General features: G+C 40.7%; 3 protein-coding genes across 3 annotated transcripts; 2 read left to right on the forward strand and 1 right to left on the reverse strand.

The window, feature by feature from the left end:
• Window positions 1-49,153: 49,153 nt before the first annotated feature.
• On the forward strand, window positions 49,154-52,298 carry cunh1orf52 (chromosome unknown C1orf52 homolog). Its single transcript, XM_022740120.1, has 3 exons — window positions 49,154-49,570; window positions 50,385-50,595; window positions 51,258-52,298. The coding sequence occupies exons 1-3, from the start codon at window positions 49,280-49,282 to the stop codon at window positions 51,410-51,412; spliced, it is 657 nt and encodes a 218-aa protein (XP_022595841.1). The 5' UTR covers window positions 49,154-49,279; the 3' UTR covers window positions 51,413-52,298.
• Window positions 52,299-62,376: 10,078 nt separating this feature from the next.
• On the forward strand, window positions 62,377-105,709 carry syde2 (synapse defective Rho GTPase homolog 2). Its single transcript, XM_022769179.1, has 8 exons — window positions 62,377-62,628; window positions 72,635-72,936; window positions 73,061-73,454; window positions 82,990-84,131; window positions 89,488-89,614; window positions 98,882-99,063; window positions 100,276-100,507; window positions 104,645-105,709. The coding sequence occupies exons 1-8, from the start codon at window positions 62,505-62,507 to the stop codon at window positions 105,358-105,360; spliced, it is 3,219 nt and encodes a 1,072-aa protein (XP_022624900.1). The 5' UTR covers window positions 62,377-62,504; the 3' UTR covers window positions 105,361-105,709.
• A 14,241-nt stretch (window positions 105,710-119,950) lies between these two features.
• wdr63 (WD repeat domain 63) lies at window positions 119,951-140,156 on the reverse strand. Its single transcript, XM_022738351.1, has 21 exons — window positions 140,151-140,156; window positions 137,193-137,377; window positions 136,630-136,734; window positions 136,110-136,238; window positions 135,830-136,020; window positions 135,380-135,496; window positions 134,751-134,947; window positions 133,986-134,107; window positions 133,172-133,261; window positions 132,797-132,886; window positions 130,999-131,118; window positions 129,754-129,827; window positions 128,152-128,305; window positions 127,453-127,549; window positions 125,263-125,387; window positions 124,808-124,868; window positions 124,253-124,383; window positions 123,787-123,994; window positions 123,156-123,247; window positions 121,825-121,941; window positions 119,951-120,131 (listed from the first exon to the last, which is right to left on the reverse strand). The coding sequence occupies exons 2-21, from the start codon at window positions 137,352-137,354 to the stop codon at window positions 119,997-119,999; spliced, it is 2,517 nt and encodes an 838-aa protein (XP_022594072.1). The 5' UTR covers window positions 137,355-137,377; window positions 140,151-140,156; the 3' UTR covers window positions 119,951-119,996.
• Window positions 140,157-143,405: the final 3,249 nt, after the last annotated feature.

The raw sequence follows: 143,405 nt of genomic DNA on the forward strand, positions 1-143,405 counted from the left end.
GCCATCGTTACATTTACAAGACAAGAGTTTAGAATACGTCCTCAGAGCAGCACTACTTCTTCCTCTCATGTTGGACTGAGGGCAGACTGGATGCTATAGTGACTCACTACTGGAAAGTGATAAGATGGGCTGGCTGTGTCAGGTCTAGCTGGTTTTCATTCTTACTTAAGTAGAAGAAAAGTGATAGAAATACAAGCAAAACAAGAGTTAACATTGGCGTTGCATTCCTCAGCTAGACAGCTCGTGGTGAGTAAAGAATTGAAGTTTATGCTGAACTTGTTCTTGTGTCTTTGAGACTGGCAAGTAAACAACTGTTAATGCTAACATTGGCTATGTAGCAACAGCAAAAACTTACATATAGCGCCTTTAAGTATTTATTATTATTATTATTATTATTATCCAATTTATTTTTTGGGACTTTTCTAGTCCCCAAACCCAAGCAAAAGTCATAATTATCATCGCCACTCTCTCACAGCAGCAGATACGTTGCATGAGTGGCGAGTAATGCTTTCAACCTGACCATTTAAAGCAGGCTTGGAGAAAGAAGATGGCCACAGTGCAGTTTATGTCATTTTGTCATTTTCAAATTCAACTGGACAGATATGATCACTGTAAGCCAATTCCACTGTATATTGTTTATTTTTTAATTTACATTAAATTTATTTTTCTTTTCAAGGCAAGGCAATTGTAATGCAAACACTACTTTGTCTTTGAGGAGACCAACTTTGTTTTCTGATTATTTCTTTCTGTTATTCATCTCTAACTTGGAGCTGTTGCAGTTCGAAGAAAAATCTATAAACAGTTCTCCACCAACCATGGTAATAACACACACAATTTTGTGACTAAGAACGGTGAGGATACTTAATCCTATATCTTTTAAAGTTTGAAGTGACTTAAAATGTCAAGAAATTTAAACAGTGACATCTACATCTTATATAGTTTATTATATTTACTTGTTTATATAGTTTACTACAATATATCAGTTCCTGTCTTCATGAACACACTGCAACTTCTTGCATAAAATAGCCATCTGTACCCACTCCAAATAGGTTTTACCCATGGATTTTGAGCATTTCCGTAGTTTTGACGGAAAGCCAGTGAGGCATACACAATTTGAGGGTGGGAAAGAAGAAAGTCTACTACAGCATAAAAGCAGGGCTTCTTACTGTTTGAAAAAAAAGTCAACAGTGCATGAAGCAGACTGAAAGGCTCTTCAAGTCCTGCAAGCACATTGTCACAACATTTCAGACTGTGCTTAAAACACATGTCAACTAAGCTCAGCACCTGGGACTATATTCCTCTGTATTTGTCATAGCAACCAAACACATTTCAAGAGGAGATAGTTTCCAAATTGAGACAAAGAGTCTCTCAATCCCTATTCCACCTCCACAAAGAGGTTTGGGGTGCGAGGATGACTCACTCAGGTCACTATGGTGTAAGATACACTGATGTTGGTTTTGTATGTGTATACATGAATGTGGGTGTACAGGCTGAAGGAACAGCGAGCGAGCAGGCGGCTCTGTATTTCATAATAACCAATCACAGGCCCTCAGCCAAATGTGCATAGTGTCCCAGCAAGGTCAGAGGTGACACAGAACAAATCCATTTATCTCCCTGTGCTGTTTGACTAATCAAGGAGGAAAACAGAACATTCCTCTCTTTATGTGTGCTGGGAGAGGTAGGCGAAGAGATCATAATGAAAAGTACTCATAAATCTTCATCTTTGGCTATTTATGTATTAACTACAATTCCAAGCAAAGAGCTATCCACTAATAAACAAAAAGTTTCACATTAAAAGACAAAGGAAAGGAGGCAGCAACAACCATTTGTCCATGGTTTCTGATCCTATAGCATGACTGTTCCCCCACTGACTGCACTGTGTATGCAGCCACTCTGTGGTAGCCAGTCAGGACCACAGTCACCACAACCATCTGCATGGAGCTACCCACATCCTTGCTTAGTTGAACCAATGTATCCTTTACATCTGGTCCCATGCTGGGAAAAACTTATCAGAGATTAAAAAATGCTTTTTTTTCCCATTGAAGTCCATGTCATTGCTAAAGAGCAGGACTAGCATAATTATGCCCTGTAGCAAAAACCAAGGAAACAATGATCCAGGCTAAGGGGTATGTCATAAGGCAACAACCATCCATGACTCCTTCAGTCTTTTACATTACACTGTGACAATACATTGGTTCATTATTATCATGCTTTCCTACATATGGCTGTGTTGGGTGTTATCCCACTTGCACATACTCAGGGCAGCAGAGATTGGCTCTTTAGGGAACAACACGTCAGTCTCAGCCATAATAAATGATAAACTTAAACAACAGCAAATTACACTTTTTAGAGTATACAGGTTTTAAACAACAAATCAGTGTCCTTGTGATATCACTATAACAGGGTCTTATAGGGCGAGCATGAGCTGCATTTGCCTCCTAAACCACACACACACACACACACACACACACACACACACACAACACACAACACACAACACACACCCCTCTACACCTGACCGCTTCAGTCCCTACCCCCTCCTGAAGCACACACAAACAAATGTGCAAAAGGAGTGAGTAACAGGTCACAACTTGTCAGCTAGTATTAGCTGTTTCACTGTGTCCTCAATGGCTTTTCATAGAGAAAATAAAAAGTCAAATATATAGCTCAGAATTTTTAACATTCCCTTTTCGTTGTGCAATTAGCACACTGTCTGAGATTTGGAAATTCTTTGTGAAATTGTTTTTGTCATTTTGTTCTTCGGACATCAAAACATTTTAAGTTAGTCTTGATTCACTGAGCAACTGTTAACCTTTACTTATTTTGTTTAATGGTAATTTGTCAGTTTTATGCTGATAATCATTTACAAGAATGGGTATCATTCAAGTTCTTTAAAATTATTGACCAGTGCTGCATGTGCATTCAGGTGCTGTATTGAGTTGTAAGTCACAGTCTTCTTCAGAGCCCAACACACAACCACTGTAGTTATGTGCGTAAAATACTGTAAAATAGACTTATACCAACTGTAATATACCCCAGGGGCATTTTCCAGCTGATAAAAAATTATTCTCTGTCAGCTTTTCCTTTCCCTGTAGCTTGATTAAACATGTTGAGATTTGTGATGTCATCTTTTGACAGACACTGAACATGTCATCACTACCAGAAAGTAGAATCACACAAGTAAATGAAGCATAGTGTAGTACAGGCAGACCACTGAGGTTGTTCTTGGATCGGATGATCAGCATCAGCTGTTTGTAATACGCTTTACAATGACTGGCTCATTCACAACTGTGTGACTAGGAATGTCTCAGTAAAACCTCTTCCTTATGTGGTGTTTTGTATTGTTGATTTAGCCAAGATATAAAGTTCATATGTGTTTTTTAAAGGAGTGATTTATGAGTTTTGCTATTGTTACATAGCCAGTGTAGCATTAACAGTAGCTTACTTACAAACTATTCATTATGTCTAAAGGTTTTGCGTGGCAATCTAAGCAAAAGACACCGCATCAGTGTAAAACGTCACTGTTTAAAATTTTCCGTCCATAGTCCTAATCACAATTATCTGTGTTAGTAATAAGATTAAAAAGATTATTGTTGTATAATTAGTGGCAGTCATTTCACACAAAGACAAACTAAAATGAAGGATTTCACCTTTTGTCAATGGATTGCACCTTCCTTACCAACAAGATTCACTTCCAGTAACAAAAGATGCAAGGTTGGAGCTGCAATGAAAGAGTGTGCAGAATATGGCATCTGGTGTCTTAGGCTCAGTGGTGCTGGCTCCAGCTCTGAGGGAACTCACCTGGCCTGTCCACACCAAGAAATACTAACCAGGCTGCTGTCTGACAGTCTCAGGGGGGTGTTTATGTCTCATTACCATGAGAAAGGGCCACTCACCTTGGGCCCAGGTGGTCCAGGCTGTCCTGGATTTCCATGTGGACCAGTGGGACCCTGAACAGATGCAGACAGACACAATATTAAATAATGGTGTATTGCTGACAACAACAAATCAGCATCAGCCCTCTCCCTACACAGACAAATTATTTCATAACTGTATCATTCACCACCTTCAGCACTTAAACTGACATTTTCAGGAACTGCTTACAATAAAAGCAAATTACAGTCTGTTTCCATGACAAATGCCCACACTAAATGGCATGCCCTGCTTCATAGGGTTACAGTCTGATAACGTTAACCATTAGAGGCAGCATAATAAGTCTGCTGCTCTGTGCTGAGACAGCAGAGACATAACCACAGTACCGCACACTGCCCTCAGTTTCCCACCACATAATGATTCCAAGCCTCCCTCTGTCTCTACTTTATGAGTTAGCCTATAGACTTAAGAGTATGTTCTGTATCAGCCATGTGCTTTCCAAGCCTTTTACTAGGAGACATGTTTTACCGTTTACCACCTCTCTCTGTCTACTAGCTGGTCTTCCTGTCCATCTGCCTTCTAGTCTGCCGGTCATGTTCTCTGTTAAAACACAGCATTAACATTAAGGACACGTCTTCCATAGTCTCGCGATACCTTAATACAATACACCCCCACCAACGCCAATACCCCTGTGCTGTGGTAACAAAGGGCTGTTTAAGCTCAAATCACTGCTATGAGGGGAGAGGAAGCGAAGGTGAAAATGCTATTTCTGTATATTACTTCCAACTAATGTAACTATAAACTCACACAGACAAGCACACACACACACTCATGAACATGAACTAACCGCAATTCCAAATGTTAATAAGCAATGATTTGTCACTGACAACAATTAACTACCAATGAGTAATCGAACTTTAAGTTCATTTATTGCATGCTGTCTTCCATAAACACTGATGATGTTGCTGTGCAGGGTAGAGCGTCTACAAAGACCAAGAGTGAACTATTTCTACGCCTTTTTTCTTGCACATACCACATTCATTTAGTAAAATGTGTCTGTTCTGTTGTTCTGTTTAAATATGCCTTCAGGGCCTGTGGCATGATCGCAGCGTTGCATCATGACAGCCGTGGCAGTTGTGAAGTCTCGAGATCAGAGTGGAGACACCTGTGTCGCTGACATTGCTGCTGGTTCTATCTGGAACTGTTTGGTCACTCAACCTTGATGCTCCAAAGGTGCTGACAAGTAAGCAATGATGCCTGCATCCTCAAAGCAGACAATCTAATTGTCACGCGTTTTTACAAAGCATGGGGTTTAATCACATTAACCACAAACATGTCAGCACCTATTCCCTGACAGTTGCAGTTGGATTGTGACAGTAAATACAGGCAAAACTCATTTGGCCAGTGCTTGCTGACTGCCATACCAGAAGATGAAAATACAAAATACAATCAACCTGACCATAACTTCTTTATTGAGACCCTGTGATTAAACCAAAATACTGTGGTGGTATGTTACAATAGTCTAAAACTAAACAAAACAGCACTTTTTTGTACACAGTTGTCTTTTCTTCCCTTTCCTTTCATGAGTTTCCAGATTTGTGTTCATATTATCTTGGAACAGTCTACCAATTAAAATTTTTTGTACAGTTTTCTACTGTACAGAGAAGAGAACAGACATATCTGGTAGTTAAACTTAAACTTATTCTTAATTGTATCCCACGATTACATACACTGAGAGGGTAAAAATGCTCCTCCTGATCCAAAGATTACATCCACTTTATAATATGCTGGCTGTGTACTATTACCTTCGTGCAGGTTACTTACCCGAGAACCTCTTTTTCCTGGAGGACCAGGTAAACCAGGGGGACCAGGAGGACCCTAAATCATAGAGACAGAGGGGCAGCAAGAGAAAGAAGGGAATGTTGTTGAGAGTGAGAGAGAGAGAGAGAGAGAGAGAGAGAACGTGAGAGGAGAGATACAGTATGATAATGGCAAGCAATAACATGCAGTTCACTGTCCAGACCTCTGCAATGATGAGTATGTGCTATATTTATGTAAGAGCTATGAAGTTCAAAGAAGGGAGCCAAGTGTGCTCAACTAAACGCTCTACTGGAAAAGCTCTGAGCATAAGAGTCAAGTTACATTCTCAAGATGATACTCATACCACCAGCCACTGGTCAGCAGATGGAACCAACATAATCCTTGATAACAGAAAATGTGGCATGAAACATATGGTGCAACTGCATGTCATGTTCTGGAGGATGCAAGATATAAAATAAAAATTACATATTAAAAAGTTAACCTTGTGCTTAATCGCCCCGAGTCAAAAGTCTCTTTTAGTGTTTCGCTGGGGAAAGGTACTATGATTCTAAAACATATCTACTTTGAACTGTGAACCTCAATGCATATGACTTTTTATCAGAATGTGATTATATTAAGGGGCAATTATCAATAACATTCAGCCAGTCCTAATTACTGCTGTACATTACAGAACAATAAAATGCTGAGTCTGATCTTGTATATCCGGCTTATAAAACATTATATCATATAAACTATGAAAGAGGTTGATTACCAAAGTCTAGTCAAACATAAACAACCAAAAAAAGAGTTTAGAAAATTAAGAGCTCAACTTCATTCTTTTAAAATTCTGGTCTTTACTGAATACCTTTGGACACCTGAATACCTTTACCTAGCATTAGCTATTTTCGGTGTAAACTGAGTGAGATAGACGTACATTATCTCACATATTCTTGGAACCAAACCAAGCTGAGGGCCCACTTGTTCTGCTGGATGTGCTTGTGTTACTGTGTTTTCATACTGTTGAACAGAGACTAAATTTCTCATTTTTAGTTGCAGGTTCAAAATTTTTAAGATCACAGGATATCCACCGTCACTGTACAAAGTAAACAGCGCCTTTGAGGGTCAATCAGGTTTTTGTATTGGTCATTCCATCAATAACTCCTGCTGCTGATTAACTGTAATTGCTGGAAGCTTATTTGGTCTGACCAAGGCCTCCTTAAAAAGGCACTGCCATATCAGTTCGCATCTGCAGTGAAAACAGACATCTACAATAACAACTGGCTTGGTGTCCTCCAAAATAGGGTCTGATGAGAAAATATACAACTCTTAATCTTACAGTATACTCAAAGGGCATAACAGCATGTCTTTTTGAATAAACTAATAAGGTTACTATCAGAAATAACAGATATAACAAATAGCAAATCATTTTACTCTGAAAGTTGAGAGTACAAATTTCAGTCACTGTGTTTTCAGTCACTGTGTCAATTCACTTCAAAAAAGAGAGAAAGAAGATTACACCCTCCAGCAGCAATCTGCATCACTGGATAACATTACCAAGTCAACAGGAGTCAAATCTCCTTCTGGTCAAGGAAGCTATTTATTCTTCAGCCTATTCTGATACTCCCCAATGCCATCTTCTCGAGAAAAAAAAAACATCTCACTTTAAGTTACAGTAATCAGAAGTTTAGATCAAAACAGGCATTTCATTATTCTATTCACTATTCTGAATTGTTGCAATAGCGAGAGCTTAAAATTGGGTGCCCTGGAGCATCCTTATCCTCTGTCAGAGCAGTAGATGGGCACAGGGGGACACATGAATAAAGAAACAGCTGTTTGTTCCTCTACACTCCTACACACAGACACATGGAAACTGTGAGCACACTGCCGCCTTCGCCACAACAACAGGGCCTAAAGAAACTGAGGCACTTGTGCAGTAAAATCATAATAGTCACATTCTTCCGAGGTTCCAAGACAAGAGCCAAATCTTTCCCAATGGAGTCAATTCAAGAAGTCAATTTTCTGGAAAGCTGGAGGGTAGAATGAATCATCTTTTTAACTTGTGTGACTTCAACTTCAGTTGAATAACAATACCCCCTGCACTGTTAACCAGGGTGCGATTATTAAGTAAGCTTGATAACAGACCATGAAACTGGTCTGTTATCAAGCAAAGACATTACCATGAGGCTAAATACATTAAGGAGGTGAAGATCGACTGTGGCCCACACGTTCACGCCCTTCTGTAGTGTTCTGATTTGCTCTGAAGCATTGTTATAATCACAAATAGTCAAACTCGATCCAAACAAGTCACGTTCATTTCACATACAAAAGAAAACAAAATTTTAAAAAAGAAAATTGAAAACCAGTCTGAACCCCCATTAGTGCCACACAATCAGATATAGCTGAAGTGGTAATGACAATGATAGTGAATTGTGAAAACAACCTATTAGAAGACAACTCAATATAAAAAATTACATGTGCTGACAATCTATTGTATTACATTTATATTACATTTATTCATTGGCAGACTTACAAGTGAGGGACATCACTAAAGCTACAGTGCAGTAGGAAACCTTGGCGGAGAGGAGGTGCTCTTGGACATTAGCACTTCTAGTACCCTAGAAGTGGTTGTAATGTCAGTGTGTAATTCAGAGTCTTCAGAGCACAATAAGGAGCATAAGCTCACATCAGTCAAGTACCTTTTGAGACATATATTTGCAATAGAAATTCACCAATCCAATCTGCCATTATTAGTGCTGAGCCCCATTTATCAGCTTATTGCTTAATAAGGTCAGCATTGGCCCCACACCTGACAGTCCACATTAAGATTTTTTTTTTAAATCAATGTGTTCATGTACTGTTCAGTTTGCTGTTTCTACTATAAGCTACATTCATTATGTTGGAGCAAGATGCATTCAGTTTTTAGAGCCAAAGCAAATCCCTGGCTTCATGTGACCTTATATAAAAATGGTCTGAATGTATTCTACACAGTCCACTGATATCAGCAGATTTCCTGAGTTAAGGTATCAGAATTGATATAGAGACAAGTCAGATCGTTGCATCTTTAGTTTGCAATGCTTGCTCTTGTGATCTGGCCATTCAGATCCCCATCTTTTGCAGATATTTCTTATCTTATCTTACTATTGAGGCAAACTGTTAAAGTTACATAAAAGGTCTCTCAATGTACTTTACTGTTTGTTTTCTAAAGCAGACAAAAAATAACTGAACTGTGAGTTTTCCAAACACTTCCTCTTTGGTGTTGAGCAAAGATGCAGCAAAGATTAAAGGAATTTCTAAAAAAGGATTTTTTTTTTGTGAACGCTGCATATTGAATGAACTGCTGTATATGGCAGCTCAATCAATCAATAATCAATCAATCAATCAATGAAACACTTCCCTAGAGGAGGTAAACCAGCTTTAAACCAGTTTAAGTTTAAACATAGATGCAATGAGACAGAGTGAGCCACTGACTTTCCGCTGTCTCAGCATTCAAAACATGCCTGCATCAAAGTGGTCAGTGTAACTGAGAAATACAAGCAGTTTAAGATAAGAGCATAAAAGAACAAAGAATCCATCTAATCTATTAATATTTTTTGCCAAATTGTGACCCACTGGAAAACGGCCCCTGGCTTAGACCGTATCATGTTCATAATACTGTGTGTTCAGGTTCTCAGACAGGGGCTTGCTGCCACTTTATAGCTGGGGTAGTACTATGGAAACTGGTAGATGAGTCCTGATCTCTGATCCTAGATCGTACATCATTACATAAATTGTAAGTTTAAATAGATCAGATAGAAAAAACTGACACATCTCACTCGTAGAAACTGGATAGACAGCTAATATTTTCTTGCCAGGATATACCTCCAACCTTCAGATGAATTAACATAAGAGCAAAAGTGGCTGGAAGTATTTTGGCAAGGGAATGATCTGTTATCTTAACAACCTGTAGATGCCTGGAAAAAGAACAGTGCTTGGACATGTCATCACCTCCAAATCACTACACTGCCGTGCCAAAATATTTTTTATAGATCCTGGGCGTGCATAAGAAAGCCAAATTTTACACAGCAGTCAAACTGATATGACCATAAATTAGTTTTGATTGCCTTGAACTGATATTTTCCACTTGATCTAAACAGCAATTTCCTAACTTGTGTTTCAACTCTTCACTAAACACTCATAGATAAGCTCTTTTTGTCATTCAGAAATTCAGTCACTTACCGGAGGACCTGGCTCTCCCTTAGGGCCGTGGAAACCATCTTCATAGTCGTAGAAGAAGTCTGGCTCCTCATATCCATAATCATATCCTCCCATGTCTACATCATCATAGCTGCCATCCAGATCATGATGTTCTGAGGTGTCCACCTGATTCTCTCGGTATAAAGTGGTGCCATTGGCTCTCAGATGAGTATCCAGGAGTTGATGAGTCAGTTGGGACCCAAAGCGTGAGTCCCTGGAGCTGGTGATGGAGTTGTTCCTGAGTCCTTCCTTTACTCGACTTTGCCTGACTGGGGAAATCAGGCCTGGGGTGGCATCTGGAGTCTGCAGGCTCCCAGAGCTGCTCTCTTCCTCTGTGCTGTTTTCTGAGTGATCAGTGTCCCCCTGACCCCTACTCCCTGCCAACACATTTTTGGTAGTGGTGATAGTTGTGCTATAGGTGAGATCCAGAGCTGCTCGTCCACTCAGGGCAGGTAAGGTGGGGCTTTCAGGTTGAAGCAAAGATGTGGTGGAGTGGGCAAGGTGATCCAATGCGGAAATGTGGCTCTGGTCCCTCAGATGAGGTTGCGCTGATGGGCTGAGAGCTGAATTTTGTGTAACCGAACTACCTGGGGACAGTTTGACAGCTGGCGTGATTTTTATGGGGGTATGATGGGTAGCTGCTATTCCAAAAAGGGACTTTGTCGAGGGATTAGATGGGGGGTCATTTGCCTCAATATCCAATTCGGGATGTGGCAAAGGCAATCGGTAAGTGTCGGCCAGCCGGCACTGTTTTTTAAGGTAGTTGCAGTAGTGCGCGGCAGCTTGAGCCGAGGGATAGATATCTAGTTGGCAGACTCGACCATTAAACGACGCCGCTTTGGAGTTCATCCTTCCCAGAGTGAAGAGACCCCCAGAATCCCCGAGTGTCTGAGATCTCCCCAGGGTGTGCTCCTGCTGCTGCACCGCCCCACAATCCGCATAGAAGGACACGGAGCGTGCACGAACACCAACAGCAAAAGGGTGCTGGCGCCCATCCTGCCAGTTGTAGGTGAAGTAGATGGAGGCTTTCTCTGCAGTGTAAACCACCACTCTGCGTGGCAGCAGCTGAATGCCAAAACGCAGCCTGTCCCTGCCATCTTTAACACTAAAAAGAAAAGCATTGTTTGCTCGCCAGGAGCTTAGACTAACCACAACAGAAAACTCCTCGCCAATCTCCGGCGGGAACAGACTGCCTGCAGGAGCCTCATAGAGGGAGTTTGAGTCGAGTAATACCCCATATCCAGACAAAGGAAAATTTGAATGTGAGGGAGCAGTGGTGTAAGTAGTCGAAGATGAGCTTGTCTTCTCGTAGGGATTCTCTGTGCTGCTTTGAGCTGTAAGCCCCAATCGATAGAGGATATCCACTCCTGCAAAACAGAGGAGACACTGGTAAGTTTAATATACAGAGATTGGATAACAAAGCAAGCAGACTGTACTTTGGTTAAAGAGTTTCTTTAGAAAAGCATAATTTTAAAAAGGCCAAATTAAAAATCGGTCTATATCATTACAGTTCTCACCGTTCACTTTTAGGTTTAATAAGTGTTGAAAATGTTTTATTCATTCTCCTTGGAATAAAACAATTTTAATTCAAAACATTTATGTCATTAATTTGCTACACATGCAAATATAACAATCTTTGATGAAACGATTGAGGAAGAAAAAGTCTGGCCAGTTGTTATATTCTTACAACAGTCTCCCCATGATGCTGGTGACTCCTCCCTGTTTTTTGGGGTAAGTGCTAGAAAGGCAGCTGTGTCCCAGATGTGTAGAGGGGACAGATAAGGCTGAATTAGAATATAGGAAACCTGTTCACACTGACTTTTTTAATTAATCTGCCACCAGAGATTCATGAGAGCAGCTTTCCTCCAAATGGTCCTGTCATTCTTTACCATGCCCACAGGTTATTCTTCTAAGAAGTCTGCTGACAGTGAAGCACAGCCAGGCAAAGCAAAGAGGACATTCTGTGCAGCTTTGGCTTTGTGTAAAGAGCAACAGACAGATCACTACGCTGAGGGCAATGTGTCACATGTGTCACATGTGACACATGTGTCAGTAAAGTGGTTGTTCCAGAGAAAAGAAATGTTATTATTAACACAACAAATTGGAACAAGGATACCTGACACACATTGTGATTGTAAATGTCAACTGAATCACAAACGGGTCAGTCATTTAAGAGACTGACTTGTGTGTGTGTGTGTGTGTGTGTGTGTGTGTGTGTGTGTGTGTGTGTGTGTGTGTGTGTGTGTGTGTGTGTATGTGTGTGTGTGTGTGTGTGTCTTTCGGTGAGGCGATCTCAGGGGTAGTTTGAGGTATTTTCATTGATAATCCAGAGGCATTACATCATCAAGGGGTTACTTGAGTTTGTATTAGTGAGGGCAAACTGAATGCTTATCTCAACCCGTGATCTGCATCACCTGAGCAAAGCTTTCAACTTTCTATTATTTATTTCACCTGTTTAAAAACACGTGAAAAGCTGTTTTTAACAACCTTTAGGAATGCAGACACTGAAAGAAAAAAAAAACACAAGACATCAAAGCTGTAAAATGCCTATTTCAGATGAGTTGCACATGTAAAACCTTTTGACCTTTCACCTTGGACAAAGATCAAATCAAACTGCTAGTAATTTTAAAAATATTAGAATGTCAATAGCAGACAGGTTTGAGTAAACTACCACGTATCAAGTATCAGGACTTAAAGGATATTATCAGTCACACAAAAGTCATATCGTACAATTTTCATGGTTAAATACATTAAAAAAATAGTATCCGTCCTGTTACTAAACATTTGCAATATACAGTGGGGTTCTAAAAGACTGCTAATAATCTGAGGTCATCAAATTAGCTATAAATATTTCAAATTTTCAGCAGTGAGTACTGTTAAATACCGTTGCACTGAAACCAACCGAACAACTAAATCGGTGTTTAAGCAGATGTTTGCCTTATTTAATGATTTGGCCAGACAATGCAAAACCCACATTTAATATTGATACTTTTTCACTATTACAATGCAATTTACTAATGTAATCTGAAACAATTCAATTTCAAAAAGTGTCAACTTAACATCTGTTGTGTAGTTATAGCTTCAGGTTACTTTAAATATAAATGAATGATCCCAATCAGTTCTACTTAGCGAGGTATAAAGATTTTAAAATGAAATAGTGAAAAAGAGCACCGTTATTGAAATGATGCATGTTATTGGGCAGTGCCCTACATTTAGGTTTTAGCATCAGTGGATGAAAACAGGGCATCCTGTAGAACATACTTTTAATGAATTTCCAAACTCTTGGTTTAATCAAGTCTTTTTAAAACCACATTGAATAACCTCAAAAATGCAATTGTATCAACTATGAACCAGGTTGTTATTACTACTTCTTAAGGTTTTCGGGTTTTCTAACAATAGCAGTAATATAGTGATCTGTGGTGCAGATTTACAACAATGCATTAAAGTTTAAATTCCAACTCTAACCCACAAACTAAACATTTGAAGTCTAGACCTGAGAACAAGAAATTCTGGTATCTATTGGTATGACTGATCAGGGTTGAAGCAGGTGAATAATCTCTTAAATCCCAAGTTCCAGCATAATTTTGCTAATAACTAAAATATGCCTACTGTACAATGCCAGATTATACAAATTGTATATGTGAAATTGTAGGAATGAATTATGCAGCAATAGTAATACAGTACTGTATATTTGCCTCTGAGGTAGAGTCCATGTGTTATTTCTTAATAACACATGGAGGAAAGTAGGGGTAGAGGGTGAGATAGAGCAAAAGAGAGAGTGCAATTTAACAGAAATAAAACATACAGCACATTGTCCTGGATTTGGTTTTGCATGGGTTTTAGTTCTCCAGCCCACGCAAGAAGACTATCTATCTGCAGCTGATCTAAGCACGCACTCAGATGTCCTTGACATTCTTTGCCCGAGGTAACGTCAGCCCAGATTCCAATTAACCTGTCTCATATGTGAAGACAAGCTGCTCTGGTACTCTTTGTGCATTCCTCCTCCCCTCGTTATGATGGATTGATTGTGTTTGGAGTGGACTCTTTAACTATAGATATGTGGGGAGAAGACAATACAATATGGAATAAGGGGAGGGACACTCAAGGCAGCGTGAGGAGCATTAGACAATGTATACATGTGGAGATGTGACAAATATGTGAAAATTTATCATAAGGTCAGCTTTAGTGAGCATACACTATGTGGTATTTCTGGCAGTGGCCCAGCGATATGCCACTCAAAAACAATATACCCTTCAACAAATTCACAGGGTGCAATGCGTTGATTTAAAACTTCTTGAAGTTTTCTTAAGATTCTTTTGACAGCATTCTTTCTTGTTGAATAAAGGCAAGTTCCTTCATGGAGGTCACATCCGGAAGAATATGTGGGATTATACTTCAACCATCCAACAGATATAAAGACACTAAAGTGTACTGACACTACAGGGGCCTGGAAAAAAATCTGCTCTGCTATCTATTATCAACTCCTAACTTCTGTCCTTCTGAACTTTAACTCCTCTCATCCTTATAATATATTATATATATTATAATAATATATCCTTATTTGTTAAAAGAAAAAAAACAAAACACACACACACACACACACACACACACACACACATACATGGATGGGAATCACCTTATCCCCAGAATATGTCCAGCTGAGGCACAGTTGACAAAACAGGCTAAGCATTTATCTGAGCTTTCCGCTTCCTCTTTGCCTGACTAATTGGTGTACTTTCCCAGAGTGCTCTTCTTAGCATGTACTTATCATTATGTTTGCATGTGACATTAGATCCTTTTCTGATGGACCAGAGATGAGAAAACTGAGAGGAAACAAGATGGGTAAATGGAGGAGCAGTGAAGGTTGAGAGGCTATTTTGGCTGCGTCTACATGCATGCTGTGGCCTGAAGAGCAAGAACAGACATGTTGAGGGAGAAGGTTTAAAAATGAGAATAAGAGCAAAGAAACAGGAGCTCTTATTTGCACCCATCGTCCCTATATAAACTTGATCCAGTGTACATTTTAACCTTTGAGTTGTTATCTATTTGGATCTTGTCCTGCAAAATGTTTTTCTCAAAAAGGTAAAGTATTGTAATAGGGAGCAATGCCCTTATCAGACTTTTTCTGTCCCAGTGCTGTTTCAAAAACCTAACTCTGGGTATCTGCAGATACTAAGTATGAATCTGATACCAGTGCTCTATTTTCACAGGATTTAAAATCTGTACACCTCACTACATAAAACTCACTGGGATGATTTGGATGTAAGATAATAGAAGCTTGGAGATGATGAGGTGCTAAAAAGTGAGTGGCATGCTGTGACTGTATAAATGTAACTAATAGGTGATGAAGAAACTGTGTTTAGTGTGAATAATAAAGTCAAGTTGATATCCGATCTGTTTAAGTAAGATCTATATGATTAAGTGTTATGACTCGTTAAATTTGTTAATAAGAGCAAATTCATTTAAGTTTCAAGTCAGACCACTTTTCATTCAGGTTTTGTCACAAAATTCACTAGTCACCAGTTTTCATCAAATTACCAATCAAAATAGGATGAAATTGGTCCATTACACTATATGGCTTCATGATCAAATGTCAAAGGTTAGTTCACTAGTCACAAAGACAAAAAGATATAGGTAAAGACCTTGCTAATGATTAGTAATGCATTAGGGTGATGTTGTTTACCTTGAGCTAGGTAGTCTTCGTCTCCAGAGAGTACTGCTGAGCATACTGACAGGAGCAGGAGAAAGTTCCACCTGGAGGGGCATACAAACACAAATTAATAAGAGATTACCCAATTCAAATGTAACCCACTGAGACATAAAAATGTAGGCAGACATCCAATCAGTGACCGTGTTGTGCTAATTAAGAACAATTCTCATCCAAATTCTGCATATTCTGTTACACAGATGAGCATTCTTTCACCAAAAGTCCACTTATGTCATGTGGGGGACATGTTGCCAGTGAATCACAGGGAACATACAGATATAAACATACATATTAACATGTATGATTTGGAAGGTCTAAGTCACCTTGTACATTGCAGTCTGGGATGAAAAAGATAGCTCCAAAAGGAAACCAAAATGAGGGAGAGGAACATGACAACTGTACACACAGAGCACCTGGGCTGGAAATTCATGTATGGTCCTTCTTGCTGTGAGGCAACACTGCTAATGGCACCCTTTTTCCAATAAAAGTCTGGGTCATTTAGACAAGGAACTGCTGTTCATCATAAAGATCCATGTCAGGTGGTTTTCACTATATATAAAACTGTTAATGGAGATCCTGAGTCCTGACTACAAACTGATTATTCTGACTGGGCTTAGACAGAGAGTAGTCACATCACACGGATGAACCAACACTCAAGTCAAACAGCTAAAGATAAAACAGCTCTACAGAAATCATTGTCTCTTGTTGAGGTATATTTCTTAAGTCAAGAGTGAGATATGGTGGACAAAGGTGTGGCAAGTCTCAGAAAAACACCAATGACTACAACTTGACATTTACTATTACAAGTCTAGCCTTACCCTGCTGACATAAGGACGAGTCTCCCTGAAATCAGCAGTTTACAGTATAAATATTTCCTATAACTCAGCAGAAGTAGGGAATTAAGAGCACATAGGAATGTCCACATAAGATTTGAACTGAGCTTGATCCAAGGAGGAATTCAATTTTCTCGCAGTGGTCAATCTGACATCTAATGGCAGGAAAAACAAGTGTAATATGATGACTGTTCAATAAGTAAACCATGTCATTGACTCAACACTGGCAACTTAAACACCTGAAGCTAATGGAAAAGCAGTCCTCAACAACTGTGCTAAAACGTCCTCCATGAGAGTGGTCTGTAGTCAAATGAAACAATACAGCTGTTAAATCTGTTGCCTATCAACACCAACAAACACAGACTTTATGCCTCCTCTCATATTATGAAAAGAATTTGAATAATTAACACATTGTTGAAAAGACCATAGCTAGCCAGCCATGACGGTCGTTAACGTCAGCCAGGCAAGAGAGCTAGGGTTAATTTACATTAACCAAGAAAACATTGCATGTTGAAATGCTGGTAACCCTTAGGATCTATAATGTATCAAAGTCAAGCTGTTAAAATGTTAACTATGACGACTTTTGCATACCTATTTGCTTTTCATAAACAGACACAGGGGAGAAGCTTACTTTGCCAGAGACAGCTAACAAAGTAGGACTGTAAATGTGATAGCAAATCCTCGCCCTCCTCTGGAGTCTTTCAAACATGGCTCTCGGCGGTTCCAGCTCTGGATAGGTTGCTCAATTTCTTGAAAATAAGACTTGGAACAATATTTTGTTTTACCCTTACTCGCCTCTTTTGGAAGTAGGCAGCTCAAGTAGACAATTTTACTTAAGTGTCCCAACCTGGCCCCAACACTGACACGGTTGTGGCGAAGACCAAAAGTTAACCGTTGCACTTGCGAAGTGATTTAGAATGGTAAAATGTTGATCGGAACTTTGTTTGATTCGGTTTTAACAAATACCCACTAGATATTATAATCACATTCTAACCAAATGTGTACAGATGTTAACACATTGTTGGTCCCAAATATTATAAATAAAGACATTAGAATAATAATAATTAAAATAAAATAAAATAAAATAACACCTAGCCTACACATCTTAGCTGTATGTTTAGTTGATTAATCACGGGGAATTACTTGATAGCAATGTTGATAATCAATTCATCTTTAAATGCATTTATCAAGAAAACTGCCTCACATTAGACTACTGGACTCCATCTTCTCAAAAGGGAGGATATCTTTTCTCTTTCCTCCTTTTTTATCATTGTAAATGTAAATCAATTAGAGAACACATTGAACTTTTGAACCTTTTTAACACACTGAACCTTTTTCAGTATTTTTTTTTTGTTATCTACACAATTACCTGATTTAAAAAAAAAAATCACCTCTACATTCACTGAAATGAAAGTAATTATTACTTGCATCCTTTTTCCATATCGAGTTGCAATCAGTAATCAATGCAGTCAGGAACATGTAAAAGAAAGAAACCACCATGAAACCTTGGAGCCAATTAAAAGGCGACCCGATTCTTCTTCATGAAGACATTGAACTTTGACATTTTTATGTTTGAAAATATAATGATAAGTCATGCAGAGAGTATTTTAGTGTCATGTTTTATTGTTTCCAGACAATGATGGATTTTGTCTCAAAGGCATAGTTGGTTAATAAAAATTTAATGCTGTTCATGGAAAAATGCCTGAGCAAAACTAATACCACAAGGAGAGTCATAGCAAAGATTTAGAGAGAGGTGTTACGCCTGCCTTTTGAATATTTTTTTTCAAGTTGTAAAGAGCAATTAATCCTCAAAGCCCTTCAAAAAGTTGTCAACCAGACCTTTTCATAAACAAGAGATAATGCTCTGCTGAAAATTTCATCATGCCTAAAACAGATACAGGCAAAGCACAAATATTGATTGTGAAACTAACACTTAAAATGAAAAGATTTGAAGATTTTTATTTTATCTCAAACACAATGACCTTTAAAGACCTATGTTATTCAAACTGCATATTGATACCTTTTTAATAGTCAATAAACTTCCGTCCTTTGACCCTAACTGACCCCACCTCTAGGTGGCACTGCCCACCATATAGCTACAGCAGAAAGTCAGCATGTACTGCACAAAATGAGTAAAGGGCCAAAGAAATTTTAAGGAAGAAGAGAGGAGAAACGGGAGCTTTTAACTCAAAACAGAACACATTCAGAGAATAAATGTAAAACAGATGCCATGTTTACAGTCTTTATTCCTATCTTCAGTCTGTGCCCATCAAACAGCGAAGATGGCAGAATATAAGTGTCTTCCATGTTACTGTATGTAGTCTCCCCATTTCTTGCTGGTATCCTATTTATGTAATGCCGGTGACCAACTATCTAATTTTAATACAAGCAAATTAACATCAGGTAGTGTCTCTAACTGCAGAAAATGTGGCAGTTTTAATGCTGAATCTTACCCCAACATATGAGGACAATATTCGAAGACTAAGAATTTTAGCTTTACAGTAAGTTTGAGTTATGTTTTTCTTTAGATTTGTTGAGACAGATTTTTATATTTTGCATAAAACAGTAGTCCAAGAGTCACTGATATATTGAGCCTATATGGTCTAGAGCTTCAAAGCACACTATGTACATTCAAATCAAATCAATCACATTGACAGTTCTGTTCAAGTAACAGCTGCTAACACAACTTGAATTGGCCTGTGGCAACTATTTTGATGATTTAACACTGACACAGTATGGTGCAAAAGACACAAGGAGACAATAGTTTTTCTATTTTAATATGAAGTTACGTAAGAGTACCACAGAGTGCAATCAATCACAGGCTCCTGTCTCACCTTAAACCTTCAGGGATTGTTACGTGACGTGAGTGTGATAGCTACAAACAGAATACTAGATGTCTTACAAACATCTCTCTTTTGTGGATTTAGAGGAACAGATTAACCGAGCAAAGAGGCTACCAGTGTTTGTGTGGCCCTGTTTGACAGGGATCCACAGACAGGCAGCCATATTTGTTTTCCCAGAAAAATGTGGTCTTGCTTTCCTTAGCAAAAGAAAGACAAGGGGGGGCAGACAGAAAAAGACAACAAGAGAAAACCTAAAAAGAAAATGATTGAGTGTAGAAGGTAGAAACACCATGAGCTGTGTCACCTGTTCCCCATCGAGAAAGTGGTGCCACAATTCCATGACTGGGAACACAGACATTTTGCCAGATGGGGAAAAATTGATATAGGAAAATGATAGAGGATGGATGGATGGATAAATGAGTACAATAACGTATCTGTGGAGAAAGGATAAAATTGACATGTATAAAGCCAGTGAGTAACTGGTTATGCTTAAAAGTTGACAGATTTTAAAAGTTGACCGAAAAATTAAAAAAAAATATATAACACTTAACATTCTCTTCTGTGTCAAGTGGGGCCATCTGATGTTGATTCTGACTACTTTTTTCTGCCTGTCTGTCATGCAGTCTCCCTGTTCAGGGCTATTTAAGGCATCCCTGAGGCTCTGCCACTAAACAGCACTTCAGCACATCAACAGTGATGTATATACATTTATACATTTTCTGTTTGCTGTCCTTCCTTCCCAGCATAAGATGATTGTCTTTGAATATATCATTCACCTTTGGCATGTTTTAAGCTTTTTCTTTTTTTATAAGCAAACAGGAAGGAAGTGAGGGAACTGAGGCCGACCCATAGCTACAATAAAGGCTGCATGGTGTACATCATGGCCTCCACATCCATCACTTTTTACATTTTCTTCATTAAATTCAGAGGTAAATCCCTGTCTAAGTGACAGCACACTATGACATGCTTCCCAGTCGAAGCAGTTAATGGAAAAGACTGCTGAATGCAAGACAAAGCTCCCCAAACACTGCTGTGTTGACTAAGGGAAATACCACTATGTGGGGAGTGGGTGTCATGTCAAGACTATAAATAATCACAATTTAAAACTCCCCTCTGCAATGAATCATTCCAGCAGTAACAGATCTAGCATTTCTCCCCTCAAAATTAGCTTGGATCCCTAACAATAGCTCATTCAACTGAGGAAAAGGCAGAGAGGCAGAGAGGCAAAGTGCTCAATTTGGTTTGGCAAATTGGAGCAAACTCATTTAAGTTCTGTTTACAGTCCTCATAAGGGAAGGGAAACAATTTTCTTACGTTCATCACTGATATCCATCTTTGTGAGTGGTGACATTCACAGTCTACTGTTTACACGTCTAATTTGGTAGGCCACTTGCCAAATTCATTAGTACCAACAAACCATGCAATGCTGTTAATCTACCCAAGCTTTTCTGAAATGTTGAAGTTCTTGAAGGGATGAATAAAAAAAAAGGGATACCAATAAAATCGCTGTTAATATTTTTTTTTTTTTTTGTTGGGGGGGGGGGGGTAATGTAGAGAGCCAACAGCAGGTTTTCTTTTTTTTTTACTTTTGGGAAAAAGGTTCAGTGCTTTGTAAAGACATGTTGGACCATCTAAACAAACCTGATGAGAGTCACCTTGACTGACCCATCCCATCTCACCCCTTCTGTTGACTTTGAAAAGAATGTTTCAGCCTTCAGGATATCGCCACAGTAGAAGTAGGAGTCTGTAGAAGTACTCCACACAGAGTTGTTATTCAGAAAATTGAAGTTTATAGAGCTTGACCTTGGAGCGTGTGCCTAACCTCCACTGTTATATGCCCCTTTGGCAAAAATGTGGCGCAGTTGAGCCCAAGTTTTAAATGGAGTGGAATTCAAAACAGACGGGAGCCACTAGCGCCAACACATAAGCTGACAAAGCGCTCTGAGGAGCTGTAATAGAATTCACTTTCCGTGAAACAGCGAGAGATAAATTTGGCATCTGAAAAATGACATCTATCATATATACAGTAGATCTCTCATCGCTGCCCAGCATCACGCACACGCTCAGACACACTATTCACAAGCGGATGTCTCTCTCAATAAAAACATACGAGTTTTTTATTGCTAATCAGGTGTTCTGTTCCGGCATACTTTGCTTTTCAATCTCAGCCCCAGCATTCTTGGACATGAACAAGTAACTGATCCATGGCCAATATCTGTTCCCACTGGCTGCGTTTCAGCTTTAGCACCTGTATCCTGAACATAATGACTTCATTATGGAGGCAGTAAGTGGGCTTGTATTCTTCTCATGTCCAAATGGTCATCAGCGAAAATTAGCAGGTCAACAGTTCCCGGGTTTCAACTGCTAACTTGTAGTTCTTCATTAGCCAAATATTGAAATACTTTTCCGCTGATTTTCCAAACTACCCCAAGCATCTGATGAATAAAATCATAAATCAACATATAATTTTCAAAGATCAGTATGACATGTCTGGGTGCTTCTTCTCTGACAAAGAGATGAGCATGGTTCCTGTTTGGCAGCTCACTCAGATCACCAATCTGGAGTCAAGAGGTCACTGCAGACCAGAGTAAAGATTGACTTAGTCCACAAGACAGCAAGCAGACAAAGGGCTGTGAGTAAACTTCCACTAGGCTTTATTAGTTTACCCTTTTCCTGTTGCGGGTGGACCTGCAGATGTTAGGAGGGTTAAATACACCTCACTCAGACAGACAGGCCAAAGTCCCTATAGCCACTGGTGTGGAGAAAGTGAGTACACTGCACCAACAAGACGGGCAGCCTGTGATCTCACAGTTTTTGAGGCAAAATCAAGCTCACAGGGGAGAAAACTATATATCTCCTGAAACCATTAAAACATTTTTCTTAGTTTTCTTAACCTATTTGTAGCCAGTTTCACCTCTGTGATCTTTAAAGGGTCATTTCACACACACACACAAAATAAAAAAAAAAAAAAATACATCATTTTCCAAAGTGGTACCAAGCCTAACAACAGACCATTCAACGAATTTTGGCATGTGCAGACAATAGCTACTAATGAAATGTGTGATCTGTAGATTATTATCCAGAGTAACCAGGACATGGTTTCTGGAAAGACACTTTTTTATTTATAAGGTTCATTAGTTTTCTAATGTTTGAGCCCCACAAATTTGATTCTATCCACCTCCCTTGAAAAAGGGAGAACGTAGAAGTCTTAACAGCAAATACAAATAAAACCACAACTGGCTGCATGGCACCATTAAAGGTGAGAAATTTTAATATTATTATTTTACTATTTACTACTTCTATTTAAATAGAATGGAAAGAAATGGAATACAAAAGTTGAGGGCCATATTAAAGTAATTATAGTCATTAAATGTGACGTTAGCGTCATAGCGAGCTACAGTATCTGTACTGTATGTAATGTCTACAAGAATTAGAGAGTACTGACATTTTGTATGGAAAAATATCCATTGTACATTCACAGTGTCAGTCAGTAGGCTGACCAGTGGTCCAGTCAAATAGGAAAAGTCTTTATTTTGATATCTGCATCCTCATATTGAGGTCAGTCAGTCTCAGCAGTAGCATGCATTCAGCCAAGTGTTACACCATGTGCATTAATGTACTCAGTGACCATTTGCTTCTTTCTCAAGGGAACTTTCCTCAGTTTCCACTGATATTTAGAATAACAGGGACACAATATATCCACTTCTTCAGCAGCATTATACCCACTACAAGCATAGCTCGTGGCCTGCACTGAACTGCATAGTGGATGAATCAGTCAAACAGTCAAACCCAATGCAACTGTGTGACATCATGTAAAAAACTGCTAGTCTATTATAGAAATAAGGCAAGACTGAAGACTCCCTGAACTTTTACTGCTGCTCTGAGTTATGAATCATTTTATCAGCTATTTTATTGGTCATTCTCCTTTAACAGACCCACTGCTCCAGTGAACAAACTGTTTCCTAGATCCATTTCCTGAAAACCCCATCTCCTTACTATGGGAATTACCGTAAGCGAGTCTTGAGGACACAGAATACCCTCAGTCAGGTGTACAGTATATGTGAGTAGTTGTGAGTCTCTGTAGCTATACAGTTCAACCACTGCCACCAATGGAGCAGCAATGACTGCAACAGTGGGTGATTGTCTGCAGCTCAGGAGCCTGTTAACCACTGATGCATATACACTAACTCTCACTGTGAATCCAAGGGAGACCACACTTGTTCTCAGTCAACTCAGTTCTACCATAAGGCTCTCCTTTTCACTCTCAAGGACAAAAAAATGACCTCTCAGGATTTTAGCAGGGATTTGTTTTCCATTGAGCAAACACTAACAGAATGCATTGTGAGCTCAGCTCTTTTTCAGTTCATATCTGGGAGTGATTCATAATTCTGTGTAGGCAATTTGAATTCACTTCTGATAGCAGAAAATAGATTTCCTGTTCAATAGCCTATTGAGGCATGCACATATCTGTAGCTCCACTGTCCCAGCTGAATGTAACAAGACAACAAAACCTGCATGCTAGATGTCAACAATACACACTTCCATGAGGAATGTTTAGGTTTAAAGGCACTAAATTGATTTTTTCCATTTAAAGTCTAAACAGTGTGACAGACTTTGATTAATTTGGCAGATTTTGAGCCACTGAAAGCTGCTCTTATGCTTTTATCCATCATACAATGTAACAATGATTTATCACTGACATGCTGAATAAGCATCATTGCTCCCAAGACATCCTCATTCATCCTCTTTCTCCTTGCTTCAGTGTTTATTTCCCAGCTTATCATAGCTGTGTGAGTGAAAGGCAAATAAGAAGAAGGGGGGTTCAGCGGTAGACCACATGGTATTCAGATTATAATGTTGGAGATCCCAGGCTGCATGTTCACAGAGCGAGTTCAAAGCCAAGACTTCAGTTGTCAGCTACATTTATCAAGATAAACCAAGTATCAAACAGGAGTTCAGACACATGTATCCATGGAAAAAAAAACAATCATCAGAAAGGAATAGTAAGGCTGGACAGCAGTGAGCCTGTGCAGTAGCTTGTATAATATACAGAACTAAAGACTGAAAAGTCAATTAAAAAAAATAATGGATCTAATTGGAAACCTCCTAAAAGAAAATTAATAATTATAGCGACCATGATCCCAGAGCTAAACTCTATGCATTTATCTTATTGACCAAATGAAAATACTGTACAGCGTCAGTCACGTTTTAGTGACAAGTACTTGTAGCTGCAGGGACTATGTTTGGTCAACTGGCGCCCCTGTCAGGGAGAGACCCCAAAGAACCAGAACAGAAATAAATCTTCCAGTTGCCATTTTAAATGAAAATCTGTTCTGGGAACAGTTTCTCTGGCACAAATGCGCACGGATAGCTTAACATCTGCATACAATTTAATCAAACGGCCACTTACGTTGCTGCCGCGGAAACGTGTCCACTCCTTGTCCGTTGAGCTCCTAAATGCATTTGTATGCATTTGTCCAGGCAGCAGAGATCTGGGTGAAAACAGAATCACACTCAAGAGGATACCTGTTCATGGGCTAACCCTTTGGTAACAGCCAAAGGAGGCGTAAAGCGGACGGAGTAAAGTACTGCCACCTCAGAATTTCCTCATCGCATTGCAGTCCGGAGGAGAGATCTCTCTCACCCGTTCAGACCTGTGCCTCTCAGATCATTTGCGCTCTGCGGCGCGCAGTGATCAAACTATTTCTATCCAAGTGGAGACGCGCAGCAGTTGCACAGGAAAAAGTTGGCTTGGAGAGCGGCTGCTCGGGCTGCAGCAGTGTTAACTCGACTGCTCTGTGTAGTGCAGAGAGTCAGAGCTCGGCTGCTTCTCTCAGAGTGGTCTCCAACACTACAGCAGATCCAGCTCTGCGCGTCTTTACCTCCAGGCGGTGGTTTCTGCTATGTGCCTTGACTTGCACTAATGCAAGGGGACCCGTATTCACCCCAACACAACTCCAGCTGGTGGTGTTGGATTTCACCAGTTACTCGTGACATCACGGATAGAGTTTTGGCTTGTGTTCATCAATGCCCTTTGTCTGCTTTGACTACTATATTAGCCTAAAGCGGGCACAATGCCTATGTTTACTCAGCAGGGTAGAGGGCATATTTTAATTGCAAAACGAAGCATAAACTTGCTTACTGTCAAACACACACACACACACACACACACACACACACACACACACACACACACACACACACACACACACAGAGAGAGAAAGAGAGAGAGAGAGTAGGCTACACACCAAGACTGAAATAATGCCAGAGAAAAATAGAAGAGATCAGCTGGTGCAGACTCATGTTGTTTGCTGACAAGCAGATCTGCCAGGTGCTGCAGCTGTTGTTCTGGCTCCATGGCAAGACTATCTGTTCAGTATTTGTTCATCCAGCATAAAGGAACTCATATCAGGACTAGTTTACAACACAGCCAATGCTCTGTTGAACAGTCTTTACACAAATTTCCCTAAAAGCGCTCGCTTATCTTANACACACACACACACACACACACACACACACACACACACACACACACACACACACACACACACACAGAGAGAGAAAGAGAGAGAGAGAGTAGGCTACACACCAAGACTGAAATAATGCCAGAGAAAAATAGAAGAGATCAGCTGGTGCAGACTCATGTTGTTTGCTGACAAGCAGATCTGCCAGGTGCTGCAGCTGTTGTTCTGGCTCCATGGCAAGACTATCTGTTCAGTATTTGTTCATCCAGCATAAAGGAACTCATATCAGGACTAGTTTACAACACAGCCAATGCTCTGTTGAACAGTCTTTACACAAATTTCCCTAAAAGCGCTCGCTTATCTTAGAGCAGATTTTTCTCGGCAGAGAGGTTGAAAAGTCACTTGATTAGACAATAAAAGTAAAAGCAGCAAAAGTAAATTTCTTGTATGTCATATGCACTTAAGTAGCCACAACAAGTGAGTTAGAAAGAAAGGCTTTTGGACAATGCTTGGTTGGTCAGTCGTTACCTGTGATCCTTCACAGTTCAAGTTGTTGAAAATGATGTACATAATCATATAACACTGTCAAGTTTGGTGTGAAAATATGCAGCACTATATGCACAGTGCAATCTAGAGTTGGCTATGTGGTGGTGCTGTATATAAAACCACTAATTGCATTCTGGTCTTTATATTCTTTGGCCAGCATCCAAAATAATTTAGTTTTATACATGGGCCTCTTATTGACTACATTTGTGCGCACATAGAAAACAAACAATTATGATACAGAAGACTATTTGAATGTGAGGACGGTTTAACATGTTCGTCATCATGCCATGTAATTTGAATCATCATTTGCGCCAGTTGTATCTGAAGAGATTAAGATGAACAGATTTATTAGCAGCAAAAGCCAAACAGAGTTAGTCATAAACCGCATTTGCTCTGGCATTGCTGCTTTTTGGAAATCACCCTTCTTTGTTTCATCATGACTGTGTCTGAACACAGCACCGCCGTGTCTCCCCCTTGAAAATGACACCATTTCTTTTCTTTATCTCTCCCATAAATTTTTCCAAACAAATAGGCTCTAACCCACTTCCAGCACTCCCCATCCAGGTTAACCCATTAACCTAGAACAAACAGGACCCCCCTGGACCTCCCTGGACCCCCCCCCCACACACACACACACACACACACACACACACACACCCCAGCATCCTCCCCCAGATGTCTGCAGCCTCCTTCAGTTCAGCCTGGACTGAGAGGGAGTCCATATGGTTTGCAGTTTAGGGGACTGGCGGGACGCTACCAGGAGACAGAGCAGTTCCTGCCTCTAATCCCAGGTGGAGCTCACAGGGTTCCTGAACTTGAAACAAAGTTACAGTGAACAGTTACAATGCCCAAACATGGACTATTATACAGGAGGTCAAACTGACATGGAAACTTCAAGAGAGCCTGCCAGCCACTATAAACAGTGAGGTTATTAAAGAGCATTCATTTCGTGGTGCCTGCAAACAAGGCATTTGAGGCACTTTGTGCCACAGGGGTCTGTGTGTGTCTGTAGCAGTGGGTCAAACTCTCTTCTCTCTGTTCATCGAAGACAGTCGTCTCTGGGGGAGGAAGCATGTGCACGGGATGCTCTCTCTTTCTCCCTCTCTCTCTGTCTCTGTCTGGCTTTGCCATCAGCCTGCATCTCGGGATTGCAGTGCAGAGCTTCGACCAGATGTTTTCTCCCACTTCCAGGAAACAAAATCGTTGAGATGCTGGTTCTCTGACAAGACCATGAATCAACATCATGAACAAATGAATTACATGATCAGTTTGTAGCAAAACCCTGACATAAACATTGGAGGCTTGAAGAATATCTCTCTCATATAAGTAGAGCATTTGCTGTTTGCTGATTGGCAAACATTTGGAAACGTTTGAATCCAGAAATGCGTCATATTGGTCAAACCTCGATGAAATTATTGACGCAGAGCCTCTCTTGCTGCAAAGAGATCATTCAAAGCTTTTTATGGTATTATACCATGAAATCACATCAGCCAAATATGCACATAGATTTACAGCAAACTTTTCAAGAAGAATTTTCTCTTTTTTTCTCACATCCAGATGTGTACTAATCAGTCCATTGTGCACCAAGCACCAGAATGTTGGGCCCAAAGGGTGACTGGTGTCCGATAATCAGAATCAGATCACCTCTCCCTTTTTCTCTCTTGAGGAATGGGCAGATCCAGATGAGTGTACACCAACCTCCTCCAGTAACATGTGGTGTTCCCCTCCTGCAGTTTCATAACTTATCCAGCGAAATGGCCTATAAATGTGTTGTAATCAAGACAGAATCAGAATGGCAGTCAATGGACCAGTGTTCTCGGACAATGACTACAGAGTTTTAGAAGTACATGAAGGCCAGCCTGGATTGTGATTAGAGCAGCATGTGGTCACAGACAAAGTCCTTCCATATGACCAAATATTACATAATGCACGAAACGCACATGTCCATTCAAGTCTGATCCTTACTGTACCAAAATAGCTTATAAAAAAGTTAAGAAGTAATGGATAGCAACTTTCTTTTACATTAGCTGCACAGTTAAAACAATCATGTTCGATTCTTACATTCAATGTATAAAAAAAACTAAACTTTGCTGTTGGGAGTCTGTACTTGATTTGGACTCAGGGATGTCGCTGGCCAAATTCCCAGAAGCTGCATGTACATATTCCTACCTGCACACTCCTGTCTCTTCCGTGATTTAATCTCCAGTGTTTCCCACTGGAAGGCTTGAATCCAACCGCCAGGTGCTGGTTGGATAGCATATTGTCTTTCAGATTAACATTTCATAGTACAGTAACAGCTTGTAAATGTGTGTTGTGTGTGGAAACTTTTAGCCTCATAGGACCAGACTAAAGCCAAAGTCAACCAGGCTGGTTAAAGAGAAAAAGAAACAGGAAGAGGGAAGGTTCAATGGTTGGTCAAACTAAAAACAAAATGTTGTTTTGTAACCAGCCAGAAGACTCAATAAAAATGTGTTTTTGGGTGCCTACACTAAGTGTATTCTTCTCAACATAATGCTGCAGACACGGTTGGTTAATTGTGCCTCATTAGGTAAACAGCTCATCAGTCAGCGGCTGCCATGAAGCTGGTCTGAAGGAGGGCAGTGGGTTGGCATGTGTCTGTGCGACCAGGTTGACAGCTGACTCTACCTGCAGACTGGCTAGACACTTCAACTGCCTCTAATTAGAAGACACAGGACTGTGTAATTTCTGTCCTGTGTGCGTGTCACCAGCTCATAGGGCTGTTATTTTGCCGAGCAGGGAGAGTGTGGGCAACAGCTGGGAGAGTGCTTAACAGATGGTGGAGTACAGAGCAGTCGATAGCTGAGACAATGCTCCATGTAAGAGCGTGTGTGTGTGTGTGTAGTGAGGTGGTTTGCAGAGCTTATGGGACCAAGGGAAAACAGGGGAGAGAGGGGCCAGGGGAGTCCAGGGTGAAGGGGGTGTTTGGGCTAAGAGGAAGTTTTGGAGTGTGTAAGGAAAGTGAAAGTCCCTGTGGGGGTCATGTGTGGTGGAGAGAGGGCACAGAGGAGGAACACACACACTGCACAGGGAGGTGTTGCCTCATGTTTGGCTTTTAATTTTAGCTTTAGTGTGTAAGCCTGTGGGTGGATTTTACAGTTAAGACGATAAAGCAATGTCTGGTTACATGTGATGGTTCATTTGAACAGTAACCCAACCATTTTCTTTCACAGAAAGCTGATACGGCCTCTTTTGTGTGAACATGTTTTTATTGTTGTTTTATTGTAAACTAATCACCAGAAAATGGTTGGCTGCATCGACAGAAAGGTTTCTGTGTGTGTAATCAATTTTGTACATGCTGAGCAGAAGTCAGCCAATCCCACAGAAACAAACTTCTGCCATCCGAATGCTGCCAAAATAACATGTTGCTGCATCGTAGATGACTCACATTAAAGATGAATGTTAAGCAATTTATGGTTGCCTTAACATCATCAATTAACAGTTGTTGTGAAACCAGTGCAGTGTCTGTACTTAAATTTAACTATACTCAAGAGGAAAAAAAGTACTGTCTGGTAGGAAAAGAAGAACAGGAAGAGAAGAAATGTGCTGAGTAAGATAAAAAGCCTTTTGCTCTTTATACTGTGGATGTAATTAACATCCCACTCATGCGTGTCTGCTGCTGTCTTTCCCCGGTGGCTCTAAAATCACCTGTTGTTAAATCAGGCCTCCATGCCAGTGTGCTCTGATGGTTTTCCCATCTTTCTCACCGAAGGGGAGAGAGGAAAATTGTGCATTCTCCAAATGAAACAAATGTAAGATCCAGAGGAAATTTGAAGGGAAGTGGCTCCACTTTATGGGCATCCAAACTCCTAAGTATGGATTTTGGGGGAGAATACATGAGGGAATCATTATATGTGAATGAAAGTATTTCACTCTTTTGTAGTTATTTTTGGATATGATTGTACATAATTCACCCTAAAACCATAAACTATTTTCTTTGAAAGGGAGATAAATATAATATCTGTTTTAAGACACATGAGTCTTGATTTAGCATGTTGATCCTGCAGAAATTATGAATGAATACAGAGTTGACAAGGCTAATGTAGGTAAATGCTACTGACACCTAAAGTAGGTAAATCATTCAGTGCCTCTCTAACCTTGTCTTGTGTGAATTTGAAGTGGCTGAGCTACAGTGGTTGAAATAAAGAAATGTCACATCTTAAGACGTTTCTTAGGAAAAGATTTTTAGAAAGATGTTTACGCTGTATTTTATCCAAAATGAATAATAATAAATAATAAATGAATAGCTGACATTTTACTCGCTGAGAGTTTGATGAAAAGAAAAATGCGTCTCATGTCTGTACACTTGATAGGAAACCAGAGCTAGCACTTCTGCTTAGCTTAGCTAACTTAGCTTAGCATAATTTAGCATAGCAGACTGGAAGCAGAGGGAAACAGCTAGCCTGGCTCTATCAAAAGTAAAAAAAAAAGGCCTGCACCAACACCTCAAAATTCAATTAATTAAGATGTCAGATCTAGTTTGATTCATCAGAACATAACCAGACATGTAGGCTACAAAGAAGAAGTTGTGGTTTTGAGGGTGATGAGCTGGCTGCTTGTCGGCTCTAGCTTCTAATATTGTGTACAGACATGAGCGTAACATTCCTCTGCTCTGACTCTCAAGAAGAAAGTGTACAATCGCGTGTCTCAAAATTCCTTTAATATGGTTGTGAGGTCAGTGGCCCTAATTTTATCTAATGTTGATGGTCTGCTTTGTGTCATATGGATATATTCTGATAAACTGCCTAAAGTACTTGTTTGTGAACCATAGTGCTTCTATGCCACAGTATTTTGGCCCTAAGTGTTAAAAATGATTCTACAGTAAAACAGCAGGATAGATGCACAATTCTGGGTTGTAGGTACAGAATTGTAGGCTTATATTATAATACGTTATAAGTTACACAATACAAACTGCAGTAGTAGATGCAAAAGGCCATTACAAACAATAAAACAAAAGTAAATAAGTATACTTATGCATCAAATCCATCCATCACAATGAATGTGGCGGTGCTCTGTCCCTTCATTCACACAACCTGGCCAATTCCTCATCCCTCATTTTCCAGAGCTCTGTCTGCTCTCAGTTTGTGACGAAAGGAGGAGAGAAGAAGGAAGGAGCGGAAAAGTGAGAGGAGAAGCTTGATCCAGGGAGGAGGAGGAAAAAACCCCACCTTGACCTCTCTTTCATCTCTGGAGCTGATCCTCTGTCTGGCGTGAATTCTCCGAGGAGCTGGCTACGGAACAGAGAGTGGCTTTATGCTTGCTTACTACAGCGTTGCTCATACAAAATCCCATTTAATTTCTTGAGAGGGTTGAGAGAATGGCTTGAAAGGCATGTTCTCTCTTATCTCCTGTGATACCATTAGGCTGTGAGTAATTTAGGCCTGATCCCATATATTTTCCGTGTGAGCTGAAGCCAGTGCTGATGATGATAAGCTATAAGCAAGGATAAAGTGTTGAACAATTGTGATAGAGATTGAGAAATTCACAAAGAAAATCATTATGTCGTGCAGCCTGATGAATCCTCACACATGGCTCACATGTCCAAATCCTGCATGGGATTGGGCCAAATATCACATAATGCCTACATTCACTGTAACCATGAAAGTTTGGCATTTTCAGGAGTACACTTATTCACTTTATCTCTGAGATTAGACCAGAAGATTAGCACAATAAAGTATGAAGTAACTGCAAGTAGCTGGCTAACGTAGCTTAGCATACATTTCTCCTACAAGTACCACTCACTCATTAACATTATAACACAACAATCCACCATTTTACCGAGGTTATGTGTCTCGGCAGGGAGCAGTAACTTCCTGACATCTTTGTTTTTACAATTCATTTTTTTCTTATTAAACAAGTGAGATACAAAGTGTTCACTGGATAGCTTCAGAGTTGCTGATAGGCAGATTTTGTTTCTTTTGGATAGCGACACTACCAGTTTCCTTCTGTTTCCAGCCTTTATGCTTGGCTAAGATAGCCAGCTGCTAATATTAGCCTCCTATTTAAGGAACAGATATGAGAGTTGTAATGAACTTCTCATCCAGCCTAGTCTCTTAGAAATTGCGTTTCTGTACAACTGAATTGCAAGAGTAAATACATGTTCATGGTCATGTTCAGAGGCGACATATGACTCACCAAGAGGAAGTTGGAGTGGATGGACAAAGTGCACACCAGACTGTCACACCAGAGACCGTGGTTTGCATCCAGAGTCCTGTCTGTGATTAGGTTTCAGCAACAGAGGTGCTTTTACTAAGGTCTGAGAAAGATTGTGGTTTTGGTAAAAGTAAATGAAGATGTTGAGTCTGAAGTCACTGTGAGCTTGTTCTGTATTAAACCAGACCACAATCTTTCCCTTACCTTAACCAAGTGCTATGATTGCCTGAACATAACCATAAAAAAGTAATTACAAGTGGAATACAACAAATACGTTGTCTGTGAACATTTTACTGATATATTCAGTGTCAACGTATTTGCTGTTTGCCAAATATGTTTATAGAAAATGTAATGTAATGTGAAATGTAATGTAATTCAGTTGCAATTATGTTTCCTAAACATATTTGCTGTTGTAGTTTAGCTATAGAGAAACATGGCTGTCTCATCTAGAAGAAAGCATATAAGTGTATTTTCCCAAAATGTTGAGCTTTTCTGAGCAAGTTTTACTCAGCTGGGGCTTAAATGGGATTTATGACTTTGTGAAAGCTTCTTCAGCCAAACAGTTTCTGTGACACAGTGTGGAAAACATACATTTTATAATATTTGGAAGTATCTGAAGTGCAATTTACAAACACTAAACTAAACTCAGAGACTTGGAGGAGAGTTTGGGTAGTAGCTGGGTCCAGTTTCAGACAGAGAGTAGCTGTCAGAAGAGATCACACAGGTGCTAGAGCAGCAACAGGAGACAGTTGTTGAAGCACTGCACAACAGCGACCTTGGTGGTACTGGCAGCCGAGACATTAGCGTTCATCGGTACATGTCCCTCTTTCATTGGCGGAAGTGTCCAACCCAGAAAAGACTTCACACCAGCTCGCTGCCGCCACTCCCGCACTTTAAGAGGGACAGAAATATTTCACATGTCTGCTCTGACCGCAGGCCCGCTTTACCTTTCAGGTCAACCTCCGCCCGGCCCTCTCTGCTCATCATTCATCATATAATTATGGTTTTTAGCAGAGAGTGGCTCAGGGGAAGGTAAATTATCATTTCCCCTTCATTTTCGCTGAAAAACATAGTTCATGAGACGACTGGAGTCCACAAATTCCCTCTTGTCTGCTTTCATATCAGCTCACAGATTCAAAGGGAGCGATCAGGTTGTTTTTAAACAGGCTATGGAGCTCTACCGCAGGGATAATTCATTCATTTCAGAAAGGTATGACACCTGTCATAACATCCGACTCAAGCATGGCGGTTCTGAAAGTTCCTCCCATGTGACACGTCTATAGAGTTTGGAAAACAGTAGTATCCCTGGGATCTTGAGTGCGTCTTCCTTGGCTTAACAGATTCTCTTTCGCCATAAAGTCAGTGTGAGTGCCAAAACTTTCAGAAAATCTAAAGGCAAGCTATTTTTAAGCCAGCACACTTTTCTATGAATATACAGTGCACATCTGCTACTCCAAATAGATTTCAACAACCGCTCTGAATGTTTGAAAATCTGTCTGGCACAGGTTTCAATGGAGGGGTGCTCCAAGAAAATACAAAAAGCAGGAAACATCCTGTTTTTTTTTGTTGTTTTTTTTTAAGTGAGAGAGTTTATGTATTTTGCATGTGTCTTGGTGATTAATATCTCTCTTTCTATAGTTGTGGACGACCCCTTTGAGGCCATCTGAGGTAGAATCCAGCTCCTCTTCCTCTCGGAAGGCGTCTTTCATTCTTCCTCTTACCTGTGCATGAAACTGCAGTCATGTAGTCCCTCTGTGAGACCCAAGTGCATCCACTTAAAAACTTCAAACAAAAACAATGAAAAACAGGCTTACTATTTATTTCGTGGGAGAGCAAACACACAAAAACAATGTGTTCTGAGGAAGATTAGAAACAACTGCACAGAAAATTGTTACCAGGGGGTGTATATACATTTATTGCCGCAGGAGAAGGGGACCCGCTATGATCCCTGGTTTCCACAGTCACACCCCCAAGGATGGGGAAGAGAAGAGGGCATGAACAAGAAACAGACAGGATTCAACATCTGAGCCAAAAATAAGACAAAAGAGATGAGCTCAGGTATAAGAATGTATTAAAACAGTTTTACTAGTGGGGTAAGAATCCTCACACCTGCAGTGATTTTATAGCCACTTGAGGGCAGCAGAAACAAGTTATAAATAAAACATAGACGTATTATTGCCTTTTTAATTGATACGGTGAAGTTCAGGAGACATCATCATTTATATAGAGCTGTGTTTCTGGCCATCTGATGAATGTAAATCCAATATTTTTCACTCTCCTTTTAGCTCTGTTTTTGGTCTCCTCTGACTCCTGAGAAAAATATCTGGCTCTTTAGTTGCTAAATGCTCCATGATGTTCACCAACTAGTTGCTACCTTTGTCTGTTTGCTGTCAGTGGATTTACCAGAGTGTTTTTTTTTCTTCTTCTTTTCGAAGAAACAGCTGCCTTCTGCAGTCAAAAATGTCGCTATGAACCAAAAGCGTAAAGTTAAAGGCTGTAAAACCAAAACAATGAGCTGAAAGATGCTACACAGCTGTGTAGAGCTCAGAGAAAAAGATTACACATTACACACAGTCATTTCATCCATTGTTAATATAACAATATTGCTTATAGCAGCTTTAAAAGTAAAATTTAACCTAAGGGATTCATATGAAGATTCACATCTCTCAGTAAATTTCCACCTGCAGTAAACAGAACATGCCCTTTGTCACTCTTACCAGCAACTCATGGGTGGCAAGAACCTTTTGTTCCTTACATGTCAGGCCTACTTTAAACTCAGACACTTCTCTATCCATCAGCTGCCCCGTGTCACCATCTACTGTCACCAAGGCAAAAAATAGCCCAGGCTTCCTGCCCTGCGGCGTCTCTGTCCACTGGGGCAAAGCTAAGCGGTGCCACCTGTCAGCCAGAACACTGGTTAAAGAACCAGGCTCCTCACACAGACGGACAATCATCACTACCTCATGTGTTTGCTATCAGCGTTACAGCCAGGTTTGGTGTGGCTGGCTCGCAGCTAAGGACTTCATCATCATTACCTCATATGTATATGCTGTCCAGGCTGCCAGGAGTAGTGTTACATAGACATAAAAGAGCAAAGTCTTAGGTCACTTCTTGGATTAAAATGGACATGAGATTAAGAATTTCCGACAGTGAGAGTTAACTGGATGAAAGGACTCCATTCATATGCTTTCTGAATGACCCTAAATCAGAGACATCTGGGGGGTGGGGGGACCCTGATCTGGAATGAGGTTGAATGAAATGATCAGTGGAGCTTGGTCAGTGCTCTGAGATCAAACATTTATGTTATTTAACCTACAGGGAGCTGAATGAAAAATTTGCGTACAACAAATAGCTCTGGGTTGATGTTAAGATTTGCAGCATCTATCGCTGTTTGTTCATTTTCAGTAAAAGTACCAGTAGTGCATAGTTAAATTACTTCATACAAGGTTTTTAAACCACGAAAAGTACAGACGTTTAAAAAGTAGCCTAGATGTTCTGCAGAAAAAAATGTACCCTACTGATATATTATTATGTATGACATTAACATATTGTTTTTCTCTGGTGCATCAGTGTGTCAGCAGCATTTACTGCTGAAGCTGATAGACCTACTTTTAACTAATTTATATCCAGTTTAGTTTAATCTCATGTTTCCAAATCTAAGGGCCTCTTTAAAAGAATCACAAGATAATCGGAGAGGTTGTCAGATGATTAATGGGAATGGAAAGAATAATAATAAAATATTCTGCTACAAAAATTTGTTTTCATTTTTCAGACTTTTCTCTTGTCTTTGTTTTTTTTTTGTTTTTTTTACTTCTTTGGGCCTCAAACAGTTATTTAAATGAAACCATCTGATATGTTTTGATAGGAATTTTTTTTTTTAATTATTTTTTTGGGCTTTTTATGCCTTTATTGATAGCGCAGTAGAGAGAGACAGGAAATGGGGAGGCAGAGAGAGGGGGAATGACATGCAGTAAAGGGCCGTGCGACGCGGGATTCGAACCGGGGCCAACTGCAGCGAGGACATTAGCCTCTGCATATGGGGCTACCTGCTTAACCAACTGCACCACTCGAGGCCCCTTGATAGGAAATCTTAAAATCTGCATGAGTAAAAAAGATAGTATAATGATAGCTGTCAAATAAATATAGTGGAATAAAAAGTACAATATTTCCCTCTGAAATGCTGGAGTACAAGTATAAAGTAGCATAAAATAGTCAAGTACAAGTTCAACCTAAAAACCGTACTTCAGTGTGTACTTAGTTACTTTCCACCACTGAATTAGGTCCAGCAATTTTTCCCAAGTGGTTCTATTAAACTATACTGCTTTTACCCTCAACCCCTCACCATGTGGTGTGTAATAACTTGAGCAAGCCCAGTATTTTTATACACTTTTTAATGCACTACATGTACCCCCAGTGGGAAATAACAGGAGCACAAGAGCAGTACTTTTACATTCTTTGCCCTTTATGTATTTTATGTAACAGTCTAATGTTTTTGATCAAGCTGTCCTTTTATTAGTTATTACTTTGTTACATGTGCTGTGCACTAGGAGGGTTATATAATTTTGTTGTCAAGAACAATGACAATAAAACTATGTCAGTCTAACTATTACAATGTGTCTATGAGAATCAGTAAAAAAAAAAAAGAAAAAAAAGAAAAAACTGAGTGAAAGGTTTATTTTTAGAATTAGTTAGTAAGTATTTTTCTTTTTATAAACAAATCTCTTGAAAGGCCAAAACCAACATTAAACTGATCCTGTTACACTGTTACTGTCTGTTGAGCCAAAGATAATAAGATGATGCCAAAGCTTGATAATCACCTCTGCTATTTCCCAAGCACTTTAAAAACATATTATTAACGTTCCTACATTATCACGAACATGGGCACTACTTTGTTTTGAATCAAGACACCAGACATATCCTTCACTGAATTATTATGACATTTATTAAGATGTTTTGATATTAAATGTGATCACTCAGTTAGTAAAGAACCCAATTAACCATATATGAACAATGGAATTGAATGGTTTCAGGGACAGATTTACTTTTTGGGATGGAAACTAAAGTCTTGAAAGTTAGCAAACCCAGTTGACCTCATATTTCCCTTGTAATTGCTTATTGACAAAGGAATTACTGAATATATGAATTTTTGATTCCACGTTGATTTTACCCTAATAAGTTTCCCACAAGACCTCTGAGATGTTCAGCAGTTGAAACTCTCTTACACTGCTCAGTGCTTGTGGCCCAGCAGGACACCTCACTACCTGTCTTTATCCGTTTCATGAAAAGATAACACGATGTTTTGAACATGTGCTCTGGTTCTTCTTCCTACTAGAGCTGCAATTAAAACAATATGGATATTTTCTGGGAACACATCCTGTTGCAAACCTGAAAATAAATAATACCCAAGAAGTCTAGACTGAGATGCCCCTGGAGTCAAGAACGTCATGACTTCCAGACTGTTTTGAGCTGACAGGCTCTGCTGGACACAGGACAGGATGGAAACCCAAACATTAAACAGGCCAAGACAGAGGTTATGTCAGCTGTGGTTATATTATGTAATACGATCTATAAAGAGAATGAATGCCCAAAATAATAGAATCTGTAAAAATCTTCATTAGTAGCTTTGAAAAAGTACAAACACTTTGCACTTTAAAAAAAAAGAAAGAAGCTATTCTTACCTAATAAGACTCATAAATGTACTGCTGTGAAAATCCTACTAAAACAATATTCTGGAATTAAGAAACATTTTGGCTTGATAACAACACATTTTTCAGGTTATCCAGCTGATTTTGGAAAAATCTTTTAAAGGAAAAGTTTGACATTTTGGGAAATACACTTATTCACTCTCTTTCTGAGAGTTAGATGAGAAGGTCAAACACCACTTTCATGTCAGCCAATCCAAGGTCAGCAAAATGATCAAAATCAACAGGCGTGCTATAGGCTAAATGTTAATGTCCCAACTCTTCACAAAAGAAAGATGAAAACAGCATGAAGTCAACGACAAAGTCCAAGAGGAATCAAATGAAAAGAAACCTTTTTTGTTGATCAAGACAGTGATCGAGTTAAGATCTGTGAACAATTTCCTCTAAATGAGTAGCCTGTGGCGCGAGTAAAAAAAAAACAGAAAAACACAGTGAAGACATCCAGCTATTATCTGAGCCTCTCATGTTCTGTGAAGTGCCTTCTGGTGGATTTACACACTGGCTGCTTTCTCTCTTGGAGAACACGAAGGAAAATAAATGCTAAATAGTGGGGAATGCACCTAAATGAAACAAGATGACTGTCTGAAAGGTTGTAATGTAATGAAATTTTGATCTTTGTTTTTTCTTTTTTTTTTGCCAATTTCTTATCATTTCTCATTAATTTCCTGTGTGTGTTGCGTGTCGCCACGCTTGCAGGTCAAGTGTGTCAGTGCTAAATAACAATGCCGTCATTCCAGAGACGGGAGTCTACTCTTGCTTGTCCACTCTAATTCCTCTGAATTTATTTACAGCACAGACACTAGGACACTTGATCTTCTCATTACGCAGGGCTATATCTGTAAAGCCCCATTGTTCCTCCCAAACAGAAATGGCTCCAGCGCCAAGACAAATAAGGCACACATTTGTGAACAACACCGGAGGCCAGAGTCCAGAAATGGGTATAACAAAGCAGGAAACTGGTAAGTATTCCCATTAGGAGGAAGAGATTTAATCTTTTCAGCACCTTGGCCCATTTCTCTGAACAGTCCTGCTATTTACTCTGTTTGTATTTCAGTCTGATGTGAGTGCAGGTAGCATGGCTCAAGAAAAAAGCAGATCTCTGCTGCCAAAGGTTTGCTGAAATGTGGAATCTAATACAGGAGCTCAAACACCTACCTCAGCACTGGCCCATCACATACTTGCTGTACGGTAGCTTTACTGACCTGTGAGGTTTGTACTGTGCTGTAACATGGTTGCTGGACCACGTCTTCTCCTAACAGAGAGTCTTTAACAGGCTGCGCTGAGTTCTTCCTGTAAATGTCCAACAGAGGGACCCTGTGAATCTCCTGACCAAAGAGAAGTGTGTGATTGACCCCCTGTCCTCTGTTTAAAACATAACTCCTAGAAGCCTTTGCATAAAAACCAGTACTTTCTCTCATGATTGGAAAATTAAAGATTAAAGGCTTAAGCGTTGCACTGTTCTTTACTCCACTGACATCTTGTTCTAAACTTTTAAGAATCAAATACTCACTGGCTACAGAATTAAAAGGTGGCTCTGAAAAGTTTGTAGCTTAGTTCAGCTTGACTTCACAACAGTTCCAAGGGATTCCCGTGACCGGGTGGTGACCAACTTTCAGCAAAAAGATATAGCCTACAAATACGTCCGCATAAACCTCTCAAACCCCTGCTGCAGGGCCGGTGCTCACCAAAAAAACCCCAAAAGCATTGGTCGATTATTCACATGCCTAAAACAACACTTGCTATGTTTGGATTGACTTGACAAGGACCTCATGTGGATATGTGATTTATGACTGTTGTCTCTGAGAGGCAAAGGTGTAAGTAATGTAACAATGTTTTTCTGTAGCGCTGCTAAACCTCCTATATATAGGCGGTCAGGGTGGGTGGTTGGGCATACAAAACATGTAACCCATACTTTAACAATAGCAGTGGCTGATCAGAACACACTGACTTTACATGTCATAGTAAGAAAAGCACACATAAGGAGCTATTGTTAATGTTATTCGTACTGTGTTTTTCCTACAATAACCAGAACATGTGTTGTTGCTGTTGTGAAAAAGGCCAACAGTCCAAAGATGACCCTGATGTGACAACCTTGCTTTGGACTACATTGTGACTTTTGTGAATCAAAGCTAACTTCAGCTGCCGCCTTCCACCACAGACCAAGCCACAGACTGTTTAGAGCCATCTCTGTCGCCTATAAGCCATGAGGGTTTTATACTGTGAAGATGGATTTTTGCTACTCCTTTTAACGCCAGCCTGCAAGGAAAATTTCAAAAAGATAATGATGATAAAGCTTCAGACACATCCACGTTTCCTCAGAACAATTAACCTTGTGAGCCTTTTCAACTTTGTTTTATGCAGATACGTCCGAAAAGCCAATGCTCAAATGTCAGAGAACATGTGATGAGAGCGAGAATCATCTTTTTAACAGTTCGGGTCAACACTAAACCTTTTGAGAATGTTGGTGTGAAAAGGTGTTCGCCTCCTTTCCATGTTGTTCTGTGCTCATCGTATTCCTTCAAACAGTCCAGGTCAACAGGACACCGTCTGCACATTAGAACCAGGGTCAAACAGACACCTGCTGCCAAGACGAGCAGCCGTATAACTGACAGGCGTTAACACTCCTGTAACTACACTGCTAAGCTGTGTTAAATACGCTGCACTGCGTTAGGGTGCAGAGCTGCCCCGCTGCCCATATTCGACGGCATCAAAACCCATCTGCAGGCCTTGATTAGTACTCCCATCTTCTGCCCTCCTGCTCCTCCTTGTCCCCCTCCTGCTCATCTCATTTCACACTAAACAAAGTCGCGGCAGGGTCCGATGGCTGGAGCCCCCTCTCTCTTATCACCTCACAGTCGGAGCCGCTGGCTGAGTTGGTGAACTTGGCTGAAGGAATCTGCAGGCTGCTCCACTTGACTGAGCAGAGCTAATGAGTCAGAAAATCCCACAGCCAGGGCTCCAGGGTTCACCATGGGCACTGGGGGAAACAGGTAGTTCAAGCATATAGGAGGGAAGATAAGGTGTGTTTCATAGAGTAGTACTTCGCAGATTGTCGAAGAAGCAGAACAAAAAGACATGAATCACTTCAACCTCAGGGACTCCAAGGAGGAGAAGGTGTAGGAGGAGGAAGAGGAGGAGTGTGTGACTGGATGAAGCAGGGATTACCCCCTTTGATCTGTAAACCATGTCTGAATTGGGGACGCTGGGGGACCTCTCCTTTAAGCCAGGTGCACTCTGTTCATCAATCTGCTGCCAACCCCCCACCAAGCTGCCCCCAAGGTGTGAAATGTGCCCCCAATCCCTTTGCTGCATGCCCCATCACACAGCAGACCTACAGCAGAAGGACTGGCACAAGAACAGACAGTAAGGAAAGCAGAGTCGCACCCTTCACCCCGTCTTATAATGCCAGTGTCTGGCCATCGCAGAAGAATTATTAGTTGATATTTAAAAGCATAGTTTGACATTTTGGGAAATGCACCTGCACTGTGGCCGAGGTATCAATCTTCTCATCGAAGGCTCAGCCAGAAAACAAGAAAAGGCCTTTAATTGACTTTAACTGTTGTCCTGTTTAACAGTTACTACAAAAACATAATGACTCATATCTCCTTCAGCCAACACAAACGCAAAATCAAAAAATCTCTCAGTCAGACTGAAAAGTGAGAGTTTACAATTGTATTAACAAGCTCTGGTTGCATTTAAACTGGATCAAAGCTGGGTAGCTTGAAGACGCCAACACAGAACCATAACAAATCAGACTTATAAAGACCAGTGCGGCAGTGTAGCATGTCGAAGGATTTCCAAACTGTAAAAGGATTGAGATGGATGACATCCTACTCACTGCTTCACCACAGATTATATCTGTCTGTTGATATTTAAGGTCCTTAATTGACCTAAAAAGATATATTTGTGCCAATGTGCATAGCTACCAGGAATATAATCTGAGATATCAGATTATACGAAAAAAAAAGAGAAGACAGAGTTTCTTCGTGTGAAAAACAGTTCTCTAAGTTAAAACATTCATATCACTCTCTCTTGACTTTGCACTGTTTTTATGAATGAAGCAAGTATGTTTTTTATTAATCTTGTACAGTAATGCATTATTATTTCCTGATAAAATGTGGGACAACAGCTGACAGAGCCAGAGAGAGCGAGGCTCATGATTTCTGACACGAAGCCTTCCCTTCTTGTTAAAAGGAAAATCCCTTACTCACATGCAATTCATGCATGTGCAGTAATTCCTTAAATATGACATTTCGGCTCTGACTTGAGGACATCTTTTTTTTTGCTATTAGCAAGACACAAATAGCTCTCATGTTTCCATAAACAGAGTGCTTTCTGTTCAGAGGATGTTTCTTCCTTATGGATTAGTAACTCCAGACATGAAAAAAAAGGTTGCAAACACTTCATGTCTAATTAACTTTAAAAAATGAGCTGCAGTGTGGGAAAGCTCCAAGTACAGGATTTGTATTAGGGACTTTAATCTATTTATGTTTCAGATGCTTTCTTGTAGAAAACAACAATGTTTACTGACTCATAAACTCTTCTTGATTCCCCCTCCTCCTCTCCTGTTTTGTAGAGATGATTGGGGCCATTTGAATTAAGCATTCGAAAAAGTAGATGTCGCTGGCCTCAGCTCAAAGCATTCTTCTGTGACGTGCAGAACATACAGACGAGGAGGCTTTTCCACGCAGTGACCAATCTGTTTTGCAGACAGCCTTGAGTCTCATCTGCAAGGTCATAGAAGCACTGCCTGCCTGTCTCTGTTTATTTTTGTGCCCCTTCAGCTGTGTAAGTCCCTGTCTTGTCTGTTGAGAATAGACAAGATAGGATTTGACTTGTATTTGATGAAGCGCTAAAGCAAACGTTCAACTTTTGAGTGGGACTGTCGTACTTTTTGTCTGTTTAAAAGCAAAATATTCAGGGTTTAAATAGTCTTTCCTTCAGTTCAGTTCTCAACAAAACATCATAACTCTGCTTTTAAAGAACATTTACATCTGGAAAAGAAAAAGAAACATCATTGTCACATGTTTTCAGGAGAATTTGAGACCACACAATTGGACGTACACTAAGAGCTTTACTGGGAAAATGGATAGCCAAGAGCCAAAAGATGCAAATGCGGACCGCCACAGCCTGCAGAAAGATCGTCTGACAGTACAGATGTAAAATTGGAATGAATGGCACCACTTTAACATAAAAGGCAAAAGCCACAACTAAGAAAGGGATTCTTTGAGAACTTTACGTGCAGACATTTATTCATATGTCCACACTTTGTGAACAAGTTGTGAATGTCCAAAATATGACATTTTTGACAGTGAGGTTTAGCTGGGCTTTTTTCCCTCCTTGTAGCTTTTCTCTGCGTGTAGTTGAACATGAAGACAAGGAAAACCTATAATCAAAAAATGACTACATACAATTATCATTTATCACTCTGACATCCATCCTCCGCTGTAGAGCAAAGAAAAAAGATGACCTGCCACTCACAATCCTTACAAACTCACTGACTACCCCTCTCCAGCTCCAACCTCTCAGAGTACAGTTGTGTTTGTGTGTGTGTGTGTGTGTGTGTGTGTGTGTGTGTGTGTGTGTGTATTGGCATGTTGTGGAGGTCGTAGAGGAAGGCGAGCGGTGAATATCAAAGCATCAGGAAGGGCATGGGGTTGAGTGTGCTGTGTGTGCTTAGCCCACAGCCATCCACACTGCAGGACACCGTGGAACATGTGATGGGGATGATCACCCCCAACACCCACCCCTGCCCACACCACACCTCACCCCATTCGCCCGCAAACTGTCCTTTTGACCCAGATCTCCCACACCTTTTCACAGCAACCCCCCTTGTTTTTTCTCCTTCTCTTTTTTCCTCTGTCTCCCTCTCTCTCTTTCTCTAACTTTCTCTAGTCTTGCCACATCAGTTGGATCCCTTTCCGGCCTCCAGCCACGAGCCCTGACAGGCCGCGGTGCAAACAGAGCCTCGAGTTAATGCAATGAGCCAAAGAATGCCACCTCTCAGGTTTGAAATCGCACTGAGTGTTAAGTGACCAGAGAAAACACAGTGGTGGAGGGTATGTGTGCACGTGCCTGTGTGGTATAAAGAGCTGTGGATACAAAAAACAGAAAGAAAGAAAAGCAGAGGGGAGGAAAAAAAGGGAGCCTGAAAGAAGGACAGAGATGAAGAGGGGGAGTGAATATGCAAATTTTACTATTGCATGTACACTCAGCATGTATAAATATAAAAGTGCATGTTTCAACAAGATTGCCGCCTCTTGACTTCCAGCTTTAACAGCTGCGTCTCTGTTTTTTTCTCCGTCAGGAAAAAAAGTCATGACACCACATGTTATTTCCACCTCAGCCGTTTTACAGTTAATCATGTTGGATTCAGATGCAGAAAAGATAAAAGGAGAGACGATAGATATATATAGAGTAATGCTGGAAGAGAATGTGAACATGAATGTTTAATTTCCACAGGTGCTGTTTTGACAGTTGAGGTTAATTTTTATTATAATTTATGTCTTTATAAGCAGCATAATGTTGTATAGTAGCTGCATATTGCAGCTGCATCACAATTTGTTTATTGGTTGCTTGTTTCCTGGTGAACAGATAGATTATAATGAGTCGACAAATCTTAGTTTAGCATGTTAGCATGTTTAGCATTAGTTTTGTAAGAATATTGTCATAAAACAAAGTACTGGACAAAATAAAATTTGAAATTTTTACCTGATGGTGGTCGCCATATCAAATGACAATCTAATAGATGTCAAAATATTTCACTCTGCAGCAAAAATGTCAACCTGCTGGTGGCAGAAAAGTCAGGGGATCACAACAGTCAGTGGGATTTCATCCTGGGGAAAACAAATGTCTTATGGCAATTCATGTAATAGTTGTTAATATATTTCAGTTTGGACTTCAAAACTTTACTTAAATACAGCGCTCTCTTAAAGTAAATATGCCATGCTGAAACATGTGGTGAATTTAAATGTTCTCATCTGTGTTATCACAGATGAGAACATTTTGTGTTAGGAAATAATAGCACTAACACAGCATGGGACAAGTCCCTCAGCTGAGATCTCCCATGTTTGCCAGTAGGGCAGTCTAAAATGATACAAACATGGCTCTGATTGTGAGGAAACAGTTGCTGTTTTGAATTTTTGATGGACCATTGTTGAACATAGTGCACAGTCTTCTTTTCAACAAATGCAGTGATTTTGAGAGCAACGCATCTGTTTTCCACATTAACTATTTTAAGATCACTATTCTACCTCCTGTATCATCCCACTACATTAACAAAGCTTCAGGTCAAAGGTCAGTTTAAACTCATATAGTTTAAGATAAGTGAAAAGTTGTGATAGACTTTGACTAACAGCATTAAAAGTACATTCTTTACCAATTATCAATTATCAAGTCCATAACCCATCACAAAGAAGGATATGTGGGTGAGAAGAGGCAGAAATGGAAGTTTAAGACTGCACCTGGGTGACAACAGCTGGATTGTGCCAAAAGGGGCTGCAACACAATATCACGAAGATGTCTGGCTCACACTGTTATCTGTTGGTGGAAAAAAAAGAGTGAACATTTCCATCTGGGTTTTATGATCACATCACCAAACCAATTTTACATCTCCCAGGTGTTCTTTGGCAACTTCAAGATGATGACCGCGGGTTTAATTGTGTTAAATGTAAACAGGATTTGTACAATTAAAGATCCAAAACGCTCTGAATCCCCCAATTTGCCTTCAAGAGTTAGGAGAACACACACAGGTGATAACAACAAAACATCTGATACCTTGTGTGAGTTAATACCGATTACTTTGAGGGAGAAAAAACTGTACTTAGCTCAAATTAACTGTAGAAATGTTAAAAAGAGAAAACATCTGGCCATTTGCTCGACCTAAAACCGAGTAAACCACCCACTGCTCTGCTGTCTCAGATGTGTCCTGACCTGATTTCAGCCTATGCATGAAATAAAGACATCCGAGATATTATGAACAGCTACTGTAGATTAAACAGAGATGTGGAGAGGTGTGGCTTTTCACCCTCGTGTGGAATTTCTCACATCATGGTCAGCCTCTGTGGAGATTGAAGAAACAGTAAGTCAAAGGAAGAGCCCATTTCTTTTTCAGAGCAAATGCATCCTTAAGATGGTCCAAAGCCAATAAAAAGATTGGAAAACCAACAAGCATCCATCAGACAATCTTCAGCTCATATGAGAGGAAATGGGGCCTTATGCTGTCCTAGCAGTAGGACATCTGTCTCTAAGGTTATGTACCTAAAGAAAGAACATGTAGGAGGAAACACATTAAAAACTAGCTCTCCTGTGGTCCAACCGACAGAGGCAAAAATAATCTCTTGTTTCAAGACTTTTTATGATTGAATTTTTATTCAATTTTTTCTTTTTATGATTTCTTTGACATGCCACATCCTGTTTTGTTAAGATTCAGGAAACAGGGGACATTGTAATAGTGGGCAAGTAGAATTACTTAAGCACATTGGCAGAATGTTTCTCTTGTTTTGAGAAGGATAAATCGGGAAACTGACACAAATTGTTTTTATTCATTTATTTCACATCTCAGTCATTGAGTGATACACACATGTAATGCAACAACACAATGCTCCCCTCTCACAAAGAGGCTATTCAGATTTACTTGACTACTTCAATTCAGTATCTTGTGGCATCATTTATCCTGCTATCTTTAGAAGCAATTAATTGTATGTTTGCTATTACCATTTGACTTATGCAACATATAACATGATATATTTAATAGTTCTGTTTTTTCTATGTTTTTTTGCTAATGTGTTTGTCTTGCTAAAATGATGAACTGTGATTTTAGCTGTTATTATTTTCATTTTCAATTCTTATTTTGGTGAGATCTCCTTATAAGCACTTTCCCAGTTTTTTAATCTCACCAGCACAGTCCTGTTTTATTCCTGTTAAGTATGATGACAATCATTTTTTATTACTTGAGCAAACTAAACTAATTGAAGTGCTGCTGAGCAGTGAGGATAGGAGGTCAGGGACAATCTCTGATAGTTTAGTTCCAGTAAATTGTATTCACATTCAATACCAGTTTATTAAGATGTTCCAGGATTTAAAACAATAAAGTTTCCTTTAGTCAGTGGCTTTAGCTGGAAGAAAAACAATAAGGCAATGTGAGTGCTAAAATAGGTAATATATATATAACTTTAGAGAGGAAAAATAAATTTACTGTGTAGGTTAAAGAAGTTCAACATTCTTTCTTTACCATTTGTTCAAGCAGTGGAGGTCTCCCTGTCAAAAACAGAATATCTGTGTATATCACCTGCCAGCCTTTGGCTTGTTCAGAAATTACAACTTGACACAGTATCATTATAAACATGGTGATAAGTGTAAAAACTCAACTGGGAATAAATAGGGGTTGTAATAGCATGAAATATGACCCAACAGTCACACCCACCCCTGTTTTAGACTCATTTATGTGCCCAGATGTCATTTTTAAAAGGGTTCTGTTGGCAGAAAGGTGCAATCAACTAGTCAGTAGTCTATCATATTGTACGGCAACCCCCGGGTAGTTCTAGTTTACTGGTATTGCTTTTGAAAGTGTAAATAAAACTCAAGAACTATTTCTTTTATTGCTATTACTACTAATGGTGTTGCTGGCGTTGCAATTACAATTAATACTGAAGAGGAAGTGAAGATAAAGCCAAACAAGAAGGAGTAAAACAATCAGTCACAACAAAGAAATGGTTTCTTAACCCCATAGTGAAAAACTATTTTCCTGTACGTGAACTTTTGCCTTTAGGATCTGTTCAGACTGGACTTCCAGTAAATCTCTGTGCCGATCTGACCTCCTGCTCACCTAAAAATCCAAGAACACCTCATTTGAAGCATCTGCATTGTTATTATTGAGCATGGAGGGTGGGAGACACAGAGAAGGAGGGAAAGCAGTATATTCGATTTATGTGTCCTTGTCTATCCAGTGCACTTTAGTAGGTGCCTGACCTGTACATGAGAGCAAAGGCTGGCCCCTCTTGGTGCAGGTGACCTAAGAAATCCCACTAAAGACTTTAAATCTTTGGGTTTTCTGAATAGCTATTAATCCTCAGAAAAGTGATCTGGCAGGAAGGAGAAGAAGGTTTGAACCTTACATGTTTAGAAGTGGTTTTAGTGTTTATTAGGAGGCTTGGGAGATTTGGTGATAGTCTCCATTTTATGGGAACAAACTGTGAATCTTACAGACTATTTATTTGCTATGAAAATAAATCTTGACTTAGATGGATGGTTTTATAAATGTACTGTTTAAAGTGGATATTTTATCTGCAAACCTGAGTGATTCCTTCACTGCAGAGTTGCCCCTCATGTTTAGTTCCTTCCTTTCCTCAGGGTGCCTCTTTGTTTCACTGGTGTGACTACACTGCACTCTAGTGGTCAAAAGGTGGGAATATATTTGCTGTCTTGGGCGTCCTCCAAAAACTCCAAACATTCCTTTGTTCACTGATGATCCACAAGCTGATGATCATGCTACTACTTTGGCCCCAAAGTTAACATTTACTGAACATGGTGCTGGTCATTTATCCATCTTAGCTCCAGTAAATACCCGGATTCCCACAAAACATGGGGAAAGTACACCATAACTGAAGAAAAAACTAACTTAGGTGGTGGATAGTTGTGCAGAGTATGACAATCTGCACACTTTCAAATTTGCTATACTATCCTATTTTCCTATTTGTAGTGGTAGTAAGTAGTAGTAAAAGTAGCAGTAGTAGTAGTAGTAGTAGTAGGTAGTAGCCATAGTGTGAGTTAATAGTAGTAGTAGTAGTAGTAGTAGTAGTAGCAGTAGAAGGTAGTAGAAGGCTAGTAGTAATAGTAGTGGTACTAGCAGTGGCAGTAGCAATAATAGTAGTAGTAGTAGAATGGGTTTTTACCCTACTCAGCCTGCTCCTTTAATGAAAAAAGTTTTACGACAGTCGTCGCAACACTACTTACATGCTTTACGACTGTTTAGGAGGCTGATTTAAAATGGAGTAGAGTCCAGGGGTACGAATTCAACCGAATTAGGTTCAGCAGCTGTATTTTCATCTTTACGTGTTTTTGAAATTAACGGGGTTTGACTAATTAGAAAATTAGTAACTATAGCACAATGTCAGAAGAAAAGAAGTCCGGTTCTTTGGGTTTCTTTTCGAGCTACGACGATTTGAGCGACAGTAGCGACTCAGACGAAGAGGGAGACGGTCGGAAGAAGAAACCGGTGACAGACGCTCCGGGAAGCGGAGCCGAGTCCTCCCAACACGGGACCAAACGAGGGGCCGGTGGAGCTCCTTTACCCAAACCTGATGACCTCTTCAGCTCCGTGTCCAAGCCTGCTTTTCTCTACAACCCACTGAATAAGCAGATAGACTGGGAGAGTCTGACGGTCAAAGCTCCTGAAGAGGTAAACATACGAAGTAGAGATGTGTTTCCATAAACTAACTTCAGGGAGATTGTAGGATATTTTAGGGAGATTTACACTTCTAATTATGTAAATATGTTGACCACCATAGTTGACTCCTTTTATATAATTTCCATACACATCCACAGTTACCAGCATTGGCCCGACAGGGAGGGGGCGAGCCACAGATTACTTGTGCCCTCCTCACCCCCACCGTATATGAGCTGAAGTGATTAGTAGTACATGGTGATTAGTGTACCTGATGAATCGGCCACTGAGTGCAAGCCTACACTGTGGGATTGTTTGGTTGACAAACAAAAAATTCCGGGGAACTGTGTGTAATATTTGGCAGTAGAGCTGCAGGTCTTTATGCAATTATCAAATATTTTTACTGTCCATTCTTCTGTTGTTTATCATTATTACTATATTGATTCAGCTATTAATTGAATTATAGTCTGAAATAAAAAGAAAAGCACATCACTTGTTCCCAGAGCCAAAGTTTAAATCTTCAAATTGTGTGTGTTGTCTAGGCAACAGTCTTAAACCCAAATTTGTAAAATTTTCAAATGTTTGGTTATCAACACATTTTTAGCAGCATTTGGCAGAATAGTACAGTCAGGACCACAGTTGCCATCTTTTAGGCAGATGTGACCATTGTGTGGTACTTAAGCCGATATGTTATTCTCTGTATTTTACCACATGGGGACAGAGACAGAAGGATGTATATACAGTATATGTAAACCCAGCAATGCTGGACACTTCTAGGAGAATTTTTTTAATCACTTTTCCAAATGATTCTTTTCTCTGTTACCTTAAGCCTGCCAGAGAGTTTAAGCCATGGAAGACAAATGCTGTGCCCCCTCCTGAGAGCTACACTGCAGAGCCAGAGAAGAAGAAGGGACCTCCTCCAGGTATGGACATGGCTATAAAATGGTCCAATGTGTATGAGGACAATGGGGAAGACGCGCCGCAGCCTTACACTGGCAACGCCCAATTCCTACCTGCAGAGGAGCAACCGTCAGACTCAGGTCAGTCTATTTATTATTCTCCCTTATCATTCTTAATAAACTGTTGAAATGACCACTTCCATAGGCTTCATTCTCCCCGCTACTATCACACCAGGTGTTTGAATGTATTACACTATGTCAGCTTACTCCTTGCTGTTGAACCTGTTTGGAGTGCTAGCCATAGTTGTAGAGGAACTATGCCAGGTAGTGCACCTATTTGACCAGGTTTACTGACTTATTATTATTGTAACATTTAGTATTTGTATTATTAGACACACAATAGTTTTTTAATGGGTGTAAAAAAACCCAGCATACTACCTCAATAAAGTTTATGTGATTTTGGAGAGGTCTGTGTATTCGCCCTTTGCCAAGTAAAGCTACAACAGATGATCTGTGTGCTTGCATTTGTGATAATCCAGTGGACTGAATGGACTTAACCTCAGGAAAATTTTAGAGGTAAACACTCCACCCATCTTGGTGGAAAATGGATGTTGGGAGCCACAAAACTACACACAAGCAAAAAAAAACAAGAAATCTTGTGTTGGCTCCACTTTCTGTTTGACTGTAGTCTCTTGTTATGTATAAGTGCGCTGTTGAGTTATTCACAAATCGTTATTTTCCAACCCTCCTCCCACTCCCCCAAAAATTCTCCAACCAACTGCTACCACCCCTCTGGTGATCAGATGAGGATTCAGACAAAGGATCCCTCTCTGCCAAGAAACGTCGAGTGGAGACCTTCCAACAGAAGGAGAAGAGGAAGAGGGACATGGGACAAGCCACCTCTGACAAGAACTTCGTAGAAGAAGAAAAAAGGATCCTCAGGCAAAAGATCGAGTGAGGCCTGAGCTGCCTGCAACAAGGCATCGGTGTCTAATTTAAACATTTTATTTCAGCAGGTAACGTCCAGCGACATTAGCACAGTGGTGAAGTAGGTGGTTTGCTACAAAGATGCGCAACCATTTTACCTATATGTTGACATACCGTAATTTGCAATATTGTAGTATATGTTCTGTTTTCAAATGACTGTCAGCACAATTGAAAGACAAGCTTTATATAAATGGGATATCAGGCCAAGAGTATATCACAGTCTCAGTGCAAAAATTGCAACCTAAGATCTTAGATTCTGGCAAATCCCTGCTGGCTAATGCCCCATGTTGAAGGAAAATTCTGTTGTTTTACAGTCTAGCTCGTATTTCCATAGTTTTGACCATCAACCCTTTTATTTTTCACTAATTTCTTGCTCTCTTCCGTAGAGACTGCGATGAGGAATATCACTTGGTACAGTTTTACATTGTGCAGAGAGCACTGGGCATTATCAAACAAGTGATCAGACAGATTAGGTCCCAGTTTGCCATCACCTTTGTTTTAATTCAGAATATGTAGTTTACAACTGGGTGAAATGGGACATTGAATTGTTGTAAAACGCTGCAGTTTTCCTTTAAATGAGGGTTTAGCCATCCTGCTGTGACACATTAAATATTAAGTGTGGTCATTTGGCTTTGTCTCTTTTTTATTTAATTACTTAAAAAGCAATGACGTTTTGCTGTGGTGGTTTTCTTGGTCTGTGTTTGTGGTTTGTCTTGTATTATCCTAATTATCTATTCACCACTGAACTATGACTGTGCTTGTGTTAATACAGTGACTTTCCTTTAAAAATGTGATTAAAATTACTGTAAATAAGTTTGAAATAGTCCTTTTTCACAGCAGACATTTTGACTTGTGGCAGTAGGAAAAGCACAGTTGTCACTAAGAGAATTAAAAAATGGTGCTGTTCTTCCTCGTAAGTCATGACAGTGTGACAGTCAGTCTGCATGTACAATACCAGGACCCTGAAACCAAAGCGGCTAAATGAAACTCTGCCATCTTTCATTTTATTATTATCAGCCATGACAGTGTGGCTGCTATTGTTTTTACCATGTGACCCGGTGTGTGTGTCATCATAGTAAATTTGGTCCCAGAGACACCAACTGTTGCAGGAACTGCCACAGAGGTGGTTCTTAGTACTTTGGCAGGTGTTTGTGGACAGATTTTTGTCAGTGCAGTATCATCTGTGCAACTGTGCAAGATAGTCATGAAATGTTACATGTGTGTAGTTGACATCAAAATGAAGGCCGAGTCCGAAGATGTGTGTGGTCCGACCCTTGAGTACTGAGTACTCATGCAATAATGTAGTGATGACTACTGAGTACTCATGGGTCAGTATGGCAACATCTTGACAGGCATCGTGGCTGATGGTCTCTAGTTTACACCTGTGTTCTTCATAATGTGACATGTCAAAATGTCTTCAGTGGAAGGTATCTGGTACTATTTAAAACAAGTGCTTGCGCTTCCTACTTATGGGCACCAGATGGCGCCCTAAAGCTACACTGGTATTCACTCCCTTTGTGTTTATGGTGAAGTCTGCTGTACTTTGTGTAGATGTTGGCCACCCAAATCACAACCAGGGTCTGTGTATGTAAGTAGTGATTCTGAAGAAGGGAGTGCTGATCTTCGATTAGGAAGTTTGTCTCATCTCAGTTCTCTTGAGATACTTGATGCATACAGACTGTTTATTCAGTCTCATGTACCTTGTATTACACAACACTTTGCGTGTGTTCTGAAATAAACAAACATCAGCTTCCTGTTTATTTAGTTGTATTACAAAAGATTTATTGGAACATTGTACTGTTTTATGTTTCTGCCAGTAAGTCTTCTCAGTCATTGTAAACAGTTGAATATGAAGAATTTTATAGTTTTGTTTTCAGTGAGATTATTCATCATAAACCACACAGGCAATAAAAGATATTTTACTGGGAGTAGTTGTTCCTTCAGTCATCAAGTCTTATTTAAGATGTAAGTGCAATGTTGAAATCCACTTGTCCATTTGTTTCAGATAATCAACAGCAAAGAGACCAAACTCACTGAAGCCAAGTCTTAAAATTATTATTGTTATCCAGAGAATAGATCATACATTCCCAAATTCATTTATTCAAATTCTCTGTCCATTGGAGCAAATATAATGGTTTTCCAAGCATTGAAAAAAAAAAAAAAAACTGAAAAATTTGCACTTTGCAGCAGTTTAGTGATCAGAAGAATTCCTGGCCTATCTGTCATCGTGGTTTGACATGAAATAGTGGTAAATATGCTTCTGATAAAATTCCAGCCTCCAGGTATGTGCCTGGCCTTGTCTGAAACGCGTAGCTGGTCCTGCACAACAACAACAGCAGCAGCAGCAGCAGCAGACTGATTTTATCGGCCATGTTAACGAACAAATAACTCCTCTTTCTGTACTGACTATATGAGCAATGGCCAACAGGGTCACATCTTTGAGTGTTTAAGAATTACTCATCTCGCTGTCAGTCCTGTAGCTGGAAAGTTCCCAGAAAATTAGTGTTTTGCAGAGTGCTTTTCTTAGAATTGTGTGAATCTTCCTGGACTGATGCCTCTTTGAGTTATTGACATCATGTTACCAGAGAAAAGCATTTTTATAACACCTTATCTTCATTTCATGAAAGAGAACATCTTGGTCTCACTGTAAATTACCCTTGGCACAATCAGCATCAGTTGCTTAAGTCCTAAAAGAACTCTGCTAAATATTGCTTCATTAAAATGTTCTAAAAAAAAATTTCAGGTTTAGATTTTGTGATCAGCAAGTGGATCTAAACAACTGCTACTTAGTGAGTGAATTCAAAATGTCTGCCAATAACTCAGGACGAGTCAGTCACACTAACCGTTAATCACTGTGACACATTTACTGGAAGGTCAAGACCTCATAATGGCCACTGAGTATTCAGGGACCTTTACTGAGCTGGCTGCCTATAGCTGCTACTATTTGACTTATGACATTTTCACACAGTCAGCACAATGTCGCAGCTTGTATGTAAATTTAGTTCTGGCTGTTGTGTGGTGCTGCAGGAGGCCCCCCACCAACACTCCCGACTTTTCTCTAATGTAACAAGACGCAGAGTCAACAACCTTTTTAGCAGCTCTGAAGCTTGAAGACACAGCAGTGTCTTGAGCTAAATGCTAACATCAGCATACTAACATGCTCACAGTGAAAGTGCTAACATACGGATGAATTGTAAGTGATATTTACCAGTTTCATCATGTTATATTATCCTGTAAGCGTAGTGTCAGTTAGTACTTAACACCGAGTACAGCTGAGGCTGATGGGAATGTTTTGGGAGTGTTGTCTCATAACCTTTTTTGAGCTGATAGATGAAAAGTCAGAGAACCTCCAAAGTCAGTAGAATTAATCCTTTAGGGACTTTCAATAAGGTCACAACAAACCAAACAAAGATATTTCATTCAAAACCAAAAATGTCTTCATGGTAGCAGTAGAGGAGAAGTCAGGGAATCACCAAAGTCACCAAATCATCATGTGGGAACCATGAATATCTGTCTGAAATTTAAAAGTAATTCATTCAAAGGTTGTTGAGATATTTCAGTCTGAACCAAAGTTGTGGACCCACAGACCGACATTACCATTCATAGAGCCAAAATAAGAATTTATCTTGTTGCATGCTCTCTGCGTCGGTTTAGGATGCTGGTTTCATGTCAACACAGCCACTGACTTGTTGACTTCTCTAAAATCTTCACTCATTATCAGTTGTTTTCTAGAGGCAAACAGTTGCTTTTCACACCAGCGAACTGGCCAAACAGATGCTCAGCAGGAAAGAAAATCTCTGTGGAGCTGGATACAAACAGATCCCTTTTAACCTGGCATTTCAATTTTCACTTAAGATTTGAAGCATGTTAACAACAGTATGTTGTCGGTGTGTGTTATTGTGTTGAAATCATATGTTTAAGAAAGAAAGTAAAAAAGATCAAGAAGTTACCTCACAGCTCAAAGCGAGCCACGGTCCATGAACCACAGGTTCTTCTCTCTCGGTCTCATGTTGAGCGTGGAGTGGAATTTTCCAAATGATGGTCAGACAGTAACATAATATTGTAATTTACAGTAACATTGTGGTACTAACCAAAGATTGCAGCTGAATATTTCCATAATTTCCCCCGTTTGAAATCGACATGGCACTGTCTTTCCTCTGTACCACCCAAGAACATCTGTTTCATCAGATACGCAGTAAAGAACAGCATCAGTCAGTATCATGACAAGTTATGATTATGGCTACAGTCAACAATACAAATTTTTTACACTCACTTTAAAAAAAAATGTACAAAGTAACGTCTTCAATCACACACTTTATTTTTAAACGTCTTGCTCTGCAAAGAATTTCTCATTCAGAGTCGCTTGTCTATCCATTTCTATTAATTAATGACCTAAAACGTCTAATCTCTGGCAGTATTTTTATAAATTTTTTTGGCAAATGATCATCTATTTTCCATATTTGTGGGCCTGCTTGTCCCAATGGAAACTAGCTCTCATAGACATGTTATATAAGCTGATTACATTTAATGGCTGTAACCACAAAAATGCCAGCAAGACGGAATGTCAGATCTTGTCGCTGTCTGAAGAAAACCATGTAACATGTTCCTCTATAGCCTGAGAAAATACTCCTCCTTCTGAAACTAGCTGAATAAACCATTTAAAAGCCTGAAAACTCTTAGCTCATTAAAAGTTAACACTTGAAAGTGATGTAATATCAACACAGTGATTTTGTTTCCACACAGACAGTTTGAACATGAAGATTAACTTGTGAAGCTGAACATGATGAGTGCGCTCAGGGGAAGGAACGTTCCTTTAGCGGTTCGGAGATGATGGGGAACAGTAGCACAAGACAAACAGTCTGACCTCCTGCCATGATAAACATGTCAGAGGTTGTCTGTTGATAAGGGTATGGAGGAGACACAAAGACAGCCCAGGCTCTGTGTGTGTGTGCGTGTGTGTGTGTGTGTGTGTGTGTGTGTGTGTGTGTGTGTGTGCGTGTGTGCGTGTGTGCGTGTGTGCATGTGTGAATGTTTCTAAATGAGCCAGCGGCGGTCAGCTAACCTGGCTGACGGTCAGTAATGGAGTAGATGGTATCTGTGTGAATTCTGTTATCTTGACCCTTGTCCTGTGCTTTTGCCCAGTCAGGTTTAAGTGGGTGCAGCGGGTTGTGTAAGTCTGCACACACTCAGATCTTCAGTGTTTTTCTCTCCTCAGTGAAGATCTGTATGGCCACAACACAACTGATTGTCCTTCAAAGTTTTTCTGATTGATCAAAATCAAGTCATAATTTTCCATGATGAAGGAACCAGTCGATTAACAGAAAATTGTAAAAATGTATTTTGATAATGATTCATCATGTAAGTTACTCTTAAAGTGCAAATGCCAAACATTTACTGGTTACAGCTTCTCCATGAAAATGTTCTGCTTTTTATGTTTTATATTTCAGTAAATTGAATATGTTTATGTTGTGAACTGTTGGTCTGACAAAAAAAAAGAGAAAAAAAAAGGCAATTTAAAGACATCACCTTGGGGTCCCAGAGATAATAATAGGCTTTTTTGTCTTACAATTTTCTGACAGTTAATAGTTTAAACATTTAATACTGTAATTAAGAAATTGAATAATATTTATTAATGACACAAATCCTTATTTTTCCTGCATGTGAAAATTTGGACAACAAACTATTAACATACATTAAACTCACCCTTACTATGTATGAACTTTCTGGTCCCTTTGTCTCTTCTGTTATTTTATTATATTTATTCTGCAGTCTTTATGTTCTGCTGAAGGCAATGAAAACTGAATTTGAGTCGATTTTATTTCTCTTATCTTGGTCACGATGCTCGGTGTGATCTCTGTCCTTCCTGGAATCATTCCTAAAACGTTTGATTAGTCACCGTATTGGTTTCATTTTCTTTATGAACAGCTTCTCTTAAAAATGATTTAAGTTAAAGAGACTTACTGGCAACAAAAAGTAAAACTAGTAAAGTGATTGCAGCAGGGAGTTTCAACATCATACAGGATGGATGAAATATCATTTTCCTGATTTAGCTACTATGAGTCACTGTGAGTGCTTCAGAGGTTTGCTTTATCCCAGATGCTACAGCTAGGAAAGCCTTATTTGGTTTTATATTTTGCTGTGTATCTGTCCACAACAGTCACAGATGCTTCAGCTAACAGGATATTTAGGTTAATATACAGCTCAGTCAGGTTTTTATCTAATAAGATAAGAGCTTATCTGGGTTCTGGACGAGAGGATACGATGTTTGCTTGCACCAACTCAAATACTAAATACTTTGTTTACACCAATCTGTTCACTGATGTTGGCCTTTTATGATATTACATGAAGGTTGTATGGGTTAAAATGGTTTCCCCTCGCCTCCTAACACAGATGCAGTAAAACACTGCAATAACTTTGGCTTGTTTTAGTATGTGAATAATTTAAAGGCATCATTTGACATTTTGTCAAATATACTACAGCCAGCAGCTGGTTGGCTTAGCTTAACATAAAGATTGGAAACAAGGTGCTAGCATTGCCCTGTCCAGAGGTCGCAAAATCTTTAACAACATCTTTATCAACTTTAAGGCTCAATAATTGAGATGTTTTATGATGAGATGTTTTATTTTGTCTGTTTAATCCATGTAAAATCCAAACGATTCAGCATTTTACAGGAGATTGTGTGTCAGACTGTTTCTTGGTCAGGACCAGTAACTTTCTGAGGTATCCAGCAAAACATTTAATTATTCTTTTAATTACACTGTCTTTTGTAAATAGACAGCTTAAATTAACCTGGACTCTTTTGTTTAAGACTTTTAGTGTCTAATTACTGTTTAAATGGCTTTAACTGTTTATCCTCTGACTGTATGGAAAGGATCAAATCTAAAGATTTTCAGTGTCTGTACAAAATGTTGCCGTTAAAACATGAAGTAAAGCTCAGATATATTGTTTAAAACCAAACTTTCACATCCACAACTTGCTGTGGATATAAATGCAGTGGGGCACAATAAGAGTTCTTTTTAGATTTTTTTTTTTCTCAGTAGTAAAATATGAGTGAATGGCTATGACAATAATGTGACTCTAGAACGTAAAGCAGCAGGCTCTTGGCAATGCTACTCTGACAGGGATCATCCAGCCTAATTTATACCCTGAGAAAGGCTTGTGTCCAGGGACATAAATTTAGTTGTGGTGTGCGCTGAAAAAAAGGGAAGGCCCATAAACCGGCTGGGTCTGAGAGAGAGAGCCAGAGACACAGAGAGAGGGAACAATGGGCAGCCATCAGGAGGAGAGCCCCAACAGCTGCAGAGCCCCATATCGTGACACACACTCACGTGCACACACAAATGTGCGCCCACATACACATATATAGGCTATTCTCTACTTTCCTTTCTCTCTCTCTCTCTCTCTTTCTGTCTCTCTCCCTCTCCCTCTCTTTCTCTCTCTCTCACACACACACACTGGTTCCTCATACACTCTCTGGCCGGGTCATCTGAAAGGGGGCCAGCTAAGCAGATGTTCTGCCACTGCCTTCACAAAAGGCACAAGTGACTGGTGGAGGAAAAACAAAAGGAAGAAAAGAGAAAAAAGACAAACTTCCTAATTTTCCCTTGAGTCAGCATCTTGTGACAAGTGCTTATGTTGTTATTGTCCAACTAACTGGATGTATTTTCATTTCATTTATACATTTTCATTTATACAATTAAAAAAATATTACATTGTCATACTAAGAGGAGGGCTCATTTTCATGGCTTTTGTATATAAAATCTTAATTGAATTATCTATACTTGTTTACCAGCTTTGTGTAATGAAAAGTAAAGTAAAGGTGAGGCATGGTATTTACCTCAGCAGAAAAATGCTGAGTAAAAAAGTAGGTACCTCAAAATTGTTCTTAAGTAAAGTAAAGTTAAGTTACATTCCATTTCTGTGCATACAACAAGCCATCATATGCACCACTGCACAACCGGGTACAGGTATCATGTGATATCACAAGACAAGATCTCATTGTCAGGCATGCAAAACATTTCCACTATGAAAATTGCACTAATTTATGTTATTTGTCAAAAAGAGGCTGCTCATGCCCTGCAGTGAGTGTGGTGAACAATTAAAACACTTATTTGCAGTCCAAAGGTTTGTGATGTATGTAGCGTCTTTTCCCTAACACCCCCCCCACCCTCGCTCTCCCTTTTTCTTTCTTTCACACACACAAACACACACCACGCAGCCTGCAGGTTTTGACCTGTAAATAACTGCCCAGACAGGGTCTAGTCAGTCAGTCGCTGAGGCAGGCTGAGGCGTCAGGGCCTACATGGCTCCTGCAGAGCAATAACAGATGCTTATCATGTTTTACTGAGGGGAGTGGAGGCAGTGGTGGTGGTGTGTGTGTGTGTGTGGGTGTTGGGGGGGGGGGGGCTGAATGTGGCACGTTGGGGCCCTGTCGATGAATGGCTCTGACAATAAATGCCCTCAATCATGGGTAGACATTGTACCTTAGAAAATAGAGCCACAGTTATGCCAGGAGTGTTATAATGGATTCAGAGTCAGTTAGTGTGTGTGTGTGTGTGTGTGTGCGCGTGTGTGTGTGTGTGCGCGCGCTTAAAAGAGGGAGGTTTACAGAGCGCATGTGCACTCGTACACCCACTGCAGCTTTTCAGCAGCTCATCCTCTTGCACATTCCTGGTGGAGGCAACAGCAAACAAATGGCTTAAGGTTCAAGTGAAGTATGTTTCATTCCTTTCTCCGCTGTCTCGGCTGCTCTTAAAGCCGCGGGTTGTGCTGCGAGCAGGGACAGGGGTTAGATGCAAGGTCAATGAGAAGAGGATTACTCAAGATACACTTCAGATAAAAGTGTCAGACCAATAATCTGCAGTGATCCATCATGTAGCAGGCTGCACTTTTGGGTTGGAGGATAAAAAATAGCCTTCATGTGTGTGCAGTAATGAAGATGTACCTATGGAAAAGACAGATTCCCCATGACAGACACAATCCTGCTCATTTGTAAAAGGTAACTGATGATTCAGTGCTGTGAGGTTTTCGCCGTCCTCACTATTGTTTCTTGCTGAGACCAACACTTTTCCTTTCTCTGCAGAGGGTCAAGCACATTTTTTTCCCCTGAGATGAGAGTTGTTTTCTCCGCTGTTTGCTGAAATGCCTTCACAGCTACCAGTGAAGGTGGTAATTTGAAGTCTTGGCTCACTGCTCCCCAACTGAATTTAATTCACATTTCAGGGACAAATATGTGTTGAATTTCAATGGAGGGGCTGGAGCTCTCACATACCATCACTCAGACCAAAACCAACAGTCCCCTCTGGCGCACAGGACTTACTAGATCACATTTACACATGTGCAGTGCAAAAAAAGCAAACACTTTGATGTTACTTGGAGACATCCTCACCCTTTAGAAGCATTACACACATTTTATAATGTTGAACAATTGATAGGAGCTTGTGTATAGATAGATACAGTAATATATACTATAAATATAACTCTGTCACATGGACATCTGTAATGAGCAGGCTATGTTTATGTTTCAGACTTCAGCCAAATTTTAGAGAGAAGATATTCTTCTACTTTTACTTCAGTAAAACTTTGATTGCAACACATTTACTCTGGTGAAGTATTTTTTTCTATTGTTGTATTAGTTCTTACATGTGATAGAAATGTGGCTACAGCTAAGGAGCACTTTAATTATCTATTATTCTGCTGATTGTTTTATCTTTTAATCGATTAATCGATTGTAGTTTTAATGTCAGAAAATAGTAATTAGACATCGACTCAAGACGAGTCAAGGTTGATGTCTTTGAATGTCTTATTTCATCTGACCAACAACTGAAAACTAAAGAGATTCAATTCTTAAAGCCATAAAACAGCAGATCACCATGTTTGACTTTTTTTGATGAAAAATGACTGAAATCATTAATCAGTCATCAAGATAGTTGCATTAATTTTCTCTAGATTGAATAATCAGACAATTAACTAATGGTTTCAGCTCTATTGAATGCTTTCTGCTACCATGCCAGTTATAGCTACTGTTGTTTTCAGTGTCCTCTGTTCACAAATGAGATGCAATCAATACATTTATTCATTAGACTTTTAGAGTCTCATCTTAAGCATCCTTCAAAATTCACTTTTATTGCAGTCACTGTTTTACCCATCTAGTTTTTAAACGCTAAACATTTCCTGTGGGTCCAGCTTCTCAATTATAAGGTTTTCCTTTTTTTCTTACGTGATTTTAAATTAAATGTCTCTGTGTTTTGGTCTGTTGGAAGAAACAAGCAATTTGATGATGATAAAATCACCATGGTCTTTAGTTTATTATCTTTAGTTATGAATGGCATTTTTTTTCTTTACTATTCTCTAACTTTTTATAGACCAAAGATCAATCAAGGAAATAATATAAAGATTAAAGATAGACATAAGGTGCTTGTATTTTAAATGTGAGATTTGTGTTACTCTAAAGTTAAAGTAAAATTATAGGAAATTGTTTTAAAGATGTTCACTTGTGCTTGTCTTTAATTGTACAAATAAAGTTTCCACAGTTTTGAATCACGACCAGTTCAGAGTACAGTTACATGCCAAACTCAGTTCAATTGGACGTTCTGCAGAATATTAATTTATGCTCAAGGTCCCTGAACTTTGAGCCGGGGAAATATTCCAAATATCTGAGCTGCAAACATGAGGAGGTGAGGTGAGGCGCTAGAGAGAAAGGAAGAGAGAGAAGAGGAGAGAAAAAGAGGGAGGGAGGCAAAGTGTGTGTGTGCGTGTGTGTGTGTGCGTGTGTGCGTGTGTGTGTGTGCGTGTGTGCGTGTGTGTGTGTGTGGAGCAGAGAGAGAGGGAGAGAGAGAGAGAGACAGAGAGGGAGGGAGGGGGAGAGAGGTGGTGCAGTCCAGCACAGTGATCCAGGAGTGAGTGAGGCGACAGAGCGGAGGTGACAGCGGAGAATGGAGAGGAGCCCGTCCGCCCGGCGAGCTTTGACCGCGGCGAGCGAGGAGAACCCACTCGGTCCTTCCCTTCTGGAGCCAGCGTGCTGAAAGAAACCGGGAGGAATAAACTGGAGGTAAAGGAAAGGAATGGCTGATCCTCTGCGGAGGACTTTACTAGCGAAACTCCGGGGGAAGAAATCCAAGAAAGGAGCGACGGTCGGCGGTGGATACGGCTCTGCTGCTGCAGCTGCGGCGAATGGGGGCCGAGAAGGTAAAGAAAAAGTTTTGCGTACGCAGCGAGACTCCGACGGGGCTCGCCCGGTAGTGTTGCTCGCAGGGCTGGATTGCACGTCAGAGAGAATGAGTACGTACGAGAATTGTGTTGACGGGGCGATGGTGCAGACAGGGGGGGTCATAATAGTCCGGGAGAGTCGCGCAGCAGAGTTGTCTGGCGCACGTCCCCAGGAGCGGAGCAGCGGGGGTAGGGTTCGGGTTAATGAGGAGCTCCTGGGGGTCTCACTTCAAAGAGACGGGCAGCTTGAGGGACGTGTGTTCAGGGAAGGAGATAGGAGCCGAAAAGGACCCAGATCCGCTGACAAAATCACGTTACCGGCGGGAGTCCCGCTCGGAGGACCACATGTCCAGAGAAAACACTTCGTGTCGGTCCCGCGGCAGTGCAGCGTCGGGGATTCAATCGGGTTTGGGGACAATTCAAATCACGTATTGTACAGAGCTCGAGTAGAGGCGCATACCGGGGGCGATAAACCTCCAGAGGGCCGGGTAACTAGTGCTGATAGTGAGGGGACAGAGCCCAGAGACAGAGGACAGTCCCGGCACATGGCAGGGACTGTAGTGGCTGTACAGGAACACAACGCCAACTGGAGTTTTGACAACAACCCAACTTTGGAGACAAACTCGCCAAATTGCGCGGCAATTGTGTTTCCAAACGGTGTGTCAAGAAACACGGATGAACACGTTTTAATCAGTAACATTGAGAGCTATGAGCCAGAGTATGCAGGGGACATTAGAGGGTCTGCAGGCGGTCTGCAGAGCCCGACCTTTTTCCCTACGGAGTTAGAGATATGCGACATTAACATGGCATCCCTGTGCGCCACAGAGGGCTCACTCAGATACCCTTTAGACAGTGAAGATGAGGATTATTATGATAATGAAATTCTGCCCTTTTATGAAACTATTAGAGTGAAAACTGATGGTGACAGGGCAGAGGCTGCACACTCTGAGGTGCCACAGGCTGGTCAGGACAAAGGACAGCTGGATGACTGTAACAGTGCTCAGGAAACAGACAGGCTTAGGAACCAGCTGAAAGAAGCTTATTACCTTCTCATCAACGCTATGAATGATATCAACCTGGATGTCCAGCAGATTAGTAGTGGTTTAACTGAGCAGCAGGCCACCTCTTCCTGTAGTAGCCACTCCAGAGACAGTCTGTGCTCACGCTTATCTGCCAAAAACATGGACAGTGACTCCTGGTCCTCAGGAGGAGACCACAGCCCTCAGCAGGTGTCTGACACTGACTCACTCCTGCTCTGCCTCAGTGGGAACTCTGAGTCAGGACTCAAAAGCAGGCTGAACAGTAAGAGTATGGTGAACCTGTCTTCGACCAAGATAAGGCCCACATTACTGCGCTCTGCTAGTGACGGAGCTATCAGGTATCCAGGTGGACTCTCAGTCTGCGTGCAGGTCACTGGAACTCAGAATCCAGAAATCTGTCGTGATAAAGAGGCTGCAGAGAGAAAAGAGGCTGAAGGAGCTAAAGTCAGAGGAGTGGGTGAGCTGTCAGACCACAACGCCATCAGCAGTGATGAGCAGCTACAAGATGCTGGTGGCGAGGAGGAGCGTGGCGGGCGGCTCAATGAGAGCAGCGGCTCGGTCAACAGCCTCACAGGTTCCTCAGACAGCAACACCGAGGCATCAACACATCAGGGTCACAACAACAAGCAGGAGCTGATCGGAGTTCGAGCGCAGGGGGCCAACTCTGTCAACAAAGGCCACGGTGTCACTGTCAACAAGATGCAAGAATGGATGCACAAGGGCCGCCTGCTGTCTTCAGAGATGAAGCAGCGTATAGAGGGCTCATCTTTGCCCCGTGGTGGAGGCCAAAACCAGGACCGGTCCTGTCCCCAGGCTAACCTCGGAGGGTCTAAACCTGGGGTCCAGACATCCGGCCGAGGGGTTAAATCTGCCAAGGCAAAATCACCTACAGTCAAGTCACCACGGCAGCAGCAGCCAGGTAGGAAGGCTACACGGAGTGGCCTCAACTCCCGTGGATCCTCTAAAATCAGAGACCTCTCACCCTCCTTCCTCCCGTCTTGATTATTGTCATCCTCCTCCACTCATATTAAACTCCGTCTGGTGGTGGTCCACCCTGCACTCCTCCTCTTCTGGATGCAAAGCAAAGGGACGAGACACCTCAGATCTCTTTGCTTTCCCTTTAAGACTCTCTAACCGGTGGCGGGTTCTGTCCTTCACACTAATTTAGGTGCATTTTTAACACTGAATTCATAGCACATCAGGTTGTAGGTCGGATCACTCACAGTGTAGTCCAGTAACAACTAACTCACTCTCCTCTGCTAGTTGCGGTGGTGTTTTTCATGGTGTTGGTGGTGGAGTTTGTGTGTGTGTGTGTGTATAATATTTGATTATGTTCAAAAATGCCAAATGATTTTCTTGTCTGTGCTTTCATGTTCTGCTTGTGATGAGGTGTGGAAATATGAAAACATCAGTATCATGAAACCTTTCAAGTGTTATCAGTTCAGCTTTAATGTGAGACAGTCTTAACCAGGTTTGCTCATTTGGTAAAACAATCTCACCAAAATGTCCATTTACTAGTTGTTCTGGAGCTTTCAATCATATCACCCAGCCTTCCTCCGCACATGGAGTTTGCCCAGTCTTTCATAAAATTGTAGCTGTTCAAATTTCCATTTTAGTATTTATTGTTCAGGTTTCCTTAAAAAGGAAGATGGACAGTTCCACCTTGACCGCGGAGTCAAGGTGTAGCCAACAAAATAATGTCACCACGAGGTCTGTTTACCCACTTTTAATTGCATTTGCAGGAATTAATGCACCGACCTGGCAGTGATGATAACCTACATCACACTTGTTGCACACACTGCATATTTATTTAGTTACCGTGTCTTTGGATTTAGCACACAGCACAGTTCCACCATGCTGACCTGGACTGACTGCAGGCGAGGCAGTTAGCCAGTTTAATCACAGGATTCGGAAACTGTGCGTGTGGAAAAGTTTGTATTGACATTTGTTTTAGAGGATGTGGCGACGGGCTTCGCTTTGTATGGATCAGAGACATCATCTCTTTTTATTCTACCACTCATTTCCCCACCCTCTGTAGCAGCTTTGTATGTGTTTAGATGTTTGCATGCGTGCCTGTGAGTGTGTATGTTGTCCTGGCGATGTTTTCCAGAGTAAATAGATGAGCTGCCATGTGCGCAGGCTGTTGTTGACTGTCAGTTTGCCGTGCTGCTAGAAATAGAGTGTGATCTCTGAGGCTGCTGAGCGGAAGGCCTCTGTGTTTGACTTCCAGCCGCCGTTGGCACAGCAGAGCTCTGACTTTTACATCTCCAGCTCTTTCCTCTGCTGTCCTTTGGTTAAAGCAAAGCAGGACTTTTCTTGATATTAGTTTCCAAGGTCTCTTCCCCCCTTGATTCTCATTTTTTTCCCCCCATTTTGCTCAGCTTTCCCCTCTCTCTGTCCCCACTGAACTTTTCCACAGCTGTGGCCAGAGGAATCCAAAGCAGGAGAGAGGCCACTGCAGTTATTCTCTGTGGTTGTGTGTGTGTGTGTGTGTGTGTATTTAGTGTGTTTGAGTGTAGAGGGAGTGTGGGGGGGTTGGCGGGGGGGGGGCGTTGGGCTGTCATGTCACCTTCCTCCCCAGTCATTTGCTCTGGACAGCTCCATGGTAACTTGCATTTTAAAGAGACTCTGGATTGAATATTTAGGATGCCATTCCTGTTGTTTAACTTGTTTGCGTTGTGTCACTTAATTCCTCGCCATGAATGAACAAAATGAAGGGCGATTAAGTATTTATTAAGGTCAGGACTGGGCTTATCTTGCCCCTGTGGGCCTCTCAGCGCCTCACAAAGACCCATTTAAAAAAAAAAAAAAAAAAAGAAATGCCAAAAGCTCTCAAAAGCTCCAGTGAATTGCTTGTCTTGGCTTGAAACTCTTCATTGAGTTTATGAGTCTTCTCTTACTTTATGCCAATATTTGTATATTTCTGTCTTTGTAAAAATAAGCATGTTCCTCCCCCTGGAGTATTCCTTAGCAATTAAACTTCACTATGAAGTCATAGGCCAAAATATTGGCGTAATTAGACAGGAGCTAATTTATTTCTGTTCTGACTTGTCCTTTAATTACTCTGTAAAAAATGTATATTATCAGCCGTAGCTGAGTGTGTCACTTCTTTTATACCAGTGGGAGAGAGATATTGTGGACATGAGCGTGCATATGCACATCTCCGTTGTGTACATGCATGTTTGTATTTGCAGTTGGATGGATTTATAGTTTTGTTGCGTTGTGCTGTGGCAGAGCACTGGCCTGGCAGCAGGTAGGCAGTATCCAGACGTCATGTTTTGGCGAGACCTGAACTCAGGAGTGGTGTGTCAGTCAAGCCTGAAGTTGAGACTGAGCCATAGACATTACAAAGAGAGGAGATCCACTCCCTGGAAGCTGATAGTCTTTTTCTTTTTGCCTTATTGCCTTTTTTTTTTTTTTTTTAAAGTGCTTTGTCCTTCACAGTCCTCTGGTTCACACTAAAAGAACAGTCATCCTCAGTCTACATGGCTGGAAATACTTAAGGAGTGAAATTACTTTTTGCATCTCAGCAAAAGCAGCTTCTAGTTAGACATTTGGGAAGTATGTTTATTCGATTTCTGGTAGAGAGTTAGGTGAGAAGATCAATACCAGTCTCATACATGAAGCTACAGGTAAGAGTGTCTGCTGGTTTCCTGGCACCTGGTCATGGACAAGAAATAGCGTGGCACATAAACCTCCTTGAAACCAAAATTTGTCCCTTTTACCCCTACTTTGTATGAATAAAACTGAACGTGATATAGCTCGTAATTAAATAGTGAGCCTCAGAGGTGTTGGTAGGAAGTTTCCGTTACATGGGGCCAGGCTAGCTGCTTCCCCTGTTTCTAGTCTTTATGCTAAGCTAAGATAAGCTAAGCTAACCGGCTGCTGGCTGTAGTTTCATATTCACCCAACCAAAGTGACAGTGGTATGATTCTTCTCATCTTACTCTCCGCAGGAAAGTGAATAAGCGTATTTCCCAAAAATGTCCAACAATTCCTCTAAAAACCAACCCCATCAAGTATGAAGTAAAGACGTGCTCTGGATTAGGTTCACAGCGTATTGCTCAACATTTCGATTACATTAATTCCTGCTTGCTCAGTGGATTCAAAATAGCTATGAATTGAGAGCGCAGGTGTAACACAATCCTCCTCGACTGCTGTCAAGTCATGTCAGAACGATGTGGTGTTTGGTCTCTGCATTGTGCCAGAAACCTTGTTACTGAGCCGCTGTGTTTCTTTCTTTTTTTTTCTCACATAAATACACGTGGCTGATGGTGGAAGTACAGTAATTTGTCTTGTCTGGTGTGACTGTTCTTGAACAGATTTATGGAGGATGGTAGCTTTAAAGACAGATTATATGACGGAGGAGAAACCTGAGCCATCAGGGCTCATACCAGGATGGTTTATGAGATGGATGGCTCACATGATGGTGTATGCTAAAGAGTGTGGGGACAAACACGCGCAGCTTGTTTGGTACTTTTAAATGACTGATAAGCTGGTGGCAGCATTTTGCCAGGAGCTGTAGAGCTTTGCTGACTTTTTTAGATTGTATACTCCCTGCCCTAAAGTTTCTTAAACAGACACAATGAGACAAGACAGAGGAGCGACTGGAAGAGCAGCAACATTGAAAGGAATTTGGTTTTCAAGCCAATATACTCAGGAGGAAAGGATATTAGCATTAGCATGCTGCACTACCATGACGCCTCAGTGGGATGCAAGTGTTGACATGTGATGCAACCCTGGACGATCTCCACTCTGCCCTGGTGTAAAAAGAAAAATCTACATTGAAAATCCTAATTACCATATGAATGAGTGTCAACAGGAATGTATGGCACACAGCAAAAGATTCCCTCTGAAGGAGGGGGGGGGGTCTAAAACTCTGTATACACAACAAAAGTGTTGTCTGTATGGAGGAGAAAACTAGCTGGTGTGTGTTTTGCACTTATCAAAAGAGGAGCCTCTATGAAGGAAAAGGAATTTGGGGAAATAAAAGGAAAGCCTATGGGAAAGTGGATCAAGTGTTTTGTCTTAAGAGGAGAAAACGATTCAGCCACTCAGAAGATTTAGACATGAATATAATTGGGTTTACTGTCAGGCTCACATGGCGCAGGTTCATACCAGCACATCCAGGAAGTAAGCTGTTTTCTTTATAAGTTTGCATTTCTTTCAGCACCTCAGACAAAACCGTAACGCTCCTCCCCATCCACCTCTCCCTCTCTGCCATATCCTCTTCGTTTTCTCACACGGATGTGCAGCCTTGTACTATGTGCTCTGGCCATCTGTTACCTTCAGGTCAGGGCTGTGAGTTTTCCGTGCACTGAGCACATCATCTTCATACCACGACGGCACAGGCTTTGTTAGCTCTGTTACGAGATTTTAATCGATGATTTTTTTTCTTTGGCTGTGTGTTGTGTTTATAGGCAACGAGTTGGTACTTCTGAAGGTCATCAGTCTCTCACTCTCACCCTGGATATACACCCAGGAATGCAACTAATGATTATTTTCATCATCTGTTAATCTGCATATTATTTTCTCAACTAATCACCTGCTTGCTTGATCTTCAAAATGTAAGAACATGGTTAGAATTGCACAACATCATTTCTTGAAGCTCAGCGTGACGTCTTGAAATTGCCTGTTGTGTTCAAACCTTGCAAAATATCCAGCTTTTAAACAAGACAAAGAAAAGCAACAAATACCCAAAACTGAGAAGGTCTTTACATTTTATTAACTGATTATCAAACTGGTTGATTTTCTGATGACTGACTAATAGATGAATTGCTGAATCATTTCAGTTTTCACTATTTCCCCTCCACAAGTATCCTAATGGTTAATTGTTGATAACGGCATTAAACAACCCTGTTTCCTCTCTCTTAAATGCTCCCCCTTCTCTTCAAGCTTTCGTATTCTTCCTGCCTGTCTCAAGAAAATGTCTTTATAATTGAGTATTTCAGTTAACGCTCGAGTCGAGATTCCATTATCTGTTTTTCATCAGGCTGAATGTTCTGCAGTACGAACATTGTCTGCCATAATCAAATTCCACTTAAAAAGTAATGAAGGGGAGCGTTGCTGACACACTGAGAGCAGAACGTTTGACTGCATTGAAAATGGCTAAAATCTCATTTAATAAGTCAAACCAGCGGCCTGCTGTTGCTCGGGGAAGGTGTTGCTCCGGTGAAAGAGTGTCACACCGGTGAAGCTGTAAATCTGGAAGCTGTGGTCTGGAATGCTGTTCATGTCAGAACTTGCTTCCTCTTCCCGTTATGAAAGACCCCTCAAAGAAGATGGCATGCTGACAACAGCTCCGCGCACAACCATCTCACCTCTGTTCGGTCTCGCGTTACCAGGCCGAGCGTTGGCGGCAGGGTCTGCTGTATTTTTGGCGTTGTCTTATGGTCTTAAAGATCTTTCCCCTTCCTCCCAAAAAGGTCTTCCTTAATTGATATCATGCTTGTTTCCTGCCTGATTCCTTCGGTTTATTTCATTCCTCCTCATCCACAAGTGTCAGACAGTTCATTTTTGTTAGAAAACAATTAGCGTCTATCTCTTAAATGTTTCTTTTTTAGCTTGGCTTGTAGTGTCTGTGCTTATATGCGTTTAAATTTAGCATCTTTTTTATTTTAGTTATCCCCCGATATACACTCAGTTGCCAGTTTATTAGGTACGCTTAGCTAAAACTAATGCATAGGCCTGCAGTAAACCCTACCTTCTTAAAGGCTATAATTCCCCCCTCGTGTTGTTTCAAACAGAAGTAAGAGCTCTGCTTGTAGACAGAGTTTAGAGGGTTACAAGGAACTACCAGGCCAGAACAGCGGAAAACAAACCATGGTAGATTATTATAGCCTGCCAGCTCAGGCCTACACATTAACTCGTGGGACTCTGTATAGAGCCAGAAACATGCTTTTCTCCTTCACTCAGGAGTCGGCATAAGCTAAAGCTGCTGAGCTCCAGGTCCTCAAACACAACATCAACCCCTAATCCGGGCTAATGCAAACACGATGCTGGGTCAGGTCATACAAACACATTTCAGGCTGGAAACCTTCTGTAAATTAAACAGAAGAGAAAGGAAGAAATACATAAAGATGTGCTTTATATCGTGGCAGTGTTGTGGTATGTTTGAGTGTTCAAATCAAACAGGCGACAGAGAGGCTGTGATTGGTTGTTTTTTTTTGTTGTTCAGCCTGTTTGCTATTTCTTCACTGTGGAGATCAGGGATGCCTTTAAAGTGGCCCCTGTTCCAGCCACTGAAAGCTGTTTTATACACTCAGCGGCTTATATAATCAACTGGAACGCAGAGGAATGGCATCCCTAACAGAATCAGTTTCATCCCACTTCATATCATACTTGTCATATTTCTCTAGTGGAAAAAAAAAAAAAAAGTCAAGCTGCAAGTAGAGGAACAAAGTTCAAGACTTGTTTTGTTGTGGTGAGAGGAACTACAAAGTTGGTGTTTATGGGATTTTGGGGCGGCAATTATTGCGAGTCGACCATTGCTTTATGAAGTTGCCTTATAGATCACAAGGAAGCCAGAGAGGCTGGGTGACTTCCAGGGAAAAGTAAATCCCAGTGGAGCCCCCTGCTCTCTCTGTGCCGCTTTTGTCAATGAAAGCGACCAAGCAAAAAAGTACCTTCGTCTCAATCTACTGAGTAGATGTTATGTAATCTGAAACCATGTGATTTTTTTTTATGTAGCCTACCTCTTTTCTACTCCCCTGGACTGCTATGGATTAATAATACAAGAAAAACCCTGTTGTGGTTCATTCTGAGTCATTCACACTTTTTAATGGCACAGTCACGCAGACACATACTGGATGCCCTGTTTTCAATTTCTATTCCGTAAACTGAAAATATTCCGACCTCTATAATTTGGTGGATGCAGCCTGGCGCGCATGAAAATGCATTTCCTTGAGGAAAGGAGAAGTTGTCATTATGGCATGTGGAGGGGCTCGTCTGGGAGCTGCTGAGGATCAAAACAGTCTTTTACATGAGTCTGCTGTACATGTTAGAGCAAGACCCTGCCCTCAGCACCTCGCTCTCCCTGTCACACACACACACACACACACACAAGCACACACACATACACATACATGCATTGAGGTTGTTTTTCTCTGCCTGCATCTGCTCATCAGCAAAATAAAAGCACGTCAGATGATTTGCAGAGGTTGCTTTTTGATTATGAGTAAACGTCCACAAACGCATCAACGCGCTTGAGGCAACGCAGGCGCTCTTTTGTTGCGTTATGTTGCATCTCTATTATTTGTCCTCTTTCACTGTGCGCATATCGCCACCGGCTGTACTTTTCGTCAACCCCCTCACACACCCTCCCCTCTCTGCTCTATTTTCACAGTGGAAATGCCAACTCTTTTTTTTTTTTTTTTTTTTTTTTCCAAGTTGCCGTGATGGAAGATATGTGTGCTCAATCCCTCTGTCTCCCTGTGATCTCTTTTGAATTCAGAGCCCACATATTCCTGAAGGTGACCCCCCCCGAAATGGGATGTCAATGAGGAGGAAAGGGGGAAGGTGCACCCGGGGGGCCTGCAGCGGAGTGATTGAAAGTTTGACTTTGGCCAAATAAAGTATATGACATATGGCATTACATCCAAAAACATGTCACAATCAGACGAGACAAGGCAGAGACGAGGCTTTTTCGGTGACTTTAAAAGGCAGTGACAATGAATGAGATACTCTATGAAACTTAGCATTACGTAGCATTGTTCAGTATTTCGACACCTGTGGTTTCTTGATACAGATGTTTTCTTCAACCTGACAGGACACAAATAGCCTGAGATTAATCATCAGATTCTGTTGAATTCAGTTCAGCATGTAAATGATGGTGATCATGGTAATGATTAGTTGCTTTTTAAGGCCAATCAAATGATTTTTTTTTTAGTGTCTCCTGGCGTGAAGTTGTTACGCTCACATTCTTCTCTCTCTCCACCACTCCCTCAGCTTTCATTGAGAATGTCCAAACCCCCTGTGCTAACGGCCGCGAGGTGGGCAGAGCCACCGAGCCTTCATCATGGAAGCAGCCGCTCACCACCATCACCGTCTCCAAGAAACGCAACTGGCTGCAGCAGAGCTCCCTCGGGAAGAATCACTGCACCAAGGACGAGCAGCAGGGAATGCTGGGAGCTGAGGAGGAGGGTGGTCAGGGCTCCCATCAGCCTCCGCCTCCTCCCAGTCCCTCCCCAGACCACCTGAGACCCTTAAGGGGAGCCGCCCCGCGGCCGGTCCACCTGCAGCTGCCTCAGGTTAGCTATGAGATCTCTCTGTTTGCAAGGCTGAGGTTTATGGAGGTAACACAACATCCAACACAGTGGTTGTTGTATTTCAGTTCAGCATCATGCTTTAAACTTTGGCTCCTTCTTAATGTAGGTCGGTCAAGCCAAGGTGTCATTTCACCCTCGGAGCGTGGACCCAGCCGAGGAGAACGACGCAGACGATGAAGGAGAGATCTGGTACAACCCGATCCCGGAGGACGACGAACCGGAGACGTCTCACCGACCCTCCATTCGGCTGCTGGTCCCCCCTCGAACGGAGCCCGAGAGGAGGCCCAGCAGGGGAGGAGGTGATGTGGGTCACGGCAGCAGGGCCCTGGATGGCAGCGGAGGCACGGGGCCGGAGCCTCTCGGCGAAGGCCTCGGTGGCGGTTTAGGAGATGGGAGTCAGGGGAATGCTGCACATTCCACAGAGGCGCTACATCTGCACAGACAGATGCTCGCGTGCAAACCTCAGGAGGAGGGTGGGCCTTCCACCAGCAGAACCACAGGTGAGGCAGAAAAAAGAAAAAAAAGAAAATGAAAGGCACCCACACCTTCTCTCATTCTTCCTTTCCTCCGCTTCCTGCTTTCTTTCCACTTCTTCATTCACTGTTTCTCTTACTCTTCTTTCGGCCCGATGCTCGAGGGCCAATCATTGTCTGGCGTTTTGTCTCTTAGCCAGTCACTCTGGGCAGATTTTTGTGGTTGTGCACACCTTGAGCACTAATTACAGCTAGTGTTTAAAATGTTTCCAATCTAAGGACTTATTTAGCTGCAAGTCATTCCTGGGTTATCATAGCTTCTCTCACAAATATAGAAAGCATTTAAGAGTGAGGTTGAAGATAATAGAAGACTGAAAACAGAGTTTGGCTCAGTTTAAAATCCAAAATTCCTCTTGAAATCTATAAAAAATATACTGTAGCTGTACTAGCTCAGTTTTGTTTGATCGGTGCAGAGAGGAGCCATAGCTGTCGAATCATATCGCTCTATATCACCGTCCCTCATTAGTTTAACTCAGACAGACATTAGCCAGGAGGAATTCAGAACTGGCATTCCTGAGAGGAAAGAATATCCATTTACGTGTGACTGAGGCTCACACAGATGGCTGTGAGCCTTGTAAATTGCTGGTTTTTTAGTCCTCAGTTGAATAAATGTCCTCTCACCTTGAAAGCTAGCTCATTAAAACTGCGCTCACGGTGTGTGCAGACACAAAAACACAGATTCGTGACCTGCTAAGTTTTAAGCAACATTACTGTGAATGAATTGGGGTTATTTTTTATTTATTTGTCTGCTTGGAAAAAAAAAAAAAAAAAAAAACTTGTGGACAACTCTGACAACTCTACAAAGACGGCATAATAATGACAGCCAGCACACGGCTCCCTGTCTCTTAATAAGCTTGGTCTGTCTTTGCTAACTTCCGACTTTTTGTTCTCTCTGATGTGGCAACATGGTAGTTTGAACCAAGTGGCACATCTTGAGCTGAGCCTATAATTACAACTTTTGACAACACTTCTGTGGCACGCAACAGCCATTCCTAGTTGTAGGAGCACAAAGCGAGGCTGAATAGTTTGGTTATGCTTAGTGAAATCTAATACGTGAGCTTTAGTGTTCACAGCAGCAGATTTACTGCAGGGATGAAGGCTTGAAATGAGCTCAGAAATAACTTCTTTCCCCTAAAATGGTGAAGGGTTTAAAAGTTGAAACCGCAAGTCATTGAGATATGTTGTTGAAAATAAAAGATTATGCTTTTGGCTGCAGTTTTCCCCTGTTTTAAAACAATCACTACATAGAAAGAAACTGTTTATCTTGTGGAGTGGAAAGTCTTAACTTGCCCTTGACGAGGACACAGGTTTGATTGGCGGCTGATAAACTCCTTGATCCTCATTGACTGGCTTCAAACTCCTGGCTCTCGCTGACATCACGTGTGGCTCAGCAAAACTCTCCGTCCTGAGAGACTTTCCTCGTAGGATTAGGATTAAACCGGTCCCCAATGAGTCTCGGTGTACTGGGCCAGGAAAGGCACTAATCATGGCGCACAGTGCTAATTAAATTTAGGCTATTTGTGCCTCCACAGTTTCAGACCTATTTTGCAGTCTAGATGAAATTTGCCAGTGTCATTAGGGTCTTTCATGCTGGGTAAGCAGATGAGTGGACAAAAATTGAGGGCCGGAGTGGCTCGTTCAGCAGTTTTAACGGAGGAGAAATCTTGTTCTCAGCTCCTGTGAAGGGCGAGTCTTATTTAATGTTCACTCAGCTGTCTGCCTTTTTCAAAACCGATTTGTTTTCCATCAGCTTGCTGCCATTCGAAGGCCTCATTTCCATCCTGTAATAAAAATTCTGTTGAACAGGAGCAGGTCTGTGATAGTGTGGGTTTACTGCTGCTCTGACTGGAAGCTGTGAAAGTGGGAGTAGCAGTGTTGTTTTTTTGTTTTTTTTTTCCCCCCTCCCGCTCCGGAACTGCCTCCCTCTCTGCTGCCTGTTGACTTTGCAATTGATTCCTGTGGGTTTGGCGACGCCATCCCACACTTCACTGCAACATAAAAAGAGCAACAAGCCCAGCTACGTGTCAGGGTTGTTTGTGTGTGTGTGTGTGTGTGTGTGTGTGTGTGTGTGTGTGTGTGTGTGTGTGTTGTAAATGCAGTGGGGACTATTAAATCAAAAGGAATGGTCGGCAGGTATAATATCACTTCACCCTCTTTCCACCTCAACCTTTAGAAATTACTGTGTGTGTGTCTGTGTGTATTGTTGTTGCTATTAACACAGTTTGTACTGGCTGCAGGGTGACACTGCACTCCTCCTCCTCCTCCTCCTCCTCCACTCCTAACTGGTTAGGAGTGTTGGGGGATGGTGAAAAGGACAAGAGCCTGCTGTGGGCATTCACTCCACTCAGCGTCCCATCCCTCCACTGCAGGGTCAACCTGGGCCTGTTTGGGGACATGGATTATTACTCAAACAAGATTTCTATGAGCCTTTCTCTTTGTTAGACTTTGATGGCCCTGCACCAGCTGATATAGACTGAAATACCAGATGGTTGATGAGCTGTTCACTCGCTGACTAAACATGTTCAGAGTGTATTCTGAACAGTCAGTAATCAGCAAAAGTGTAGCTACAGCTTGCTTCTTAAAAGTGTGTACAGAAATAGCAGAAGACGAAACTAAGCACACATATTTGTTGGTAGTAACATCACTGTTACCACCACAGCGTGCTGTATCTTTACCACATCTACAGTATGTGTGTTTAGGCTACCACATTATGGGTTGCCTCACCACATTATTGTAAATGCACCCGCGCCTCCTAGGGAATAATGGCCTTTGATCTAATCTTTGACGAAAAAAACATTAAGTGGAGCCACAGTGTTGAACTTCACTATTTTCGTCCCATCTTTTCTGCCATCTGTTTCTGACTCTTCATAAATGCGAGCTCATACAGACTCCACTTTATCTGCAAGACTAAAAATTTGACAGGCTTTTCGTTGATTGAGCACGAATAAGAGCGTCTGCTGAATTAATGAAGCAGTGCAGATGTAGATGACTCTCTGCGACTATAGTTTCCCTCTGTTCGGCTGGCTGGTTCTTTTTCCCTCACCGGATACACTCCAGACTCCTCATGTGCTGCCTATTGACTGACTTTTTGTCCATCTGAATGCTCTATTTGTATGGAGAATAATGATTGATGGACTTTGGGGGTGGTGAGCGTGGTGTGTTCCCAATCTCTTGTTCCCTTTAGTGCCTGTTTGGGGAATCTGACTTGGCCTGCGCTCAGAATGGGATCAGAGCTATTTCTGGGGGTTGTTTTGGTCACGCTGGCTGCCGCGCTGGAGAGTTGGCCCCTGGCTGCTAAAGTTACATGAGAGTTCAAGCCTCTGAGTTCAAACCTGGAATCTAATCTCGGCTGACGATTGCACGGTTCGGTCTGGAGGAAGTCAACAACTCAGAGGAGCAACATTGTGAGAACAGCACTTCAAAACCAGAGCAGATTCCTTAGCTTGGCACTAGATGTGAAGTTCGGGTCACATAGTTTTCTCGTGGCTCTTTCTTTCTGGTCTGTTCTTCATTTCATCACCAGAGCAGCTGTAGAAAACTGAAAAGTTTATCTGTGTGCACTAATGCAGGACCCTTCCTTACTATAACTGGTCGTACATGAATGGGAGGTCATGACTCACAGTGGTATCTGTAGTTAAGTTGTTGGACCATTTAATCCTGAGCAAGTGTTTGATGAGAGGGTTTTCCAGGAGTGGTTGTAAGCCCAAAGCTCTATTACCTATAGGGCTGCAACCAATAATTATTTTCATTACTGATTAATATGTTAACCAAATTGTAAAAAATACAAGAAAGAAATGCCCTTAATAACTTCCCAGAGACCAATGTCTTAATGTTGCTTGTTTTCGATATTCAGTTTACATTGATAAAAAGCAATAAATCCTCAGATCTGAGGAGATGAAACCAGCAAATACAAGGTTTCTCCCAGGAAATTAGACTATATTATGTGTGACGTTGCTATAAAACGCTGCAGTAAACCCTTGAATATCTGACGTACTGTATGTCCACTAGGGATGCCCCATGAAACGTGGTCCATGTGATGTCATTGATGTTTTTTTATGTTGATTTTTCTTTGCGTTTTAGATTTGTTTCAAGGACAATACTATTGGCTTCATATTGTCACTATGCTGTTGTAAACATAACTGTTGCTGCTGAAAAACAATACGTTCCAATACAGATAAATACGTATCCTGCTCTGAAATTATTTGTTTAAAATTATGATTTAAAAAAATGTTTTTTAATAATAAAATATAATTTAATAATAGTATCAATAAAGCACTGCCTGAAAATAAGTATCGATAAAATCCTAACAGTGCAGATGACAATGAATTCTTCACTCATTGTGTGATGAAGCAAGATTGATGTTTTTTTTCTGTTATTTAATGTTAGCAGAGCTACAAGGTAAAGCCATTAAATTAAGATTGTATCTCCATTGATTGTTTTGTACTGCAAATGTTTTTGATTGGTTTTAAGATAAAAAAGAAGTAATTTGTTAACACATGATTACGTTGCTATCGGTACCCTGTTGCGTGGACGGTGGAGGTGCAGCGAGGCCGAGGTGTCTGTCCAGAATTAGCAGCCACTCTGTTGCTTGAGTTACAGCAGAGCAGGAATGCCTCCAGCGGTGGGCGAGTTAAGACTACATGAGGGCTGCTTTGGCAGGGGGCCATGTTGTGCTAGTGAGAAGGCCTGCATGCTTGGATATATTAGCAGGGGTTTTGTAACCATTGTAATGAAACGGCCGGGCTCCCGCGGCCCCTGAAAGGCCTTCCGACGCTCAATGATTTAGAGCCGAAAGGAGAGGAAGGAGCACAGAGCCCAGCCTCGGTCACCGACTGAGGAAAACTACAGGACAAGTATGCCATTCACCCGTTTATTTACACTGCCCTTGTTTGTCAGCACACCCTGGACCTTTCTGTTTTTACATTTAACACACACATTTGGCAGACATGCTTGTACGGACACACACATACCACACAAGTGAATACAAGTGGTTTTACAGGGGTAATCAGGGACAGCAGATTATTGTCTCCCTTCAAGGCTTATCAGAGTTTACCCAATTGCTCTCACTCTTTCTCACAAACACACACACACACACACACACACATTGTCACATTGTATCCAAGCGTGTAACATTGTTGAATCTGAGGACATTTCACATTATCTGACTATTATTTATGTCTTGGCGTTGGCTAGAATGACGATTTGGCTCCTTGACTGCTCCTGCTGCAAGATGGCTGTAAAAATACTTATATTTCACATATTTCATAATGACTTTGTCACACATGCACATGCACGTGCACATGCACACACACACACACACACACACACCTTCCACCTTCCACCTGCACCTGCCTGGTGCCAGTGTTGTGAAAAGCCCTCGCCATAAATTCCTGGGCTTTGTTAAGAGGTGTCAGTGGCCTGGTGCCTGAGGAGGGTCACAGGGTCAGGGAGGGTGTGTGCGTGTGTGTTTGTCTTTATGTATGCATATTTACATGCACTCTCTCTTTGTGTTACGGTAATAAGGAGAGTGCATGTGCATGTTAAAGTGCTGGGGGGGTGGACAAAGTTGCCCTGCTCAGGTGTCACCCAGAGGAATGCAGACCTTTTGCCCTTTGACCCCCAGAACATGGCCCTGGAGGGTTGGGTGTCAAACCATCACCCCTGAACCTCAGCTAGTAAGGTGTCACGTTACTGTCTTGGCTGCTGCCACAAGTCCAAAGGCTACAGAGGACCCAGCTGCATGTGTGTGTTTGTGTGTGTGTGTGTGTGTGAAGCCACAGTCATTAACAATGCAACAGTCATTAATTCTGTCAGAGGCGAGTGGATGTTGCCCCAGCTCATGATGGTTATCAAATAGATGGGACAACAGCAGGTTATTTAGATGTTTGAAGGAGCATATCTCACAGAATGAGATAGTCAAGTAAATGGACATGAATTTAGGTCATAATTTTTTTAATGAATATAGTTTCAAACCGAGGTTGCTGTTTTTGTGTTATTCAATCTTTATAGATATTACATGTTGTAGGGGCTGACAATTTGGTTAAAACCAGTGTCACAATATTATTTTCACAATATTTTCCCTGCTATTGATACATGTCACAATGTCTATACCATCAAGTATCAAGCAGCGTGAGGTCATACTCCTAAGATGGTGCTAAGATATTTCCTGATCTAAATCAGGAAACTTTTGATACTTTAAGCTGCGTTTTATTTAAGCAATGTTTTTTTTTTTGCTGATGTGCTGAACAGTTAGGGTGTTTGTTCAATGAAACATAAAGGTAAAAACTTGCTTATATTCCCCCAGATATTGACAAAAAGTATTGTTTTGATTAGAAATTCAAGTCTTGTATTGGCACCAGTTTCCAGTCATAATCACAATATGGCAAATATGTGCAAAACACATAGAGAATAATAACATTAATGTTCAATACAATGAACTGTGTTCCCTTGTTATGTAATATCCCTTTCAAAATTCATCAGTTGTTGATTGTAATTGGCTGTAATTAAAGTCATTAATTTGGACAACAGAGTTTTGTAAGCAACATGATAAAGTTACGAAAGTAGAGAGACCATAACGTTGTCTGCTTCCGACATGTAGTGTTTTCACAAGAATTAATAATTGCCAGTATAAGCAAGAGACAGGAGCGTAGTAGCATCCTCTACAGTCACTTACAGCCTCTTTAAATGTGACGCTGTCTCACAGTCTGTGTACCGCATATGTAACTACTATTGAACACTGAGCAGCAGTTTTGAAAGTAACTGTTTCCTTCTCATTAGTACTGTAATTAAATACTCAGTACAATATGTCAAGAAAGGTTATATAAGAATTTAAAAATGAGTTCAACTGTGTTTCATGCACAAGGAATTTTTCTCCCGAAAACCTTGTTTCAGACCTGACCAGGCGCTCTCTGTGTACCCGACCCCACCCCAGATGTTGTTTGGTGAATTTGCACCTACAGTGCCCTCCACCCATTTTCTCCCTTCTCAGAGCACCTCTGTGTCTATTATTGGCAGGAAGCCGTGACAGGGAAGGCTACTCAGCCAGGGTGGGAAAAGGAGGCTAAACATGGTTTGGTTAGGAATGTGAGAGAACAGCCGTGTTCATTTGTACATTCACCAGCCAGCCTGCCAGCCTTCCAGTCGACCATCCAGACCTCTGAGAGCCTGGACAAGGGGTGCCTTTGTCCCCCATCTGCAGGCTACACCCTGCCCTGTTCCTGCCCCCCATCTTACCCTTCTCTCCATCCTGTTGGACCTCCTCTGCCTCCCTCTTTTCACTCGCAGACCCTCATCCCAGAATAGCACAGCAGGTCCCCTCTGAAAATAGAGCTGGTGCTGTTGGCAGGGTCAAGCTCTCCCTCGCTCCTCTTTCTACTTTGTATCTCCCTCGCCCTGTGTTTTTCTCTCTCACTTACAGAATCACTCTTTTGTCTCAGAGATTTATTCAGAGAAAATAATTAGCCAGTTAAAACAATAAGTGCATTTTTATTTGAAATGACACATCCAAACTCAGTGCAGAAAAAGTCCATGTTATGAATGTATTTAATGTCTAAATAGCTCATCAGCCCCTGGACTTAGTGTCTAAGTGTTTAAGTGTTTTAGTGTTTAATATCTAGGCTTCATCAAATGACAAGGAAAAGGTAAATTCTTCCCACTGAGTCATGTGGTCCAGCCTTAATCTCCCAGTAACTCATGTGGTGAGGTATTCCCTGTGAAGTGAAAAAAAAAATGCAGGTTAGTCACAGAGGAAATCTTATTAAAAGAGCACTGAATGTAGAAAATAGCTGTTTTTCTGTTTGAGGCAGGCTCAAGCTTCCCATTGAGCAAATAGCAGGATGCCCATAATTTTACAGATTCCACTTTAATCACTCAAATCAGGGTTGGCTCCGTGTCAACCAATTTTTTCTTTCTCTTCCCTAGCCATATCTTTTTAATCTTAGAAAATGACGGAAATTGTTGCATGTAGGTCAATGACGGGGCTTTTAAAAAGTGTGTAGCTGTATTTAAAATGTTCAAAACACAGATATTGATGCTGTGTTGTGTTAATGTCTGTTCAAAATTTCTAACTACCGAGCAGTATGTCCTGGGCAGTAACTATGTGCAAGGTGCATTGGTACATTGTTATCTGTTGCCATTATGGCAGGTACAGTCAGCACATAGGCTACTAATGGATGGAGTGTACAAAAGCAAGTACTCACTCAAAGTCATATGACTATGTGGACCTACAGGTTGTACAGATAAGTGACAGTGTAAGCAAATGTCGACCGGCTCCTAAAGATTCTGTAATTGATATTTTAACAAGCACAATAGATCAAAAGACTATATCTGTATCTTGAAAGGAGTCACTCATGGTGACGAATCCACAATGAACCCACAGATGATTATCCCTCAACAACAAGTTTCTTTCAGCTCTACAGGTTTTTTTGTTTTTGGTTTCTTTGAGCTCATTTGTTTGCTAAATGTTTGCTAACAGATTAGCCTTAACGCTATAAAGTGATAATGTGTCAGTGTTGCATTTAAAGGTACATATACAAAAAAGACAACAAATGCAGGTTTAAATATTATAGGATTCTGGTTGGTTTGGTGAGAAACTGATCATAAACATAGATAAAACTTAAAGCCGCAGTTCACGCCTGTAGACTAAACAATGGCTGTAACTCCTGCATTGAAATCTAGACCCTGAAATTTCATGGTGTAGACGTCTAGTTATAGGCGAGAGCTGCCTTCAAGGACCAGTCCAAATGGATATTTTTCAACTTGAATAATGAGTGAGTAACTCTAGCTCAGCCCCGAAGCAGTTGGTGTCTCTGGACAGACATTTCCCTGCTTATAGTCCTCTGTTTTTCCTGGAGCTGCAGCTAATGACATTCCACTTCAATTTCCCCGGTGTTTGATTGAATGAAGCCCACTTTAAGCAAACGGGCCTCATGGAAACTTCTTGGTGAACAATTTAATTTTTTCTGAATCTGTTGAATCTGTTTCTTTAAAACCATAAATTAACTAAATCACTGTCTGGGTTTACATCTATAGACTGTAACTGTATTATATAGTGCTGAAATGTTTATATGAAGCGTCGCCTACTCAATGTATCTCTGGCAGTGGATTATGGGTTGCATGTAAACCTAATCTTGATGATGTGCTGCAGAGGTGTAGTGCTTTTCTGACAGACTGTAAATTATGGCTCATGCACACTTTGCCTTTGGTTTCTCAGTCTTCTCTTTCCTGTCTGTCTTCACTGGACATCTGAACGGTTACTTGTAATCACAGGGGTAAGGTGGATTGTCTCATGAAACCAGTGATTACAGTGACTTTAAGAACTTGTGACTGGTGGTACCCATTTGTTCCTGTGAGTGAGCCAAAAATTGCTTTCTAAATATTTTCCTGCCAAAGAATTTGGCAGGGAAAATGTTTAAAAGTGTCAACCAAAGAAAAATCAAAATTCAAAATGCGTCAGATTCTCCTTTAACCAGCTTTTTCTCTTGCTCTGTTATTTCCTCTCTAGATGGTCCTGACCTGCCCAATGCTGTCGGCTTCTCCCCTCCCTCCAGCCCAAACCCAGCCAAGAAGAGTAGCTCCATCAACTGGTCCTTCCCAGACAAGATCAAGTCCCCACGCACCGTCAGGAAGATCTCCATGAAGATGAAGAAGCTCCCAGAGCTCAGCCGGAAACTCAGTGTCAAGGGGACCCCGAGTAGCAGTAACAGCAACAACGGCAGCGGAAGCAGTCAGTTGGAGCCGAGAGCCCATTCTCCCCGAAACAATGGTGGTGGGTCGGAGGCTGTGCCCCAAACTTCAGGCCCTCCTAGGTTAGCGGCATCTGGGGGTGGGCAGGCGAGGCGTAACGTGATCTCGCGCTACCACCTGGATAGCAGCGTGTCCACACAGCACAGCTTCAATAAGAAGAAAAGTAACGGCAGCTCAAAGTCCGCCAGTAAAGGTGGCTACCTCAGTGATGGTGACTCACCAGAGCTGGTGGCCAAATCTGGGAAGCACAGCTCTGCAGAGGGGAAGGGAGGGAAAGGCAAGGAGATGGAAGGAAGCGGAAGCTCGAAACTCAACGGAACAGAGCTGGACATTGATGCTTTCCGCCATTACAGCTTCACAGAACAGCCCAAGTGCAGCCAGTACATCTCTGGACTCATGAGCCTGCACTTTTACGGTGCTGAGGACCTCAAACCTCCACGCATCGACTCACGAGATGTCTATTGCGCCATCCAAGTGGACTCGGTTAATAAAGCACGAACCGCTCTCCTCACATGTCGCACTACCTTCCTGGATATGGATCACACCTTCAACATTGAGCTGGAGAATGCCCAGCACCTGAAGCTGGTGGTGTTCAGCTGGGAGCCTACGCCGAGACGCAACCGTGTCTGCTGCCATGGCACGGTGGTCCTGCCTGCACTTTTCCGGGTGACGCGTTGCCACCAGCTGGCGGTGAAGCTGGAGCCGCGGGGGCTGATCTACGTCAAGCTGAGCCTGATGGAGCAGTGGCAGAACTCGCTGGACGGTGGGCCAGATGGAGACAGGGAGCCCCAGGTGTTTGGTGTGGAGGCGTGGCGGGTGGTGGAGCGGGAGAACACGGGGCTGATGGTGCCACTGCTTATAAGCAAGTGCATCAATGAGATTGAGAAGAGAGGCTGCCAGGTGAGTCTGTGCATGGTTCAATGAGTTTGACTTTGACAGAAAGGTTTCAGTTCTCCTGCAATTAACAAGTCAACCAGACAGCTCTGTGGTGAAGGTCCTGGTCCTGATTTTAACAAAGGTACATCACAATTTCCAGAGCCAGGTCTTCAAATGTCATGTTTTTCCTCTGACTAACCCATCCATATTTGTTTACAGTTACTATATATAATAACTGAAAACCCTCACATCTAAGAAGCTGCAAACAGGGAATATTTAGAATTTTATAAAGCACTTGAATGATCGATTAGTTATCACATTTATTGTTGGTTATGTTGTCTCTCAACTGACCTCAATGATTTGAGCACTTAGGATGGCAAATACGGATTATTTTCATTATCATTTAATATGCTGATTGTTTTCTCGATTAATCCTTATATTATTAAAATTACAGAGAATAGTGCAATGAAATAATGAGTCATTTGCCAAAGCTCAAAGTCTTCAGAAGTCTGAGAATCTGGCCCACACCCCAAAGCCCAAAGAAATGAAATTTACAATTAGATAAAAGAGAAAAAAAGGAGCAAATCCTCACATTTACAAAAGAAGCACCAAGAAGTGTTTTGCATTTGCTCTTGAAAAATAATTGAAATTGATTGTAAAAATAAACACAGATTACTAATCAATTAATTTACTAATTACTTCAGGTCTATAAAATATTTACTATACTTGTGCAAGGACATGTTTGAACAGTACGTGTGGATAAAAGCCACTCTAATCCTATTCTGCAAATTTAAAACAGATGTGGATTCCTTTGAAAGGAAGGTTGGTAGGATACAATTATATAACGCATTTTTGTACGAGAGTGAAAGAACAGGGAGAGAAGTAATCTACATCCAGAGCATGCTTTTAGCTGGGTTTGCTGTGAGACAAGCGTTCACCCTGCAGCCAGTAATAACGCTGGATGACTGGCATGAGCAGAAGAGATACAGGAGATGTACAGCATATACCACACTTCATGATGTCACTGAGCCTTCCTGAGGCGACTGGCTCTTTTATTCAGAGAGGAGAAAGACTCAGAGTTAAGAGACCAGGGTGGTGGGGAAGCAATGGATCCCCCCCACCCACCCACCACCACCACACACACACACACACACACACACACACACCTACACACACCCACACACCCTCCATGTTTCATGTGCTCTTTGAAGCCCAGAAAGACGTGGCTGCATTTCTCCTAATTAGGACTGAGACAGCGGCAGTAAAAGTGTCTGGCCACTATTCCTGACTGATCAGTCTGGAAGTGTGTGTGAAAGGGGGGGAGCAGGCCAGGGGCAGTCGGACCCTCGGGCCAATAGACAAACAGTCTCCAAAAAGTACCAAGAATACCTGTAGCTGTAAATTTCCCTTGGAGTAAGTTTTATCGAATCTCTAATGCAAATAGCCTTTAGTTTGTTTATTTCAGATTTGTGCAACAGTGCATCATATACATACATGTGCTGGATCATGCACTTCCCAGAAGCCAGCTTGCTGGTACAGTCACTCTGGAGAAGCTGATGCACTGTGGCCAAATACACCCAGCTGCCCTCTTCACGGGCCAGCTGTAGCTTCTACTTCACCAACAGTGTTTACTCGGTTCACTCAGGTTTCCTCTGTTTATCTAATTCACTTTGCTTTGTCTTGCCATATTGTGATTCCCATCTGTTTCTTTCCCTCCTTGTCTGCCTCTGTTTTATCTGTCTCTCCTTCTGTCTCCCTTTTTTCCACTCACTCTCTCCTGTCCCTCACAGTGTTGCTTCTAATCGCCCCTGCCCCTCTGTTTTGCTGCCTTCTTTCATTACAGAGATGTAGAGGAGACTTTGCTCAGGGTATCAGTCAGAGATCAAGTATAAGTGCTCCCCCAGGTTGCAGGCAGACAGGGGTTAGGGTGGCGTTGACACCAGATCTCAGAGGAATTTGCAGGTTGTGTCACTAAAGCACGCATGGCCAGACGTGTAGCTGTGTGCCTCTTACAAATGATTATGTGGATCTTTGATGGAGACTCTTTTTCAGAGAATTGTGTGTCCTCAGGGCTTCTCCGAGCTTTTAAAAGACGCTGGCTGATTGTGTTTTGAAAAGACTGGAGATAATGTCTGTGTGGAGAGACATGAGTTATGTATGTGTGCCTATTTGAAAGAGATATTTTTTTTAAAGGAGCTATCCCAGTAACCTACATACTGTCATACATGACAGAAAAAGATGAACACGTATGTTGGGACATGTTAAAAATGGCATCATTAGAATGAACAGAAATCCTGCTCCTGCAGTGTTAAAGGTTTTTATTTTGTTTAGGACTGCAAGTATCAATTAATCTGATGATTATTTTCTGTCATAGTCATCTGCACTAATAACTTAATGCCCTAAAAGCTGTTCTAATTAATTTAATTTCCTGATACAAATGGTAGACTCCCCTTCAATTCCTTCTGGTTTGCTTGGTGTATGTGGAGACCTTTGCTGGATATTCATCCTCTAAGCAGCTGGCATGAGTGAAAGCTTAAAGTTAAACTGACACTGTGATGATGGTGTCCCTGAACAAACACATAAAACACACATAAAGCGCTTTAATTTGTGTGTGCATACGAAATGATGAAACAGTATCACAGTGTCTATCAACTATTTTCATTATTGATAAATTTTTCAACAGATTTTAAGGCAAAAACACCCAAAATCTTGGGGGTACCTCTAATTTGTGAGGTTTCACTGTTTTCTTTTTCTTGTGGAATAGTAAATTAAATATCTTTGTGTATTGAGCTGTTGGTCAGACAAAACTAGATCTTTGAAGATGAGACAGGCATTTTTCAACATTTTCTGACACTTTACAAAACAAAAAAATGATTGATTAATTGAGAAAATAATCAGTAAAGTGTTAGCTGTTATTTTGTCACAAAGGTGTGAACAGATGATTATTTCCCTGCTTCCCTGACTTTGTTCGAACACTGAGGAGCATTATTGCGGTCAAATGCACTTTTCTTTCTTTCCTTTCTTCTCCTTTGATGTTTCTATAAAGTCCTTAAGCTGATCCTAGACAAAAAGAAAAAAAAAAAAAACTGATCCCATCATTGGTCCTTCGGTCACCGAGCATCCACATTCCTGTCAAGGGAACTCGTTTTTGGTTTGTGGTTATTGTGTCTGCCTTATTCTACATATAGGTCCTTGCTGGTGCTGCTTGTTGTGTTGCCCGGCAGCCGCAGAGCAGGAGTGCAGGCCCTCTTTTTGCCAACAGCTGTTCCCCGCCTGCACTCGGGCTCTCCCCCAAAGAGAGAGACTCTTTTTTTTTTCTGAATGGACTTGTTGTTCATTGTGCCCAGTGACTTCTGTTTACTCTCACACAAAGCCAAATCCCGACCTAATCTGTCCTCCTCTCTCCCTCTCGTGTGAGGTTTAGAAAACACTGCTCAACTGGACGAGGAGAGCTCACAAATAGTTGGTCTGGTGGGATGGGGAGACTTTATAGCGCTCCTACGCTGGAGCCCGGAAAGGCCAGCAGTGTGTGTGTGTGTGTGTACAAGTGTGTATGTGTGTGTTTGTGTGGATCTGGACCCGACCCGCCATTCACAGCCCACTGACTTAACACGTTACCGGGGCAACCACACCAGTTGGTCTGCTATGCCACATACCAGACAGACACATGTAGGAGAAATTATGGTATGTCTGTAGCCAGGCCTAATCCCAACATAACAAAGAAACCACTGGTGCCGAGTTTCAACTATCAAATGTCAACGTCTTGAGGAAATTGTTAAGAGTTCCTTCAGGTCACACTCTGGAGGCGTAGGTGAAGAAACATAAATGGTTTGTGCTTCCATTTTTAATGCTGAGCTGTCAGCCTGGTTTTTAGAAGAGCTCTGTGTTTATCCGTTCAGTCATAAGGACGTGACACTTTTATCACACTTCTGAGTGAAGTTAGGTACAAGTCAGAACACATTTCCATTTTCAAATAAGCCGAGTGATGAAACTATGTTCACAGATGTGTTGAAAATGATGCTAATGGCTACTTTTTCAGAGAAAAGTGAGACTATATCTTTTGAAAAAATTATATCAACCAAATCTTCCTCTTACAAATGAAAAGCTGAATTTATAAGCAATACAACACACCCACCACTTCAGTAACACACACTCAAGGGTTTTACTGCTACAGCCTTTCTTTGGTTATGGTCTGACCACTAGCTAATGATGGCTAATCATGTGCTGCTTTTAGCATCATCATGTAATGGCCAAATGTTGCACAGTCTTGTTTTAAAGTGAATATTTAACACAATATTCTTTTTACTTTTAGTAATAAAATGTACCATTGCTCTTCTTAATACACTCAGGACTTTTTCTGCTACAGCTTTTCTTGTTCTGCTGTGACCTGCAACTCATTGTCAAGTCTTTTGCTCTGATTGGCAGACTTTTGCTGCTACAGCTGCAGATGGTCAGGTGTGACTGTTAGCTTATATTACCTATTGTTTGCATATACATTGCTAATGCTTTGTAGCCTGACATTGCTGTGCCACTTTGCAGCTCTCTTTGCGCCTTTTTCCTATTTGTGCCCCTCTTAGACCATCTGTTTTATTGTGCATCAGATAAATATTTCACAGGTTTTATGTTCAGCAAGAATTATATAGTCTTACTGTAAATGTTTCAAATGAACATGTTATAACAGTCTATCTTCTGTCTGTCTCTGCTGAGAGGAGGCAGCTGGTGGTCAGTGATGTCAAGTCAGGGTTATTTGTCTCACATGAGCTTGTGTCAGGGCTTTGCAATGTGTGCAAAATACAGTGTGACACCCTCTATCCTACAGCCCTCGATCTAGATCAGAGAAACCTGCACAAAAAAAAAAGAAAAAAATACAACAAATAAAAAGAGAAACCTTTTATTCAAGGGGGGGATCCTCTTCCTCGATGCACATACTTTTAATAGATGCGGTGTGTGCAGAGTAGACAGGAATACATAGAAACACAATATGGTGTTACAGGATTAGGATAGTAAGTGCACAAAAAGTGTGGTACAAGAAGTTATTAAGAATAGTGATAAGTCAGTCTTCTCACTGGGATTCAGTTGTTTTGTAAGCAGCTTGTCACAATCTGGTTCTGTGTCATACTGGGCCTCCTGTGTCTCGTGAAAAAGTGAGTCCTGGTAGATAATTGTATCATAAGCTGTCATTTTGTCGAGTTAAGGCAGACAAGACTTTTGAGACACGTGAATTTTCTGTGAAAGTAGTTCTGGCTTCTGTCCAGCGCATTGTTTGAGTGCAGACGTAGAAGTTGATCGATAGGGTTGTAAGGATGTCTGCCTCACTGTCAACTGTTTGACTCTTTCAGCCATGCCTGTTTATTTGACCTACTTGTGTGTGTGTTTCCAGGTGGTGGGTCTCTACCGTCTGTGTGGGTCTGCAGCAGTAAAGAAGGAGCTACGTGAAGCGTTCGAGAGAGACAGCCACGGCGTGGAGCTTTGTGAAAACACGTATCCTGACATCAACGTCATCACAGGTAAACTGAGCATGAGCAACGGAGAACACGAGACGCCAACAAAGCACAAGATCACCACACACACTCAGTGTAATTAGGGACTGTTAGTTAGTTAACGAGATGGCATTTCCAAACAGCCCTGGTGTCCCTCTGGTCTTAGGATACGTCTGAAAAATACCGTCTTACCTGTACTTCATTAGGATATTACATAATACAGTACACTCAGTATACAAACATCAGGTACACTCTGAGACTGACTGAGCAGTCGACCCCAGATTAAAGTCAGTGATTCTTGATCAGGGCTGCAAGAACGTTTTCTTTTTTGTTTTCTTTTTTTTGGCGGATTATTCCACTGATTATTTCCAAGATTAATCACGTGATCCAGTGAAAAATGCCCATCACAATTTCCAAGAGCACAAGTTGGCATCTTCAAGTTGTTTGTTTCGTCTTAAAAATTACAATCAAAACCAAAAATTATTAACGTTCCACCAATGACAACAAAGAAAAGCAGCACATCCTCACATTTGAGAAGCTGGAACCAGTGAATTTTTTGGACATTATTGATTGAAAAATGATTAACTGAATGTTAAGTTTGTTGCTGATTAATTTTCTGACGATTTCCCTAATTAACTGATTAATTGATTGCTTTAGCTCTAGTTTTGACATGTTAAACTCAGTTACGTCATGAAGCAGGAGAGGAGGAGATTTTTTTGAGACAATTGAAACATTTTATGAAACATTTGGAGATGTGTTGTGGAAAGGGAGGCACAAGCTTATGAGTTATGTGTCAAAAATATTCATTACATCGATATTAAATTACTGTCAGAACAGTACTTTATTTTAGACTTTTTTCACTTATTATGATAATAAAACTTTATTTACACAGCTTTACAACATTAAAAACCTAAAAGAAATAGAAATATAAGAACAGAATAGAAACTAGGGAGATATCAAAACACGAGGCTGTAAAAACAAGGAGTGGGTAAAAATGAATAAAATGGGATTCATTCATTCAAATCAGGGTAAAATGTAGTAAAAGTAGGATTAGAGACGTGATTCAAGCAAAGAAGAGAAGAAGAAGAGTTACTCGGTGAAGAGAGTAAGGCAGTGTAGCACATGTACATTAATAACAAAACAAATGGCGCAATGCCCCACTGCAGTCTGGATGTCGTATCGATCCACACGTTGCTCCAGTGAACGTGCCTGAACCTGTTTGTCCGCTGCAGATAGGTCAGCACATGCGTACGTCTGTGAGTGTATGTGTGAGTCTGCCATTTGTAGTAAAAGCATTCCAGCAGTCAACATACCAGTATAGGCTATAGGCCAATGCCTGAGGGAAGGGCCCACACACACACACACACACACACACACACACACACACACACACACACACACACACACACACACACACACACACACACACAGATCAGACCATGCTGTACATTCAGGTCATTCTTTCTCCTTCAGGTTTGTGGTTGAGACATGCTTTGTACTGTCCCTTCTAGGTCATGTTTTAGTCAGCTCCGAGTGTGTGTTTTTTTTTTTGTTTTTTTTTTCAGATGTAAGCGACTCAGCCTGATAATGGTGGTAGTGTAAGTGTAAATGTTGTTTGGGTGTCCCTAAAGCAGTGCTGCACATCTCACGTCTCATTATTTAAAGCCAGTAATTTAAATGCCACTCAAATACCTGTCAGTTGCAGCTTCTCCCTGCTCTGTTGCTGTCAAATCAAAAACGAACACAATGAGTTACAGCGCATCTCACAGAGTCTGCAGCTTCCAAAAACAGCCATGTCACTGGATTGAGTAATGACTCCAGCAGTGTGACAGATTTTGAGGGTGGGGGCAAAATTGTAGAAAATGACTTGGTCATGATTTTTTTTTTTCTCCCACAAAAAGAGGAAGACCATGGAAACCCCTGGGCATTGTAGGAACTGCTGTTGGTTTTGGGAAGAGGCCCCATATAGGCGTCGTCCTATCATGCCTGCTTTGATCCACATGCATTTGCATGGCAGGGCAAAGAACACAGTTAACAGTTGAGCGGGTTAGAAAAAAAGGGCCAGCACCAGCGTGGATTGTTGGTTTTTGCTCGCTGCCTAAATTTGCTCTGCCAAGCGAGTTGCTGTTGCAGTTGGACCTGAGTGAGTGGAAGAGGGCAGAAAGGGGGGGGGGGGGGGGGCAGCAAAAATGTCCATCTGGGATATAATCATGGGTTTAGTCTTAAAACATACTTTCCTGAAATATTTGGTAAAAACCTGCCAGTTGATTGACCTGACTTTACTTTTGCTGCCAGTATTTTGAAATGTAATCTCCTCATGTTTCAAGAAACACCTTCTAATTTGAATTTATAATTGAAGTGCTGAATAATGCTGAATATTGGATTAAAAAGGAGTCTCTGCAGTGTGCAGTCAGACGAGCGGCTAATAAGCGAGCAGCAAATGGATGAGCTAAGAGGGCTGGCGTGTCACACGGCTAATTTAAAAGCGGAGGTAGTGAAAGGGATTATCCAGGGGTCAGAGTTCAATCCAAAGCTTGCAAAACACGCTCAGTGCGCAGCCCTCCATTGTTTCAAATCTCAGTCCTTTGTTTCAAATCACAATTCACTCAAAGGGAACAGAAACGTGTCATCAACATGAGCAATATGCTGTGAAAAATCAAGGCAAACAACATTATCTTCAGCAGTTTGCGTTCAGCAGTCACTCTTTCTCCTCTGTAGTTAATCTATGTATGAGCCTATAGAAAGCAGTCACAGAAAGAGACTGTGCTGCTGTAGATCAGCTGCAACATGGCGGACGACGCGGAGGTCTTCATAACCTCCACTGACTCCTAGCAATCATCGAGCGACTTGTGAGGATAGTGGCTCAGTTTAATTTGGAATTACTTAAATCTACACTGAATGTTCCAAACACTGGACACCTTAAACTCCCCGTGATAATTTCCAGAATCAGCAGAGGAATTACAGACAATCTCAGACATTCAGACTGCAAAAGATGTCTCTCAGTTTAGATGAAATGCAAGGATCTGGTAGTTGGGCAGATGAAACCCCCCCATAGACCCACAGCTTGACATTTTTACACTTCAGTTTTTGAACAGATTAAAAAAACAAGATATGATGTGTTAATTAGTGAGCTGTAGAGGGGCTGGTAGGTGGGTTTTATTATTTTTTGGACAGGGCTTGTTTGGCTGTTTCACCTGTTTCCAGTCTTTTTGCTAAGCTAAGCTTGTTTCTTAGCATAAAGACTGGATACACCGCTTGGAGTATTTCCCAAAATGTTGAGCTAATCCATTAAATAGGTTGGAAGTGCTGCTTATTCTTGTCTACTTCAGTTTATATTGAATATACCCAATATTTCCCATTTTAATGTTAATTCTGTAACAGATGTTGCTTTATTGGAGCAGGACTTTTTAGCTTTCAGATAGTTTAGACATGGACGGTGCAAAAGAGACAACAATCTGTTATCAGAAACATGCCTGAAATATCTGGTAAATATCCTGAATCTAAAAATGGCAATAGCTCTAATTTAGAAGAAGAATACCAGATGATGTTTTTCTTCTGGGTGAGGAAGGCTTTACATGGTAGTGGATGTTGGTTATGAAGTTTTATTATATACTGTATATGTTTTAGAGCTTTGTGACATCAGCAGTGCTTTCAGCCACAACAGCAACAAGTGAGCATTAGCAGACCTCAAAATGTTTACGACACACGTTACAGTAAATCACAGTTTATCTTAGAATTCACACAGTTACAAATATTCCTGTTTGGATTAAACAAATAAACACTGAATCACTGTCAATCAAAGTGTGTTTCTCAAGGTCAGTTTAGTGACGCTGAATAATGATTAAGCCCTCAGCTCGACCTGTTTGGCCTTTGTATGGAGAGAGAACTTGTGATCCAGTGATGGGAAACAGGTTCAGTTATTTGTCCTCTGAGGAAAAAAAAAAAAAGAAAAAAAAAGAAACTAGTGTGTCCTGACTCTTGCCGGTTGACAGTTGGGTGCAGTTATTGATCCTAGTTTGGGGTTTTTAATTCTGCCCTTCCTGACTCCTCTTTTCCATAGTCTACTTCCCTACTTTGCCCCCCACCCTCGGCAGTACTCCAGTGAAGACATGGAAAGTCATTAACAAGTGCCCCCTTTGTTGCCGAACAAACACAGATGGTATTTGGCTCATGCATGGGGGATTAGCTGAACCCTGGGCCGGCCAGGGAAGCAGGCAACCACTTTACAAAGAGCTCCAGGCCTGTGTGGGTGTCAGAATATTTCTTAAACTGCGGGTCGGGGACCAAAAACCAGTTGCAGACATATCTCTGACGAGCTCCACTGTTTCCAGGGTTGAGCTTGGGTTTGCACGTTTTGGGTTTTTTTTTTTTTTTCGGGGGGGGGGGCTACGGAAAGTTTGAAGCAAACCGCAGTGTAAAGCTTTACCGTGGCACTGGACAAGGCAGAGATACACACATCTCCTCTGGCCCCCCCTAGTGCTGTGGGGGCGTGCAGGACAGCAGGGAGGGGGCACGACGGAGAACAAACCCCCGTTTGTTCTCTAGGCGAGGCGTTGACTGCAGCACTGACAAGAGGAGTGACCTTCCGCTTTGTTTGAACAAGAGGTCAAAGGTAGAGCCGTGCCCCAGTGCATTGTGTGCCTTGTAGTGTTTGGTGGCACATTTGAAACATTGAAATAGTCTGAAATAATGATAAAGAAAACTATTTACATGCATATACTTTAAGCTGCTGTCATCTGTAGCTTTAAGTGCGTGTACTGAAGCTGTGTTTCAAGGCTTTGTTCTGCTTTTTCAATGAGCTGCTTGGCATTTCAGGGCTACAGTATATTCCTCTACACAGTCTCTATCAGCCTGTAGGTGTAGGCGGAGATGTGTGTGTATGTATAGTTCAAATCTCTGCTGGTGTGAAGCCAAACCCCAGCAGTTTAAATGTGAGAGCGCAGACACTCAGCGTGCGCTTGTTGTCAGCTTGCCTGTGAAAAAGAGTGAAGAACCTGCAGGGGAAGCACACCTGTTCACCCCTGAGCCCATGACCTTGTGCACGTGTGTGTGTGTGTGTGTGTGTGTGTGTGTGTGTGTGTGTGTGTGTGTGTGTGTGTGTGTGTGTGTGTGTGTGTGTGTGTTCACGTTTCACTGAGCATGTGTGCGTGACTGTGTGTGTGTGCTGATCAGGGGCTAAGACACTAAAGTAAACACTAACACTGACTCATAGCAGGCTAATGATTTACCTGAATGGCTGTATTTCTCCTCACTTCAGACAAACACAAGCACACATGCACATGAACATACACAAGGTTGGACTGACTGGTGTGTTTCTTTTTCTTTTCTTTTCTTTTTTTTTTAACATTATTGCAATAGAAAGAGCCTAAACATGTGCGTGATATTTTCATAAATCGCATGTGAGGAGAAACGTTGGCTGTTTAGTTTTCTGAGGCGATGCTAACGTGAAACAGTCGTGCTTTCTGTTTCCAGACGATCTGCCTCACAGCACAGGGAAGGTCACAGGGTCTACCATGCTTGAGTTTACATGTGAAGGAAAGTGGTACCTCTCTGCTTTTTATTTGCACACTCGAGTAACAAAAAAAGCTTTACTTTGCAGAGATAAGGATAAAAACACACGGCTCTTCTTTGCTTCCAGGCAGCCTGTTTTCCTGCGATGGAACAAGCAGATTATTATTATCTCTGCAAAGTCTCAGTAAAGATCGACAACGGGAAGCAGGAGGATGTTCACAAAGCATTTCTGTGTAATCTGTTTTGGAAATCAGCATGTCTAGGGAAGCGTTAAGGAGACTGAATGTATCTTGTGTTTATGTGTGCTTATCACATTTTGCTCATACCAGATTTCATACCAAGCCTGATGAAGTTGAAAGATAGCAGAAGCATTCATCAGTGTGAATCAGAACTAAAACAAAATGGAAACATGCACCCACAGATCGGCTACGCTGGCTCACAGGCCACAGGGGACATGTTTAATTGCGGGGGACATTTTATCAAGTTTTAAGTGTGTGTTTGCCTGAAGCCGTGTTAAAGTCTGACCCCGCTGACTTAGAGCTGTCATTGTGTTTGTCTACCTGAGATGGGCGGGCTGACATAGTACGCCAATGTCGTTTTGGGTATGGGTTGTTTTTCTTCAGAGCTAACACTAACTACCTCAGGAATGCACAACATTTCTGTGTGTGTGTGTGTGTGTGTGTGTGTGTGTGTGTGTGTGTGTGTGTGTGTGTGTGTGTGTGTGTGTGTGTCGTGTGTTAGAACGTGTTGAATCTCGAGTTCAGAGAAAGGACTTGTGGACGGGTTTGAGAAGAGGTGAAAATCCACATATCACAGCATTTACAATCTAGGTTAATTGTAATACTTGTCCCTGACTTGTTTGTATATAAAATACACAAACAGAACAACACAAAAAATACAAGTGCAACTGTAAAAACAATACAATCAATAATACGAATTACAAAGAAAAGAGGCTACAGAGATTCATATTCTTTTTACCTACTTCCTAAATATTTTGTGGTATTGGGTTTGGGTTGTGAGGGGTTTGGTGTGTAAAGGTAATGCTTGCGGTTTACAGTGGATCATTCTCCTGATGAGTGTTGAAGTTTTTTTTTTGCGCTGAATGTCAGTGTGACGATACTGAACCTAATGCTAATCTGAGCTAACCTAATCCTAATTGTAGTGTAACACTGAACTGAATTTAGTTGCTTCCTCCACTCTCTAATCCTGTATTCAAAGGCTCTTGTGCCTGTGTAACTGTTGGGAAAGAAGACAGGACATTTAAGTGTCATCACCTAAAACCGATGAACTTTCAGCTTCATTTTCAAACATTTGTCTTTGCACTTTACACAGACTGATGTGTGATGGACCGACCGACGACACTCGTAAGGAATAGACTGGAAAGCGTTAATCCTCAGGCTCACTTAAAGAGCAGAGTGGGGACTTACGGGGATTAAAAAGTTAACGTGTTAAGTTGTGCCCTCCATTCTCCTCACTGGGCCTAAAGGGATGTCAGTGGATTTACGGTGAATCTTATTGCAGTTTTCTGTAAATAGAAGCCGAGAGGCAAAGAGGAAAAACACCTCGGGTGTCCGGCGATGTAGAAGTGATGATGGAGGAGCCTCTATTTACAGCATCCTAATCAGAATCTGCTGCAAAAGCTCCAGGGATTTTGTCACTACTTTGGGAATTGCAAGGAACAGGATGGTGTTTGACACAGATACTTTATACCTTTAACCTTTTTTTTTAAACCCAGTCGTACTGTTGTTGTGTTCTCTATTAACAGTGTATGTGGCAAAACTCATAAAGTCATGGCTTGGGGCAATTATCTTATCATGTTATGTTGTGTTGATAAGCAGAATATCATCATCATAATCAACATACCCAGAACATGTAGATAAGAAACTCAAGTGTTTAGAAGTAGCTGAAGAGTAAAGTGAACAAAAACCAACTGCTTTCGAGTGAAATATTTCACTAGTGCTTCACTGAATATGAAGTCTTGGTAAAAATGTTTACAGTGTTAAGCATGTAGCCAACATTACAGGGAAAAACACATATGAACGGGTCATGTTCACGTCCCTGAAGCTGACACACAGTCATAGCCTCTATCAGAGATCGAGGTTTGTAATGAGCCAGTCAAAACAGAGCAACAACCTCAAGGACAACCTAGGCATTCAGCTCGAATCATGACTATTCATATTTCAATGCATAAATCAGCAACCACCAGCAGCAACCCAAAAGTTAACCTCAGGCACAAAAAGATCAATAATCATTAATGACAATGTAAATGCTGCATACAAATAGAAGGAAGACTCATAAGAGCAGAAACTAGAGGCCAGGAGACACCAAGACAAACCCTGCCCACAAAGCAGGTCTGTGGGCTATGGATAAAAACAGCCATCGACATCAGCAGCTTACTGATATTAGCCAAGCACATGAACCCAGAAGAGATTCAAGACATCTCATGATAAGCATGTTAGTGCAAGCAACTGATGTAGAAAACTTGTGATCTCTGGCATCTCAGTGGTCGTCACGCTCCAAAGTTGCCAACATCACGGGCAGGAAATCTCTCATTCTGGCTTCGGGTGCATGTTTGAACCCAGCAGCAGATAAGATAAGTGCCTGAAAAACAACGTTGCAGAACACCAGCAGCCGTAACAGCGTGATTATTCCTCAACAAAGCCATCCTGAAGCAATGGGATTGGACTGTTGCCAGGTGAGCTTGCTTAGAAAAATGCTGTTCAAGCATCAGTAGCAAGTGTTTGCAGCAGTTTGTAAGTCTTTGCAGTTGAGCAGTGCAGCAGCAGCAGCAGCAGCAGCAGCGTGTATATGGTGCAGTGTGGATGTATTGATCGAGTGTAGTATCTGGCGTTTGATTACAGCAGCACAAGACAACGTATCTGTCTGATACTGGCTCACAGGCGTCTAATATTTGTAGCTCAAGTCTGTCAAATCTTTCTTTGTGATAAAACTAACATTAAAGTTGCATGTGAGAAAACAGGAAGTTGTCAGTTAAGTGTTTTATTTGCAGTTTCTAATTGGTTTGCCCAACAACACACTTTATATGAGGGTTATTTGGTGATTGTAATTCTTAAGAAATATAAAATTATTGTTAGTGTTCATACACAGTGTGTATCACTTTGGAGCATAACCAATATTGCTGATTACACAGCCCACAGCCTTCTCTGAAAACTGATCCAGCTTCATGCAGAGGGAAAAGAGAGAAGACACTCACCACAAAGAGCTGTCACACTGCCAAGAGCCTTTTTTATTCCCGTATTTATCCCCCCCCCTCCCTTTGCCTTTGATGAAAAGACATGCCAGGGCTATTTGAGGGGCTTAGTGGAGACAGACAGCGTGGGTTTCATGTTTTGCTGTGGTTTTTGTCTGAACTGCGGGTGTGACAGGTCACAGGTGTGAATGCACCGTCACAGACACCGGGCTCCCTAACACTTTTGGCTGCAGAGTCGCGCCTGACTCCAATCAGGCATCCCGGCAGACGCCACAGGATCACCCGCGGAAACAATAGCACCTCAATTTGCAGCCAAGAGAGTGCGCCAGGTTCATTTGTTTAAGGGAGAGGGGGGAAATAAAAGCTTTTTATTTCTCAGTGACAGCACTTCATAAAGATGTGTTGTTAGTGATTTGTCAAGAATTAAAGGTGCTAGCGTGGAAGATAAAGAGGTACTTTTCAGTTCAAATGCGGGAAAAAAGAATGACTCTCAGTTCTGCTGCAAAGAAGTGTTTTTTAATTTGTTGACTCTCTCTCATGCTGTATTTTCTCTCTTGTCTCCCTCTCTTCAGGAGTACTGAAGGACTACCTACGAGAGCTACCCTACCCTCTGATCACCAAGCAGCTGTATGAAGCCGTGCTGGAGTCCATGGCCGTGAGGCCTCTGCGTATTGGAGCAGCAGGCTGCGAGAACGACCAGGCCGACTCGGAGCACACCGTCAGCCTGCTGGAGAACCTGCCAGAGGTGGAGAGGGTGAGGAAGATAAACTGCACATCCCCCGCTTGATCTCACAGTCATCTCAGTGCTGGAATACTGTCACAGAAGTGGTCGTGAAAGGCATAATTGTGGCGTAGATAATGATGGTTACGATGTTAAGATTACTATGTTTAATTTCTATTACGTAGGCTTTTACATTGGGTGATATTAGTGGTGGCACACTAACCACATGTCTTCATCTTGTCACCTGCATATAAAGATTTTTAGACTACTGATGTACGACACAAAGTGAAACTGAAGTGCGACTGATGCTGGATTTTTGAGGATGACACAGACTTCAGCATTTTAATATTTAAAATTTGATATAAAATGAAATGAGAGAGGGAGAGAGAGATGGAAAACAAACAAAGATCGCAGAGGTTTAATCCCCAGATATCCTTATTATCTTGTCTTATACAAATACTTTAGGGATCCCTTGAATATAGTTATTTCTGAATTATGAGACACTGATTTTCAACTGCTACAAAAATATCTTTGTATTTTATGTACTGCAACTTCTTTTTATTGACCAATATAAATGCTGTTGTCAGTGTATCTGCCATGAGCCTCCATTAAACTGTGTCTGCTCAGCCAGTTTATTGTTCTATAGCACTAATAATGACAATAAGTAGCAGCTGCAAGTGGGAGCGACAATGACACAGACATTTTAGACTCACTGTCAGCAGGAAATAAATGCTCAACTCTCTGCTACACATGTTTAATGGATTTAAGGTCACACAATGTGGAAAATAAATAAATAAATAAATCCTAGATATAACCAGTACATATGTAACTCTGCTTAGAGTTTACAGTGTACAGTGTGTTGCCAAGGCCACGTGGCATCAGATAACTCTGGGGACATTTGTCTTTAGAAATCCCCCTTGGAATAATCATTTGAAAGGCTCTTCTGCTTAAACTTTCCAAACTACTATCATAGCTGTTACAATAATGGGATATCTAGCAAGATGTAAAGCATTCACCTTAATGTAACATTTTGCCTTGTCTGCAAAAAGTGTCATTTTTCTTCATTTCTTACATGAAACAGCTTTTCACTGTTACAAACAGCATGTTGAAGTAGATGTTACAGTGTAGCTCTGCTGCTGCCGGTGGTACTACTACAACTACTAATCATAATAATAACATGTCTTATTTGTCTGTGTTTGCACACTCGTGTGCGTGTGTGCGTGTGTGTGTGTGTGTGTGAATCAGATGACACTGCGGAAGCTTCTCGACCATCTGAAGCTGGTGGCGTCCTACCAGGAAGCGAACAAGATGACATGTCAGAACCTGGCGGTGTGTTTCGGCCCAGTGCTGCTGAGCCAGCGTCAGGAGGCGTCCTGCCACACCAACCGAGTCTTCATCGACTCTGAGGAGCTGGCCAGCGCCCTGCACTTCAAAAAGCACATCGAAGTCCTGCACTACCTGCTGCAGCTTTGGCCAGGTTGTTAGCTTTTTTTTTCCTTCCTGAGCACATTTTGATATATTTAAATACGTCCTACAAAGTATCATGGCTTTATAAAACATCTATTTTACTGTGAGATTATATGTTTGTACTGTATATACCAGTGTTTTGCCCGAGGGTCTCGCACAGATCAGCACCAGCTCTGTGGTTCAGCTCTACAAAGGACTGTTGGGCTGGGCTGCTTTGATCGTTGAGGTCATCCAACACTGGCACAAGTACAGCTGATAGCTATTGGCCACCATCTGTTGGCTCCCCAGAGATGAAACTCTCCACAGAGTACTTCATCATGGCAGGCTGAGCCAATCAGAGCCAAGCCACTAAACCCTAATGTAAACCAAAGTTTCGAGGCGTGGCCCCCCTGTCTTAAGATAAATCACCAACCAAGGACAGATACCCAGTACCAGCCTCGCTCAGCACAGGTCATCTGTCTGCCTGCACAGCTGCTCTGTGCCAGCTGCAGCTGTCTGCTCAGTGTGAGACATGAAGGAATCCAAAGATTATTCAGGAGGGAGCTGAGAATGATGAAAAGAGCTGCAGGCGCTGTAAAATTTATATTGGTCACAGCAACTAATTTGAAATGTTTTTGAAACTTGCGGGTTCAATATTTTTATGTATTTGTGTTCACCACATCTCTAAGCAGTGTGTGAATGGCTGCTGTCAGGCAGTTAAAGTCTCAGCCCCGCCAAGAAGTTAATCAAAATATTACAAAACTGGAGCGCCCCGGTGGCTCAACTGGTAGAGTGCGTCCTTACCGCAGCGACCATGGGTTCGAGTCCGACCCATGGCCCTTTGCTGCGAGTAAAGGCAAAAACTGCCGCAAAAAAAAAAATTGACCTGTGCACTCTCCCTAGGCGCATTGATCAGATATTTCCATTTGAAAATCCATTAGTGCTATCAGGACAAAAGCCCGTGGTGCAGCTGTTGGCAGTTTGCCTGTTCTGACCTCTTTAGAAAAAATGGATTTTCTTCTGTGGGTTGTTGCCACTTTTATAAACATTAAGGTTAATGAGAGTGGTTGAAAATCCATCATCCAATTTTAAACATGCGCGGTCATCAATCTCAAACTTAGCCGGCTTACTGTTCCTCAATTCGGAGTGCAGTGTTATCCTGTTAAGTTTGTCAAGCTTTGTTTCAGTGTGTCCCGAGAGCACACATTTTTCAAAATGCACAAGCATGCTGTATCTTGAAAAGATCTTTTCCAAGCCTTCCTCCTCCTAACATCACGTCGGACAGACTCCATCCCTGACAGACTCAAATCCCCAGAGCTCTTGCCCGTGACCCGTAGCTTTGACCGGACCTGCCGATCGATGTCGGACGAAGCCCTGATACTGTGTCTGGTCCTGCCTCTAAATTTAACTGCACCCTCTGACTCCCACGTTGAACCAAATCCGTGTAAACCACTGAAGTCGAGCACCCTCCGCCCTCCTGTGCATCCACTGGGGAAGAAACGGAGCGAGAGAAACTGAATAAGTCAGCATTTGCGAATCTTATAATTGCAGGTAGCTGAGCGAAGTACAAGTGAAATTTTAAAAAGATAAACAGAAAAGTGCAAAGACATTTTTGTCTCATAGGCTAGAACACAATTGTAGACAGTCAAATGAGGAGATTGGAGGAATTTTGCTGTGTAATCATGTTTTTGTAGTCTTTTTTTTTTATTTGCAAAGAAGTGATTCTGTGCTCCTGTCTGCAGGTGATGTCACCCAGCTAGTGCCTATAATGACCTGTAATAACCTTGACAAAGCTTTCAGTCCAGGTCATGGTCCAGGTTCAAACCTTTGTTTACTCCCTCAGTGACATCTCCGTTCTGTCCGCTTCCCTAGCTCAGAGCATGTAGGACGCCTGGACTATAATTAAAGACATTCCAGGCTTAACCTTAGCCCTCAGCCCCTGAAGCTTCACCCTAACATTTCACAATCATTATAGGATATTTCCAGCCGCCTCTTCACGCCTCTCACACACACACACATAACCCATCCCTCCAAGGCATTGTTGCTCGGGCCTCAAGTGTGCATTGGGCAAGTGCAGGGGACATCTCTGCATAAAATCATTGGCACTTCTATTTACAGGAAGTGTGAGAGAGCATGAGCATATGTGTGCTGAAGAGGCTGAGGTGGTGTTGTTGAGTCGAGTGTGAATTATGCAGTGTGCCAACTGTATGTGTGAGGAGATGTGAGCAGATGGTTAGACAGACCGACTGACAGGAAGAAGAGGAGAATGTGTGTGTTTGCAGTGAGGGTGCGAAAGCGTTTCATTGTATTAGGTTCTGGTTTTTGAAATCAAAAAATCAATCAGTAGCAGCGTGATCAAAGCACAACCCTCTGGAGTCCACTGTGGACTCACTGAGGTTGATCTGTCCAACTTTTGTCTTTGTTTAGAACCTTACCTCACATGCATAGTTTCCTTTTTTTGGCAGAAATTCAGTCTGACTCATCATTTCTTATTAAACACACAAATACAGCAGAGGAATATAAAAAAAAATCTAGAATATATTCTATTTACTGGTAAAGTGATTTTATCCCAACTATTTTTATGCCTTTTCATTGAAAGTCTATTTATCCACTGATGAAAACCTATTGTAACGCAACGTGCCGTGTTTTTGTTTGCTTTCTGCCTTCATTTTCTCTGCTGACAGCCAATAACTTTGATCGTGTCATCAGTGAATCATGTCTGAAATGAAATAACACAGTGCCTCTTAAAGGAGGATAATTTCTGTTTGTTTTAGGCGATAATTGCTCGAGTCTTTAGCCTCAGGAGAGCTGCAAAGCGTGCAACCGCTGCACATAAATACTGTATCAGCACCTGCCACTCCTGATGAATTGAACTGGAGTCAACATGGATCACAATTCATCAGTAGTTTTGTTTATGAAGCGTGTAATATTGCATAGAAATATCTTTCATCCCCCCTGGAGATAAAATCAGAATTACTTTTGTCTCATATTGTACCTCTTGTATGTGACTTAAAGCCCTAACTGCTTAAACTTTTTGTGTTTTTTTTTTTTTTGTTTTGTTTTTTTTTGTTTTGTTTTTTTTTTTCCTTTCCAATCCAGTAAGGGAGAGCTAGAGGTGTCAACAAGTGTAGGTACACTGAGATAAAGAGAGACAGGTAACTGGACTGTGCTGGTTGTGTTGGAGTGCTCTCTGTTCCTTTCTGTAGCACAAGTCAGATGTTCCTTTCATAAACAGCGTCTCAGTTTAGTTAATTTTTAAAAAAAGATTTGCTTTAGTCAACAGTTGATAACAAACAGCACAAGAGGTTGGCACCAAAGTCACAGAGTGTGTTGGTGTGGCTTCAGCATGTGTTTGACTTTGAGCACGGCATGGCATGTTCATATTTGGATTATTTTGGCAGAACGTGTGTCATATATCAGGGTTTGCAGAACTTTGTGAACCTACTGTTGACTTGTTTAAATTTCTATTTACTGAGGAATTCTCAGATATAAACCTTTTTTAAATGGTAAGAATTAGATGTGTTTGCAAATAAAGGCTTCTTGTTTCCAAGGCATGATTTTCAAGGTCAGTTTCACTGTGAATTTGCCAACAGGGGGATGTGTATCACTTAAGGGGTTAGTTCATGTAGATTACAAAAAAAAGAATATTTTTCCACTTACTAGCGAGATCTCCGCAGATAGCTTCAGTTTTTGTGCCAATGTTTTCAGATACCTGCCTCTGAGATTTCTGGAATTTAGTTTGTGGCATTGAAAGCAATTGAAAAACTACGCTGGAAAAACTGAACTGCTTCCTATCAAAAAAATAGTCCCAATGAGAATTGGTGTGGCAGCAGAAACATCAGAGACATTCATCTGCAAAACTTGCTATCTGCATGGTTAGACACCACTAGGGTGGGAAAATGTTTCTCCTCTTGTAATATGGGTGAACTAAACCCTTTAAATTAATATTTCATAATTTTGGGAAATATTCTTTCCAGAGGTTGAAAAAAACTCCACCAAATAGCTCTCTTGGAGAGGTTCTTTATGTTCTTGTCTTGGCAAAAAAGCTTATAAACATATTTCCCAAAATCAAACTACTCCTTTAAGGATATTAGTTCAAATGGCCTGTATACTGCACATCTGATTAACTCCACTGGTCTTTTGTCTCCTTTCCTCTCTGCTCCTCCAGTTATAGACCCACATGGCCAGTCCTCCTTTCAGTCCCCTGCAGCCTTTTTGGCACAGGCCTCATCAGACCTACTGGTAGTTCCTCCTCTACGGCGGAGAAAAGAACGCCCCCAGGTCCTGAACCTCACTGAGGCGGAGATGGCGGGTGTCCTGCGGCCCAAACCGGGGCGCCTGGACAGCCCCAGCAACCGCTACGCTGGTGACTGGAGCGGCTGTGGTGACAGCTACTTCCCTGAAATGCTGCTGCCTCCCAGCAAAGAGGAGGCGGACTATGACGATGTGCCCTCTGAGGATACAGAGGCAGCTGAGGAGGGGGAGGAGAAGCCTGAGACAGCAGAGGAAGATACAGCGCAGAAGGTCACAAGCTCTGCGTATGATCCCACTGAGCAGGAGCAACCTCCAAGAGAGGATGTGGTGAAGGAGGAGGAAGAGGAGAAATCGGAGGAAGAGGAGGAGGAGGAGAAGCAAGGAGAGAATGATAGTTCAGGCATCGGGCAGCCATTAGACGATGAGGAGGAAGAGGAGAGGGTGTGCGATCACATCCTGCCGCCCCGGCTGCCCAAAGAGCACACCTACCAGGCCTACATGAAGATCCAGGACATCAGCCCAGTGCTTAGCAACAGAGTCAACCTGAGAGACCTGCAGGAGAGCATCGACACTCTGATAGGAAACCTGGAGAGAGAGCTCAACAAGAACAAGCTCAATGTCGGATACTGACTCCTACCACAGTCTCTCTCTCTCACACACACACACACACACACACACACACACACACACACACACACACTCTCACAAAGCCTGATGAGGTTTGGGGAAGACCTTCTTTACCGATCAAGGTGCTTCAGGATACAGCCACAGTGTTGCCATGGAGATCCTGTGAGATCACCATGGCAATGTGGCGTGCAGTGCTGCTGTAAAAACCTAAAGGATGACATGAGAAGAAACGTAATGGGGCACTTCTGACGTTTGTACCTTACCCATAGACATTCCTAATGTTTTTATTTTCCTTTTATTTTGTCGACTGTCTTACTTCATGTTGTTGTTGTTGTTGGTTTGTTTCAATCCGGTTCTGTGTTCCATGTTGTTATTGTTGCTTCTCTTCTTATTAGAAGAACCCATTGACCCCTCAGGGGTTTAAAAGGTGCCTTAATTGTGTGAAGGTGGTACGTCGATATGAAAATCCACCCTGGAATAAAATGCATCTCCTCCCCTGATCTTGATACAGTGTTGGCCACCAACAGGATGACCTCTGTGATGTAGAGTTTTTACATTGAAAAAGGCTAAATACAGTATGGTATATTTTTAGCAGGTATGAATGCACCCTGGGTGCTACGGGACTCTACTCATGCAGAGCAAAGTTACTGATAGACTGTATTTATCCATTTTTTAAACTTGACCATTTTCATACCAAAACATCCCAGTGCTTCCAGAGTTTCCCCAAGTCTTGGCAGAATCTGAGGCAGCATGTGGACGTGGGACACTTCCACATCCTTTCAGTGGTAGGAAAAAATCTGGGATACATTAGGCCTTTCAATTAAGAAGTGGTTTCCAGCAAAAATATGTAATTAAGTAATTAAATTAATAAAAAAAATGTGCAAAGACAACAAAACCATCCTGTTGATCAAGGCAGCCCCTCTGTCATTTTTGGCTGCAGAAGAAATATGTTCCGATATTTTATTGAACCCCGCTGATATTTACCAGAACATTAATCTCTTAACGCTGAATCGGAAAACTCCAGGATTTGTTTCTGAATTCATGCTTCAAGCATCTATTTTCATCTAGTTTCCAGCTTGTAACAAGCTTTTACTATTTATTGAATCAGATCTTCAAGAATTTAATATTGCTTCTCCCCCTAGCCATAGTAGATATTAAACAACCATGTTTCTGAGGTTGTGTTGAACACCTTTTGATGAGTAAACTGACCTTCACGTGTAAAATCAGTGGAGTGTTCCTTTAATTTAAACCAAGATCACAGGAGGAACTTGTGTATATTCTGTTTCAGGGTGGATTTCCTTGTTTAAGGCAGCAGAGAGCTTTTCTATTGAGGTATGAAACACTAAATGTTGTACAACAATAATGCACTTATGAGGCAGGCAGTAGTGTAGATTGTCATTATAGATCATGCAGTAAAAAATATTCTGGCTGTGGACTGAATTGAGGGAGAAACAGCCGCCACTGAAACCTCCTCTTACAGATAAATATGAAAGACCATGGGTTGAAATGTATTTTCTTTGAGCAAGATTTTCAATGTCTAGACACCATCTACAGGCATACACACGCCTGTCAGATTTGGGTACGGGATAAGGGGACTAACAGTTGTATCTCTGTTTATCTCTGTTCACAAGCGTACGGTAGAGATGTGTTTTGATTTTGAGCAGGCAACGAAAAAAAGAGAGAACACGTGTTTCATATGGCATCATGTTCAGTTTAGGCTTAAAAGAATAGTTTGACATTTTGGGAAATTTCTTTATTCACTTTTATGCCCAGAGTGATATGAGAAGATCAGTATCACTGTCATGTCTGTACGCTAAATATTAAGCAAGAGCCCAAAGACTGTCAGCTTAGCTTAGCGTAAAGACTGGAAGCAGGAGGAAACATCTAGCCTGGGACTATTACAGCTAAATTTGTAACAAAAACTTTCACTTTAATAATAAAAGTGGCTAAAATAAATATATTATTTTTCTCAATTTCTATTTTAAATAGCCCAGATGTTGTCCTCTGTCCCTGTCTTTTATTTACTTCAGTTCTTTGGTATTTTCAGTGATGATGTCATTGTTAACAAAACAGTGCCTGGCTTCAGCAACTGTTTCAGTTTACAGTTTGAAGTAACATTAGCTGCCTAATGCGAGCAGCTACTGTTACTTGCAGCAGGTATAAGCCTATCGTTAGTCACATCTCTGACTGTATGCACTGGTTAATGTTTTTTAACTATCAACCACTAGAAAACAATCTGTCTCCAGGCACCTTTAACATGTTATATCTTGTTTGTTTAATTAGTACAAAACAAAGAAAAAAAAAAGAAAGAAGTTGTGATTTTACAGGATCTTTATGCTCAGCTCAGCAAGCATCTCCTGGCTCCTGCTACATATTTACCATACAGATGTTAGAGTGGTATTGCTCTTCCCATTTAACTCTTCTCAAGAACCCGCATGTGCATTTTCCCCAAAACATCAAACTACTCCTTTAAAATCCTTCCGCTTCTCCCAGCTTTTGGCAAAACCGTGAAATAAAAACAGCCCAAATGTGAAGCACAATTTCCAGAGCAGCAGTGGGAACTGTTAGCGGTGGGCTCCAGTTAGTGCGACTTAGCTAGCTGCCTAAATCGACAAAGGACGTTTTCAGCAATCCAGGGATTCAGAATGATCAGTATTTAACCTATATGTATATGTATATAATTATATAAATGTATTCGGAGTATATTATTTTTACAGCTTCTATTTCAATGCCGTATTTAAATACTTCCGATGACCTCGTAGTGTTGACTTGTAGCAATAGTCGCTTTTCCTCCCTTCAAGCTACCTGTACACATCTTAATGTGCTGGACTAATGGTACAACTTTAGCTGTAAAATATATGATAAAATCGTGTCCTTGCAGAAAAAGTGATATTGTTATTTTTGTTATATTGTGTATATATTTGACATTGTTTCGTGTCTCTGGTGGACTAAGCTATGTTCATGTGTATTTTTTTTTTTTTTTAAGGTACTGAACGTTGCATGGTCAAAAGCTTTACTGACATAAACAAGGCTCCTTCTCATCTGCCTTTGTATTTGATATTTATGTGTAAAAAGAATATTTTGTTATGTATGCTCGTTTGTTTGTCACCCTGTACCTCCAATAGACAGATAATTGCATTGTTCAAGCTTTTCTCCAGAGGACTTAAAGGCAGACAGCGACTCAGTTTGGTGCAGTTCTGACTCAATAACTGTCCAATTAATTTCTCCATGAATCGTTTGGTCTGTGAAATTGTGTAAACTCGCAATTTGTCACAGTCACAATTCTGAGAGGCCCAATGTGACAGCCTCAAAATACTTGCTTTGTCCAACCCACAGTTCAGAAGTCAAAGATGTAGTGTACTCTCACATAAGATAAAGATAAAAATGTACTCATTCCTCAGAAGTTACAAGCTTGAACTTGTGAATTTTTACTTGAAAACATCTGCAAATATTCAATCCACATCCATCTCCACACAAACACTGCAAAATATGTCCATCTCAGATCATCCACAGTCTAAAAATCTAAATTTCAATTTCATTTTTATGTGATCCAAATCAGAATCACCTTTGATCAAATGTTATTTTCTAGGAGTTCATCCCTCAAATGCAAAAACAAGAGAAACTGAATTGACAATAAGTGAATCTGTCTTAAAGATGGACACTTGCTATTTGCATTTATACAATTTTCATCTTATTTTTGTTCCACACCCCGCCCTCCTACATGATATCTGTTAATGATCCTGCTGCTTCCTGGTGAAGCTGTGGCTGCCGCTGTCAGTCCGAGCAGCTCTGGTGAAAGTGAGTTTCAGCGGGGTTCCTTTCAAACCATCTGTCTGCCCAGGCAACACAAAAACAACCAGGGCCTCATTTAAGGAAGTCAGTGTGGAGCGTCGGCTGCTCTTTGATACCTTTTAGATCCTTCATTGAAATTGGAAGATTGTTTTTTAGATCTGAAAGCTGCCAACACACATTTCAAAGATCCAATTTGACTATGATGTTTTTACTAAGAGGCCCTCAAATTGATACTCAAAGGATGCACTGAAGCTAGTCTAGTCTTCTTTTTTTTTTTATGGATTTTGACATTAAACAAAAATTGAAACACTTAAAATAAGGACTAAATTCTAAATTCACTACTTTTTACCTGTCTTGTCCTCTTTGTCCTTTGGAGAAAAAATGCCACATGGAAAGCATCGCTAAACAAAACAGAAAATTGCTTTGTATTGATCCTGAGAAATGTATGGTCATAATAAAGTATATTATTTTACATTCACATGTAGCCTCTGTGTCTTTTTGCCAGTGATAGGAACTCCATCATTGGCTCTCGGACACTTATTGCGCTTGTTTTTTGTGATTCATTTTGCAGGACAAATTCTGATTGTGCATCCGTCTGAACAACGAAGCATTTATTTACGCAGTCAGAATTGTGGTAGTGCACAGTTAATGTCTTCTCACTCCTACACACACGTACAAGCCTGGAATTCATTCATAAAAAACTTTGTTCTTACATTTTTTTTGGCACTATCTGGTAATCTGCATGTGGCTCAGCAGTCATATCACTGTTGAAATGACTCAGTCCTGCAGCCACACTTTCCCAAACAATTCTGAAGATTGTTTTTGTTTTATTGAAAACCAGTGGGAAAAGATTATCTTAACTTCAGGAAAATTTACTCTTTTTTTTTTTGTTGTTTTTGTTGATTCATCTCTTTGCTGTGGGAGCATTGTAACCCAACCTCAGCAGAGTACAGATAAATAAGTCGGGGAATTGCCCTTGTTGGCTTGTGGGAATCTCCCAGAACGACTTTCAGCTTCAGGGACATTCCCAGGATGCAGCTGCATTTAGCCGTCCAGTAAAATCCACTGCTGGAAGGCTGCGCTTCGACTGTGGCTCCAAAAACCAACATTACCAGCAACGTTTTCTGAGATATACACAATTAACCTTTACTAAGTGTACCACAGGTAGACTCCAGAGCAGTTAGCTGTAACAGTTAAAAACAGCATTTTAATGTTATGTGTGTTTTCAGGACTGTCAAGACTTTGCCCAAGTGACTGCAGCTGAGGTGATACACATCTCTGGCAGTTAGCATGAGAAGTCAGAGCAGCCGCAGGCCTTTCAGCACTAAATGGTTTTCAGACTTGTTTGATGTCACTACTGTGGGTTCATATCATGTTTTTATGGCTCTCTTCACAGGTATGAGGAAGCTTTAGGGTACAGAATGTACACACTAAATTTACACACACCCTGCAGCCCTGTTTTATATCCCCACTGAAGTAAAAAAAAAAAAAAAAAAAGATATCTACTTGTCTTAAACCTCCATAAACATTCGGACTGGAATTTATGTGGAGACAGTCAAATATTTCATGTACAGTTGGAAAATGTATATCATTTTAAACATGGAGAATAATGCTCCTGTCAGTCTCAAGTTATTTTGGGTCTTACATGAAGCCTAAATGGAAAATGATCCACTCAACCAGTTCTATTTATTTCTACCTTTTTCACTTCCATCTTTAAAAATCTGAGAAAAGGTTTCACGTTTAGATTCAGGTGCTGACTCTAAACGTAACAAGTCCCCTTTTATAAAAAAAATACTTCATCCACGTTTGACTTGCAAAGTAGTTCTCTCAGTCCCAATAAAAGCAAGAGTGAAATCCCATATGAAGCCAGAGGTAGACATAATAACATGGAGCCTGTTTGGATAGTCAGGGTCGCCACTTGATATCGGGCCGTCTGTCAGAGTGAACTCAACTGAACTTTTGTTCATTTCTAATTTGGGAGAGAGCAGAGATATGGGTCTCTTTAGGTAAACATCCTTGACAGCCACCTGCATGTGAAACCAGACCTTTTCTCTCCTTCTTCTCCTACTCTGTTCCCTTAATCTCTGCTGACCTTTGAGTCAGTATCATGGCCAAGCAGCCAAGCAGCCAACCACACAAACACACCGTCTTTGTTATTTTACTTTTTTTCTTCTTCTTGTGTTGTGTCGTTTTAACCATGGCAATAAAAACAAAAGGTTTGGGGGGAGATTGAACCCTTTGGCGATCTTAACTGCTGTGTGATGAGATGTCAGAGCAGACATTTAACATACGCCATGTGACCTTAAAATAAAGCTGTTGTTGATATTACACCAAAATAGCAGATACATGAGGAATTATTTTGTTGAACTGTGGTGTTTTAGGAAAAGCAACATGCAGCCTGCAGCAGTAATCACATCCTAAGGAAACAATCACAGTAACCTGTTTCCCATTAATCAGTAAAGGATGTGGAAAATGTTTGCTCTCTCAGCTCCTGGTTTACCAAGAACTAGTATCAGGTGCGTGTGGCCAAGGTCTAATTGGAAAAAAAAACAAACCCTAACAAAGAAATATAAGAGGCTTCTAAGAAAATGAAAAAAATCAAGCAATTTATTTAACATTCAAAAGATGACAGAGTGCAAAAAAATGTTTTGCACATAGAACATAAATGTGTGTTTCAGCATAAACATATATTTATTCAGCTACCTGTGCAGGCCTGTTCACCATTTCCAATTAGTTGACCTTCCTTCCTTCCTGCTGATTGGCTTTTGCTGTTCATCCAATGACCTATTTAAGTGTCTAGAGTTAGAAGGTCTGTAAGCTGTGTTGTCCATGGTCTTATGGCGGTGTGGACTCAGGGGATGGCAATGGGCCCAAATAGAGTGCTACCTTTACTTTTCTTTTTTTGTTTTTTTGTTGTGAAATTCTCACCTGCTTCTCTACTTCACCTTCGGGCTTGTTGCTTTCAAAAAGGGAAATTTGCCCACAAGGGTACCAATATACCCATTATAAGATGTTGGCTGTGAGCAACTATCCACCTCTTCTTTCCTAATGCGATCACTGTTTACTCACAAATGTACTTCATTTATTTTCTGTCAAAATGCTCAGTCTTGCAGTGCAACATCCACTTGTAGTGACTACAGCTTTATTGGAGTTTTTACAGTTTAGGGAATGGCAGCTGTGGTCTAGCTTAATGGAGAAACATTTCAGTGACTTGAGACTCGACATGTTTATTTACATTCAACCAAAACCACGATCCTGTGTTTGTCTCCTATCCGCTCCAACCACCTCCACCTACAACCACTTCCATTGGAATTCCTAAATGACACTCATAAATTCATAAAAACTTTACGTCCGAACCTCCAGAGTGCAGCCAGCGATTATGTTTGCCGCCACAACGTAATTGTGGTCCTACAATTTTCTTCCAAAGGGACAAAACTCTTGATTTTACAGTGAGTTCCTTCTGTATCTGTGGTATTGCCTGTGCTCTTCTCACTGGTCTGAGGAGGGTGAGGCTCTGCTGGAATAAGCTGGTGTCACATATTTGTGAGCACAGATCAGAGTTTAACAATGTCTGATTTAACATTTGATTGATGATGTTGGCGGGTTGTTTGCTTATGTTGGTAGGCCACTGTCAATCAAATTTAATCAAAACACAACCACACAGACCTGAAGCAGATTAGCTGAGTTTAAAGTGTAAATAATAACTTACTTTCTTTGTTACTTTCTGTAACCAAGAAGAGGTCATGTTGTCACCACATTTCAATCAACACATGATAAAAATGTGGTATGCACTCAGGCTTTTTCATCCAATCACAGCTCTATGTAAGTGTACATGCATAAATTACAAATTATCATCACATTCAGCATTTTCAAGCCTTCATACATCTTTCACTGGATGTGTTCTGAGAGGCTCAGGTTGGTTAATGGTCTCCAGTACATACTACTCATTCACTCCTTATAAACATGGCAGAGCTAAGCCTGGGTAATTGCTGGGGACCTTTATGCAGTGACCCCGGGCACACATTCCATACATGCAGTGCCCTTCAGTGGGAAGGCTATTAAACACATTTTACCAAGGTCCCAGCCTTTCTGGTGTGTTTTTTGGGGAGTCTTTTGTTCCCCTGCGGTCCAGCCCCTGTACTTGGCAGCTCATCTGAGAGCCTCGGGGCAGATCTCTTGACGCACCGCTGACAGATCAGCGTTGATGATGAGAGAGCAGACCAGAGGAAAGGGGGGGGGGGGTAAGATGAGGAAAGAGCGAGAGGTGAAAGTGAAGAATGGAGGGAAGGAGAACACAGAGGAGCGGCGCTTTAGATCCTCAGGGGCCGGGCCTCACACAACGTAGGCCCTCTCCTCTGTCCTCCCTGCCTCTTCCCTCCTCCACCTCCATTGCTCTGTCACTCAGGACTAGACTATTTCATTTTAATAAGGCTAATCCCTCCTAGAGGTAAGCTGCTCATCACCTCTCTCCCTCCTGCTCCTCCAGAAGAGAGCAATCTCCTTTCAGCGTGAGGACAGGATGAGGGTGAGGGTTTGCTCCGCTTGATAGGAGAGAAAAATGTGAAAGGTGAGACTGAAAAGAGGCCTTGACAGCAGCTGTGGTCGGGCTCAGTGAGAAGATTTGGGCCTCACTGGTTTGATAAACTTGCAGGTGGCACACCTTTAGTCCTGATTCATCCTCCAACCAGTCTTTAACATCATACAGATATTAAGCGTGGTGATGACTTTGTCCTCCGGAGAGGAAATGGAGGGATACAGTCGGTATTTTAGTGTATGCTATCGCCTGCCTCCTGTCAGCAGTGCACTCTCCAGCTGTCAGCAGTAAATCTTAGTTTGCTTGCTGCTTGAGGTGATGTCTCCTTGATGCAGACAACCTCCTACTATGGCCTCACCTAAAGGAATAGTCTGACATTTTGAAATATACGCTTATTCATTTCTTCCCTAGAGTTAGATGAGATGACTGATACCACTCTCATGTCTGTAGGATAAACATGAAGCTAGGGCCAGTAGTATAACCCGGGGAATAACTTAGCCTGGTTCTTTCTCTACTAATGCCTTTAAACTTACTAATTAACACATCATCTATAAAATCTGTTAAAAATTATTATTAGATGAAAAAACAGCAATGATTACGAGGGATCTTGCCAGAAACAGTTCTTGGCTTTTCCCCCTTTGTTTCCAGTGTGCTAGGCTAACTAGCTGCCGAGCTTCACTTTTAGAGTACAGATATGAGAGTGTTTTGGTTTGATTTCCACAGTCTGTTTTTCTGTTTTCATCACTAATGACAGTAGTCCATGTCAAAGAGGATTCAAAGTTTCCATGGTCATAAGAAAAGGCCTTAAGGGCTTTCTATGTATGCTCTGATAGACTGATAGTTTAGATGACAGATCCCACTCTGATGGGACTGCATCCTGCTCTGGATTTATGCCAAGATACCATATGAAACATTTCTCAAAGTTCAGTGGTGATGGCCTGAAACTTAATCTCCTGAACCTGAATTCTTTTGGTAAAAATATTGTGAATTTCGTGACTGACGAACTTCTTTTTGAAGTGGCTCAGACTGTGGAGCAGTAGTTGTTCATACTGACAGGTGCAGCAGGGTAGAGAGAAAATCTACCATCTGAGAGGAAGTCCTTATTCAGAATGATAACAGACTATATTTTTGTAGAGGAGCTTAAGAAGGACTTTAAACAAGGGTTAGTCAGGGTTTATATAAACAATGACATAATATAATATATAAATTAATTATTAAAAGTGTAAACATTCAAAAGATGATATAAGCATCAACTAATACAAACTCTGATCAAAAATGTGTATGATGAGCATGAGAGTTTTTCTGTTTTTTACCTTGAAAAGATTAGTTTGACAAAAATAATCCTGTCTAATGGTTTGCTTACTGGCTTTTTCATGGCTTTCAATTTCATATCACAGTCTTTATAATAGATGGAGGTTTGCTTTCTGAGCTCAACATATGTAATGCAACACAAACACCAACTGCACGGTTTTAACAATAAAGTGTTTACTCAAGGTGTGCTTGCTTGCTTTTTTTCTGAGCTTTCAACCTCATCTCATAGTTCTCATCAATGGATGGAATTGCTCAGAAAGCAAACTTAATGTTCTGAACACTTTGTAGCTTTAGAAGAGTAATTAGACATTGAGTCAACTTTCATTTGTCAAACTATAGAGTGCTGCAGGGATGATGTATTTTTGTAGGCCAACAACGAAAATGTTTTGAGCTTGTGCCAGAGACCTTATTTCAGGCATCTAACCAAAACCCTGTTCCAAAAAATCCATTGACTTTGGGATGAGGGAAGTGCACAAAGGCTAACTTATTTCTAGGTATTAGGACAGCACCATATACTACTGTTATTTTAGTTAACTTAACTAACTAACTTAATCTGTGGCTCTGGGGACAATGTTGGTCAGTTGGTCTGTCTACCACTTCGGTTTAGACTGGAATATCCATCATGTCCAAATTACTTTGGTGATTTCCGGACCTTTCATGTAGCACCAACATTTTTTTTTTTTTTCGTGAAATATCAGAGCAACTATTGGCTGGATTGCCATTAAATGTTGTGCAGTTATTTGACTCAGGGTGACTTGTAATGAATTTGGTGACTGTGATCTCTGACCCTGAATATTCAGTTTGACCAATACTTTGGTTTATGAACAAATACTTGTAAAACTAAAAACAATGCCTTTAACCCCTGTACTTTGTTTAGGTCTAATTAGCAAACGCTAGCAGGCTAATGTGCTAAACTATAATGGTAAACATGATAAACATTACACCTGTTACACCTCTAGTTTATTGTGATCACATACAAAGAACTAAACAAGGATGGTAAATATAAAGTTAAAGCTGCCTCTGCAATGAATGATTCAGTCAACTGCTTTATGTGTGTTGGAAGTTTTGATAAGTTGAATTGAACAAACCATACACTCTATTTTTGAGTATGCATAGGAAATATGAACACACACACACACACACACACACACACACACACACAGATGGTGCAGGCTGCTGTAGACCATGGGAGGTTCTGGTAAAATGACAAGAATCCAAACTGTTGAGAGCTTTGAAATTAGAAAATGAAAAGGAGTCAAGAGGGAACATTCCACAGCAGTGCCCCGGTCACCTGATCTCTTATGAGGTCAAAGGTCAACTAATGAAACTTACCACCAGCCTCTCAGAGGTTTTAAGGAGAAACATCTTTACGGTTTACAGCGATGAAATGTAGCCTGACGATTTAACTGGGGATAATTTTAGCAACTCAGAAGCTGCTTTGACCTGAAAGGAGGATACTGGTTTAAATTCTTTCTTGGAAAAATGTTTAGTGAGAAATTCCTGTTCTAATTATTGTTTACACTAGATGCCAATGTGCTGTTGTGACAAGGAAATAATGCATGACACAAGTCTGGACAATCATTTTCATGACTCGGGTTCCTTCTAATGCTTTTATCTTTGTCGATCATCAATCTGTCTCTCCTGTGTGACGTTGCACGTTTGTGTTAGTTGTATCTCTCTGTCTGCAGCTGGGGTCCCACTCAGTTGACTATGTGTGAAATGTGCAGGGTGCCCCCGTATTGGGAGATTTAGGCAGCAGACCCCCACTCCACCCCACCCCAACTGACACCCTCCCCAGCAGGAGCAGCTAAGAGGCCAGCCAGAACAATGCCAAGGCAATGGCTTAATTCGCCAGGCCAGATTTACAGCCCCTCCTGCCCAGCACCTGCTTACATTGTTTCCCTGGATTTAGCTTGAAAACTTTTAAGAACTGGTGATAAAAATTGGACTACAGGCAATCCATCCTGTATAGACACCCCCCTTAGTTAAAGATCTTTTTTATGTTTGGGAAATCTCTTGGACTTGGATGAAGAAATCAACTGAGGAAAAGCAAACATCATGAATACCCTTTATGCCAGTGGGAGTCACTGGGTTTGTGGCCATGCTGTTGTCCATTGCCCAGAACCTTAAAGAAGTGTGAGTGCTGAGCAGCAGAGTTTAACCTGCAAATGTCTTTGCATATGTCTGTGCAACTTCAAATGCCACAGATGTTTATGTTGCACATGAGCTTCAATTGCACAACATTCTTTGCATCAGCCATTACAATAATAACTAACCAGTGAGGGTGAAGGCATTCCCCGTGTGTGTGTGTGTTGGTTTGCAGAAGGCACATTCCTGAGCTGGCCTGGGAGAAAGTGAGAGGCTCCACAGAGGACAGAGGGACTGCAAAACAGAATTCTCAGAGCGGTTTGAGGAGGGGATGACTGGAAAGCAGAGGCCCCTTTTTGTCACCCGGGCCTTGTTGGTGCCTCAGGGGCCATATGGACGCCTGCCTGTGTGCACCCTCACATCAGCCCATTCTTCACCCTCCACCACCCCCTCCACTTTGTGACAGGACCGTCCACGTGAATGAGTCATGGCCAGAGTGAGGTCGCCCCTGGCTCACTTATGTCCCGTGGAATCAACTCTGTTTTCCACCTCTTGCCATCTTATTTCTTTTCCTCTTCTCACCCAACATCCAACCATTTGTGTTTCTGTTGTTTATCTGTTCTCTCTATCATCTCTCTTTTCTTTTGAGGCATCTCGGACACAGTGTGAAAACCTGGCAATAGACAGCTGCCCCTGTATTATGCAGCCACTTCCCCCTCCCTCTGTCCCTCCAGCCTCTTTTCTGGCAGGGTACCGGCTGTCAGTTGTGACTATAGGTTTGCTGGGCTGCTCTTGACCTGAGGTGGACCCAGCACTCTGAAGCGTCCTTATTTTATCCCCGTGAAAGAGCGAAACTAATGGAGTCCAGAGAGCTGGAGCTAGTTGTTGCAACACACTGCAAGGGAAACAGCATTCTCATAAATGCTGTGAACAGTGTGGCAGAAATAAAAGTTTAATTTATGAAAACCCCTCTGTTGCGGTGAAAGAGTTTAACTGAAATTAAAGAGCAAACCATGTGTTTTTAGCCACAGAGCACTTGTGGAACAGTGTGAACATTACATTGCTTAGTGCACAACTGCTCTCTTGTTCCTGTTGGTACTGACTATTTCAAATCTTCCTTGACAAGATTTCAAGGCACACCACCAGAGTGCAGTTTCCAGCGATCTCAAAACAGAAGTGATTAGATAGCAGCTAGCCAGCAGATAACAATATGGCTATAGGCAGGTGGTATTGCTGTGTTACTGAAAAACAAAATTGATGGAATGACTGATGGGATTAACTTAATGACTGGATTCAAATCAGAAAATTGCCAGTGTAGCCCATCAGACAGACCATTTCTACTCTCGAGAGAAATATCTGACTCCTCATTTACTAAATCCTCCGCTATGTTCAACAGCCAGTAATGAACTGTCTGTCTGCTGTTTGATGATGGGAAGGAACTGTACAGTGGGTTTATCAGTGCTGTTTTTGCTGAAAGCAGCCTCCTGCTGTAATTGATTGAGTTATTAGACTGACACAGGAAAGTTAAACCAAAGCAATGAGCAGATAGAAGTAAAATACTTCACAGAATCATGTGATAATTATCTTTAGATGCATCACTGAGCACAAGCCCTTTCACATCACATTACACAGTCATTTTACACACCGTTTATAAAAGATTATTGACTAGTGCAGCTTTTTGAGTGTGGTCCAGTCATGTTTTTTACTAACTCACATTTTCTGAAATCATTTGATTTGAGTACATACTATTATTTTCCTGGCCTTGCCCTAACATAATGGATTCAGGTCTACATCCTCTTGCTGCAAATGATTCCAAGGTTTCTGCAGAGTTCACCAAGTTGAATTTAAGACTTTTTTAGGACCACATGGAATAGCCTAGAATTCTTTATTATTTTGGTACTTCACAGCTATATACACTGTTGCCCATAAAGTTGGAATAATTTTGTTTTCAGACACAATCCTCTGTTTATTCCTATTTAAATGCATCAGTAATCACTTTTGCACACCAGGTGCAATGATTCCATTATGTGTCCCAATTACCCAGGTGAAATGAAGTAAATCACAATCATTTCATGGAAAGAGGTAAAAAATATTTTATTCCAACTTTATGAGCAACAGTGTATAATAGTTCTTAAAGATATTGGTACTGGACCCAGGTAAACAGCAGAACTGATGTATCAACTAATGAAAAATTATTCATCAGTTGCAGTTAATTTAAGTTTTTGCTTAAACTGACACTGACAGTGACAGTGTTTGCTCCAGGTCTGATGGCCTTTTATTACAGAAACTGAACTCAGTGCTTTTCAAGGCCTTTTGTTACCTGAAGATACTTGCTATAGATATACATTTATTTTATATTAAGGGTCCTCTGTCCTCTGTAACTTTTAAATCCCTTATAAAACATTTGTACTGTACATACTGAAGTATCTTTCAACAACAACAACTAAATAACATCATGAAATTAAAGAGCCATGAAACGACTTCCTGCCAAGGTCAGATACCTTAAAATATTCCAAACTGTATCCTCAGGGAGCAGTGGTGAAGGGGGTACTAATGGGTGGCATATTACCCAGTAATTAGATCTCAGATGGGTGAATGAAAATAATCCATTGGTGACCCTGAAGCCTCAACTCAAGGACTGTCTGAATGTTGATGACAGAATCAATTTACTAAAATATTCATATTAACTCATATTTTACACATACAAAGTATAAAGATCATATTTCAGTAACATGAATTAATTATATGGATATTGTGAACACCAACAAAGATACATGGAATGTGAAAAATCTTACACAGTGTTCTTATAAAAACTGTTGCAATCAAATTTAAAAAAAATTAAATACATAAAAATGTGAAGCCTTTGTTTTGTATAAAATGCAATTTGCATTCATGTGTGTGTGCATGTGTGATATTAGGAATCTGCAGTAGCTGGGCACAGGCCCATGCCCTTCAGGATGCTTTCCTCCAGTGCCAGGTAATCATGATAGTCCTCCTTCATCTTCACCCTGTCATCGTCCTGCAGGGATTTGACTGACTTGCCAGACTCCTGGGGACAAAACCAGAGAAGAATTAGTCATAAACCATATGTAACAAAGGATAGGGCTCTTTGAAACTTCTCTTTATCCAAGATCTCATGTTTTCCCATCTTTGAGGCAGAAATAATATTGTTAGATTCAGATAAATTGTTGACAATTGTTTGATTGCTCAAATTTGCCTCTGAATAGTATTAGCTTCATGAGAAGCACTTATTTTAAGTAGACTACATCTCCAAGCAGACTTCAAACAAAAACCTTACAAAATCTGTGGCTTCAGGAAAGACTTGGCATGCAATATATTGTAGATCTATAATTTTACTGATCATATATAAATTAGTTATAGTCAGTATTAGCAAATTAAGGTAAGGCTAAGGCTGAGCTAAGAAAACTAAGAAAGCAATGACACCATTGCTTTCTTAGTTTTCTTAGTTCAGCCTTAGCCTTTATCACTCAATCATGCAGCATTCAGCTGACCAATGGTGTAACTTGATCATTCCGTGAGTCAGTCTGTCAGCGACTTTAAATGGCTGGCCATGCTGTTGCGGTCCAGTCAAAAAATAATGTACAAATGAAACTATGTTATAGCTATGGCTCTATCCTTTCCTCCCACACCAGGGGAAAAGTTTAAAGGAGGATTTGTTGAATATTAATTTTCCGTAAAAATCCCAGACAAAGCCACAGACTTGTTCACACATACACAATATAGCATAATAGTAAGCAGACAGTATTGTTTGTATTAAATTCCTGAAGTGTCTTGTCCTTGTCTTGTATTTGAACTTGAATTTTTAGTTGGGGTATTTACGTCAACAAGACATGTGACGAAAACAGAACATGTGGGAAATATATCCTTGTTTGGAGGAGCAAGGAGACAACATCCAGAAACACAGAAACTAATGAGAAATTGCTTCAGCAAAACAAACCTTCATCTGCATTTATAACTGTCATCTATTCTAAAACTGAAACATTTAGCCAGTAAAAGATTTAGCCTCTATAGATAGCAGACAGACTGCCAGGCACTGGCTGTCAATAACTATACGGTCCCCAGTGCAAAGGATCAAATAACGATCTATGTGAATAAAACATGAGGGGCGAGAGAATAAGATTGACAGAGATAGAAAGACAGAGAGAGAGGCAGAGAGAGGGATGGCCTAGTTCAGCTTTCCCTGTGTCAACTTTGAACCAGTGTACACACTTTTAACTGGGTCAATAAAAAAAACATTTGTGAGTCCTAATGTATAAGCAGAGGACTGTGAGTGTGAGTGACACAAGGTGTCATTCAAGGCCACTTTAACAGCAAATACTGCAATCATCATGCTTTTAGTTTGTCTAGATTACTCCAGTCTACATGAGGATCCAAACTAACAACCCTCCACTGGCTCTGAAGGGTTGCCCCCTTCTATGCTTGAAGCAAATTAAATACAAAAGCATTCATAGATCTTCAGAGTGAAAGGTTTAACGTCACTAAGCTAGGCGAGATGAAATAATAGTTCACATTCATAGTGTTGCACTTGTACACATGAAAAGTTACAGCAGTATTTCAGTAAAAACTGAAAATATCTTCTTATCCAGGTGGCAATCCTTTGTACTTTCATTAATAGTGACCAATTTCAAATTGTTTTCACATTGTCATTTTGATATTGTTGTTGCAAATATCAAATTTAAATCTATTGTAAATTCTGTCTAGAATTAAAATCCATAGCTCACCATTTTCTTCTTGAGTTCTTCAGCTTCCTTTTTCTCTTTTACCCACTGTTCCTCCTTCTTCAAATAATCCTTCAATCTGTCTTCCTCCTGTTCGAAGTATTTCCTCACACTCAAAGTCTGCACACAGCCACAGGAAAAAGAGACTGATTAAGGGCTCTAATATTGTTCAGGCAGCCATTAATTAAACTCATGACTAATAACACAATAACCCATTATCACAATTTCTCTGACAAAGGCGGATGTTTGGTGACCATTGAATCAGCATGTTACAGATGAATCCAGGTTGTAGGCAAAAAGTAAATAGGCTGCAGTGAAACTACAGTGGCACTTTACTATAACACTATAATGTATGTAAAGGATTTGACTTTTTCAGTATTTTGCCATGAAATCTGTCCAGGAGACATGTTGAAAATATAGTCACCAAATGCCCTTAAAATAGTTGTTGCTATCTGCAAAACCTTTTTCTTGTTTTTTGTAGTTTTACCAGCTACTGTCACATGTCTTTCCTGGGCTGTGATGTTGTTGTGTTTAGCTGCTCCAACAACAAAGTGACTGACTGACAAAAACCTGCATGAGCTTCTTCTCCATGAAATCAATTTCACTTTGGCAAATCTTTTTAAAGCATTAAATACTCGTGTTTCGATTGTAGTGTGAGCGGTCAAGAAAGGATCACCAGTAACTAAAATGATTTGATCTGCCTATAAGCCAATGAGCCAATGGTGAGCCACCACTCTGTTGATCTCTTGCTACCTTGTTACTTAATGTTTTCTAGCCAAAATAATGCCAGTAATGTTTTATTTCTTTTGATTACAATGCTGGACGTCATGGAGTTTGATCATCTAAACCAAAAGTTTGCAAGTAATTCCTGCTGGGTTTAATTAGCTACTCTCCACACAGCACTTTCACATCCACACTGCTGAGGTCAGACAGAAGCTGTATGTTAATAAAATATTTTTCCCAAAGCCTGTGCCATTTTATACTAGTGCCTTCAGACTGAATAAATTCCACATTCACAAGGATGCATCTTTCAGAGGGGGGAAATTGTCAACACTAAACATCTCATCTCATGCAAACATCTCAGCTTTCACAGTCAGATTAAATGTGTACAGTTCCAGTTAATATCAATGCAGAATGCAGCAAAAAGAAACCTGACCTATAAATAGCTGGCAGTAAACTAGTGTTGGCATGCTGCAGTCCTGGAGTTGTTACCTCAGTTTCTCAACCTTGACCAACAGCACATTACTAATTATTTTGAAAAAAAAGAAATAATAATCAGAAAAGTCATAACCTCCTTCAAAGTGAGTACACAGGAGGTGTTTGGACTGACTTACCTCACTCCTAGAGGGAATGTTGAGTATCTTTGGGATTTCGAAAACACGAACCATTCCAAGGTCGTCAGTCACAGCCAGGAAGTGCTGCTTGGCTGTAGGTACAAAACAACCCAGTAAATGAGCTAAAAAAAATCTTCCAACAAGGAACTTATCACAAAGGCTGTGAAGATATAAATAAAACAGACTGCCAGGCTCTATATGTTAGGATGAGCAGCAGCAAGTGACTACAGCAGGTACAGCAAAGTTCTCAGGTGAGCAGCAGGGGGTAGATCTCTGTACATCAGAGCTTTCAGCCCAAGAGGCTCATCTCATTTATTGTCATTTAGTTACAGGGTTTCTGCAATGTACTGGAGATTAAATTTTAGACTTAAAAGACTGTTTAATACCTCAGATAATGAAATTTAATACAGTGACTGCATGGTCAAAAGTCAAAAGCCAAAAGTTATAACTAAAGAAAAACAAATTCAAGATCTTTGTAAATGAAACGTAAGACTTTTTAATGTCTTTGAAGGCTGTTTTTTGAGGGAACTTTTAAAAATACTTTTCACCTGCAAATACATAAGTATATTAAGTAATTCCTTGTTAATTGAGCCACACATGAGCTTAGTATCATGAGATACCAAAAACTCACAGGAGTAATTCCAGGGTTTGATGCAGGAAATCCTGGCGTTGGTCACGTGTGCGTGGACGTGTGCAGGCTCACTGCTCTTTTCCACCAGGTTCCACACATCAATGCTGCCATCGTCTTTCCCAATGAAGAAAACAGCTGGTCGGGACAGGGACCAGCATCCCACAGTGCACTCCTGCTCAGAGCTTGGTGACATTATGATGGGGCCGTCCTGAATGTTTTGATATACAAGAAGTCAAATAGAGTCAAAGGATTTTGAATGCAATAAATCTGGTCTGTTATAAGTTAAATATCATGGATTTTATCTTGTTGTGTACATCATGATAGTCTGCAAGACTGATTTGGTTGAAAGGCCAGGATAACCTTGATCTTTTTTTGATTACACTTATTCTTATTCAGTCAAGTACATGGGTGCGATTTCTACTGGTTCCAGTGTTTTTTGCTACTGTAGTTGAATCAACAGGGTTACCATGACTCCCTCCTTCCAGATGGCGAAGTGCCAGCCTCCCGTCGTCAAAATAATGTCTTTGAAGAAGGGTGATCGCTGTACTGTATTTACCAGCCAGTGATGGACGTTAAAACAGTGGAGGGGCTTGGCACCTTGGAGAGAGGTGAGAGAGGCAGGAAGAGAAGACGCACTGTTTTATTTGACAATAATTTGCTGCCACAGAAGCAACAGGGCAATGCAAGTAGCAATTAACCCTCTGCGTCCCTGTAAATTTACTGTCCAATTTATAATAGTGATTACATTCAGCATGGCTTTCAAACCAAAGAGCTGACTTACAGTGATTGTGGTTATTGAAATACCTTATAATACAGTAATTGAGACATAAATGTATTTTATCCATTTCTGTCAATGCCTTGTTTTGTCTCAAGACCTCGAGAATACTCCACTATTGTGGATAACATTAAATTGTAAACACAAACTGCATTCTGGTCTGTTTTAGAAAATGGTGGATAGTGAAGAAAGCACTGGTTAGGTTCCTCTAAACCCACTTTAACAATGGTGAGCCAGAATACTCACTGTTTAGACGTCCAGCGTCGTCCTTCTCCAGTTTCCAGTCAGTGTAAATAATCTCTCCATCCTGGTGGTTAAAAAGTAAACATTATGGAACAGATTACGAGGAGATGTGGAATAAACCGGCACATTGTATATTTCTCCTTATTTTTATTAACACAGCTGTTAATAAAACTGTGACAGCTGCTGGTCAAGTATAGCTTCCACAGTGCATCTTAACCAGTCCATCTGACAGTACATTTTAATGCGTTTCTGAGGTAAGAACTTGTTCAATGTGGAATATCATATAATGCAAAATTTGCATCTTAATCTAAAGATGATACTTCATTTGTAAAAAATATATAGTTGAACTAGGTTCCATCTAACATTGTCCTATCACAATAAAGTGACCCTACTCTTTAAGCAGTTGAGTGTTGTATTTAAGTAAAATAATGCTTGATATTGTTGATTTCAATGTTTACCTCTGTTCCAATATAGAGCTTGGTATTGACAGCCTCCAAAGTAGTGATTGCTTTGGCTGAGGGCACTCTGAGCTGGCTGTAGTCTGCGATGATCTCTGAGCTGTCATCGTTTTCATCAGCTTCTCCTGTCAGGGGAAATGACAATGGGGAGCGCAGGGTGTGGGGCAGAAAATAAGGTGAGGTTAAAAGTTCAACTCATACTTTACTAACACACATGGGCCTTTTTCATTTCAGTCAGTCAAGAGTGGCAGCATGGTCCTCATTAGATACAGAAATATAGAGCAGTTTTTTTTTTACAATGGTTAAATTCATGTCTGACTTTGACACACCTATTTGGGGTCTTGTTAGTGAAGAAAAAAAAGTCTAAACATATATTTCAACCAAAGGAAAATACAACAATAAGGGTAGAACAATAGGCAAGGATTTGGTAGACACTATTGACTTATCAGGGAAGGAACATTAAAAAAATCTAATTATTTAAAGTAAGGAAATAAGAGAGATTGAACAGTGGCAATGGTGCAGTCTGTTCTGTAATCTGACCATGAACAAGGAGACAGAAGGACAAAGAGGAGGGAGGTGAGGGTGGGTACAGCTGAGGTGAATGGGTTGGAAAGAGGGGATACTAGGGAAGTGGGAAATAAAGGGAGAAGAGTTGTAGGTAGGAGTGAGGGTCGTGGCGAGAAGGGGGACAGTAAGAGAGAAGGACGGGAGGGATGAGATAGGCAGTGTTGCTAGTGATGGAAGAGGCCTTTTCAATCACAAAAGCCCAAATGTCTGTCAGGGACATTATAGAACTGTCCGTTCACACCCCCTTATCAACGGACCGCTCCCAATCAAGTCTCAACCTTAGTCTGTTAGATTAGTTCATGAAGGTCAGATCAGATTACCCAGTCACACATCTTCTAAAACAACTTTCCCCCAGTTAAGATGTGTGTAAAGATATGAGACAGACGATACAGCACAGTTACAGATGTAGACATTGTGTAACTTTTACCAGACTGCACTACTGCTCAACTTTTTTGTTCTTCATCCCCATGAGGGTTTGCTTGAAAAAACTTGGTCTGGAAAATCATGTGGTTCTGTTGTTGGGCAGGGTGGAGGTTTTCTACAGTGGGTACTACTGTAAGTGCAAGTAGCACCAGAAATTGCAAAAGGTACAGGATGAAACGCTGAATATAGCGCTCAGAAGCAGACTCAATAGACTCAATCAATATCAGTCAAACATCTTCAGAAGAACCAAAGTATTAATCACACAGAGATTCATTAAAACCTTAATAACAGACTGCCTGAGGGATGCTGAAAAAACCCAAGCAGATTTATTGCCTCAGTTAGTGAGCATATTCATTTTCTAACCACCAACCACCAAATTTGTGTTTATGGAGACAGACTTTCAGCCAGACAAAGACAGGTCTCTTCTTGACCAGTGAGGACACACATGATCATCTTCTGGCCCCTAAGGAGCCTGAGCAGCATATTGCAAAGAGCTGACAGTCAGCAAGGCTAATACTCTGCAACTATGAGGGCCTTGTTTTGGAAGTATCACTTAATAAAGTGCTATGAAACTGGAGTAGAGAAGAGGGAGACAGACAGAGAAAGAGAGTACCCGAAGGCCAAGTCCACCCTGCTCCACTGATCACTGTGCTCATCCATCCAAAACAGAACTAAAAAAATCTAAGACCCCCCAAAAATAGACTATGCCAACACTTTTGACAACTATCAGACAGGAGATAGTTACCTTTGTAATGATTATTATTTACTGCATCAGTTTTAACACATAAAGATTCTGAATCCAGATATTACATGACTTGTATGAATCTTTTGAAGGTTAAAAAGAAAACTCACTTTTTACATATATATTTTAACTGCTGTTGTTAATTTTGTTTGTGTGCGTTTGAAGTTTTGTGTTTTACACTTTGACCTGAGTTTTGCTTATCACATTCTTATCCGGGTTTCCATGTGTGAAAGGGTCTGAAAATGATCAGACGTCTCTTTTGCACGATAAGTTGCTTTCTGTGACTGAGTGAGTGTATGAGTGAATTATAAACCTTCTCATGAGATGCTTTGCATCTATCGATAAAACAAAAAAATAATTGTTGTTAATTAATATAATAGAGAAATGCTCGTGGAGAGATGGTGAAACAGACAGAAGCAAATAAACCCAGGCAGCCTCAAGGGGGTAAAATCCCTCACCTGTGTTCCTATCTGTATTACCATTACAAGTGTAGTGTTCGAAGCTGAACTTCAAAGGAGCGTATTCTCCACCGATATTGATCTTTGGCAGCGAAACCTGAAACATGACAGAGGAGAAGACAACGTTTTACATCTGAAGAACTGACAGACACTAAATGTTGCATATATACTCAGAGCTTTTGAACTAAAGTTGCAAATAATGTAACGGTGACATTGTGGTTTTAGTTTTAAGCACTGCAGGATATCAAACACAAAGATTCAGTCTTTAATGAAAACTGTTCTTCAAAATACCACAGTACATGTTTGTTTTCAGAATTACATTTCATGGCTTGAAAAGGTTACAAGTTAAATAAAATTAAAATCTTTTATAAAAAGTATTTGTGGACTCCATGCTGTGTAGTTTGAAGCTTTAGCTTACTCACAACTTTATATATGATTGAAAACAACACCAGACATGCAGATGCACATTCTGTGGCATTTGTGCCAGTATTGGTGAACTGTGCTATCATTTATCCAATCAATTTAATGGCCTTTCAGTTTGCTGTTTACAGCCACAAGGTGTAAAAAGCTTAATTTTTTAAAACTGCTGAAAAAAAGATTCCAGATCATTTGACAGTTCACTACTGTCAAAAGAGTTGCACTGTTATGTCACCTACAGTAAATATTGAGTTTCATATTGCACCCCTGACCCTGCAGTACCCTGAACAGTGGTTTCCATGTACGGTCCAGGTGTTTGAAAGTGTCGGGGACACTGTAGGGTGTCATCTGGGTCTTCTGATCCACATTCTGCTTTTTGTCTGACGCTGACAGGTTCAACAGTTTTGGCACTCGCACATCCCAGAACATAATAGTGCTTTACAGAAACAGAGGGACACAGACCCACAGATGGACAGTTTTAACAGTGGAATTAATATTACTATTCAACCTAAACTTAATATAAACTTGAATCATTTGTTCATGTTCATGCTCCTATTTAAACTATCACACCATGAACAGTGACTGATAAAGACTCTAAAGACGTGTGGGCTTTGTTCTAATAATGAACAGCATGCTACCCAAATGCGCTGACTGCCAGTAACTGTAGACACAGTACTTTCGTGATCGGCATCCATCTGTAATCTGTAATGTCTTTTCTATCAATCTACGGACTGTACCCAGACCTCAAAATACAGTACATAAATAAGCAGCCTGTAGTCATATCAAAGCTACAAGCGTCTGCTAAAGGCTGATACCTCATAACTCAGCTTCTGTAGACTGTGGTCACTCTTACAGCCCACTCCCAAAGCAAACACTTGTTTACTGCTCTCCTTAACAATGACAAAATCTGGTAAAAACTATAATCTGAAAACTGAAATCGTTATACCATATTAACAAATCTGTCATGTCTTGTTATATACTATACAGTCACATATTATCAGGCCTTGGAATGTGAGACAAGAATTTACTAACTGTCTGTGTGTTACTATCTGTGTGTGATAGATACAAACAATGACAATACCTAGAAAATCACAGAAAAACACAGAGTTTGGTGGGAACTGTAATCTGTCTAAAAAATACCCTCAATGACTGCACAGTTCTTTAATATCTAAATGGTACTGTATGTTCAGCAGGGGGAGGATAAGCTAGATTGCTCTGTGGGTTTGAACCAGTCTGAATTTTTTTTATGTTGCTGTAAATCTACTGAAAAGCTCCGTGCATTGTCACGGCAATTGACAGTGGCCCTCAAAACAGTGGTGAAAAGTAACTAAGCACAATTACTCAATTACTATATTATTTTCTGCCACGTCATACTTCTACTCCACTACAATTCGGAGGCAAATACTCTGCTTTTTAGTCCACTACATTTATTTTGATATCTTTAGTTATTAGTTACTTTACAGATTCAGATTGATAATACAAAATCTAGTAAACAAATAGATTATGAAGTATCATTATAGGTAAAGATAAGATCTACTTGATCTCCAGGGGGAAACTCACAAGCTACCCAGGAGTACATAAAGTAATTAAAACCCCCACCTCTATCAGCTGAAACATTAGACAATGTATACATTCATACATTTGATGCTAATACTTTTGTACATTTACTCAAGTCACAAGCCATCAGCTGCAACAACACACCTGTACTTGGCAGTATATGTTGCTACCAGCCATATTATTTGAATCAGTGGAGTGGCAAACATAAACAAAAAGGCAAACTTGTGAAATACAAATTTGCTATGTACCATATTATACTGGCTACAAGCTGACAGAATTTCATCCATTTAAACATTTAAAATGAAAATTTTTCAGTGTAAGACCTACCAGTCAGGAGAGCAGGTGACAACTTGAACAGAAATCTTATACTTGTTCTCCACTGGTAAGCCCGTCCTGGTCACCTAATCAGAGAGAGAGAGTTGCAAAATCAACAAATATCTGTGTCAAGCTTATTATGTCAAATAGTGAATAAGGTTCCTGCGAAGATATATGGGAGTTTGATGTTCCCCTTGGGGCACTTTGATGATTGCCTTATTCTACTTATCCAGATGAGTGCCAGTTGGTTGTCATGATTTATTACAATTAGCTCAGAGACGAGGGACAGGCACCAGTGGGAAACCATAATGTAGTCATTGTTTCATGAGAAATATTTTAGAAACACTCAGCAATATGCATGGGTTCTGTGGACTGTAAGAATGAATGATTGAATCTGTGTGAGACCATGGTTCATTGTTACTGTATGAAAATTTCTATGGCTGCTATTTTCACTGTACACACTTGTTATTGCACATCTAACAGACCAAACACCATAGTGTCATTGTGCAAACAAAGATTTTCTTTTCTTTCTTTTCTTTTTCTCTGCAGCTGTCAGGAACAGGAAAGTCCGTCAGTTCAAATACAAAATCTTTTGTGTTGTTGTGGAGTTATTTTTCAGTTCTGACCAGCTGTATTTTTATTACTTTTGTCCTGTCTGACAATGTATTCTGCCCTCTTTCCCAATGTGCCTTCTTGTTGATTATTGTAATTCCTATTATCATAGTCTTAATATGTTGCATTCTTGCCTTCATAGTTGTCAGGGCAGAGAAAAGGCTATGACTTCACTATCCCTAATATTTTGCCTTACCTTCTGTTATACCTTTTTACATTCAAGTAGCTTTTAACCTTAGCCAGATAAAACTAAATGAATATTTAGGAAAAAAGGTCTGACCCTTTAAGTGTAAATATTCTAATATCAATTAAGGACTTAGGTATGAAGGGTAAAATCTACTCCAGCTGCCTCTGATATGTTGGAAACTATGTCACAGTGTTTACATTAGATATGATAAAAGAGGCTTGAGATCAAGAAAACAAATAATGTTTCACTGAAAGCATTGCCGTGTAGTCACACAAAAAACCTTTTATTAATCGAGATAGGCCAAATGAAAAACTGATTAACCATGTGGAAGGTCCCAGCAGCTGCCCACTGTACTCTATGTGGAAACTGTCAAAGAATAACTCTGTATTCTGCCTATTTGGTTTCAGGCATTCACTTGTTAATTCCCCCCAACCCCTCTGCCCTTCAGCTCTGTGTACCTCAAACGTTGGTGGCAGCCACTGGACATCAGTAATTCGTGCTTTGTGGCTGTTCTCTATGGCAGACACTGCACAGAAACGCACAACAGGAGCCTTATTCTCTTTGTTGTCATCAAGGTCCTGGTGGGAGGTCAGACACAAAAGGCACAGCATGTACTGTACAGTGAGCTCTGACAATTCAATCCAACCTAATCTAAATACAAAGACTTAATACAATGATGACTTGCTGTCCAAAAAAGGGAAATGCATTAAAAAAAATAAAAGAACAAAAATAGTTCATGAAGATAAATCAGTGTAGTCCGTATATTGGCATCTATTTATAAACTACTTTCACTTGTGCAATTTCCTAGTTTTTTTCTTAAAAAGAAATTTGAGTGGGTATTTAATAACTAGCAACTTCTTCAATGCTGATTATGCAACTAGTTTGCACATCAACCATAATGTTATCTTTCTTTGCTTTTTATTGAAGTAAAATTACAGGATCAAAACATCTACTCATACATTGCATGTATGGCTCTATTTGTGCACTCAGGTCCCTGAGTGCACAAATGTCAGCTAATTTGGCTGTGAGGTGCACCTGTGGTTGGATTTATTATGTACAATGGGGTGAACAGAACACAAATCTATACAGGAGGATTTTAATTCTTCGTTTATCTGATAAGCTAGCAACAGGTGCTGGTGTAGTGTAGCTTTCACAGCACTCAAAATCGAAATAAAGCCCTTTAGCTGATACAACTGCTATTGTTTACACTGCAAACACTGGGGAGGGCAGTGATCTGATTTGCTTGTGTGTTATCTTCTATGAGGACAAACTGTAGTGGTAGACGGAGGGCTTGTGTAACAGCTGGAGTATGTGAGCTGATGCTGTTGACTCTGGGGAATGAAGAACAAACAAGGACAAAGAGAATAGTGGGAGGAACAGAGAGAGGAGGTGGGGGAAAGCAAAAGAGAAGGAAGTAGTGCGGATAGGGATGGAGACAGCTGTTCCACTGTAGAGGCAGTAAAAACACACAAAGCAAATGGGGGCTGGATGATGGGAGCATATGTCTCTATTTAAATACGGCAGTCAGGTGGAAGATGTCAGTTGAGGTCAGGCTTTAAGGGGACAAAAGTAGTGGCTATGGTGGATTTAATGTACTTGATATGTTGTGGGTTCAAATATGAGCCTGGTTTTTGTCATGCATTATTACCTCTCTCTTCCTCACCTCTTCTTTAGTACGCTACGTAATACCATTGAAACAAGGCAGATATAGCATGAAAATATTAGTTTACTATGATGTAAAGCCAAATGAGAAACCCTCTTTGAAGTTTCAGTCTTCAGTCAAGATTTTTTTTATTCAGTTAGATCACTGAGTGAGGTGTTTGTATGCGGCCTAATAGCCTACTTTCGTTTGGCAGTGGGGTCATGTAATGATATAAACTTGCTTTGAGATTTACTCCTGGCATTAGAACATTTGTGGAACTAATTTTGACAGCTGAGGCTGGCTTCAAAAGGACCATTAGGCCGCTGCATTCCCAACTAATGAAAGGGTGAGGATGAGGAGAGAACTCAGGAGTCAACGTGTCATCATCTCGCTCTGTCATACAGCACTACCGAAGAGTACAGTCTGTCTTTACAGCAAACATGATGCATGCTTTGATAAACTGAGGACCCATACTTGAATAAACCAAGCCAACATCATGATTAGTCAACAAATTACGATAAATGATACCACATGTACAGTAATACACCAACACAGAACACCATGTATTATTGTATCAACATTGTGCACATAAGAGACAGGATAAGGGTACTTACGAATGTGTCAGTGTTGACAGAGGTCTTTTTTCCACTAGATTGCATTCCCTGTAACTGTGTGACGTGAGCAGAAATGTCCCATAACACAACCTGAGACAACAGCAACATAAAATCACTTACTGGATATTAACATCTGAGTCTGGTGTAAAAGACAAACATGAAAGCACTCAAATCTGTCTCATCAAACTTTGATGAAAACAGAGTGACAGAGTAACAAGAAAAAATATAGAGGAAACAATATGACTAATGTGTATTTGATAAATCATTTTCCTTATGATAAGAAGAGGGTCAGTCAGAAAGTAGTAAGGTACAAAAACAACTATAAGGCAGAAAAGGCAGAAAAGTAGAGATGCAGAGCAGAGTCAAAGTCTGCACCTGGCCATTCATGCAGCCGCCAACGATAATATTTGGATCAGAGGGGCAGAACTCGAAGGCAAAAATGTCATCTGGGCACTCTAGTAGCAACTGCAAAAAACACAGAAAACCCACATTACAAAGGACAGAAATATTATATTTCAAAGTACAAATTTCCACATATTGGGTGCTTGCCATCCCAAGTATTTATTTATTCTAGTCTCTCCATACAAAGTTCAGCTTTAATCCACAAAACCAAGTGCATATAGCAGATTCCATTTCATCAGGCATAATTGGAAAAAGAGCCAGGAAGGATAGGATGGTATTACAGAGCAGTCATTTTTCATCCTGATGTTTAAATGTGCTCGAGTTTAAAATTAGCTTCATGGCTGGACTATTGCACTTTACTCCTTACAATAATAAATATATCTATTTACATTATATAATGTCTCTAGTTTCCTTTACATGGTATCCTCTGTTGCTTTGATCACTGCTCCAGGAGACGGTGAAACCAAAGGATGACACATACACCAGTGAAAGCATACGTCATGCAGAACTCATATTACTTTTGAGTGATTTAGCAGCTCAGTTTTATTGATTTAGTGCCTGGGTCAAATCAATAGAGCCTCTCAAATTTTCCTAAAGCAGATAATGGTTTTGAATGACAGCACAAAGCAAATCTTTTCAGCCATTTCTTATGAAAGTGTGACTTAAACAGATATGAGGTGAGAAGGGAGAGAATGTGCTTGTAAGCTGTCAATGAGAGAGAGAAATATGGTCTTTTTAATATTTTATTAATAATATAGTTTAATAATATATTCATGTATTTCCATACCTGGGGATTGGTGGGGTCAGAGAAGCAATAGAAAACAATGAAAGATGGTCTGACGTCAAATGTAGATGACTCGTTCAACTGATCCTCCTCCTTTTTTTCTGTCAAAGCCACAGCTATCACACCTACCACATCAAAAAACACATCATACAATGTAGCACACATTAAAATAGATGTTAAATTTGTTTAGAAGTGTTTTTTTTTTTTTTTTACTTTGCTGATTGAGAAATTCATGGATCAACTCTGATCCCTTCTTTGAATAAAATATATTCGCATTGATATTATTATTCTGGATTTCTCTGGAAGCCTGCTCTATGGGTGTTGACTGCTGGGAAACATTACAAAGGGGCAGTGATGAACAATTATGCTCTTCCAGTGAGAGAGTATTTGAAATTCTGATACTTGTCAGTGACATTACAGGGGGAATGTCATTTATGTAAGTTATATATCTTTTTCATCATTATCCATCAACACTGTATTGTATATATTGCCAAACTAAATGCTATTACAGACACTTTTGTTGCGTAACACTACACGTTCCCCAAGCCACAATATAAGCTGTGCAAGGTATTAATACTGAACTCATTTGCTCTGACATTGAGAATGGTTGAAAGATACAATAACTATAGCAAATTTATCCAAATACTGTATTAAATAAAGCATTAGGTGAGGATGTTGTTGTCTTTAAGTCAATGTTTTTGTGAGAAAATTTCCACTGTTCAAATTTGGTAGACAAAACTGTTCACTGTTGGAGATTTGGTCTATTACCATGAATAGTTGGGTGCCAGTTAATGCTGCTGATGCGCTTGTCCTTAGTGTACTTCTGGTCTGTGAAGGCCTGATAAAGCATCAAACCTTCAGAAGCCTTCCCAGACCAGTCACCATCTTCAGCCCCTGTCCCCAGAACCTTCCAGTCATCAGTGAATACATTCATGATCTCTTCCTGCTGAAGAGCTTGCAAAACCCTGCAAAACAATTAACATTTTTAGGTAAAACTTCGAGTGGGAAAACCTTTATAAAAGTGTGCATAATTAAAGATTTTACTCTATTGTCTCTCCATAGCAACAGCTACAGTACAAAGTGCTTACATTAATGCTTATGATGAGTGCTTATCTTATCTTTTACCTGGAGAAATATGACCACAAAAATAAATATGTTGGGGTCTGAGAGAGACGGAGATTAGTAAGTATCATAAAAAAATTGCATTAAGCCCAGAACTTGGGCAGTGACTATCAACTATAGAAAACACAAAATATAGTGGACTGAGAAGGTGAGTGGTTATAAAATAGCTAGTGAATATTCTAATGCTCCTCCATGTTAATAATGGATGGATTTGAGTTCCCTACGGCTGATATAGAAATGTATGAGAATGGGTTGACTTTGAGGGGGTAACTTACCTGGGAGTCACTAAATTGCAAAAATTCTTCAGACTCTCAGACTGGTGGATGTTTTCTTTTTCTTCCTCACTTAACTCTCTTGGCTCGTACTGAGTAAAGTTATTCCTCTGAGACTTCCTGTAAAATTGACATAAGGTGCTCAACACAAAAACATTAATAGGGATGGAGTTACTATTAACTAAATAAAGACAGAAAATGTGGTATATGGTGAACTTTATTATATATGTATGCATATAATGTATGGCAAAATAATCTGCACCACCTTAATATAAGGCATGTAGACATGAATTACAGAAAAATACTTAGAATCAGTGTTAAAATCTTATTTCCTCAGTGCATTGAAAAAGGAGAAAGTATTTCACCAGATGGGCAGATGTTGGCAGAAACCTGTAAGTGCTTTTTCCTCTTGTAGAATAAATACATTTTATGTGTACTGTTTTGCTGGCATACCACTGTGTCTGAGCACTGCTTCTCTGCAATCTGGGAACAGCCTGTATCCCACAGTCTCTCTGCATCAGCTTGATACTGAATCTGCTGTCTTGATAGGAAATACACTCCAGGTAGCGATCTGAAGCATTTCGGTCAGAAAAAGAGACTGGTTGCCCAAACTTCCTCCGCACTCTAGAGAATGTGAACCGCAGCTGATGACAAATAGGAGACAGAATATAAGGGTGAAATTATTTCATTTAATATGCATATTTAATGTGACTTTTTAAATATACTGCTGTACCTTTTCTCTGGTCTCTTTGACAGATTCTTCATCTATTTCCAGCTCACTGCCAAGAGATATCCATGGCTTTGGTTCTGGGGTTTTACTGACTTCATTCTCAATCACTACTGGTGTCTCGGGCTCAGGGGGCTTCACAACACAGAAAGAATTACAATAAAATAGAGATAACACAAAACAACAACAAGAAACACACTTAGGTGGAAGATTTATTTGATAATTAAACTTGAAATCTTCCCACATGGTCACACTTGTCACAAAATGTATGAACTATAGCAAGATTTTGGAGTAGTTTTGGAGGCCTTTTTATTTAATATTTTGCCAACAGACGTTTACCAGAATAAAATGGGAAAAAAATATTTACCCCACTCAGACATTTATCCTCATAACTAGGTGTATATCATAAAGACATACCAGGAAGAGTTTCAAACACAAATACTGGAGCTGGCATTAGTGAGAACAAAAGCAATGGAAAAACAAAACGTGGACCCTGTTTCTATAACTAAAATTAGCCGCTCCTTACACTGAGGATTCTTCCCTTAGCTTCTGGTGTCAGAATCAGGTAGAAACTCTGGCCATAAGTGAAGTCTCTGTCAAAAACCAGCAAGATCTCATCCTCTGGGTAGTCCTGTCAACAGTAGAGAGATGCACAAAAGATACAGGATTTTAGATAAAATTAATGTAGTGCATTTGAATATATCTCGCAACTGCGAGGAAACTTTGTACAGTAGTACTCTGAGAAGGATAGTTAATGATGGAGCAATGTGTGGACAGACACCACACACACACTAAAGGCCAGGCCTTGACTATGTCCCAAATAGGAAAGTTAACATTACTTAGGACAGATGAGTCCTTTACAGTGCCCAATGGTCTCATTAGAGTAATGTAATGTCATCGAAGGGGCATGAATGCTTAAAGTAAGAGTGGTGGTTACCATGTATTTAATCGAGATCAGACAGTGAGGGGAAATTAGGTTAAACTGGTTACTCTGTCTGTTCCCACAGCCCTCAACTGGGGGTCTGTGTATCATCACAGTGTCTTGAGGGTATTGTCTGAGTGATCTGTATAACAATGGATCAGCCTCACCAGCACAATCTGCTTCACAGGGCTGAAATCGGACACTGCAGCTCTTGTCTTAATGTCCTGTATGATGTCGTCTTTTTTCAGCAGCTTGTAAGGGCTCTCCCCTGTGACGTCCTCATCAGCGCGGCAACCAAAGAGCTCCTGGGTTGCCGATGTCAGGACCATGGGGAAGATATCCTCAGGGTGATCTTGGTGATACATAGTTAACAATTAATATAGGTAAGACAGATGGTAGAAAAAGGAAATTATATATTAGAATTTTCTGGATGGATTCAAACCCCAAACATCTTGAGCACACAGTAAGCACATACGTATACCTGCTTCACTACTAGCAGGTTTGAGATTTTATTTGTTGTTGGGTACAGCACTCAATTAAAATTATTTGTTTGTTAGTTCAGTCACTTTTTAAGACATTACAGGTGAAAGCGGTTTAATCAGTAGGGCCAAATTGTATACTGCTTTGAAACTTGATATAAAATCAACAAATGAAAGTTTTGTCCATCATGTGAAGATATTAGATCTTATAAACACACAAATGCATTGCTACAGATGCTTTAACAGAATTTGCAGAGACTTGCATTGAAACAATGTAAACAAGCAATGAAACTAGTGAATCCTTACTTCCTTAGTTATCCTCATCAAAATCAATCTTAAAGATCGAGGTGAAATCATAAGTCAATGTGCTATTGTCAGATACCAGAGGATTCTATGCTGTATGGTGGAAATAATGATAATAATAACCAAGGTGTTTAATTGTCATGTCTATGTCTATGTTTTACAAATCAAATTGCTGTCATCATTTGAGCACCACATAAGATATGTTCCTAAAATCAAAATCTCAAAACTCATGTAGGGAAAAAGGAGGTGTGTAAAAATGATTATGCTTTATTTCTGATTATGTGTTGCAATTCAAATCTGCATTTTCTTATCAGCTTCTCTTTCACATTGTTTTAAGTAAATAGAGGAAAAGCAAGAAGTAAAAAACACACAATGCCCTACAGAGTTACATATGCTACAGGTATCACAGAGTGAGAAAAGACTGACACACATTAGGGGCTGCATTAAATAAGACAGAAATGGTTGTAGAAATAGATTAAACAGTGCTGAAAACAGAGACACAAGCATGATGAGTAGGAATGTAGAGATACCACAACTATCAAGTAATGTTCACACAGTCAACAGACTTTAAAGTCACCATTGCCTGTGGACTGCAACACAGGTTCTTGCCCCTGTTTTTCTGATCAAACACACAACAACGCCTCTGATCCGTCACCTGCCCCTCCCTGTAGTTTGGACCACCCTACAATATCACAGGATGAAATGCAATCCTTGTGAATAGCCTGCACACAACGTCCAAATGCTTGCAGGAGGAATGCTGTTGTTTTTTCTACTACTCTGGCATGTGAAACGCAGATCAATAATGCATGAATTCAAAACATAGACTGCTCAGTTGTAGACATCTAAACTAGTAGTGTTGCTATGTAAAACCACAGCACTGCACCATTACCACAACAAAGTTTTTCTTAATAAACAATCTATGCAGACTCCTCCATATCTGAGGCCAGACTCAGTCCAGGGCACACTACAGTAAACAGGGCTCTGCATAATGATAGTTTTCATCCTGCTTGTGGTCTCTCTCTTCAAAGTCTTTCCACAAGGTTGCTGAGGGGACGCTGGGAATGCTCAAGTGCAGCTTAAGTAACCACTTCCCAGCTGGGTGTGTCAACCTTTTCCACTCACACCACTCCGGCCTCACACCAAATCATTGTAGTGGAAACTCACACCCCTCATTTCACAGAGTTATGTGTCAACTATGGCATTTGTACTCATGGGAAATATTTGCTTGGAAGACAAAGAGAGTGTGATGTTCTATGCTCCATAACCCTCAAGAATGCAATTAAACTGCATTTGTAGACTATGCCAAAGAGATATTTTAAATTTGTCGGGCCTCTTTACTCTTGCATAATTCACCCAAGCCTAGCAATTTTTTACCGCATACTGTAAGTCTTGATATTTATAGTATACCACAGTACATAACTTTGGTTCTGTTTATTTTCATCTCTGCTGACACTAGCAAAGAAATTAGACCTGAATAATAGGTGTTTATCGGCTGATAAGATTACTTCTCACTTATATTATCAATGTTGAGAGACTTTGCATTTACAAGATCAAACAGACTTGCACTTATACTGCTGTGACTATAATATGAATATTGATTAAACTGATGAATAAAATAATACATGTACAAAATAGAGTCAATCTGAGGACCATTACTTTTAACTCCCACGAGAGCCAATGACCTAATCTGCAGTAAAAATATACACTGTTGGTGACCTGCATTTAACCAAAAGCATGTTTTCAGGGTTGGTATACTGAATGTTAACTAAACCTTGACAATGAGGACTCACAGCAGAGTAGCATGGCCAAAGGCTATGCAACAGTATACTCAAGATCACATCAGAATAATGCATATAGTTTTTTCTGACTCCTCAAAGACATCTTTGATATTTGTATTTCCTTAAAACAAATCCAATAAATGAAGATAATGAAAACCAGTGTATCAATAAATGATTTTTACAAATTTAGTAAGCTAAATTTTTAATGCTTAAAATGCTAAAATGGCAACTGTATTCAAAGACTATATAGGACCTCTTGTTAATATAATTTAGGATATTTAAAATTTGCCTCATCTAACTTTAGTTTATCCACCAGTTTTACTGAAATTGTTTAATTTCTTAAGTTAATGTGAGTATGATTATCTTTCATTGTTATTGTCTCTCCGAGCTGCATTTCCCACATTGCCCCGATGACTGTTCCATCAGTGAATGCGTGTGATGTATGAATGTGTGAGTGAATGGGTGAATGTGGCAAATATTGGAAAGCACTTTGAGTGGTCAGAAAAGCACTATACAAGTCCAAGTTCATACATCGGTCAGCAAAAAGTAATTGATTCTCTCTTACCAGGCTTTTCAGGAGTAGGTGACCGAATCTTCTTGCCTGAATTGGAAGTAACAGTCCATTTTATTTACTGTGTTACTGTAGATATCTTCCTAAGACAAACTTGCATGCATTTCCACACACTGTTAACACTGGTATTAGAATTCAGACACTCACCTTTATCTTTTCCTTTACTGCCTGCGCTGCTTGTTGCACTTTTTGATATCTTAGGTGGCATCTTTGTTCTTAGGACAGCTTCACTAATGACAGGGATAATGTTATAAGTTCAAATTCTCTGAAAAGAACATACAGTGTTACATTTCGCCAAGCAAAAAACCAAATTACACATTCTTATTTATACATTTACGTTTTATTGATTGACTCATACAGGTTACACAGAGTAGCAAGTAGAGTTTCTTGGACTGTCATTATCAATGCCTGTGGTGACATCTTGTGGGGGGATAATGGAATTACCCTACCATTTTTGCATTGCCTCTTTAGCAGGGATCTGTTTGAATTTACTTTATCTGTGTAAACAAAAGTTTAACCAAGTCTTCTGACTGCTGTACATTTTTACTGTATACTTCAGTTTATATTTGCTAAGGTTGCTAAGGACCATCAACAACATTTTCGTGTTGTTAATAGTCTTAACAACATAATCACTAATTATATCTAGTGCTCAGATACTTCACTTTAGTAAAAGCAGTAATACCTCAGTTTTGCCTTACAGTATGTCCCCCATTCAAAATGTTACTTATAATGTTACTAAATATCAGTAAAATGTACTTCAAGTATCAAAGTAAAAGTATTTGTTATGCAGACTGGTCTCAAAGTGTTATATGTGCATTACATTCCTTGATTGTTATTACTAATGCATTCAGGTGTGAACAGCATTTTAATGTGTAGTTGGCCAATGTCAAGCTAATTTTTTATTTCTTTAAATACTATTTGGTAATTTAATCTATAAATTTTCTGAACTAATCACATATTTTGGATGAAAATTTCGATCTGTACATAATAAAGACTACAGCTGTAAAACAAGTAGACCATTTCCTTCAAAAAAGTGGAAAAGTATAAGTATAACGTAGAATAAACTGGAAACGTATAGGTACCTCAGAGTTGCTCTTACTTAACCTACTTACTTTGCATCGCTGATTATGTCAAACGAATACAACTAGACCTGTTACCACAGGCTAATAACACATAAAGTACTATGATACAAAATACAACCGTTTTATTCAACTATTATCTTAAGTAAATTACTGACACATTACAGCTGGTTTGCACATAACACTCGTTAACGAACGTTAATCTAGCAGAATTAGCTAGCTAAATAGGGATAACGGTAATGAAAAAAAGACGGTACTATGGGTAAAGAGCTCCGAGATAGCGAGCATTTATTATTACAAGTCAGTTTAATCGAAGGTACAACTATTTTCAGTTGACAACAAATGTAATTTCCCTCGAGAGGTATAGTTTATAGTCGAATAAATACACTTTACCGGAAGTTTATAGTAGCTTGAGCTCCTCCACACTTTCGTTGTGGAGGAGCTGTCAGGTTGTCAGGGGTAACAGTAGTGTGTGTGTGTGTGTGTGTGTGTGCGGTGGAGGGCGGGTGCGGACCGGGGGGGGGTGGGGTGGGGGGTGATTGACAGTCCAAGAAGCCAATCAGATCACAGCTGTAAATTGACGTTACAACTCGTAGAAAGTTACCTGAGCTATTCACAGGCATAGATTTAAGGAGTTTAACCGACAGGACGACACACACACCTGGAAATTCCACTTTAAGCGACAATTTGAGTAGGTCTTCAATTTTAACTGAGACGAAGACATTGGACTCGCTCGTGCCTTGGACCGCAGGTGGATGCAATTAGCAGTTGATTAATCTGTTGCGGGACATTGGGTAAGCAGCCTACTTTCTCATTTTGGTTTTCATTTCGTCCCTTCTCACTTTTGGTCCGGCTATGATTACTCTTAACACGGATGAATAATGAATAAATAGATAGTTTGCTTAAAGTGGAAAGCTGATCGGGCTTCAGAACGTGAGCTGTTGTGTATTATTCAACAAAGCTCTGGTACACCTGACTTAATTTCCTCCTTTTCCTCAGTCAGTTGCTCAACAGACTACCATTTCTCATAAGGGTTAGATGATAAAGCAGACTTGTAGCCTTTGTGATTTCATGTTTACCTATCTACCTCGAAGGAAACAGAAAAGAGGAAGAATACCTGTACGTTTCCCGCAGTAATTAAAAGTTTATCAAGTGCACTTACAGTCTTATGCAATCAGCAAAGCAGTCTCGCAATAAAGCCTATATTTGAAGTTTTTGTTGGGTGTTTATTCAGGCTTTTGGGGGCCATAGTTTGAAGGAATACGTGTATTGGATTTCATAATAGCAGGGAGTCTTTCTATTCTAACTAATTTGTTTCCTTTACCTATGTAAATTGGCTGGCACAAACAATACCAAATCGCATGAAGTCCAATACAGCAAAGCCACAAACAGTAAGATCTTAAAGGTCAAATCACCATATTCCTGACACAGTGTAAAGAGTCTATAAAACAGATTTATTGAAGGGCAATTGTATTTGGTTGCATTGCATTGTATACATTTGCCCAACATAAAAAGAGCCATCAACGCTGACTTGTTTGTGAAGCTGAGCCTTGGCCCACACTTTGGTTTTTAAGGAAAACATGGTAATGTACAAAAAATATAAATATAAATAATTTTGAATCATTTGTTTCCTCACATTTCTCAGTAATGCCAATTTATATCCAAAGTTTGCATGTAAGTCACACATATTATATTTCATTTCAGATATGGAGGATTCCAGTCACTTGTACGATTGTGTATGAAACAAATGCCCACCCTCCCTGGGCAGACACCAACATCAGGTGTCTGGGAGAATCTGGACATGAAATCATGTGAGTCTAGTGTCTCAGGAGGAGATCAAATTTTACTTTATTGAAAACCCTGTGAAAAGTATCACCTCGCTCGTGGACCAAAACCATGGAAACTCATGCTGCAGATCATTAAAATTGCAATTATTACCATCCAGGTAGTATTCTCAGACATGATCTGAGCAGATGTTAATTGTATTGTTTCACCACTCTGATAACAAATGTCTTTTCCCATGTCAGTTGGTCTCTTTTGGGCTCAGTAACCAGATGGTTGTCACATTCAAGGAGGAAAATCTAATGACATTTAAGCACCTTTTCTTGAAAAGCATTTTGGCGTTGCTGGAAACGCCATGGAAACATTATGCTTGGTCGTACCCAGACAG

This window comes from Seriola dumerili, unplaced genomic scaffold, assembly GCF_002260705.1.
Source record: "Seriola dumerili isolate Sdu_G_001 unplaced genomic scaffold, Sdu_1.0 BDQW01000002.1, whole genome shotgun sequence".
In the NCBI taxonomy this organism is placed as follows: Eukaryota; Metazoa; Chordata; class Actinopteri; order Carangiformes; family Carangidae; genus Seriola; species Seriola dumerili.

What these genes read in the sequence shown, in the direction of transcription:
- cunh1orf52 (XM_022740120.1), top strand. Translation starts at nt 49,280, where the DNA reads ATGTCAGAAGAAAAGAAGTCCGGTTCTTTGGGTTTCTTTTCGAGCTAC. An exon ending in CGGTCAAAGCTCCTGAAGAG is followed by an intron (nt 49,571 to 50,384) that starts GTAAACATACGA and finishes TGTTACCTTAAG; the next exon opens with CCTGCCAGAGAGTTTAAGCC. An exon ending in GGAGCAACCGTCAGACTCAG is followed by an intron (nt 50,596 to 51,257) that starts GTCAGTCTATTT and finishes TCTGGTGATCAG; the next exon opens with ATGAGGATTCAGACAAAGGA.
- syde2 (XM_022769179.1), top strand. Translation starts at nt 62,505, where the DNA reads ATGGCTGATCCTCTGCGGAGGACTTTACTAGCGAAACTCCGGGGGAAG. An exon ending in TGACATCAACGTCATCACAG is followed by an intron (nt 89,615 to 98,881) that starts GTAAACTGAGCA and finishes CCCTCTCTTCAG; the next exon opens with GAGTACTGAAGGACTACCTA. An exon ending in CCTGCTGCAGCTTTGGCCAG is followed by an intron (nt 100,508 to 104,644) that starts GTTGTTAGCTTT and finishes CTGCTCCTCCAG; the next exon opens with TTATAGACCCACATGGCCAG.
- wdr63 (XM_022738351.1), bottom strand. Translation starts at nt 137,354, where the DNA reads ATGGTCCTGACATCGGCAACCCAGGAGCTCTTTGGTTGCCGCGCTGAT. An exon ending in CTGTGAAGCAGATTGTGCTG is followed by an intron (nt 136,735 to 137,192) that starts GTGAGGCTGATC and finishes TACTGTTGACAG; the next exon opens with GACTACCCAGAGGATGAGAT. An exon ending in TCTGGAAGGAGGGAGTCATG is followed by an intron (nt 123,995 to 124,252) that starts GTAACCCTGTTG and finishes CAAAACATTCAG; the next exon opens with GACGGCCCCATCATAATGTC.